We start from the raw sequence: 144,179 nt of genomic DNA on the forward strand, positions 1-144,179 counted from the left end.
ATCAAACAACACAACAACATTTTCAGTCACCTCCTTTTCTGAAGGACAAGTGGATTAACAGGTTAATGTCAAGCCCTGCATGTTTAAAAAAAAGTATAATGGAATGTAGGCCTACATTGAACACCACACATTGGCTGCTACTGTAGACTGAATGATAGAACAGCTATTTCTTTGTTAAAATGTTATGGGATGCATTTTCTCCATAGTTTTTTGATGATAGGCCACTCTGGTAGGCCTATATTATGATCAAATAGCCACAGTAGCCTACTTGGCCACTGTTAAAACTGTAACTTAAAGTGGGTACAGCCTCAGTGTTCATAGTAAACATGCGCTGGAAGTTGCACAAAATGTTCACAATGTTCAAGTTTGCGCTCAGCAGAACTGAAATTTGCTCAGCGCTGAAGAAATGTTGAGGGAACATTGGTTGCAAATAGAAATTACATGAATAGAGCTGACGCGATTCTTCATCATGTTTGTTCTTCGTAGTATATTTCTATCTGAACGTTCCACAGTGTTGTGCCCTGCTGAATGCAGCCCAGGCATAACCAATGTAATGCATGCTCTGGAAACTTTTCATCACTTTTTATCATTATAAAACAAACCCCAGATGAATGACCAGTCCAGTCCAGACATTACCAGTGTGGTACAGATAACTCTTGGTGCGATTACTTTATCCTGGCTTTGAGAAAGCTTTCAATACGAATGACACGTTTTGTTCATGGATATGCCTAGTAAACAAGAGGCAGGAGTCAAGGTGACAAGGTCAGTATGGTAGCTAGGTCACAGGTTATTTTAAGCCTCGGAGTAATCAAAAACAGCTGTAAATATCAAGAGTGGGCCTTTAATAAGCCTTGGAGTAGTGGTTACTTGCCTGTAGTAAACAGTGCACAATAGGGGAGCACACATTAGGGCTTTTCACACTACTGAGCCGAACCGAGCCAAACAAGCTGTACTGAGCTAGTCAAGTTACGCTTCCATCATAGTTACTGGAGCCGTGCTGAAAAGGACAATGTGAAAATAATATATTGAGTCAGCGCGGTACGGTTTGGTTCGGCACTATAGTGTGAAAAGGGTATTGGAGAGAAAGCAATTACAGTGCAATGGTCTGATTAGTACAAACCTCTTATTTACAGAACTATTTTGAGGACTATACAGGAAGATAAGGTAGACTCAGGAAGGAAGTGACATCGGCAGCAGATATATAACAGTGTAATCCAAATATGTTTGAAATGTAGTTCAACTTCAGCCATTTGGGTCCCGAAATGATGCTTTTCAACAGGTGTAACTAATCATTGATTATTCATTGAAATAATAATTCATTTGTTTTTAAAGGGCTCTTTGTAATGCCAGTGTGATACTTTATCATGTAATATACTTTGCAGAGCATTAGTGAAGTAGTCATTATGACACCATTCAATACCTCAGGAAGCCAGACAGTGGCAGCAGAGAGTTAATATCTTCATATTCCCATGTAGCTTCACAGAATTCACATCTATTCAACCGCACTTGGCCTAGTAACAAATTGCCTGGGGTAAACCTGATGTATTCATTATAAAATACACATCATATGATGAAAGAGTGTAATCATTGGAATATTGGTCATTTACTCTCTGTCAGTATCAGTTTGAACCAAATGCATGTGCTTTCAGTATAGATCAAATGCACATTGTCAAAATTAAAACTTCTGTTGTCTTTCATTTTGCAGACAATCTAACCCAGAGCAATAAGTGCCTTTCTCAAGAGCACATCAACAGATTTTTCAACTAGTCGGCTTGGGGATTCAAACCAGCAACTTTTCACTCACTAGCTCAGCGCTCTTAACCACTAAGCTTCCTGCTGCCCGCTTCCCAAGATGGAGTGGTATCTCTAGCAGGCCAGAGTGGCTACCATTGCTATGGCATAGGGAAGAAATTCAACTCCTACTTTTCTACTGGTTTCCTGAGTTGTGAAATATACAAAATAAAGGAGACAGACGGAATAATAAAAAACAAAACAAAAGGTACTGCCTGTTGTATCATCCTTTTGTTGCGATGCTCTTCGTCCCCAACCCACCCACCAAAAAGCTCTACTCTGGAGTGAAGTCAACTCTAGGTACAGATCTAGGATCAGCCCTCCCCAAATCCTAACCTTAACCATTAATGGGGGAAATACAAAACTGATCCAAGATCAGCATCTAGGGGCAACTTCATCCTAAACTCATTGTACAGGGAAGCCTCTGGAGCGCAACCCTTCCCCTACCCACCCTACCCTGATCCATAAAGAAACTGTCTGTCTGTTGCCCCAAAATGGCCGCCTCACACTACTCGCCATTGCATGACGCTCATGTCCTTGCCCCCAGTGGAAACCAGGCAACTATCGTCAAACAGGAACTTCACGTTGGTCACATGACTGCTGTGTCCGCCATAAACATGACTGGGAGCCTGGAAGAAGAAGAAAATCAATCAATCAATGAAACTGCAACCAATGGCCTCACAACATCTTCACAGGTTCTTCTCATCTATATATTCAATAGATTTTCAATCTTACCCGGAATTGAGAGCAGGGGAATGGGAAAAGGTGGACTTTTCCAAAGTCGTCTCCTGTGACGAGCAGCCTCTTCTCATTGGATCTGGAGACGGCGTTGATGTCAGTCCCGTCGGAGCCGTCAGGCCATAACCCTGTGGATCAGGGCCAGAGTTACAGTATCAATCTCATTATGTTATACCCTACACAAAATGTTCAAAGTGAATGGTTATACAGTATGTAATCTGGTCATTCAGTATGAAACCCAGAACAAAAATGTTGCGTAATTGCATTTTATGCTCGATTAGGTTCTGGGGGGAGATGTACTAACGAGACGAACAATGTCTCCACCCCTTAAATTAATCTCTCAGCCAAAGTATGGGCCAAATGGCCCCTCTCCTTCAGAAATGTGAAAGATGTGAACACCTGCGAAATCGTGATTAGTCCAAATGACAAGTGACAAAAAAATTCTGTGCGCCGGGAACAAAGTTCCTCATTAGTTGTCGCATCCCACGGTCTGTTGACAGACGCTACGATACCATCCTATGTTATGTTAATCTGTCCACGAGACATTATACAGTATGTGTCCAGCAAATATATTATCCAGCTGCATTGCTCACCAAAGACTTTAAAACCCAGAGTGCAGGTGGAGGTGGCCCAGGGGATGTCCCGTGTGGTCTCCACACTCACCACCTGTTTACAAACTGACGGGATCCCTGGAATGACACACAGCTGATTGAAACGGTGAGGTGCTACCTGAACTTTTCCAATAAGAACACAGATTTTCATTTTCTGTTGCAAAACAGTTTGCTACAGTATGCTTTACTGAACATGACCATACTTACAATAGAGTATCTCATAGTCTCCTGAGTTGGACACCAGGTACTGAGAGTCCACTGACCAGTCCAGATGGGTGATGAAGCTGGAGTGGCCCTGAGAGACAGAAAGAGGGAGATAGTATGCAGCAGTAGTACGAAGGCAAGAGAACCCTGCTGCAGCAGAACTACACCAGATAAGACATTTGCTGAACATTAATTATTCTACATTTGTGCACTAAAGTTGTATGCAATTTTTGAAACATGAAAAGTACAACAAATATGTGTAAAAACCCTGCAGTTTTTAAACAGTCAATCGTTAAAGAACCAGTGCAGTCAAAACCGTGATTTTCTTGTGTTTTATATATATTTCCACACAATGAGGTTGGAATAATACTGTGAAATTGTGAAAATTATGATAATGCCCTTTTAGTGTAAGAGCTGTTTGAAAAGACCGCCTGAAATGTCAGTCTGTTTTGGTCGGATGGTCTATTAAATGTGTCAATAGACCAATAAGAAAGAGAGTTCCAAACCTCTCTGCCAATAGCAGCTAGTTTGCAGTTTTCCCCTCCCTACTCCCTGACAGTACTAGCAAAAAAAAAAGTTTGAGAAATTGGTCTTTGCTAAGAAGCAATGTATATATTTTTTGACAATTTTAATTGAAAACAATCACAGTAAGGTACTTAATTGTTCCTTAGAAATGATTTGATATTGAGATAAAACGGCTACATTGGACCTTTTAAAGGTCAACTACCCCTTAAAACCAACTTCTCTGGTTTTAAATGGCCTATGTGGCATCAATATGAGTCAGAAACATTAATTCTAGTGTTAAAAGTGTGAATAGGATAATTTTGGTCATAAAGTCAGTTTTGTTAGTGAGTTCGTCACGACTTACTGGAGGGTTGGGTATGGATTACGATTATGCCCACTTGCCCAGTGCCCACTAACACGAGAGAAGCAGCTGTGCTGATTGCGCTCTATCAGCTGTGCACGCTCTATCCCAGGGATCATCAACTAAAAGCAGTCGCATGCCGATTCTTTCCTTGAGCGGATGGTCGCGGGGCGGAGCATAATTACAAATAATTCGTAGACTGCAAATTGACCACAAGAAGCACAAACAGATATAATGTTTGACTAAAACATAATCATTTCAAACATTGCTTACATTTGTATATGATCACACGTGTCTCTCTATTATATGTGGGAATACTTGAGGACAGATTTCTTAAATAAAAATCAATTGGAGCTGATTTCCTGGTGTTTTTACAGTCTTTAAAAAAAGTGTTTTATATGTTTTTTGCTCAGAAAACTTTGGGGGCCAAATAAAACCTCCAGCAGGCCAAATTCGGCCCACGGGCTACCAATTGGGGAATCCTGCTCTATCCAATTATAGAAGCCAGAACCTCCAGACAGTGAGACAATATGCATGTGTGTGTTTTGTGTTTTGTGTGTGTGAGCGTATGTAGTGTGTAAGTGTGTGTGACTGTATGTGTGTTAAAGTGTTATTGTAGCATGTGTGAGTGTGTGGGTAGAGTCCAGTGAGTGTGCATAGAGCCATTGCAAGAAGGTCAGTGCAAAAAAAAAGGGGGGCAATGCAAACTGTTCAGCAGTCTTATGACTTAGGGGTAGAAGCTGTTCAGGAGCCTTTTGGTCCCAGACTAGGCGCTCCGGCACTGCTTGACATGCGGTAGCAGAGAGAGCAGTCTATGACTTGGGTGGCTGGAGTCTTTGACAATTTTTAGGGCCTTCCCCTGACACCACCTAGTATATAGGTCCTGGATGGCAGGAAGTTTGGCCCCAGTGATGTACTGGGCCGCACACACTACCATCTTTTCAGCCTCCTGAGGGGGAATAGGCACTGTCGTGCCCTTTTTACGATTGTGTTTGGACCATGATGGGTCCTTAGTGATGTGGACACCGAGGAACATGAAGCTCTCGACCCACTCCACTACAGCCCCATCAATATGAATGGGGGCGTGCTCGCATGCGTCCGGAACAACTGGTGCTCTCATTTATGGTTCAGTGTTGCTTTCTTCGAAGCGAGCATAGAAGGTATTTAGCTCGTCTACTAGGCTCGCATCACTGGACAGCTCGCGGCTGGGTTTCCCTTTGTAATCCATGATAGTTTGCAAGCCCTGCAACATCCGAAGAACATCAGAGCTGGTGTTGTAAGATTCGATCTTGGTCCTGTATTGACATTTTGCCTCTTTGTTGGTTCGTCAGAGGGCGTAGCGGGATTTCTTATGAGCGTACGGATTAGTGTTTCACTCCTTTAGCTCAAGTACGATGTTGCCTGTAATCCATGGATTCTGGTTGGGATATGTACATACGGACCCTGTGGGGACGACGTCGTTGATGCACTTATTAATGAAGCTGGTGACTGATGTAAATTCCTCAATGTCATTGGATGAATCCCGGAACATATTCCAGTCTGTGCTAGTGAAACAGTCCTGTAGCTTAGCATCTGCTTCCTCTGACCACTTGAGAGCGTCACTGGTACTTCCTGTTTGAGTTTTTGCTTGTAAGCAGCAATCAGGAGGATAGAGATGGTCAGATTTGCCAAATGGAGGGCGAGGGAGAGCTTTGTATGGGTCTCTGTGTGTGGAGTAAAGATGATCTAAAGTTTTTTTGACTCTAGTTGCACATGATATACAGGTATAACAACAACATATTATTTTGAGTCCGTTGTTCTCCAGATGCCTGCAGATGTCTGTCAATTTACGCTGAAATCTTGTGCCTACAATAATTACAATAATTGCCTACCATTCAGCTGTTTTCTAACCTCATTGTCTGAACCGTTAACATTAGGTAGTAAGTGGCTACTGTGCTTGAAATTTAGCTAGCTTGTTGCTATCTGGAGAGCAACTAGTAAACAATAGCTGGAATGACCTAGCGAACAGACGCAAACTGGCTGAGTCAATTCAGTGGCTAGCTTTGCACTTGGCTAGCTAACAGTAGCTGCTAGGGGTAAGTCATAACCTACATTTGTGTTTTATTTTTACATATTGGTAGCTAGAGTCGTTCAAGGAATTCGGGACATGGGTGACTAGTTAACGTTAGTTTGGCTCTCTCTGTGTGTTCGTGCCGTGAAAGGAGGGGTTTCTTCTTTGTCTGAAAGCAATGGCTAGCTAGTATGCTAACTATTCTAGCTAACTAACTGGCTGAATAAGTTGACGACGGACTCGCTCAAGCTGTCGGGACTAACCCACAACGTTAGACACCGACACGAACGATCTGCTTGGCGTGTTGACACACTGGTGGTTTGTTGTGGCCGAGTATTGGTGCTAAACCGTGTTGTTGGAGTCCGGCATGCTAGCTGGCTGTGGCGTCTTATGACTAGGTGCCCTGGACGATTTTCACGGAAGAATACTGTACCTAGTTAGCTAGCTGAATAAACTAAGTTAGTCTATTCCTAGAAAACATTGAACCGCTGTAGTTTACAACAATTATAGTTTCTGAGGTGGAAGTTGGGAGAGTTATATTTGGGTGTTGTGGTGAGGGAGGCCCCGCTCTCTCCTTTCCCAGATGTTTAGTTCATTTCATTCCGATCTCCTTTGCATTATTGTAGCCATTTTCTGCAGCCTGTCAACTATGCCTCTGTCTATCCCTGTTCTCTCCTCTCCGCACAGGCTATACAAACACCTCACACCGCGTGGCTGCTGCCTCTCTAACCTGGTGGTCCCTGCACGCACCACCCACGTGGAGTTCCAGGTCTCAGGCAGCCTCTGGAACTGCCGTTCTGCTGCCAACAAGGCAGAGTTAATCTCAGCCTATGCTACCCTCCAGTCCCTCGACTTCTTGGCGCTGACGGAAACATGGATTACCACTGAAAACACTGCTAATCCTACTGCTCCCTCCTCGTCTGACTATGTGTTCTCGCATACCCCGAGAGCATCTGGTCAGCGGGGTGGTGGCACAGGAATCCTCATCTCTCCCAAATGGACATTCTCTATTTTTCCCCTGACCCATCTGCCTATCTCCTCATTTGAATTCCATGCTGTCACAGTCACTAGCCCATTTAAGCTTAATATCCTTGTCATCTATCGCCCTCCAGGTTCCCTTGGAGAGTTCATCAATGAGCTTGACGCCTTGATAAGTTCCTTTCCTGAGGATGGCCCACCCCTCACAGTTCTGGAGGACTTCAACCTCCCTACGTCTACCTTTGACTCATTTCTCTCTGCCTCCTTCTTTCCACTCCTCTCCTCTTTTGACCTCACCCTCTCACCATCCCCCCCTACTCATAAGGCAGGCAATACGCTTGACCTCATCTTTACTAGATGCTGTTCTTCTACTAATCTCACTGCAACACCCCTCCATGTCTCCGACCACTACTTTGTATCCTTTTCTCTCTCGCTCTCCTCCAACACTACTCACTCTGCCCCTACTCAGATGGTAATGCGCCGTCGCAACCTTCGCTCTCTCTCTCCCGCTACTCTCTCCTCTTCCATCCTATCATCTCTTCCCTCTGCTCAACCCTTCCTCCCTCCAATCTCCTGATTCTGCCTCCTCAACCCTCCTCTCCTCCCTTTCTGCATCCTTTGACTCTCTATGTCCCCTATCCTCCCGGCCGGCTCGGTCCTCCCCTCCAGCTCCGTGGCTTGATGACTCATTGCGAGCTCACAGAACAGGGCTCCGGGCAGCCGAGCGGAAATGGAGGAAAACTAGACTCCCTGCGGACCTGGCTTCTTTTCACTCCCTCCTCTCTACATTTTCTTCATCTGTTTCTGCTGCTAAGGCCACTTTCTACCACTCTAAATTCCAAGCATCTGCCTCTAACCCTAGGAAGCTCTTTGCCACCTTCTCCTCCCTGCTGAATCCTCCTCCCCCCCCCCCCCTCCTCCCTCTCTGTGGATGACTTCGTCAACCATTTTGAAAAGAAGGTTGACGACATCCGATCCTCGTTTGTTAAGTCAAATGACACTGCCGGTCCTGCTCACATTGCCCTACCCTATGCTTTGACTTCTTTCTCCCCTCTCTCTCCAGATAAAATCTTGCGACTTGTGACGGCCGGCCGCCCAACAACCTGCCCGCTTGACCCTATCCCCTCCTCTCTTCTCCAGACCATCTCCGGTGACCTTCTCCCTTACCTCACCTCGCTGATCAACTCATGCTTGACCGCTGGCTATGTCCCTTCCATCTTCAAGAGAGCGAGAGTTGCACCCCTTCTCAAAAAACCAACACTCGATCCCTCTAATGTCAACAACTACAGACCATTATCCCTTCTTTCTTTTCTCTCCAAAACTATTGAGCGTGCCGTCTTTAGCCAACTCTCTTGCTATCTCTCTCAGAATGACCTTCTTGATCCAAACCAGTCAGGTTTCAAGACTGGTCATTCAACTGAGACTGCTCTTGTCTGTGTCACGGAGGCTCTCCGCACTGCTAAAGCTAACTCTTTCTCCTCTGCTCTTGTCCTTCTAGACCTGTCTGCTGCCTTTGATACTGTGAACCATCAGATCCTCCTCTCCACCCTCTCCGAGCTGGGCATCTCCGGTGCGGCTCACTCTTGGATTGCGTCCTACCTGACCGGTCGCTCCTACCAAGTGGCGTGGCGAGAAGCTGTCTCCGCACCACGTGCTCTCACCACTGGTGTCCCCCAGGGCTCAGTTCTAGGCCCTCTCCTATTCTCGCTATACACCAAGTCACTTGGCTCTGTCATATCCTCACATGGCCTCTCCTATCATTGCTACGCAGACGACACACAACTAATCTTCTCCTTTCCCCCTTCTGATAACCAGGTGGCGAATCACATCTCTGCATGTCTGGCAGACATATCAGTGTGGATGACGGATCACCACCTCAAGCTGAACATTGGCAAGACGGAGCTGCTCTTCCTCCCGAGGAAGGACTGCCCGTTCCATGATCTCGCCATCACGGTTGACAACTCCGTTGTGTCCTCCTCCCAGAATGCGAAGAGCCTTGGCGTGACCCTGGACAACACCCTGTCGTTCTCCGCTAACATCAAGGCAGTGACCCGATCCTATAGGTTCATGCTCTACAACATTCGGAGAGTACGACCCTGCCTTACACAGGAAGCGGCACAGGTCCTAATCCAGGCACTTGTCATCTCCCGTCTGGATTACTGCAACTCGCTGTTGGCTGGGCTCCCTGCCTGTGCCATTAAACCCCTACAACTCATCCAGAATGCCGCAGCCCGTCTGGTGTTCAACCTTCCCAAGTTCTCTCATGTCACCTCACTCCTCCGCACACTACACTGGCTTCCAGTTGAAGCTCGCATCTGCTACAAGACCATGGTGCTTGCCTACGGAGCTGTGAGGGGAACGGCACCTCCGTACCTTCAGGCTCTGATCAGTCCCTACACCCAAACGAGGGCATTGCGTTCATCCACCTCTGGCCTGCTGGCTCCCCTACCTATGCTGAAGCACAGTTCCCGCTCAGCCCAGTCAAAACTGTTCGCTGCTCTGGCACCCCAATGGTGGAACAAGCTCCCTCACGACGCCAGGACAGCAGAGTCACTCACCACCTTCCGGAGACATTTGAAACCCCACCTCTTTAAGGAACACCTGGGATAGGATAAAGTAATCCTTCTAACCCCCCAAAAAAAAAGTAATAATAATTGTAAAGTGGTTATCCCACTGGCTATAAGGTGAATGCACCAATTTGTAAGTCGCTCTGGATAAGAGCGTCTGCTAAATGACGTAAATGTAATGTAAATGTATAAATTAGGTCAAACGGATTTCAGTTATCCTGCATTAAAATCACCGGCCACTAGGAGCGCCTCCTCTGGGTGAGCATTTTTTGTTTGCTTATGGTCCTATACAGCTCACTGTGTGTGGTCTTATGCCAGCATCGGTTTGTGGTGGTAAATAGACAGCTACGAATATATAGATGAAAACTCTCTTGGAAAATAGTATGGTCTACAGCTTATCATGAGTTATTGTAACTCAGGCGAGCAGAACCTCGAGACTTCCTTAATATTAGAGATCGTGCACCAGCTGTTGCCAGCAAAGAGAAACACACCCCCTCCCCTGAGCTTCCCCGACGCTGCCATTCTGTCCTGCAGATGTATAGAAAAACCAGCTAGATTTATATTTTCCATGTCCTTGTTCAGCCACAATTCAGAGAAAAATAGGAGAAACATAGGATATTACAGTTCTTCAGATCACATTAATAGCATAGTCTCAAACGGAGCTCGTCCAGTTTATTCTCCAGTGATTGCACGTACGCCAATAGAACTGAGGGCAGAGACGGTTTATCCACTCTCCAACGTAGTCTCATCATGGTATCCCGCATGCTGGCGTCTATAGCGCCGCCTCCTCCTTCTATGAGTGTCGACATTTGGGCCTAGTCCGGGATAATCAATATGTCCTTCGCCTCCGACTCATTGAAGTAGAAGTCCTCATCCAAATCGAGGTTAGTGATAGCTGTTCTGATGTCCAGAAGCTATTTTCGGTCATAGGAAACAATGGCGGAAACATTATGTACAAAAAAAGTTTGGATAAGCGCAAATAAAAACACAAAAGAGCACAATAGTCACTTGTATCCCAACTGCAACTTGTCAGTATTCCAAAATCCATTCGCCAGCGTCTTGTGTCCCCCCGCAACATGTTTTGTTCCCTATGAAACACTGCCAGACAGATGCACACTCTGGTAATAGATAGTGAGAAAGTTGCAAAAAACTAAACTGCACCGAAGCACACACGTCACCACTCAGTGACTTGATAAGCTGATTGTGGCCTTGCTGCTCAATGTGCCTGCCAGCTACTACTTGCTAGCTTTGAGATTTGAGACTGGGACAGATGTTCACCTTCCAGCAGGACAATGACCTTAAGCATACTGCTAAAGCAACACTTGAGTGGTTTAAGGGGAAATGTCTTGGAATGGCCTAGTCAAAGCCCAGACCTCAATCCAATTGAGAATCTGTGGTATGACTTAAAGATTGCTGTACACCAGCGGAACCCATCCAACTTGAAGGAGCTGAAGCAGTTTTGCCTTGAAGAATGGGCAAAAATCCCAGCGGCTAGATGTGTCAAGCTTATAGAAACATACCCCAAGAGACTTGCAGCTGTAATTGCTGCAAAAGGTGGCTCTACAAAGTATTGATTTTGGGGGGTGAATAATTATGCACGCAGGTTTTAATTTTTTTGGTCTTATTTCTTGTTTGTTTCACAATAAAACATATTTTGCATCTTGAAGGTGGTAGGCATGTTGTCTATATTCAAATGATACAATCCCCCTAGAGAATAATTGTGATATAATAAAAACAACTCTCACTAATTTAAAAACATATTATACTAAAACAATGTAAGAAAAAGAGAAATAATAGCCTACCTTGGTTAAATGACACCCTATGGCAGTTAATTAAAAAAACAGATGCTGCACTAAAGAAAGGCCAAGACTGGACTACATTGGTGACAGAATGATATTCAGAGGGCTTGTCACGGTTTCGGCCAAGGCGGCTCCTCCTCCTTGTTCGGGCAGGTTTCGCCGGTCGTCGTCTCCGGAGTTCTAGCTGCCACCGCTCTATGTTTCGTGTTTGTTTGGTTTTGTCTGTTAGTCACACCTGTTTTGTGTTAGGTCTCATTTAGCACTCTATTTAGTTTCCTTGTTGTTAGGTTAGTGTTGTGTGTAATTGTTCGTGTCGTGGTTGCGCTACCCGTGTCGGTACGCTATTTTTCCTTAGCTTACTCCTTGTTGTGTTAGGAGAGTTTACGCACCTGTGTGTGCGCTTGCATTTACGCCTGTGTGCGTCTTTTTGCCTCCGGGCTGTTTTGGATTATTTTTGTGCTTTAGTAAAGTCTTGTTGGACTGACCCTCTGCTGCCTGCGCCTGATTCTACACCACACCTATACACAGCACCGTGACAGAATTACACACCATTTAATGGAATCAGCAGGAGCACCCGTCGACCCCATGGAGGAGCGTCTCCTTGGTCAAGAGCACCGGATCAACCGAATCGGGCACGCCTTGGAGGGCGTCATGGACACCCTTCGACGATGGGAGACCAGCGGGGTTCCCACAGCCCCACCTATCGCACCATCACCACCGGACAGCCAGCCCGTCCATCGACCGGAACCCAGTGGGATTCGGCTCTCGCTCCCGAGGGCGTACGACGGCACCGCTGCCGGGTGTCAGGGGTTCCTCTTACAAGTGGAGCTCTACATTGCCACCATACACCCGGCGCCCTCGGGATACGAGAGCGTTTCCGCCCTCATCTCCTGTCTCACCGGCAAGGCGTTGGAGTGGGCCAACGCCGAATGGAGGGGAATAGACGCAGCCACAGTCACCTATGCGGAGTTCTCCCGTCGCTTCCGTGCGGTCTTCGACCATCCACCAGAGGGGAGAGCGGCGGGGGAACGTCTATTCCACCTACGACAGGGGATGAGGAGCGCTCAGGCGTTTGCGCTGGAGTTCCGGACTCTAGCGGCTGATGCGGGGTGGAATGAGAGGGCCCTCATAGACCACTTCAGATGTAGCCTTCGGGAGGACGTCCGCAGGGAGTTAGCCTGCAGGGACACTACACTAACATTTGACCAGCTGGTGGACATGGCCATTCGACTGGACAACCTGCTGGCGACCCGCGGACGTCCCAGGTGGGGGCCCCCCATTCCACCCTCCAGCGCCTCCGAGCAGTGTCCGATGGAGCTTGGAGGTGCTGGCGCTAGAGGGAGAATAGGTAGGAGCCCGAGGGGGGCAGTCTCCTGCACCAAGTGTGGGCGCGGAGGGCACACCGCGGCTAGGTGCTGGGGAGGGTCCCCTGGTGAGGGAGAGAGCAGGTCATACAGTGGGGAGTCCACCCAGGTGAGTAGGCGCCCTACTTACCCAGAGCTTTCTGTCGTACACATTACCTTACCTGTTTGTTTCCCACAGGTTGCACCTCGGTCCCAGCATAAGGCGCTAGTCGATTCAGGCGCAGCTGGGAATTTTGTAGACCGGAGATTCTGTGTTAAGTTAGGGATTCCCCTCCTACAAGTCGAAAAACCCTTTCCTGTACATGCCCTAGATAGTCGTCCGTTAGGATCTGGGTTAATTGGGGAGGTCACAGCGCCACTTAGGATGATGACGCAGGGGGGTCATGAGGAGACGATTCAACTCTATCTGATCGACTCTCCTGCGTATCCGGTGGTACTGGGGCTTCCCTGGTTGATGACCCATGATCCTACTATTTCGTGGCGAGAGAAGGCTCTTAAAGGGTGGTCTGCTCAGTGTGAGGGGTTATGTCTGGGTGTTTCCGTAGGGGCGACCTCGGTGGAGAGTCCGAACCAGATGCCAGCACTGCACATTCCTCCTGAGTATGAGGATTTGGCGCTCGTGTTCAGTAAGACCAGAGCGGCACAGTTGCCACCTCATAGACAAGGGGATTGTGCGATAGACCTCCAGACAGGAGCAGCGCTTCCGCGGAGCCATGTGTATCCTTTGTCACAGGAGGAGAAAAAGGCAATGGAGACTTACATTGCCGAGTCTCTGAGACAGGGATACATACGGGCCTCCACTTCTCCCGCGTCCTCGAGCTTCTTTTCGTGAAGAAAAAGGATGGAGGTTTGCGTCCGTGTATTGATTACCGCGGTCTCAATCAGGTGACAGTGAAGTACAGCTATCCACTTCCTCTGATTGGGACCATGACGGAGTCCTTACACGGGGCAAGGTTCTTCACAAAATTGGATCTCAGGAGCGCATATAACTTGGTGCGCATTAGGGAGGGCGATGAGTGGAAGACAGCATTTAGTACTACCTCCGGCCATTACGAGTATCTCGTCATGCCATATGGGTTAATGAATGCTCCATCAGTCTTCCAATCGTTTGTAGACAAACTTTTCCGGGACATGCAGGCGCAGGGAGTAGTGGTGTACATAGATGATATTATTGTGTACAGTGCTACTCGGGCCGAGCATGTAGCCCTGGTGCGCAGGGTATTGAGGAGACTGTTGGAGCATGACCTGTATGTCAAAGCTGAGAAATGTCTGTTCTTCCAGGAGTCAGTGTCCTTTTTGGGTTACCAGTTGTCTGCGTCAGGGGTGAGAATGGAGGTGGACCGAGTGTCCGCCGTGCGTAATTGGCAAACCCCAACTACGGTTAAAGAGGTGCAGCGGTTCTTGGGTTTTGCGAATTACTACCGGAGGTTTATCGGGGGTTTTGGACAGGTGGCAGCTCCCATAACGTCTCTTCTGAAGGGGGGTCCGGTGCGCTTGCAGTGGTCAGCTGAGGCGGACAGGGCCTTTGGGAGACTGAAGGACCTGTTTACCTCGGCTCCGGTGTTGGCGCACCCGGATCCCACTTTACCCTTCCAAGTTGAGGTGGACGCGTCTGAGGCCGGTATCGGGGCAGTTCTTTCTCAACGATCCGGTACACCACCTAAGCTCCGCCCCTGTGCTTTTTATTCTAAGAAGCTCAGTCCGGCGGAGCGGAATTATGACGTAGGGGACAGGGAGCTGTTAGCCGTAGTACAGGCCCTAAAGGTGTGGAGGCATTGGCTTGAGGGGGCTCAGCACCCTTTCCTCATTCTGACCGACCATCGTAACCTGGAATACATTCGGGCAGCTAGGAGACTGAATCCTCGCCAGGCTCGATGGACTATGTTTCTCGCCCGGTTTGTGTTCAAGATCACTTACATCCCTGGGTCCCAGAACGGGAAGGCAGATGCTCTGTCCCGTCGGTATGACACGGAGGAGAGGTGCGTGGAGTCCATTCCCATACTACCGGAGTCTTGTCTGGTGGCACCGGTGGTGTGGGAGGTCGATGCGGAGATCGAGCGGGCGTTACGCACCGAGCCTAGTCCTCCACAGTGTCCGGTGGGTCGGGTGTACGTCCCGCTCGAGGTCCGGGATCGGCTGATTTATTGGGCTCACACGTCCCCCTCCTCTGGACATCTGGGTATTGGCCGGACAGTGCACTGCCTTAGTACGAAGTACTGGTGGCCAACGTTAGCCAGGGATGTGAGGGTTTATGTCTCCTCCTGCTCAGTGTGTGCCCAGTGTAAGGCGCCCAGACACTTGCCCAGGGGTAAATTACAGCCCCTGCCCGTTCCACAACGACCCTGGTCTCACCTCTCGGTGGATTTTGTTACCGATCTTCCCTCCTCACAGGGGAATACCACCATCCTGGTCGTTGTGGATCGGTTCTCGAAGGCCTGTCGTCTCCTTCCCATGCCGGGTCTTCCTACGGCCCTACAGACCGCTGAGGCTCTATTTACTCACGTCTTCCGGCATTACGGGGTGCCCGAGGATATAGTGTCCGATCGAGGCCCCCAGTTTACCTCCAGAGTCTGGAGAGCATTTATGGAACGTTTGGGGGTCTCGGTGAGCCTTACCTCGGGTTACCACCCGGAGAGTAATGGGCAGGTTGAACGAGTCAACCAGGATGTGGGTAGGTTTCTGAGGTCATATTGTCAGGGCCGGCCGGAGGAGTGGGCGAGATATGTGCCCTGGGCCGAGATGGCACAGAACTCTCTCCGCCACTCCTCCACCCAACTAACCCCTTTTCAGTGTGTATTAGGGTACCAGCCGGTTCTGGCACCATGGCATGAGAGCCAGATCGAGGCCCCCGCTGTGGATGAGTGGGTGCGGCGCTCGGAGGAGACGTGGGACGCTGCACACGTCCATCTGCAGCGTGCCATACGTCGACAGAAGACGAGCGCCGACCTACACCGCAGTGAGGGGCCAGTGTACGCACCTGGAGATCGAGTCTGGCTCTCAACCAGAAACCTGCCCCTCCGCCTGCCCTGCCGGGAAGCTGGGTCGGCGGTTTGTGGGGCCTTTTAAAGTCCTGAGGAGATTGAACGAGGTGAGTTACAGGTTAGAACTACCTATTGATTACAAGAATATTAACCCCTCGTTCCATGTGTCTCTCCTCAGGCCGGTAGTAGCTGGTCCACTCCAGGACTTTGAGATTGAGGAGACTCCTCCGCCCCCGTTGGACATCGAGGGGGCTCCGGCGTACACGGTTCGGACCATCCTGGATTCGAGACGCCGGATGGGGGGTCTCCAATATCTCGTGGAGTGGGAGGGGTACGGTCCGGAGGAGCGGTGCTGGGTGCCAAGGAGGGACATTCTGGATCCGTCCCTGATGACCGAATTCCATCGTGGTCATCCTACGCGCCCTGCTCCGCGTCCTCCTGGTCGTCCCCGAGGCCGGAGGCGGCTCCTCCTCCTTGTTCGGGCAGGTTTCGCCGGTCGTCGTCTCCGGAGTTCTAGCTGCCACCGCTCTATGTTTCGTGTTTGTTTGGTTTTGTCTGTTAGTCACACCTGTTTTGTGTTAGGTCTCATTTAGCACTCTATTTAGTTTCCTTGTTGTTAGGTTAGTGTTGTGTGTAATTGTTCGTGTCGTGGTTGCGCTACCCGTGTCGGTACGCTATTTTTCCTTAGCTTACTCCTTGTTGTGTTAGGAGAGTTTACGCACCTGTGTGTGCGCTTGCATTTACGCCTGTGTGCGTCTTTTTGCCTCCGGGCTGTTTTGGATTATTTTTGTGCTTTAGTAAAGTCTTGTTGGACTGACCCTCTGCTGCCTGCGCCTGATTCTACACCACACCTATACACAGCACCGTGACAGGGCTGAGGAACAAGGTAATCTCACAGTTAAATTCAAAGCCAACTCTTTCATTAACATCATAAATGAGGCGAAAGGTGATTGTAAACAAATTTGGAAAAACCTAGACAGTTTAACAGGCAAGAGGCAAGACAAATTTAAGGGAGGTATAAAACTGAAAGTTGATGGAAGATTAATCGAGGCTAGCTACTCTATAGCCACTACTTTTAACAATTTCTTTATTCAGTCTGTGCAAGATCTGGGGCAAAAGTTTACAGTGAGCGAGTTATGTATCACCCAATGCGATGACTCCCTCAACATGTCTGATACGACTCAAACTACTGAGGTGAAAGTAAATAAAATCTTAAGCAACTTGAAAACTTCTAAAGCCAAAGATGTCTATGGTTTTGATAATGTGTTCTTTAAAACACATAAAGATATTTTAACATCACCAATAACCAGGGGTGCAACTTTGGTTTTAGAAGTGGGGGTGACATATTGTTTTAACATTTATTTTGTTAATATTTTTATCCAGTCGGATAAACACTCCAATGTCCCCCGTCACCAGTGAAAGTTGCGCCCCTGCCAATAACAGATTTGATTAAGTTACCCATCAATTCCCAAAGGAAATGAAGTCAGCTGTTGTTACCCCCATATTTAAGTCTGCTGATTGTTTTATGGTCAATAATTATAGACCTATAAGTATTTTGCCAATCATTTCAAAGGCTGGAGAGAGGGTAGTTGCTGAACAATTGACTGATCACTTGAATACTAGTGATTTCTCATTACACCCCATGCAATTTGGCTTCAGAGCTAATCATTCTACTGAGTCAGCAAACTGCTATTTTTTAGAGAAGGTTAAATTTAAACTTGACAAAGAGGGAGTGGTAGGATGTGTGTTTTTAGATTCGCAAAAAGCATTTGATTCTGTAAATCACAGAATTCTACTCTCTAAACTAGCTGAATGTAATTTCTACCCCAATGCTTTAAAATGGATGGATTCACATATCAGTTGTTTTAGAATAGCTCAGTGCTTTCTGTGGTGTTGGGGCAGCCAGCGAAAATTTGGAGTGTAGGGGTTGGTAATGTTCTCTAGTTGCGCCGTGATTGGCTCAGTGTTCTGTCACTCATGGGGACACTAGGTCACCGCCAAGTCTAAGGGTAGAAAAGTCAAGCCCCTTGGGTGCTGCCATAGAGTTACATTAGAAGTGCCCATCCAAGAAGGCTCAAGGTCATTGGCCACAGATAAAATGACATCAAATCATGTTATATAGGCTCCCGAGTGGAACAGCGGTCTAAGGAACTTTGTCTCAGTGCTAGAGGCGTCACTACAGACCCTGGTTCGATTCCAGGCTGTATCACAATCAGGCCGTGATTGGGAGTCCCATAGCGCGGCCGTCATTGTAAATAAGAATTTGTTCTTAACTGACATGCCCAGTTAAATAAAGGTTGAATAATAATAAAAAATGTATATACCACAGGTCAAAAGTTTTAGAACACCTACTCATTCAAGGGTTCTTCTTTATTTTTTTACTATTTTCTACATTGTAGAATAATAGTGAAGACATCACAACTATGAAATAACACATATAGAATCATGTAGTAACCAAAAAAGTGTTAAACAAATCAAAATATACTTTACATTTTATATTCTTCAAATAGCCACCCTTTGCCTTGATGACAGCATTGCACACTCTTGGCAATCTGAAATATAAAATATATTTTGATTTGTTTAACACTTTTTTGTTACTACATGATTCCATATGTGTTATTTCATAGTTTTGATGTCTTCCAAATTATTCTACAGAGTAGAAAATAGTAAAAATACAGAAAAACCTTTGAATGAGTAGGTGTTCTAAAACCTTTGATCGGTAGTATATATCTAAAGTAGCTTTGATTGGACTGATAATGATTTTATTTTTTACATTTTTTAGTCATTTAGTAGACGCTCTTATCCAGAGCGACTCACAGTTAGTGAGTGCATACATTTTTCATACTGGACCCCGTGGGAATCGAACCCACAACCCTGGCGTTGCAAGCGCCATGCTCTACCAACTGAGCTACAGTGAGTTCAAGACTACTGGGAACTCGCAAGAAAACAAGCTCCTCACTGGGAAAATAAGTTTTGAACGGTCATCCAACTCGGAACTCGGGCCTCTTTCTAGAGCTCCGACCTGAAGATCACTAAGGTTATGATTCGACCTCGTTTTTTTTCCGAGTTCCCAGTTGTCTTGAAAGCACCATAATTCCAGAGAATGCCAGACTTTGATGACAAAGTTTCATGACAGAATTTGCCCACGAAGGACCGCCGCACCACCTTCCTGCTCAAGTGAGCACAACACAACAAGGTGAGTCCAAAAATGTATTGTATGCTGCTGCATAAATTATATAATATGCCAGGGAGATATGTATACTGTAGCTAAGAAAGTAAAACTAAGTGTATGTGGTGTAGTAAGCTGTTAGTAGCCCATGTGCCTCACCCTAATAATTTTGTCCCTTTTTCCCTCATAATTTTCCCTACTGTTCTGACTTGGTGGTGCACATGTAGCCTATAACCTGTTTTAGAGAAATGTCATCATCGAATATTGTAAGAGCTTTCATTGTCTGCTTATATGCCCCCTTTATTTATCCTATGGTTCTGACTTGATGTACAGGGAGAATACTGTAAGAACGGCCCATGGTTCTGAATTCTGTCGCTGTACATTTCATTGACTACGTCCGTCCAAGCTCGCTCATTATTGTCTTAATTTAAATTACAGATTGTCTCTTATCCACTCGTCATCCCATTATGCCACAGTCTGTACATCTCAATTGTCAGTAGAAACCACATTTGTTTCAGCAAGTCAGCCATATCAGCTATGTTTTTTTTAAATGTAGTAAATTAGGCTGAATGAACTGTTTCTCTGCCAGGTAAGGCTCCGCTGATAGCCAGGTGTAACAGTGGGAAGGTGTTGGGACTGCTGTTGGGGCTCTGCTGTTGGGACAGCTTTATGTAGGCTGGTCATGGCTCACATCAACACCATCATCCCGGAAACCCTAGACCCACTCCAATTTCGCATACCGCCACAGATGACGCAATCTCAATCGCACTCCACACTGCCCTTTCCCACATGGACAAAAGGAACACCTATGTGAGAATGCCGTTCATTGACTACAGCTCAGCGTTCAACACCATAGTGGCCACAAAGCTCATCACTAAGCTAAGGACCCTGGGACTAAACACCTCCCTCTGCAACTGGATCCTGGACTTCCTGACGGGCCTCCCCCAGGTGGTAAGGGTAGGCAACAACACATCTGCCACGCTGATCCTCAACACGGGGGCCCCTCAGGGGTGCGTGCTTAGTCCCTTCCTGTGCTCCATGTTCACACACGACTGCGTGTCCAAGCACGACTCCAACACCATCATTACGTTTGCTGACGACACAACAGTGGTAGGCCTGATCACCGACAACGATGACAGCCTATAGGGAGGAGGTCAGAGACCTGGCAGTGTGGTGCCAGGACAACAACCTCTCCCTCAACGTGAGCAAGACAAAGGAGCTGATCGTGGACTAAAGTTAAAGGAGGGCCAAACACGCCCCCATTCACATCGACGGGGCTGTAGTGGAGCGTGTTGAGAGTTTGAAGTTCCTTGGTGTCCACATCACCAACAAAACTATCATGGTCAAAACACACCAAGACAGTCATGAAGAGGGCACGACAATGCTTTTTCCCCCTCAGGATTTGGCATGGGACCCCAGATCCTCAAAAAGTTATACAGCTGCACCATCGAGAGCATCCTGACTATGCTGTAAATGTGCATTATTTAGCATGCCCTCCTGATGTGATGCTGAGGAGAAGAGGGGTGTACTAAAAATAAAAGGTGCTCACCGAGCACTTTCCCACTCGACTGTACTTCCTGCCACTCTCCCCCACTGCGTAGATATAGATGTAGTTGTCGTGAGAGCCGATCGCCAGGAAATTGCCATCTAGGGATAGGGACAGGAGATGTAGGTTAGAACAGATAATGTCGCCGACATAAATAATATGGCATGTATCCGTATCACAGTCAACCTACACTGAGTATACAAAACATTAAGAACACCTGCTCTTTCCATGACATAGACTGACCAGGTGGATCCAGGTGAAAGCTATGATCCCTTATTGATGTCACTTGTTAAATCCACTTCAATCAGTGTAGATGAAGGGGAGGAGACAGGTTAAAGAAAGATTTTTAAGCTTTGAGACAGTTGAGACATGGATTGTGATTGTGTGCCATTCAGAGGGTGAATGGGCAAGACAAAACATTTAATTGCCTTTGAACGGGGGCATGGTAGTAGGTGCCAGGTGCACCGGTTGTGCACAGGGGGGCCAGTATGAAAAATGTATGCACTCACTAATTGTAAGTCGCTCTGGATAAGAGCGTCTGCTAAATGACTAAAATGTCAATTGGATCGCTAAAAAAAGAACTGCAATGCTGCTGGCACAACTGTGGGAAGCACTGGAGTCAACATGGGCCAGCATCCCTGTGGAACGCTTCCATGCCCTGACGAATTTAGGCTGTTCTGAGGACAAATGGGGGTGCAACTCAATATTAGGAAGGTGTTCCTACTTCCCTTTTTTTTTTACTGGATTCACCTGGTCAGTCTATGTCATGGAAAGAGCAAGTGTTCCTAATGTTTTGTAAACTCAGTGTATGTGGAAGTAGTTTAGTGCCCAAAATATGTGTTAAATATGTTAAATATGTGGGGGAAAGAAAATCTAATAATTTCCTGATCTTCTTATATCTCTCAGATATAGGACAGACACTTAAAAACAAGCTTCCTTTAGATTTGTTTTTTACTATCTGTTTTTCCATGTATGAATCTGTTATTCAATGCGTTTCTATGGGCTAAGGCCAAATTCAATGTTTCAGCAAAAATCTAATATATATCCTTTTTATACCTAAAGGGATCCTAAAATTCAAAATCAAATAGCTAAATGATTGTTGGTTTGACCATCTTAAAACAATCCATATGTTAGCTTAGTAGAACCACCCCCCCCAGGAATACGGTCCATGCGGAAACACATGCGCTTAAAAAGGGACATGCGATTAACAGTTTCAAAAAATTACGCCACGTTAACGTGTTATTAACGTGTTAACTTTGACAGCCCTACAACTATCATCTGATAATGATACTGACTAAATAACAGCCATTTTTATTAAGAAGATGTGCTACATAGAGAGACATAACCTATTATAATCCTTATAATATGTCATAATAAAGCCTCATGCATGCTTATAACAAGTAATAAAGCAATATAAGAGCCTTAAGAACACTTACCCGGTGCAAAGCTTATAACAGACAGCTGTTCATTTCCATCTGTGTGCACTGTGACTAGATCCTTAGAGTCGGTATCCAGCACCAGCCACCTGTATGATGAAAGTTATCCATCCTCTCATGATTAAAAGCATACTAACACATCACATCTCTCCTGTAGTTTCACAACACCCCTTTGAGATTCATATTGTACTGAAAAGCACTATGCAAATTACATGTGTTATTATTGTTACTGGCAGATCTCTATGGCTTTTGTGATTGAATTGGCATAAGAAGATTCTCCTCGAGCACTACTTTCTCACCTGCCGGTCTGCATTCCTATAGCAACCACTGCTCCAGAGGGATGGAATCCAGCAGACTGAGCTGCGTCCTGTTCATGAAAGAAACAAAGGATGTCTCATTTCAATACTGCATCCTAACACATTTCACCACACCCAAATAACCAGCCTCAGTGAAGATCTATTACAACACAGAGAGACTGAAGCTTTTTGAGAGATTTATAAACACAAAGGGTTGAGATAGTACCCTACACATTTCTCCACTATTATAATTAGGGCACAAACATCGTTTTTCTGAATCAGATCATGTGGTCAGCAAAAGCTTGTGGTAGCCTGGTCCCAGATATGTTTGTGCTGTATAGCCAATATATTTGTCATGACAGTTGTTGGCCATACAGCACAAACATATCAGGGAACAAGCTAAGCTTGTGGCCCTTCTACTCATACATTTCATGTTAACTGAGTATAACGTGTGAGGCTCAGAGTTGTCCCCAGGGAGCACTGTCTGCCTCTCTACCTCCATAGTCTTGGTCCAGACAGGCTGGTGCGTGGAGGTGTCCCACAGGCTGACGTGCTTGTCGTGGCCACAGGTGAGGAAGTGGGGTTTCCAGGGGTGCACGGCCAACCCCCACAGCTCATCGGTGTGACCCTGGAGCAGTTAGGGAGGACAGTTAGCCTAGTTGGCATTCAGTTGCTAGAAAGAGGCAAATACTTGCTTAATGTAGTCCCATTCTGTACTTTCCTCTAGCTGGGTCCATCTGTTACCATTAGCATTGCTACATGCACCAAAAATGCTAGCCAGAAGATGCTGGACATTACTAAATAACCAGCTAATGAGCTTAAAGAATGTCTGAATTAACTGAAAACACCCTACGTCAGCATGAACTAGAATGTCCAATCATTGTACCCACAGCCATATATATATGGCTTTGATTTTACCCACTTGTGTGATGGGGGTAAATTCGCCGTACAAACTGCCTTGTAGAACATAGTTCCTGGTGGTCCCAATAAGCACACTCTCCCCTTTGCCCTCGGCAACAGTGCGGACAGGGCCAAATAACTCAGGAACCTGGGAAAGGTGGGAAAATAAATATGATTATTCATACCAATGGTAAGCTTCCTGCCACGGTAGGTGTGAGGGTTGTTTTCTTTGTCTTATCTGTGTTTGATTTTACAGATGGCTGGGTGGGGGGTATGGAGAGGGGACATGGGCATTGTAAAAGAGCACATTGTTTTCCTTGTACAAATCATTGGTATTACTGTTTACATAAATACTTACTGTGTACATGCATCAACCAAAACCCTCATATTTCTGAAAAAGCTAACATTATCTTTTGCAATATGCAAAAGGACTTCAAAGGACTTCTTAATTAATGTATCCTATGGCCAAGACCCTGATATACTGTAGATGTATTAATAAAAAGTGTACTATGGAAATGGCCTATATCATGGGTCTACTTTTTTGGGTGTATGTACACGAATCCGCACGTGTCTCACCTCAACCGATTGGATCTGTTGGTAGCTCCCATCCCAAGAGATGAGTTTCCGATCTTTTCCTCCTGACACCAATGTGCTGTTCCTCAACATACACAGTGCAAAGATGCTCCCCTCGTGTGCACCCTGAATGGTGTGGCTAATTCGATTAGTGCCTGTAAAACAGAGAGAAAGACAGAACACCCTTGGAGAAGGCAGAAGATAGCTAGCTGTTTGTTCTACAACACATGGTCAAGAGCAGTTCACTCACAAGACAGACCTTGTTGTTCTATCCTAGGCATGACCATATTCTGACCCCAGCCTCCTGACAACTCTCTCATAATAAAGAGCCTTTGATGAGCCAAAATGGGGCAAAACAATGGGCCAATAACCAAAAGGTCGCTAGTTTGAATGACCAAGCCAACTAGCTGAAAAATCTGTCTGTGACCTTTTTGTTTTATTTTTATATATTCTGTCAATGTTCCCCCTTGAGCAAGGCACTTAACCCTAATTGCTCCTGTAAGTCGCTCTGGATAAGAGCGTCTGCTAAATGACTAAAATGTAAATGTAACAAACACACACTCTGAAAACAACAGGACAGGGAGCTGCACTCTTAGAAAAAAAGAACCTAAAGGGGTTCTTTGGCTGTCCCAATAGGATAACCCTTTGAAGAACCCTTTTTGGTTCCAGGTAGAACCCTTTTGGGTTTGATGGTTAATTCTATCGAATGACAGTTTTACCTTTTCCCCACACCAGTATATTTCCACTTGAGTCTCCAGTTATGGTGTCTCCATTTTCTGAAAAAGTCACACACAAGAAAAACTTGGGCTTCTCTTGTTTCTGCAAGGAACATAAATATGGCTTTATTTACTTGGGGGGCAGAGATAGAACAGAGTTGTATAGTCAGAAAACAGACGGAGATAGACATGCAGCTTCAATAACACTACAGAGAACCTAACTACTGAAAACCTGAAAATATGACATTCTCTAACATGGGGTGAAGAACTAAAGACCAAAGGCAACACAGCCGGTTCTAGCTGCATTGAATTTAGATAAAAGCGTCTGCTAAATGGCATATATTATATTGATTTTAGCAAATACATTTCCTCTAAAACTCAGATTATCTAGCAGATGAACATGAGGCAGTATAAATGAGAAATCTCATGTCATACCTCGAACAAGCCTTGCTTCTTGGCAAGGGTACCCCTCTCCAGTGTCCAGAAGTAGAGGTGTGACTTCCCACACGTGACTATAATGTTGGTGTCAGTGGGGTGGAAGTCGGCAGCGAACACTGCCTCATTGGAACACTGTAACGGGACAGAAACAATCATCGTGACACGTGCCAAACGTCTATGAGGATCGATAGAGCAACTCAAAAGCCTGAAGACTTTAGTTTAGAGGGCTAACAATTTTCTGATGCGCACAGGTTCAAACCCCGGTCGGACACATATACACTCACCTTGACATCAGCCAGTCTCTCCTCTCTCTGCCAGTCCCACACAGAGAGCACATGGTCGTTGGAGTCGTCTACTACACACAGTGTGTTGCCTCCGTTCTGCACAGATCAAGAAAGATGGATCAGCCCTGTCCTCAGTTATTTAGGAAACCTTTTCTGACCAGTAAAGGCACACTCAAAATCTGGTTCACATATGAGATATGATATGCATGCATGTTGTTTTACCAAGGTCCATTGCTTACCGACTTGGAGAATGCGAGGCAAACCAGGGCGCGGTCAAAGAAGCCTGTCCCCAGAACGTGGAGGGTGTTGAGGCTCACAGAGTCCCAAACACGCACATGAGGAGCCAACTGCTGTCAGTACACACACACACACATACACACACACACACACACATTATTTCTAATGATTAAATAAGTGAACTGTTCATAGGTTCAAAGTTATGTGAGGATGAGAGGTCACTTACTTTGCCTTCAGAAGACGTGCCTGCCACCTGTCCTGTTGCTATGGTGATTTTATCAGGATGTACAGCCAGACTATAGAACACAGACAGAGGAACAGAGAGACGGCAAACACTTTGAACATCTGAAGGCCGATTTGAAAAATGATGAAAAACCACTAAGACCTCAAAGCATATCAAAGATACATGTTTTGTGTCTTAAGTGTAGTATGAAACTGTGAATTGCTGTTTAGCATATGTTATTGCAGGTGTAGCAAAATGCTTGTGCTTCTAGCTCCGACAGTGCAGTAATATCTAACAAGTAATATCGAACAATTTCACAACATATACCCAATACACACAAATCTAAGTAAGGAATGAATTAAGAATAAATACATATATGGACGAGCGATGTCAGAGCGGCATGGACTAAGATACAGTAGAATAGTATAGAATATAGAATACAGTATATACTTATGACATGAGTAATGCAAGATATGAAAACATTATTAAAGTGGCTAGTGTTCCATTTCTTAAAGTGGCCAGTGATTTCTAGTCTATGTCGATAGGCAGCAGCCTCTAATGTGCTAGTGATGGCTGTTTAACAGTCTGATGGCCTTGAGATAGAAGCTGTTTTTCAGTCTCCCAGCGTCGCCTTCTGGATGATAGCGGGGTGAACAGGCAGTGTCTCGGGTGGTTGATGTCCTTGATTATCTTTTTGGCCTTCCTGTGACATCGGGTGCTGTAGGTGTCCTGGAGGGCGGGTAGTTTGCCACCGGTAATGCATTGTGCAGACCGCACCACCCTCTGGAGAGCCTTGCGGTTGTGGGCGGTGCAGTTGCCTTACCAGGTGGTGATACAGCCCGACAGGATGCTCTTAAAAGTTTGTGAGGGTTTTAGGTGCCAAGCCAAATTTCTTTAACCTCCTGAGGTTGAAGAAGCTCTGTTGCGCCTTCTTCACCACACTTTCTGTGTGGGTGGTCCATTTCAGTTTGTCATTGATGTGTACGCCAAGGAACTTTAAGCTTTCCACCTTCTCTACTGCGGTCCCGTCGAGGTGGATAGGGGGGTGCACCCTCTGCTGTTTCCTGAAGTCCACGATCATCTCCTTTGTTTTGTTGACGTTGAGTGAAAGGTTATTTTCCTGGCACCACACTCCCAGAGTCCTCACCTCCTTCCTGTAGGCTGTCTCGTCATTGTTGGTAATCAAGCCTACTGGTGTTGTGTCGTCTGCAAACTTGATGATTGAGTTGGAGGCGTGCTTGGCCATGCAGTCATGGGTGAACAGGGAGTACAGGAGTGGGCTGAGCACGTACCCTTGTGGGGCCCCAGTGTTGAGGATCAGCAAAGTGGAGGTGTTGTTTCCTATCTTCACCACCTGGGGGCGGCCCGTCAGGAAGTTCAGGACCCAGTTGCACAGGGCGGGGTTCAGACCCAGGGCCTCGAGCTTAATGATGAGCTTGGAGGGTACTATGGTGTTGAATGCTGAGCTATAGTCAATGAACAGCATTCTTGCATAGGTATTCCTCTTGTCCAGATGGGATAGGGCAGTGTGCCAAGTGATGGCGATTGCATCGTCTGTGGATCTATTGGGGCGGTAAGCAAATTGAAGTGGGTCTAGGGGGTCAGGCAAGGTAGAGGTGATATGATAATAATATGCCATTTTGCAGACGCTTTTATCCAAAGCGACTTACAGTCATGCGTGCATAATTATTTTTTTTGTGTATGGGTGGTCCCGGGGATCGAACCCACTACCCTGGCGTTACAAGCGCCGTGCTCTACCAGCTGAGCTACAGAGGACCACAGAGGATCCTTGACTAGTCTCTCAAAGCACTTCATGATGACAGAGGTGAGTGCTACGGGGCGATAGTCGTTTAGTTCAGTTACCTTTACTTTCTTGGGTACAGGAACAATGGTGGCCATCTTGAAGCAGGCAGGGAGAGATTGAATATGTCCGTAAACACACCAGCCAGCTGGTCTGCGCATGCTCTGAGGACACGGCTAGGGTTGCCGTCTGGGCCGGCAGCCTTGCGAGGGTTAACATGTTTAAATGTTTTACTCACGTCGGCCATGGAGAAGGAGAGCCCACAGTCCTTGGTAGCAGGCCGCGTCGGTGGCACTGTGTTATCCTCAAAGCGGGCGAAGAAGGTGTTTAGCTTGTCCGGAAGCAAGACTCAGTCTCTGCGACGTTGCTGGTTTTCCTTTTGTAGTCCGTGATTGTCTGTAGACCCTGCCACATACTTCTCGTGTCTGAGCCATTGAATTGCGACTCCACTTTGTCTCTATACTGACGTTGTGCTTGTTTGATTGCCTTGCGGAGTGAATAACTACACTGTTTGTATTCTACCATATTCTTAGTCACCTTGCCATGGTTAAATGCAGTTGTTCGCGCTTTCAGTTTCACGCAAATGCTGCCAACTATCCACGGTTTCTGTTTAGGGTAGGTTTTAATAGTCACAGTGGGTACGACATCTCCTATACACTTCCTGATATACTCAGTTACTGTATCAGTGTATTCGTCTAAATTATTTTCGTAAGCTACCCGGAACATTTCCCAGTCCGCGGAATCAAAAAAATCCTGAAGCGTGGATTCGAATTTGGTCAGACCAGCGTTGAGTAGTCCTTAGCACAGGTACTTCCTGTTTGAGTTCCTGCCTATAGGAAGGGAGAAGCAAAATGGAGTCGTGGTCAAATTTGCTGAAAGCAGGGCGGGGGAGGGCCTTGTAAGCATCGCGGAAGTTTGAAAGCAGTGGTCCAGTGTTTTAGGAGCACGAGTACTACAGTCGATATGTTGATAGAACTTCGACAGCCTAGTCCTCAAATGTGCTTGATTAAAATTCCCAGCTACAATAAATGCAGCCTCAGTATATGTGGGTTCCAGTTTGCATAAAGTCCAGTGAAGTTCTTTGAGGGCCGTCGTGGTATCGGCTTGAGGGGGGATATGAACGGCCGTGGCTATAATGGAGGAAAATTCTCTTGGGAGATAATACGGTTGGCATTTGATTGTGAGGTATTCTAGGTCGGGTGAACAGAAGGACTTGAGTTCCTGTATGTTACTACAATTACACCATTAGTTGCTAATCATGAAACACACACCTCTTCCCTTCTGCTTCCAGGAGAGATATTTATTCCTATCTGCGCGATGAACTGAGAATCCCTCTGGCTGGACCGATTCTGACAGAGTATCCCGAGAGAGTCATGTTTCCTTGAAACAAAGTACAGGCCCTGATGTCTCTGGAAACAAATCCTTGCCCTGAGCTCATCTACTTTGTTAGCCAAAGACTGAACATTAGTGACTAATAAACTCGGAAGCGGTGGGTGGTGTGTGCGCCTCCTAAGTCGATGATTGATTGATTCCTACTGATGTTGACAAGACTGTCCCCTTCTTCCCCTTCTGTTACTGACAGCTTCCGATAGAACGGCACAACAGAAGGGCACTATGCCTTACAGAGATAAGTGAATGTCAGTAATATCTGTATTACAGTGAAAAGGAAGCTAACATCTTTCTGTGCCCAGCCATGACTCAACTCTAATTATTTCGCTTTTCATTATGAGCATGACCTCAGGGCGACCCCTCAAGTTTCAGCTCATTATATTTCCAACCAGCCTTTTCTGTCTGAGATAATTACCTGGCCATCGCTATCACCGAGGACAAAGCAGCTGCAGACCAGCCACCTGTTTACCCTATGGGTTATTCTATGGGACTATATGAGAATACTGATCAAAGCAGTGGTGTCACGGTAGCTCTGTCTGTATAGAAATACGGAGGATTTGATATCAAAGGTAGCGTGACACAAGTGTGCAACAAGGTGGGTTGCAAAGCCCTTCCAACTTTGGATACCAGAAACATTTGTTTATTTTATTTAACCTTTATTTAACCAGGTAAGCCAGTTGAGAACAAGTTCTCAATTACAACTGCGACCTGGCCAAGATAAAGCAAAGCAGTGCGGAAAAAACAACAACAGCACAGAGTTACATATGGAATAAACAAAACGTACAGTCAATAGCACAATAGAAAATCTATATACAGTGTGTGCAAATGTAGTAAGTTATGGAGGTAAGGCAATAAATAGGCCATAGTGCAAAATAATTAACACTGGAGTGATAGATGTGCAGAAGATTATGTGCAAATAGAGATACTGGGGTGCAAATGAGCAAAATAAAAAACAATGTAAATAACAATATGGGGATGAGGTAGTTGGGTGGGCTAATTACAGATGGGCTGTGTACAGGTGCAGTGATCGGTAAGCTGCTCTGACAACTGATGCTTAAAGATAGTGAGGGAGATAAGTGTCTCCAGTTTCAGAGATTTTTGCAGTTCGTTCCAGTCATTTGCAGCAGAGAACTGGAAGGAATGGCGACCAAAGGAGGTGTTGGCTTTGGGGATGACCTGTGAGATATACCTGCTGGAACGCATACTACGGGTGGGTGTTGCTATGGTGACCAATGAGCTAAGATAAGGCGGGGATTTGCCTAGAAGGGATTTATAGATGACCTGGCGCCAGTGGGTTTGGCGACAAATATGTAGTGAGGGCCAGCCAACGAGAGCGTACAGGTCACAATGGTGGGTAGTATATGGGGCTTTGGTGACAAAACGGATAGCACTGTGATAGACTACATCCAATTTCCTGAGTAGAGTGTTGGAAGCTATTTTGTAAATGACATCGCCGAAGTCAAGGATCGGTAGGATAGTCAGTTTTATGAGGGCATGTTTAGCAGCATGAGTGAAGGAGGCTTTGTTGCAAAATAGGAAGCCAATTCTAGATTTAACTTTGGATTGGAGATGCTTAATGTGAGTCTGGAAGGAGAGTTTACAGTCTAACCAGACACCTAGGTATTTGTAGTTGTCCACATATTCTAAGTCAGAGCCGCCGAGAGTAGTGATTCTAGTCGGGCAGGCGGGTGCAAGCAGTGTTTGATTGAAGATCATGCATTTAGTTTTACTAGCGTTTAAGAGCAATTGGAGGCCACGGAAGGAGTGTGGTATGGCATTGAAGCTCAACTTTAGTTGTCAACAAATTATTGTAAAAAAATTGCTTAATACATTACTCAACTGTACTGTTGGTCTGAGAATACATGGATGATGGTGAAAATTATTTATAGCTAGGTGAAATAGGGCAGTGTTTGATGAGTATAGTGTCCATATTAGGACAGCATCATACGTCCAGCTTAGGTCGAAATTTCTGTACAGTACAGGAGAAATAAAGTTTCACATTCTGTTTTTTCTCACCACTTGATGTCATCAGTGTGCCCGGTGTAGTGTCTCTGGAGCTGCTCGTCCACGTTGTACAGCACCACAACAGATGCAATGAAGTAGACCGTCTCTCCCGTGGGTAGCAGGTACAGGTTACAGCGACAGTCACGTCCCCTGTACCCATAACTGGGCATCTAGGTCAAGATCCACATAACTTCAAAAGGACATCAACTGTAGCCTACATATTAACCAATCTAGTTTGATTGAATTCAATGAGGCACTTAAATAAAAGCTGCTTGGCCCCTTATGCCACCGTAGTCTATATTTACAACCTATCATACAGACACCCTCTGTGACCTTCCTGAGTTCCAAATGGATAATTCTGTAAGATACGATTGACGCACTTCTGTTGAAAGTATATTCTACCTCTTGGTGATGTCATTCGGAAACACAATGTCAACTTTCACTGCTATGCGGACGACACACAACTGTACACTTCAATGAAACATGGTGAAGCTCCAAAATTGCCTACCCTGGAAGCCTGTGTTTCAGACATAAGGAGGTGGATGGAAGCACATGTTTTCCTTTTAAACTCGGACAAAACAGAGATGTTAGTTCTAGGTCCTAAGAAACAAAGAGATCTGCTGTTTGATCTGACAATTAATCTTGATGGTTGTACTGTCGTCTCAAATAAAACTATGAAGGTACTCCGCGTTACTCTGGACCCTGATCTCTCTTTTGACAAACATATCAAGTATATTTCAAGTGCAGCTGTTTCCATCTTCGTAACATTGCAAAATCTGAAATGTTTTGTCCCAAACATTATCCAGAAAAACTAATCCATGCTTTTGTCACTTCTAGATTAGACTACTGTAATGCTCTACTCTCCGGCTACCTGGATAAAGCACTAAATAAACTTAAGTTAGTGCTAAATACGGCTGATAGAATCTTGAATAGAACCAAAGAATGTATCATATTACTCCAGTGCTAGCCTCTCTACACTGGCTTCCTGTTAAGGCTAGGGCTGATTTCAAGGTTTTACTGCTAACCTACAAAGCATTACATGGACTTTCTCCTACCTATCTCTCTGATTTGGTCCTACCGTACATACCTACATGTATGCTACGGTCACAAGACGCAGGCATACTTATTGAATTTCTAAGCAATCAGCTGGAAGCAGGGGTTTCTCCTATAAAGTTCAATTGTTATGGAATGGTCTATCTATCCATGTGAGAGACACCGACTCAGTTTTGACCTTTAAGTCTTTGCTGAAGACTCATCTCTTCAGGAGGTCCTATGATTGAGTGTAGTCTGGCCCAGGGGTGTGAAGGTGAACGGCAAGGAACTGGAGTGACAAACCGCCCTTGCTGCCCTCTCTCCACTGGGATTCTCTCCCTCTGACCCTATTACGGGGACTGAGTCACTGAGTTACTAGTGCTCTCCCATGCCATCCCTAGGAGGGGTGCGTCACATTGTGCCTTGCTTTTTTCGCTATACTTGACTTGAGTGGGTTGAGTCACTGACGTGATCTTCCTGTCTGGTTTTACACCCCCTCGGGCTCGTGCGGTGGAGAATAACTTTGTAGGCTATCCTCAGCCTTGTCTCAAGGTAGTAAGTTGGTGGTCTGTTGATATCCCTCTAATGGTGTGGGGGCTGTGCTTTGGCAAAGTGGGTGGGGTTAGTCCCGTGTAGTTCAGTTGGTAGAGCATGGCGTTTGCAACGCCAGGGTTGTGGGTTCGATTCCCACGGGGGGCCAGTATGAAAATGTATGCACTCACTAACTGTAAGTCGCTCTGGATAAGAGCGTCTGCTAAATGACTAAAAATTTAAAATGTTATATCCTGCCTGGTTGGCCCTGGCCGGGGGTATCGTTGGACAGGGCCACAGTGTCCCCCAAACCACCCCCTGTCTCAAGATTGTAAGATCAGTACAACATGCTATGAAAAATGAGGGGCATGGTGTCCTCTCACCCAGGAAACGGTTTAGGTTGAGGAAGTGGGTCATAACCGTGCATAAAGGTCTACCTTCAGACACCATTTAGATTAAAGTTTTCTTTCTGGCACTGGGGCTTTTTGAGCTTTGCAATTGGTCTCTTTCTTTGCTGGCTTTTCTCTCACTTCTTATGGAGACTCTATACAGTGGGGGAAAAAAGTATTTAGTCAGCCACCAATTGTGCAAGTTCTCCCACTTAAAAAGATGAGAGAGGCCTGTAATTTTCATCATAGGTACACGTCAACTATGACAGACATATTGAGAAAAAAAGTCCAGAAAATCACATTGTAGGATTTTTAATGAATTTATTTGCAAATTATGGTGGAAAATAAGTATTTGGTCACCTACAAACAAGCAAGATTTCTGGCTCTCACAGACCTGTAACTTCTTCTTTAAGAGGCTCCTCTGTCCTCCACTCGTTACCTGTATTAATGGCACCTGTTTGAACTTGTTATCAGTATAAAAGACACCTGTCCACAACCTCAAACAGTCACACTCCAAACTCCACTATGGCCAAGACCAAAGAGCTGTCAAAGGACACCAGAAACAAAATTGTAGACCTGCACCAGGCTGGGAAGACTGAATCTGCAATAGGTAAGCAGCTTGGTTTGAAGAAATCAACTGTGGGAGCAATTATTAGGAAATGGAAGACATACAAGACCACTGATAATCTCCCTCGATCTGGGGCTCCACGTAAGATCTCACCCCGTGGGGTCAAAATGATCACAAGAATGGTGAGCAGAAATCCCAGAACCACACGGGGGGACCTAGTGAATGTCCTGCAGAGAGCTGGGACCAAAGTAACAAAGCCTACCATCAGTAACACACTACGCCGCCAGGGACTCAAATCCTGCAGTGCCAGACGTGTCCCCCTGCTTAAGCCAGTACATGTCCAGGCCCGTCTGAAGATTGCTAGAGTGCATTTGGATGATCCAGAAGAGGATTGGGAGAATGTCATATGGTCAGATGAAACCAAAATAGAACTTTTTGGTAAAAACTCAACTCGTCGTGTTTGGAGGACAAAGAATGCTGAGTTGCATCCAAAGAACACCATACCTACTGTGAAGCATGGGGGTGGAAACATCATGCTTTGGGGCTGTTTTTCTGCAAAGGGACCAGGACGACTGATCCGTGTAAAGGAAAGAATGAATGGGGCCATGTATCGTGAGATTTTGAGTGAAAACCTCCTTCCATCAGCAAGGGCATTGAAGATGAAACGTGGCTGGGTCTTTCAGCATGACAATGATCCCAAACACACCGCCCGGGCAATGAAGGAGTGGCTTCGTAAGAAGCATTTCAAGGTCCTGGAGTGGCCTAGCCAGTCTCCAGATCTCAACCCCATAGAAAATCTTTGGAGGGAGTTGAAAGTCCGTGTTGCCCAGCGACAGCCCCAAAACATCACTGCTCTAGAGGAGATCTGCATGGAGGAATGGGCCAAAATACCAGCAACAGTGTGTGAAAACCTTGTGAAGACTTACAGAAAACAAAGGGTATGTAACAAAGTATTGAGAAACTTTTGTTATTGACCAAATACTTATTTTCCACCATAATTTGCAAATAAATTCATTAAAAATCCTACAATGTGATTTTCTGGATTTTTTTCCCTCATTTTGTCTGTCATAGTTGACGTGTACCTATGATGAAAATTACAGGCCTCTCTCATCTTTTTAAGTGGGATAACTTGCACAATTGGTGGCTGACTAAATACTTTTTCCCCCCACTGTAGGTAGGCTCGCTTAATATTAATGGTGCCAGAGATGCGGGAAAGAGGAGTGTGTTGGGTGAAAATGTAAAACAAAGAAAAGAACAGGTGTTGTTTCTGTAGGAGACACATAGTGATGTGGTGAATTAAGTTGATTGGGGGCTCTGGTGGAAAGGGGCAAGTGTGCTGAGCCATGGGACAAATGTTAGTGCAGGGGTGGCAGTCCTTTTTGTACCGGGTCTGTCTGTAAAAATTAGCTCCTCAAAAGAGGTGTATAGGGGTAGACTGCTTGTAGTAAAAGCAGAAATTAACAACAGGGGTTTTGTCTTTATAAATGTGTATGCGCCTAACACAGGGAGAGAGAGGGGGCTTCTATTTGGGTGCCTTAGACAGGAACTCTCACAGGTATCGCCTGAGGAGACGCTGGTGGTCGGCGGGGACTGGAGCTGTACGACTGATTTGACAAAATACAGTAATGGGGAGGAGCCTCATTCAGGCTCAGTGGGGGTGTTAAGGGATATCATTAATCAGTTTGACCTAGTGGACTTTTGGAGAACTAGACATCCCAACACAAGACAGTATACATGGGTGAAGGTCTTTGGGGCTAGGGTGAGTGATCGATTTTACATGTCCAGGAATCAGAGCAATAGGCTATTGGGCACTACCATTGACCCGGTCGGTTTTTCGGATTATCACATAACCATGGCTCGGCTGTCTATTTCATCAGGTCCTCGGCAGGCATACTATTGGAAGTTTAATGTAAAGCTCTTACAAGATGCCACTTTTTGCTCAGGTTTCCAGACTTTTTGGGAAAGGTGGGGGCAGCGACGAGAGGAGTATGAGTCTCTGAGTCAATTTTTGGGCAGCTCTGACTCTCCTGCCCAATAAAGGGGACTTGTGAATTTAAGAACTGGAGGCCTGTGGCATTGCTCTGTGCAGACTACAATATATTTGCCAAGGTCCTCGCTAACAGACTGAAGTCCCATCTGGACTCTATAGTACACAAGGACGAGACATATTGCGTACCAGGACACTCAATCACGGACAACTTGTTTTTAATCAGGGACAAGTTGGACTTGTCGAGAGGTTCTAATGTGAACTTTGGACTGGTCTCTTTAGATCAAGAGAAGGCTTTTGATAGAGTGGACCATGAGTGTCTGTTTAATGTGATGTCTGTAATTGGGTTTGGGGAAAGGTTTTTGGCCTGTGTGAAGATGTTGTATGCTGGGGCATCATGTATGGTCAAGTTGGAAGGGGGGCTCAGTAGGCTAGTCTGGTGAGGCGGGGCATTAGAGAAGGATGCCCTCTATCAGGGCAGTTATATACACTAGCCATTGAGCCTTTTTTGGCCTGCTACGCAGGAGACTGCAGGGAGTGTGCTGGACAGGCATGGGTGTGTTGACAGGCATAGCAGCGTCAGCGTATGCAGATAATATTTCTGTGATGGTCAGGGATGGTCGGGATATGCAGGCACTAGAGACTAGTCTGAAGGTGTACAAGAGAGCTTCGTCAGCTAAGATAAACTGGGGCAAGAGCAAAGCTCTGTTATGTGGGGCATGGGGGGATAGGGCCCCTCCTCTGCTTCCAGTGGGTTTGCAGTGGGGTTGTGAAGGGCTTAAAGATCTGTGGGTGTACCTGGGCTCGGAGAGGTGGGTCAGGAAGAACTGGGAGGGGCTGTCACAGGCAGTGGTGTCGAGACTAGCCAGGTGGACGTGGCTCCTGTCCCAAGTGTCATATAGAGGGAGGGTGCTGATAATCAACAACCTGGTGGCATCTTCCCTGTGGCATAAACTGGCTGTCCTCAACCCTCGCAGACCTGCAACACAAGCTGGTGGATTTTTTCTGGTCGGGCCATCACTGGCTGAGGGCGGCAGTGTTGTATATGTCCGTAAATGAAGCAGGACAGGGCCTGGTGGAACTGTAGAGCAGGGTGCCTGCATTCCGACTAAAGACGGCGCAGAGACTGCTGTACCATACTGATGTCGGATGGAGGGAACCAGCATGCGCGCTGCTGAGGAGAGCAGGCGGATTAGGTTGGACCGGCAGCTATTCCTCAAGAAGCTGGAGGGGCTGAGTACAGCAGGTCTCTCTGATTTTTACTCTTCGGTGCTGAGGGCCTGGCAGCTACTAAGGCCCACACGAGAAGGAGGTGTGGAGCCTGGGCTGTGGGTGTGGGAGGAGCCTATCTTCCACCCTGCAGAGGCGACTGATGGCAGCGGGATTACTAAGGCTGGGTGACCTCCGACTGCTGGGGGAGGAGGGGTGGAAAACCCCAGAAGTCGTAACACAACAAACAGGACTAACATCTCTTAGGCTGCTGGAGAGATTCCTGGGGGAAGTCCAGGAGGCACTGTCTGAGCCGGTAAGGGGGGTGTTTGAGCGGCCAAAGGGGGAGGGGCCACCAATGTTTCCACCACTGCAGGTGACGGCAGAGACTGGGGACTGGCAAGGGGGTCTGGAGGACTTGTTAGATTTTAACACTCCGAGCCTGGGGGATTTTGAAGGGGTGGAAGGTAAAGCCCTATACAACCTCTGTATTTAGGTAAGGAACATTAGGAGCCTAACAGGAGTGAAGGCACATCAGTGGCAGGGGGTATGTGGGGCAGAGAGTATGGTGGGTTTTAGATGGAAGGGGCTCTACAAACTCCCAGTGTCAAAGAGGTCAGGAGACCTCCAGTGGAGGGTTCTACATGGAGCCCTGGCCACTAACAGCTGGTTGACACGGGTTGAACCGGGAGTTGGACAGGGATGTCCTTTCTGTGTCATGAGTGAAACTGTGATTCATGTGTTTTCTTTGAGAGGTTGGGGGTGGAGTTTACTGTCGGGATGTTTATAATGGGGTACAGGTATTCAAATAACGAAAAGGCCAAATGTGTGGTGTTGAATTTTCTGTTTGCTCAGGCAAAGTTGGCTATTTGGCTAACAAGGAGGAACAGGGTCAAAGGTGGGGGGATAACACACCCTTTACTATTATTTCATGGGATGGTCTCTGCGTGCCTTAGAGTAGAATTTGAGTTCTATAAAATGATAAAAAGTGTGGAGATGTTTCAAGAGATATGGTGTGTTGGGGGGGCTGTCTGTATAGCTGGGGAAGATGGTCTGGATATATGGTTGTAGAAGTGGTGAGGTTTGGGTTATTGTGATGTGTGGTATTGTTTTTGTATCGTGGGGTAGGGGGCAAGGTGAGTATTCAGTACAGGGGGTATTGGTAATTTTGTAAGTTTTATTTTAAGGGGGGGAGGTGAGGTTTTAATGAAATGAGAATGTGTCATGAAAGAAAGACTAAATGTCAAAGTCTCCCTCTCTCCCGGAGGACCTGAGCCCTAGGACCATGCCTCAGGACTACCGGGCCTGATGACTCCTGGCTGTCCCCGTCCCCAGTCCACCTGGTCGTGCTGCTGATTCAGTTTCTGCTGTTTTGCCTGTGGCTATGGAACCCTGACCTGTTCACCAGATGTGCTACCTTGTCTCGGACCTGCTGTTTTCGACCCTATCTCTCTCTCTCTCTCTCTCTCTCTCTCTCTCTCTCTCTCTCTCTCTCTCTCTCTCTCTCTCTCTCTCTCTCTCTCTCTCTCTCTCTCTCTCTCTCTCTCTCTCTCTCTCTCTCTCTCTCTCTCTCTCTCTCTCTCTCTCTCTCTCTCTCTCTCTCTCTCTCTCTCTCTCTCTCTCTCTCTCTCTCTCTCTCTCTCTCCCTCCCTCCCTCTCTACCGCACTCGCTGTCGCGACCCTATGAAAAGCCAACTGACATTTACTCCTGAGGTGCTGACCTGTTGCACCCTCTACAACCACTGTGATTATTTTACCCTGCTGGTCATCTATGAACGTTTGAACATCTTGACGAAAGATCTGGCCTTAATGGCCATATACTCTTATAATCTCCACCCGGCACAGCCAGAAGAGATTTGGCCACCCCTCATAGCCTGGTTTCTCTCTAGGTTTCTTCCTAGGTTCCTGCCTTTCTAGAGAGTTTTTCCTAGCCACCGTGCTTCTACATCTGCATTGCTTGTTGTTTAGGGGTTTAGACTGGGTTTCTGTACACGTACTTTGTGACATCTGCTTATGTAAAAATGGCTTTATAAATACATTTCATTGATTACATTTGATTGATTAGGGAAAAAGATTTATTGGAACATCCAGATGTGACTTTGTACATTCACACCTGTGCAATAGAATGCAATCTGAATCTAACTTTGGCAAATGTGTAACCTCACAATACATGGGGGGATACATCTCGCGAGTCGCAATACATCTCTGTCCTGAAAGCGTGGACTTTCAAGCCTATTGTTATAAACATAACTCAAATGTTGTAATGCCACGTAACAATCCGTTTCTTATCTTTTGAAATATACAGTACAAGTCAAAAGTTTGGACAAACCTACTCAATCCAGGGTTTTTCTTTATTTTTACTATTTTCTGCATTGTAGAATAATAGTGAAGACATCAAAACTATGAAATAACACATATGGAATCATGCAGTAACCAAAAAAGTGTTAAACACAATCAAAATATATGTTATATTTCAGATTCTTCAAATAGCCACCCTTTGCCTTGATGACAGCTTTGCACACTCTTGGCATTCTCTCAACCAGCTTCATGAGGTAGTCCTCTGGAATGCATTTCAATTAACAGGTGTGCCTTGTTAAAAGTTAATTTGTGCGTTTGAGCCAATCAGTTGTGTTGTGACAAGGTAGGGGGGGTATACAGAAGATAGCAATATTTGTCCATATTATGGCAAGAACAGCTCAAATAACCAAAAAGAAATGACAGTCCATCATTACTTTAAGACATGAAGGTAAGTCAATACGGAAAATGTCAAGAACTTTGAAAGTTTCTTCAAGTGTAGTTGCAAAAACCATCAAGCGCTATGATGAAACTGGCTCTCATGAGAACTGTCACAGGAATGGAAGACCCAGAATTACCTCTGCTGCAGAAGATACGTTCATTAGAGTAACCAGCCTCAGAAATTGCAGCCCAAATAAATGCTTCACAGAGTTCAAGTAACAGATACATCTCAACATCAACTGTTCAGAGGAGACCAAATAGGGTTGTCTTCTGTATACCCCCCCTACCTTGTCACTGCACAACTGATTGGCTCAAACGCATTAAGAAGGAAAGAAATTCCACAAATTTACTTTTAAGAAGGCACACCTGTTAATTGAAATGCATTCCAGGTGACTACCTCATGAAGCTGGTTGAGAGAATGCCAAGAGTGTGCACAGCTGTCATCAAGGCAAAGGGTGGCTATTTGAAGAATCTCAAATATAAAATATATTTTGATTTGTTTAACACTTTTTTGGTTACTACATGATTCCATATGTGTTATTTCATAGTTTTGATGTCTTCGCTATTATTCTACAATGTAAAAATAGTAAAAATAAAGAAAAATCCTTGAATGAGTAGGTGTGTCCAAACTTTTGACTGGTAGTGTACATTTAGCTTTTTGAAATGTACTGAACCTGCAACAGTGAAAAAAGGATACACCCAGTCCAGTTTGAGCTTCTTGTTTGGCAGGTCCGATTTGGCTTCCAGGCAGTAGGTATCCACAAGGTCTTTGGGCATGTACATGGTGATGGGTCGTCCCTTCAAATACATTTTCACATACCCTTCCTCTAAAAAAAGCAACAGACATTTTCAGTGGACAATTCGTCATAACTCATTGGTAACAAGAGGAGTGTTTGTGATGGTGAGAACAGTGTATGAGAAAATGAAAGTGTGGTTTAGAGACTCATGCATGAGAGGGAGATGCAAAGAGACAGAAGTTATCAATAGTTTAGAGGGGTGTTATGGTTATGAGATGTTGATGTACAATACATTTTTTGTTGCAAAGGAGTGAATTAATTTAGTAAAGAAAATGATAGATCAGCAAACACAGAGATAGATAGGCTTTTGATTCCCTTTTATTAGTAACTTCAATTCAGATAATAACAATGAACGGTGCAAAATGAACAGCAGGCAGTTTGCATTGTTATGTAGCATCATAGCATTTGTTTAATGTACAGTACAACACACAAGTAAACAAGAGAAGACAAAACAAGCAAAAACATAGGCTTATGGTGCCACAGCAAGGGAATGAAAAACCAAATTCGAACAAACCAACCAGAGGACACACAAATAAGAGTCAAAACCATGTCAATATGTGACCAAAAAAAAAGAAAAAGAAACACAGAAAAAACACAACAACAACAAAAAACTGAAACATGACAGTCATGGAGAGGAATGTTTTTTTCCAAATCCATTTTTACATCCACGGTTACCACAGAACCTCTTTCACCTAATGCCAAAAGCTGGGATAGTTCTAGCTTAGTAACAGATTTGGAAGTACTGGCTGGGGGATTTGATGGGGCTCTTGTAGCTTTGCGTGTCTAAGGGGGAGTAAGGGGTGTAGGACGACTGGCTGACTGACTTTCTTAGGGGGAGAGCGAACGTCGGGGTCTTCCTGACTCCATTGGACTTGACAGACTTGTCAGATGCGCTCTTGGAGTCAGGCGCAGTGGGGGGAGCGGAGGAACGGCCAGACACGGCTGCTGCGTTGGATTTGGGCGCCTCAGCGGTTCCGGTCCTTTTTGACGGACGGGCCAGATATATCTGCACGGTTACTAGGTAGGTGAGGTGGTAGAGTTGGAGAGGGGCCAGAAGGAATGGGGAGGAGGGGTTGGTAGAATATATCCAAGTTAGATGTGATTGACAACTGGCTGCTATGCTACAATGGACGACCACAAAACATCGGACTGGTACAAGACAAGCTACGGTATCTACTGGGTAACAACCACAGGTGGGCTAAAGTACTGGGGCTCAAGTCAAGTTTGAGACTTTTACTAAAAGAGTGCATCAGTAGCTCAACCTATAACTAATGTCTATGATAAATCTGACATAATAAAGCAGCTCTTTTTGGTCTACTTTTGCTGGCATCAAAGTGAATAACATGAATGTATTATTTAAATATGTTCACTTCACTTGACCCAGCATTTACTATGGACCTGCCTTTTCTTTTTGTTTGGTTTTTCCGATGTATTTATTTTTCCACTGTCGAAGATGACAGCCTTGAATCTGGCTAAAGGACCATGAGTTTCACAACAGTCTGCTTCCAAACATGTCTCTTTCTCAATTCATCTCTCTTTAGCCAAGCTTATGGAAATTAGCAACAAGCTGTGCATCAAAAACAAGAGAAGGCAAGAGAAGGCTAAAGCAACTCCAAAAAGATTTCAAATATTATAAAGTAAAGACTTTGCATCGGCTTGTAATGCAAACAGCCCTTTTGAGGATACAAGCACAAGAAAATCGGCTTGTTGTGCTCTGAAACGGGGACTCTTAGAAGATCAGTGTTCACTGCAGGAAATATTTGGTGGGGTTTCTATGGTGACAAGGACAAAAGAGCGCTGTGTGGCTGTGAGCAAACACATCTAGAAAGTGGCAATTCCACACTACAGTTAACAGCTAGTGTAACAGCAGCACTGCAATCACTGCAATCAACCACACACAGTTCAAACTCTCAGTGTGTTAGAGAGTGTTTATTGGTCCACTGTTGGCTGACATATTGGGGAGGGATACTATCACACTCACTGTCAACTCAACCCCACCCCTACCATGGGGCAGCTCTCTGTGAATTGGGCCTATGAATCATTAAGGCAAAAGGATTCTGAGTCAGTAGCCTATACTACACGTTCTCGCATGAGACAAGAACAATAGCTGGTAGTCTAACTCTAATAGCATCAGATATGTGCAATGTAATATCTGTCCGACTACGCCAAATTGTGGCATGGCGAGATTTTAGCTACCAGACTATATCCTTGGGCGCAATTCCCATGATGGTGGGGTAGTCTGTTGGCTAAAACCCCTCCATGCCACATATGGCTCATTTATGTATATATTAACTCTTTCTTCTAAGGCCTTAGGAGAACACAATGTCCAGAGAGCTGCTAAGGTAAGGGGGCTTGAGGACCAAGGCCTACCTTTGCAGTGTGTCACTCGTCGCATCCCTTGTGAGTTCACAGAGAAGGGGACAGAAGGACCATGTGAGGTTTTGCATGGGCTCCTGACTTGGACTTACTCATCATTGTGACTTTTGTGCCTCCATTTTATGCAAGCGCCTCTTCTTGGCAACACGTAGGCTTTTGTGCTTAAGACCTTTTTTTCTATCTATCTATCTATCTATCTATCTATCTATCTATCTATCTATCTATCTATCTATCTATCTATCTATCTATCTATCTATCTATCTATCTATCTATCTATCTATCTATCTATCTATCTATCTATCTATCTATCTATCTATCTATCTATCTATCTATCTATCTATCTATCTATCTATCTATCTATCTATCTATCTATCTATCTATCTATCTATCTATCTATCTATCTTTCTGATCTACAAGTCAGAACAGGAGCAGCCAATGATTTCACATAGGCTAAGCATGTACTGTTTGTGTCACTTGTTTATTTCTTTAAGGATTATTGGAAGATTAGCTTATGATGGGCTATAGAGAGATTCTAAAAAACAGTAAACAATTTCACATATTACATGAAGGGACGGTGTCCATTGGGACTATTTAGGTATCATCTCAATAGCTGGTATGTCTAATCAGTCACACCAGCTAAATCAGCCTAATGGGTTACTGGAGTCTAATTAACCCAGCAATCAATACCATTCTGGAGATGCTTCTTTCTCATCACAATTAATCTTATCTCATGGTGTTTACTGTTACTGCTGCTGTATACAAACTCATACAGTAAAATAAATTAATAGTACAGTGAGGGAAAAAAGTATTTGATCCCCTGCTGATTTTGTACGTTTGCCCACTGACAAAGACATGATCAGTCTATAATTTTAATGGTAGGTTTATTTGAACAGTGAGAGACAGAATATGAAACAAAAAAAAAATCAAAAAAATGCATGTACAATTTTTTAAAAATTGATTTGCATTTTAATGAGGGAAATAAGTATTTGACCCCTCTGCAAAACATTACTTAGTACATGGTGGCAAAACCCTTGTTGGCAATCACAGAGGTCAGACGTTTCTTGTAGTTGGCCACCAGGTTTGCACACATCTCAGGAGGGATTTTGTCCCACTCCTCTTTGCAGATGTTCTCCAAGTCATTAAGGTTTCGAGGATGACATTTGGCAACTCAAACCTTCAGCTCCCTCCACAGATTTTCTATGGGATTAAGGTCTGGAGACTGGCTAGGCCACTCCAGGACCTTAAAGTGCTTCTTCTGGAGCCACTCCTTTGTTTCCTTGGCCGTGTGTTTTGGGTCATTGTCATGCTGGAATACCCATCCACGACCAATTTTCAATGCCCTGGCTGAGGGAAGGAGGTTCTCACCCAAGATTTGAAGGTACATGGCCCGTCCATCGTCCCTTTGATGCGGTGAAGTTGTCCTGTCCCCTTAGCAGAAAAACACACCCAAAGCATAATGTTTCCACCTCCATGTTTGACGGTGGGGATGGTGTTCTTGGGGTCATAGGCAGCATTCCTCCTCCTCCAAACACGGCGAGTTGAGTTGATGGCAAAGAGCTCGATTTTGGTCTCATCTGACCACAACACTTTCACCCAGTTCTACTCTGAATCATTCAGATGTTCATTGGCAAACTTCAGACGGGCCTGTATATGTGCGTTCTTGAGCAGGGGGACCTTGCGGGCGCTGCAGGATTTCAGTCCTTTACGGCGTAGTGTGTTACCAATTGTTTTCTTGGTGACTATGGTCCCAGCTGCCTTGAGATCATTGACAAGATCCTCCCGTGTAGTTCTGGGCTGATTCCACACCGTTCTCATGATCATTGCAACTCCACGAGGTGAGATCTTGCATGGAGCCCCAGGCCGAGGGAGATTGACAGTTATTTTGTGTTTCTTCCATTTGCGAATAATCGCACCAACTGTTGTCACCTTCTCACCAAGCTGCTTGGCGATGGTCTTGTAGCCCATTCCAGCCTTGTGTAGGTCTACAATCTTGTCCCTGACATCCTTGGAGAGCTCTTTGGTCTTGGCCATGGAGGATAGTTTGGAATCTGATTGATTGATTGCTTCTGTGGACAGGTGTCTTTTATACAGGTAACAAGCTGAGATTAGGAGCACTCCCTTTCTCAGCTCGTTACCTGTATAACAGACACCTGGGAGCCAGAGATCTTTCTGATTGAGAGGGGGTCAAATACTTATTTCCCTCATTAAAATGCAAATCAATTTATAAAATTTTTGACATGCGTTTTTCTGTTTTTTTTTGTTGTGATTCTGTCTCTCACTGTTCAAATAAACCTACCATTCAAATTATAGACTGATCATGTCTTTGTCAGTGGGCAAACGTACAAAATCAGCAGGGGATCAAATACTTTTTTCCCTCACTGTACATGTGCATGACTCCTGGTAAGGAAAGGAAAAAGCTAATCATAGATGACAATGGAGGTTGAAATGCTTAATAAGAACTTATGGGAGGATGGAAGTGGTTATGGAGGGTTGGATGATTATTGGTTGAAGGATGAACATTTTCAACACGTTACAGCACAAACGTCACCCCTGTACATCACAGCACATCACGGAACATCCTTGAGTGGTACTCTGTGAGCTGGGAACTGACCAAGTGGGCAAAAGTGGTTTAAATTATGTCATTATCACATCATTATAACCAAAATGATGACACTTTGACATCTTGCAACCAATTTTGCCTGCTGGGATGCAGGCCCTGGCTTTAACCTGGCTTTAACCTATAACATACCTTGCATTTATTTTGCACGTCTGACAAACAATGCTGACAAATTGTATGAATCCAACCATTTAATCGAACAATGGCTCAAATGGTCAGTTGATAACAGCTATCATATGTCTCTAGATTATGCAAAACAAAAGCAAGGACATTTTCCAGGGTTATGTTATGGTATGTGTCTCAAAAGCTTTAAATCTCTAACTTACAGGGAGCCACTGAGTGCATGGCATCACTGATAAGTATATAGTTGGCTCTTACCTGCATTGAAAACAGGCTCCTTAAGTTTGCTGCAGGGTGAGTAAAAACAAAAAGGTCAACACTGAACCAGGCATTGCGCCAGATAGGTTTAATCAAGTGCAGATAAAGTATTTGAAAGAAAACAAACACTACTTGATCCCAGGGTCATGTGCAGTAGGGTGAAACTTTATGAAACTGACTATAACCGGTAGGTTTCCAATAAGAAATGCTTGTTTTCGTTTTCTGTTTTTAAACATTTTGCTACGGTGTGCCCTTCTGAACACTACCCAGGTCTGGCTGTGGAGGATGAGTTATTGTTGTTAGGCTGGCTGTACCTTTCACTGGCTCTCTTGCCACTGGAGTTACTCCCGGAAGAGCCGGTGCGGGTGCGGTTGCTCTTGGAGTCGGCGCTGTCTTTACGTGTCAGTGTACCCATCGTTTCGTTGGAGTTGGTTCTCCTCACAGTGCTGGAGGAAGAGATGGTAAAATGGATGATAAATCTACCTGATGGTGCATTTTGAATAAATAGAGGTGCTTAAAATAAATTGTCTAAGGAATTAAGATTTGTTACTTGAAATGTCTTAAAATAAGTACCCAAGATTTCTCTCTCTGGGGGAGAGACAGTAAAATGGATGATACAATTACTTAATGGTGAAAGAAAGAAGCATAGCATTAATTGTCTGGGGAATAGTGTTAAAATAGGCTGTTATTGTTATTATTTTGTACCTTTATTTAACTAGGCAAGTCAGTTAAGAACAAATTCTTATTTACAATGACCGCCTACACCGGCCAAACCCGGACGACGCTGGGCCAATTGTGTGCCGCCCTATGGGACTCCCAACCACGGCTGGTTGTGATACAGCCTGGATTCGAACCAGGGGGTCTGTAGTGACGCCTCAAGCACTGAGATGCAGTGCCTTAGACCGCTGCGCCACTCGGGAGCCCAAGTGTTGTATCCCCTCAGAGATTTTTCAGTTGCAAATCCTTATAATAACTTTAATCTATCATCGGAAATATCAAAGACTTCAAACTTGATTTTGAGAGTGGTGGCAAGGTCAAGCAAGGACCATACCAGCAACCTATGAATACCATATCTACTACAAGTCCTCATATGACACTGTAAGTACAGACCGTCATAATACACCAAAGAAGGCCCTATACCAGGAAACCCGATTACTGATCCATGACAGAGAGAGACTTTTCCCTCTCTCTCCCCTGTGATTCATTCAAGGTCACATTTGTGATGGTATAAGAGGAGATGGTTGAAACATGTCAAAAAGAAGCCCATTAAAAAATGCCTTCACAAAGGAACGGCCCCATCAGCAGTTCATTGGCTGGAATGGCTACCAGGCTCAAGTCTAATCCGGCCTGCGAGACCAAAGTCCATTCAATCCTCCCGTTGGCGGCTGATGTTATCCCCCTGGAACAGGGTCCAGCATGTGTATCTTTGTGTATGTGTGTGTTCGTGCGTGCGTGCTTGTGTGTGTGAGGGGACCTTTGTTAGTTGATGTATGCCAGGCAGCAGGCATACCTCGATTAGGAATGGAGTTAATTAGGCCATGGGGGATTTATTGAAATCTTTGGTCTCTTTGCCAACTTAGGTTGGCATGGGAGCAGCACCTTCTGTAGTTGATCTAATTCCCACCACACACACACAGAGAAAGATAGAGAGAAAAAGACAGAGAGAGAGAGAGAGATTCATTCATTCATTTCATTTAAGTTTCAGGTTTCAAGTTTCAAGTTTTGATGTCACATGGACAAGTACAGTGAAATGCCTTTCTTCCAAGCTCTAAACCCAACAATGAACAACAATCAATATTTAACCAGGGTAGTCCACTCAGTAACAATATCAATTGCCACAGCTTTCCAGGGAGAGAGATGTTTTTGTGATGAATGTTGTTATTCATTGTTCATAGAAATGATCTGTTAATTCAATGACTCGTGGATCGATTGAGGTAACATTATGAGGTTTGAGGATAGTGATGGCTTCACAGTTTGGCCACCCTCTCACCTGCGAGGAGAAGTGATGTAGATAAGTCTGGGGGGTATTCCAGACAGACTGGACAGACAGGGGGCATGCATGACCGAGAAGGGAAACAGGGAAACAGGAAGTGGGAAAGGAGACAGTGAATTGTGATAAGACAAAAAAGACAGGTGATGTACAGTATCACGCTCTGTGATTTTTAAGAGAATTAAGGTGTAGATACAGTATATGACTATAACATTTGCATCCATTTGAATCAAGTTCAGTATTGTGGCTATTGGATACAAACTGACAATACTAGTTTGTTCAAAGAGGATGTCTCATGTCTGGTAATGGACCAAATTGTCAGTTTGATAGAGATGACCTTTACAGAACAGAGCTGTGGTTGAGACTGCAAAAGTGCCATTTAAATGAGATAGAGATCAGCTGGCATGAGTGGAGGTATGGTGAAAACATGTATTTGTGATGAATAGGAATACATGCCGTATGTCTATGATCAAATATGAGTATATGCGTGTGTGTACCTGTATGAAGGGATCTCTTGTGGAAACATCAGCACACAGCGCAAATACAAATAATAGTGTCCAATGTAAACAATTCAGCTTCCTGCAGACTTCCGTCCTTCTCATCCTAAAATAACACTGAGTTAGGAAGTATGGGCGGGTGAGCTATCCTTTGTGCAAAGTGTTAAAGTTCAGGGGTCAAGATCTTATGGAGGCCGAATCAATGTGGCCTCTATGTGCACACGACCAGGGATTCATTGTTATCTCCCATGCATGGACAAACCATTTACACTTCTAGTCCTATTAATACACAACAGACCCTTGACATTTCCCCTGTGCCTTAGTGTGTTACCGAGTCTAGCTTGGTCCGCTCCATATCACTCTATATCTATTGCTTCAGTCTGGAGAAGGTTCACCTATAGGGCATCCATGTTAGGAACTCCCTCCCACCCTCCCTCTCCTCCCCTTCGTACCTATTTACTCTATAGTCCCATCCATACACCATCCATTCCTCAGACCTGGATTATGATAATTAGACTCCAGGCATTACCATCATTGGAGGAGTGCCTATTGTTCCCAATAGCCAATTGTGATTGATTACCTGCACTCCCTTGGTCCCAGTCAGCCCAAATCAGTAAATCAATGCCCAGACTCTGAATACCACCGCAGTGTAAATGGGGACGCCTGTGACAGCACTGTACCTTTATTATACATGTAAAATGTCAATGGCTCTCCCTTAGGAGGAGGGGAAATTTACGCGAGGGGAAAATGAGCACAGGCAGACAGGCCACAGAGGAGATAGTAGTAATACAATGAAAGACACACAGTGTGTGTTTGCAGGAGTAAAATAATCTGTTGACTTTGTGTGGACTAGTAAAATAAACACACCAAAGGTGCAATGATTTCCTATGTTGTGTGAATTTTTAGGTGAGGTAGAAATGTGTATTTAAATAGTGTGCACTTGAGCTTTAGGGTACAATTTACTCTGACAACATTAAAATATGAATGCCCAAAATCTGGTTATCTGGAACACACAGTCATTACTGTTTTATAAAGCCCCTAGGTTCAATAAGCGAAAACTAAAACAGAGTTGGTTTTACGCAGAACAAAAAAAATACTGTTGAGAGATATCTCATAAACTGGCCCTATGTCAGGTCACGTGGTCAGGAAAACTCCTGGCCTTAGGCCTACCATAACCCTTACAAAAAAAGATAGCAGTTTTGAAACTGCAGTGAAAGTGCAGTAACTACAGTCGACTGTGGTATTTTGGACATAGTAATTGCAGAATAACTGCAGCGTACTGCAGCTAAACTGCAGTTATACTGCACTGTAACTGCAGTTACACTGCAAAATTACTGTAGTAAAAAAGTGTTATTTTGGACGCAGTATTTGCAGCATACTGTAGTTATACTGCAGTGTACTGGAGTTATACTGCTCTCTGACTGCAATCTTTTTTCGTAAGGGAAGGTAATGGGGAGGATTTGAGCTGTGTTTACCTCTTGGTTGCTGGTGCAGCAGCATCCTTCCTGGAGCCGGTGGGGGATGGTAGCGTGCCGCAGCTTTTCTTTGGCAAGACAGTGCAGTTGTTGACAGTGTGCCTTAGAGGCAGGGCAGCCATCATGGGTCTAGCTGTAAGACAAACACACACAGTACCACAGGGTGAGTGGTGCTTTGCATTGAACTAGCTGCAACATGCAGAAAATACACTTTTCATGATGGTCCGCTATTGGGAATTTTCAAATTCAGATATAGGGCTGCAAAATGCTAGAAACGTTCCCAAAGTTCTTGGGTTTTTCTGAAATCCTGGGTTTTTCTGAAAAACCTGGGAACTTTGGAAAAGTTTCCAACATTTTACAACTCTATTTACTGTAGGTGTGAAGTGTAATTATGAGATGGGACAATGATGTACCTGTAAAATAAATACTAGGAAAGGTTGAATACAATCAAGATATAGAGCACATGGAAGCACACACACAATACACTTACATTAAGCTTCAGATGCTCTCTATAATCTTTAAAGGAGAAGCAAACCACCATTGTCCCTGTGCCCAAGAATGCCAAGGTAACCTGTCTAAATGACTCTCACCCCGTAGCACTCACATTTGTAGCCATGAAATTCTTTGAAAGGCTGGCTCACATCAACACCAACATCCCAAACACCCTGGACCTACTCCAATTCGCAAACCGTCCCAACAGATCCACAGATAACGCAATCTCTATTACACTCCACACTGCCCTTTCCCATCTGGACAAAAGGAACACCTATGTGAGAATTCTGTTCATTGACTGCAGCTCAGCGTTCAACACCATAGTGCCCTCCAAGCTCAACACTAAACTAAAGACCCTAGGAAAAAACACCTGCCTCTGCAAATGGTTCCTGGACTTCCTGACGGCCGCCACACTGACCCTCAAAAAAAGGGCCCCTCAGGGGTGCGTGCTTAGTCCCCTCCTGTACTCCCTGTTCACCCAATACTGCATGGCCGCACATGACTCCAACACCATCATTAAGTTTGCCGACCACACGACGGTGGTAGGCCTGATCACCGACGACGATGAGACAGCCTATAGGGAGGAGGTCAGAGACCTGGCAGTGTGGTGCCAGGACAACAATCTCTCCCTCAATGTCAGCAAGACAAAGGAGCTGATCGTGGACTAAAGGAAATGGAGGGCCAAGCACGCCCCCATCCACATCAACGGGGCTGTAGTGGAGCAGGTCGAGAGCTTCAAGTTCCTCAGTGTCCACATCACTATGGAATTATCATAGTCTACACACAGCAACACAGTCGTGAAGAGGGCACGACACCGCCTCTTCCCACTCAGGAGGCTGAAAAGATTTGGCATGGGCCCTCGACTCCTCAAAAAGTTATACAGCTGCACCATTGAGACCATCTTGACTGGCTGCATCACCGCTTGGTATGGCAACTGCTTGGCATCTGACCGCAAGGCGCTACAGAGGCTAGTGCGTACGGCCCAGTACTTCACTGGGACCGAGCTCCCTGTCATCCAGGACCTCTATACCAGGCTGTGTCAGAGGAAGGCCCTAAACATTTTTTTAAGACTCCAGCCACCCAGGTCATAGACTGTTCAAGTGGTACCGATACACCAAGTCTGGAACCATTTATTCGTTGTGTTATTCTTTTTCTACTATTTCTCTTTCTTTTCTCTCTGCATTGTTGGGAAGGGCCCTGAAGGAAGCATTTCCCTGTTAGTCTACCCCTGTTGTTTTTACGAAGCATGTGACAAATACAATTTTATTTGATTTAAAATAAAATTTTATTTGAGATTCATTGAAACAACAGTTCAATAGACACATGCCTCTATATGTGCAGTCACACTGCTAGACCTTCACTCACACCTCGAGTGACTCCCTGCGCTCTATTCTAACGCCATTAGGGGCCCACTTTACCTCCTCAGCATAATTGCTAACAGCACTGATAAGGGTAGCAAGGCCTGTATTTGTATGGACGGCAGAACAGTGGCTTTGAAATATTTATCACTGCAGATAAGCTGCTGGGGTTTGTTATGCTTGCTTTGCCCGGCTGGCGTGTGTGTGTGTGTGTGTGTGTGGTGTGTGTGTGTGTGTGTGTGTGTGTGTGTGTGTGTGTGTGTGTGTGTGTGTGTGTGTGGTGTGTGTGCGATACAGCAGAATTAGATCAAACAGGGGCACCAGGCAGAGAGTGAGAGAGAGAGTGGGGAGTGTGTATTTCAAACGAACTACTGTTTTTGAAGTGCCATGGCTCGCCTCTGTGTAGAGCAGAGGAGCGATGACTTATCCTGTATCTCACTAAGGTACAGCCAAAATATGCAAGTAACTAGCATCTCAAAGTTTGTCTGTGAATTGTAGCCACATAATGTGATATTTAGTGTGGGTGTCAGGACATGCTAGAATTAAGGAAAAACCATGCAAGTTTTTCCACAGCATACCACCTCTCATCCACTCTGAGTTAGGGGGACTTGTGTGGCATGCAGTCTAGTGCAACAACATCAGAATGTCCTTTACTGTGCTCAGTGTCAGTAGACTCAGTGGACACTAGTGCTAAGTCAGTAGACACTAGTGCACAGTAGTACAATGTACATTTTAGGACATCCCTACTCCCTTTTGTCATAGAGACTACGGACTTTTGTCATAAAATGTACATCATACTGAAGACACAGTAGCGCTCTGTAGAGTTGCACAAAGCAGGCCATGATACAAGGGACATAGCCTACCTGGCAGGCCATGTTAGAAGGGACAGAGCCTACCTGGCAGGCCATGTTAGAAGGGACAGAGCCTACCTGGCTTTCCACCATTGCTGTCTGACGAGGGGGACCTTTTCATCAAAGCTGGGTCTACAGCTGTACATACACATACCACGACAACAGAGTCCAGGAAAGGATGACAGGAAGATGAAAGTAGCGTAAACAGTGAGATATAGATAGATGGAGAAACACAATAGGAGAAGATGGGTCTGGAATGGGAGGGAAACAAAAGTTTACGTGTGTGTGTGTGTGTGTGTGTGTGTGTGTGTGAGATCCATAAGTTCTATCCCAGCTAGCACATAACGTTCTGAGAACCATATGTTTATTTCACATACAACCTTCCCACAACGTTCTGGGAATGGTGCAGGATAGTTGCTTGGCTTTGGAACATTCTCAGCACATTTAAGGAACTTGACAAAAAAACATATTTTCTTGGTATTTCATTACTTTAACAGAACTTTTCCTAAAAGTTCAAACATGGTTACATTTAATTACATTTTTGGTAATATCCTATGAGCGTTCTCCAACTGGTTTGACATTGGGAATGTTCTCAAATAGTTCAGAGAACGTTACGAAACAACGTTCTTCTGTGGGAGGTTCAGTACTTCAGCAGAACGTTTTGTGCAGGTTTTCTCGTGGTTCTGTTTAAAGTCATGTTATCAGAACACTAAGAAAACATTCCATAAAAACCCATAAGAAAACATTAGTAACGTTTAAAGAACGTTCTAAGAATGTTATTTAAAAACATTAATTTTTTTAAAGCGTCAACAAAACTCTCTCTATTCTCTATCTTGTTAAGTGTGTTCAGGTGTGTTGGCCACACCAACTATTTGGCCACACCTGATCTTAATGAGCGCTTGTTTCTTTTGAAATGGGGTCTGTTTGAATAGACTAAAATGAACAGCTTTGTATGAGTAAAAAAAAAACATGGCATGCTAGCTCCATCCTGGTGGCGCAGTGGACTAATTCCATGGATAGAGAACAGAAGATCATAGGTTTGAGTCTCACTGATGCTGTGCCACAACAAAAAAGGAATGTGTTTGCATGATGAATGCCTTAGTAAATGAATTTCCATGTGTCCTATCTGTGCTTTGAATTCAAAACAGTTAACCTAAGCCAGCAGTGTTTTATTGAAACATTCTCAGAACGTTATTTAAATACCTTAAAATAACCTATATCTGCCATTCACAGAACGTTAATAAAACCTCCCTGGGATGTGTGTGTGTACCTGTGTGTCTCTGCCCGTGCCTTTTTGTGTGACACGTCAGTTACCTTTAGTGGGTCCCCTCCTGTTGGTCATGGCGTTTTGCTCCTCAGAGATGTTGAGGCGGCGCACCACGTCAGCCAGCGCTGACTTGAGCAGCTGGATCTCGTCCTCCTGCATCTGGACACGCTGCTCCAGGGAGGCAATGCGGTCCATGACCTCCATGCTGCTGGCTGCCGACGCACTGTCATCTGGGGAGAAAGACATACTTAATATGGGCTATGCACACATATCATGGGCTGAACACACACACAAATGCATTGGTGATCTCGCCTGAGCTCACATGTATCTCACAGGCTCAATGGATGTGGAACACCTACAGTGTTGTTGCAATATGTACAATTTGCAGTAGTTTCCGTAGACATATTGATTATGGCTTTCTCTCTGTGTCCTTGGAGGATTTTGATTAATAAATTTGTGCACCATCCATGGAACATTAGCATTTCGTGACCTTGGGACTATAAGGTTCTATATGCGCAAATCATAGTTCTGAGATATTGAGCATCAAAGTTTTCACATTATTTTACCAAGATCGAGTCAGAACACATCAAATACATTAAGAAATGTATTATGATCATCAGACGAATTGCTGACATCACTGAACAACGACGTGACAACATAATTTCCTTTAAGATGTCTGACAGTGTTGTTTTTTAGATTGTGTGCCATTATTGTTGACTAGACTAGCCTAGACCATACTTAGAGGGAGATGGCAAAGACGTGTTCTGATTGGTCCATCTGTATTTGTTCAGGCTTGTGATTGGATTGCAGATAGAACCTTATAACTTTCTCGTTTTTCATTTTTTTCACTTAAAATGTACTTTTCCAAAGATCTAACTTTACAGACATATGAAGAACCATCGAAATATCAATTATATGTGACTAACTCATTTTTGACCAAAAAATGTCAGATAGAACCTTATAGTTCCAAGGTCTCGATTTGACAAATCTACAGAACAGTGGTGGCGGTGCCATTACTAGGCTAAAGGTGAGCCAAATATACCATTATGCACCTCACTGTCCCTGTCCATCAAATCAACGGCCCCATTAAAGACCCAGCCAGCCACCCAGCGGCTGCCGCTCCTCAAACACAATGGGCAAAGGCTTTTTGTACAAGACAGTTTTATTCATGAGCTCTCTGTTATGTCTGTCTGTCTTTCTACCTACATGTCCGTACATCTGTAAGTCCGCCTATTAGCCTCCCGGCCCGTTTGTCTGTCTGTTCGTCCATCTGTCTGTTCAAATGAGCTTAACACTGCCACAGTAACCATGTCCAATGTATTGGCTTAGTCCAGGGGTCTGCTCTGCTGAGACTTTGAAGTCAGTGGGATGAAATGTTAATGGGAATCAGTGTTGTGTTCCCCTGGAGATTGATAACAACTGCCCCATGAATTATGCAGAGGGAGGAAGCAGCTGGTAATAAGGCAATCAAAATAGTGTTTTTATGAGGTTGAATCTGTGTTGAATTAAGTCGAGACAGAGGCATAGATTCTTATAAATAAACAAAATATGGAAACATGTTAAACCTCAGTCTCAATCTAATATGGCTGGTAATGTAATGGTAAATAGAATAGGTGCATGCATTAAGGACAACATTACCAGCTAAGCATGTAGACAGTGTAGTGATAGACGTTCGGTCATACATATGGTTTTTGCACAACAAATAAATTGAATCGTTTAGGCAAATTGTAGAAAAATTTAAATCTGGACTAAATATATCTAAATGAGCGGCTTGCTAATGACCAAATACTCCAACCCTTCTGCTGTACACACACACACACACACACACAAGCAGTCCCCCCCCCCACCCCCCGCACTGAACCAAAGCCCTCCCGTGTTTCTAGCCGCCTCACTTTAAATTCACTTGGCATCCCTATAGTAATGATTACAGCCATTACTGTACACTCTTGATTAATGCTCCATTGGAGAGATAGGCCAGGCTTAACCTCTCAATGCAATACCACTTCACGCTGGCCCATACTGCCAGATAGCCTTTAGCGATAGGCCTATACCTTTAGTCATGGAAGTAAACCCTGACTGCATGGGTAGATAGATAGATCTGGGAATTAACATCCAGATCAAGCTGGTATAGCGTCCTGTAGCTCAGTTGGTAGAGCATGGTGCTTGCAACGCCAGGGTTGTGGGTTAGATTCCCATGGGGGGCCAGTACGAAAAATGTATGCACACACAAACTGTAAGTCGCTCTGGATAAAAGCGTCTGCTAAATGACAAAAATTTAAATGTCTTCTTTCATGGCTTGTCCATTTCAATTGGATCTGCACTACTGTCATCCACTGAGTAGCTAGGTTAGATATGTTCTGCAAGCTGAATCAATCACAATGGCAAATATTTACAGAGGAAGTTACTTACTTACTGGGCCTTTAAACATACAGTACTCAAACAAATGGTCGCCTAACCCAATGTGAAGGCTTTTTTTTAAGGTTATAAATAATTCATTTGATGGACCTTCTTTAAATTAAGCTGTAAAGCCAGAGCGGCTACTACAGCGATGTTCTTTAAGGAGTACAAAGCCCTAGTCTCAGTGCTAGCAGCTGATTGGGGCTTGGTACGAGCATGGATACAATGACTGCCTGTCACTGCCCTGATACCACTGCGATTGGTTAGCCGATTGTACCGCTCACTCATGTCACCTAGGCTCTCACTGGAATTGACTATTCCTTATACCCACAACACGCTGCTCAATAACAGAGAGAATAAGTAAGCAAATGGAATCAGAGTAAAACACACCTTGGTGATATACAGTTGAAGTCTGAAGTTTACATTCAATTAGGTTGGAGTCATTAAAACTCGTTTTTCAACCACTCCACAAATTTCTTGTTAACAAACTATAGTTTTGGCAATTCGGTTAGGACATCTATTTTGTGCATGACACAAGTAATTTTTCCAACAATTGTTTACAGATTATTTCACTTATTTTTCACTGTATCACAATTCCAGTGGGTCAGAGGTTTACACACACTAAGTTGACTGTGCCTTTAAACAGCTTGGAAAATTCCAGAAAATGACGTCATGGCTTTAGAAGCTTCTGATAGGCTAATTGACATCATTTGAATAAATTGGAGGTGTACCTGTGGATGTATTTCAAGGTCTACCCTCACACTCAGTGCCTCTTTGCTTGACATCATGGGAAAATCAAAAGTAATCAGCCAAGACCTCAGAAAAAATATTGTAGACGTCCACAAGTCTGGTTTATCCTTGGGAGCAATTTCCAAATGGCTGAAGGTACCACGTTCATCTGTACAAACAATAGTACGCAAGTATAAACACCATGGGACCACGCAGCCGTCATACCGCTCAGGAAGGAGACACGTTCTGTCTCCTAGAGATGAATGTACTTTGGTGCAAAAAGTGCAAATCAATCCCAGAACAACAGCAAAGGACCTTGTGAAGATGCTGGAGGAAACATGTACAAAAGTATCTATATCCACAGTAAAACGAGTCCTATATCGACATAACCTGAAAGGCAGCTCAGCAAGGAAGAAGCCACTGCTCCAAAACCGTCATAAAAAAGCCAGACTACGTTTTGCAACTGCACATGGGGACAAAGATCTTACTTTTTGGAGAAATGTCCTCTGGTCTGATGAAACAAAAATAGAACTGTTTGGCCATAATGACCATCATTATGTTTGGAGGAAAAAGGTGGTCGCTTGCAAGCCGAAGAACACCATCCCAACCGTGAAGCACGGGGGTGGCAGCATCATGCTGTGGGGGTGCTTTGCTGCAGGAGGGACTGGTGCACTTCACAAAATAGATGGCATCATGAGGAAGGAAAATGATGTGGATATATTGAAGCAACATCTCAAGACATCAGTCAGGAAGTTAAAGCTTGGTCGCAAATGGGTCTTCCAAATGGACAATGACCCCAAGCATACTTCCAAAGTTGTGGCAAAATGGCTTAAGGACAACAAAGTCAAGGTATTGGAGTGGCCATCACAAAGCCCTGACCTCAATCCTATAGAAGATTTTTGGGCAGAACTGAAAAAGCATGTGCGAGCAAGGAGGCCTACAAACCTGACTCAGTTACACCAGCTCTGTCAGGAGGAATGGGCCAAAATTCACCAACTTATTGTGGGAAGCTGTGGAAGGCTACCCGAAACGTTTGACCCAAGTTAAACAATTTAAAGGCAATGCTACCAAATACTAATTGAGTGTATGTAAACTTCTGACCCACTGGGAATGTGATGAAAGAAATAAAAGCTGAAATAAATAATTCTCTCTACTATTATTCTGACATTTCACATTCTTAAAATAAAGTGGTGATCCTAACTGACCTAAGACAGGGATTTTTTACTAGGATTAAATGTCAGGAATTGTGAAAAACTGAGTTTAAATGTATTTGGCTAAGGTGTATGTAAACTTCCGACTTCAACTGTACCTCATGGTGTTCTCTTCTCTGAAAGATGCTCCTTCATGACAGTACATTAATTGTTTTTCAATATCCAGCCCATGGACCGATCCTGTTCCCTGTGATGATGCTGACCAGTTCCTGAGAAGGTTAGCTGACACTGATTTAGGCAGTTCTAAAGTGATATTTGTAATGTAAGCTGTCCCCAAGCAGGAAGGACCATTGCTTGTCAATTCCTGGTACTAGAAAGACTATAGCTTGCCAGTGCCTGGGTCTGGTAATTTTATTTGTTGAGAAACACTGGATCAGAAGGACAGTTACAAAGTAGTTAATTTGTTTTTAAGCAGACAGCCCTGAGAAAAAGAATGCACAAAATGTCTAAGTAAACCAACAGACACTCCATTTGTTTTGTTTTTCAATTAAGCCAGACAAAACACTTGCACTTGTTTTGTCTGGAAGCCATTTGTGTAGTGGCTTCCCACTGGGCACACCACATCATTTCAATGTGGATAATGGGTCATATTTGGTTGAGACGTTGATCAATGAGATTAAAACCTTTATTCACCCCCTCAAAAAGACAGCCAAAAATATGTTGAATTTCCAATTACTATGCTTTCAACCATCTAAATGCACAACCAAATTCAAATGGAAACATTTTGATATTTTTCACCCAAATGTCTATCACTGCGCTTTCAACCATTTAAAAGCACAGCAAAGTTCAAATGGGAATACAATGTCAGATAGTTTGTTTATTTATGCAACAGAATAATATGCTCTCACTATGCTTCATCTAATAGCAGAACCAAATGACCTGGATTGCAGTTGAGATTACATTACATTGTGCAAGTGATCAATGCCGTTCAAGATTCTACACAGATTATTACAGCAATTATCCACAGGCCTACGATGACCTACGAATGCTATCTTGAACATGCACGCTCTACATAAGAATAAATGTTTAGTTACAGTAACCTCAATGCGGCCATGGATGTGTTACTCATTTTAAGGTTGAATGTTACATTATTTTGTACGATAGCCTTAACTTTACTGTATTACAAAATTAATATTGAATGGTGTTTGGTTGACAACACAACCAAATATCAACATTTAAAGGAGATGTATCTACTGCTTGGATAGTTCCATCTGCATCACTGGCTTAATCCCATTTTTTAACTTTTGGTTGAGTTGGAGACGTGAATCCAATATATCATTTGTTAACTTGTCGACAAGTTTATAGGCTATTTATTGTATTTCGAAAGTGATATTGAATTGTGTTTGGTTGTCATTGCAACCAAATATCAACATTTTAAGGAGATTTATCTTCTGCTTGGATAGTTCCATTTGTGCCACTGCAGGCGCCCAACCCATCACAAGAGTCGCTAGAGCGCGATGAGCGAAATAAAGACCCCTGGCCAAACCCTCCTCTAACCCGGACAACACTGGGCCAATTGTTCACCGCCCTACGGGACTCCCGACCACGGCCAGTTGTGATGCAGCCCAGGATCAAACCCGGGTCTGTAGTGACGCCTCAGACTGCTGTGCCACTCGGAAGGCCCAATCAATACATTTTAAATCAACCAGAGCTTCAAACCCTAGGCCTATTGTATTGTAAACATGTTTTTTGTATTCTGGGTTGAATTGAAACAATATTGATGACTTTGCAAATGCTATGTAGGCCTAAATAGCATCATTGATGATATATGAGTGATAAAGTATGGTCACATTTCATTTTGCTAAATTATGTAAATGTAGGGCCCGGGGCTGGGTTACGAGGTCAAAGGGCCCGGGGCTGGGTTTCGACTAAGCTAAAATATGGAATTGTTTTAAGATGTTCATACCAAGGATCATTTAGCTATTTGATTTTGAATTTGAGGACCCCTGTAAGTATCCCAAATGATTATATTATTTGATTATTTGATGAAACATTGAATTTGGCCTTACTGCTATTAGACCACAGAAATGCATTGAATAACACATTCATGCATGGCAAAACAGATAATCAAAACTAAAATAAAAAGGAAGTATGTTTTGAAGTGTCTGTCCTATATCTGAGAGATATAAGAAAGATCAGGAAATAATTTTTATAAATTGTTACCCATATTTAACCCTTTTTTTGGCACAGAAGTACTTCCATACAGTATATACTTCCATATTTTTTTTAAACTAGTACCGGGCTACCTTCAGACGAGTCTTGTGAAGCTTGAGAGGCATCCTAGAGCAAATCAACCGAGATGTACGTTTTTGTGAGAGTCTCACCTTTCGATGGTGGGGTCATATTAGTGTGTAGTCGAAACTGTTCGGACACAACAGACAGAAATTGGCAGATCGGCGGTACCGACATCCGACAAGTCCTATGACGCTTGTGGGGGTCGTAGAGCAAAATAACACCATAGTGTTCGTGAGAGTCTCATCTTTCCATAGAGGGGTCATGTTAGTTTGTAGGCCAAACCGTTCTGACACTACAGACATTTTCGTGAGAAGACCGATTTTCGGGATGTCTCCTGGTTTGACAAACACCGCTGTAGCCGTAGCCGCAGGAAGTAGAGGTGTTGAGGGTGCTGCAGCACCCCCTGAAAAATCTAAATAATATTAATACAACATATATATATATATATATATTTAGAAGAAAAAAACTCACAAAAGTTATGCACTCGGCCTTTAATAGTCCTGTATTAGTAGACCGATATAGCTGGCTGTAACGCGGGCCCCCCAAAAATTGATATCTCTAGCTTAAACAGACACTCATACATCGACTCTCGGGGTACCCTTTAGAATGTCTTCGACAGCAACAGTGAATCAATTTAGTTTTTAAGTGGAGATCTCTCAACAGTCATTCTCACGATAGCACATTGGTAATTTACAGTGACAAATATCATAACTAAACAGGGCTGGGAGACCAAAGTGTAGCTGTAGATAGATCAATTCTCCAGTAGGAGGTGCTGCCTAGCCTATTGATTTTTTTCTTCTAATAGTGAACATAACGTTGAAGATCTGATGTTGTTTTCAAGGTACAAATTCAACATATTTTATAAAAGTTTTGTCTATGTTGAAATTTGGTTACCATGATGACATAATCCTGTGTTGAAATTTCACCCTCAAAACAGCTTTTTTTAAATCCAATCTATTTTCCACATAGATTCCACGTCACAATACGTTGACAAATTAAGTTGAAACAACGTTGATTCAACCAGTTTGTGCCCAGTGGGCTATATCTATCTGGCTGTCCTCTTAACCCTCAGTGCCTGTGTCAATATCAATCCATTCAGGATAGATGCTGTCCCAATAAGTGTCAGAGTCCACTAGAGAACACATCCATCACCATCCTCTACATTCCCTCTATATTCCTCACCCTGATTACTTTTCTCCAAAAATAACCAATGTTGTGACGGTTGACAAGGGCCACCGACCTGCTTCTTTAAGAGCCGGACCCCGAGGCCATTAATGATCAACAACATAGCACCTTAAACCCCCCACCCCATCCATTTCACCAGCTTCTGTCAGCCTCCGACAAGGGTATAGCGCAGAGGAGACAGGCATAAAAAAGGGCTGTGGATCAAAGCAGAAGGGGACTCTCTTTGTATTCAAGTGTAACCTCATTAATAATACACCTGCTCTGCATGTTAGGCTGCATGCGCTCACCATCTCGCTGACTCACTTTGCTTGTCATTTTATTTCCCACCATCTGAGGTGAGGTTGAGATGAGAAATGAACGATAAATGAATGAGAACTGAAAGAGAACTGCAAGGGAAATCCAAGTTAAATTGCCACAGAGGACTCATCTGTGTTGCTTTATAAGATTATATCTTAACCCTGTCTCATATTTCTAGGCAGTTGCCTCTCTGGGAGAAAATATTACTGTCCTAGCTGTGTGATGGATGTTCATTGCATTTCCCTTTAGCAGGCTGGAGAGGCCAATACAGCTAAATTGACCTAAGAAAACAGGACTGTAAGCACTGACATACAGCAGGGGTTTTACACTATCACATCTCTCAGATCCAGTGAGTCACAAAATAGACACCATTTCCACACAAAATCCATCTGGCGGCCTGGCTTCACTGAAAGCAAAGCCCAGTAGATTAGCACAAAGTGCGTTCCAAAATGCAGGTTTAACTTAACACTCTTGTTCTCAAATGTAAAATAGTCAAGGGGTCAGAATATTTTCCGAATGCACTGTATCTGCCCGGTCCCATTACAAATTAGGCACAAACACTTTGTGTTTGTTGAATATAAAAAATATAAAAAACGTAGTAGGGGTAAAATATCCAACCTAATCTAACCCAGCAGTAATTGAGAGGTGGTGGGTCATCTGACAGAGGTGTATTAACCAATGAGCTGTACAGAAAAACACCCTGGCTTTTGCTGGGGCTTAGGGCATATAAATAGTGCAGGGTGGATCAGAGATGACCTGTGTAAAAGAGGAAAGCAGGAAAGAAAGGAGGAAAAACAGGGAGAGAGAGGTATAGATTCTAGATGATCGAGGGGCCAACTGCCCTCCTAGGACCCCACTACATGTCCTTGGACGACTACCCAAGCATCCGCCTGACATCTGCCACATCCTTCCTCAGGTCAAACAGTGGTCAACATGTTAAAGCGTTAGCCGACACCCCCTCCCCCACCCTGCTGGTTTGGGGGTTTAATAAGAGACCGGTTGGTTTTGACCTCCCAAGACGAATGTGAGGAAGCCGGGAACTCAAGGCTAGGTCACCTCACGAATGGATCTTGGTGCGTCTGGAGAGATTAAAGAGATAAGGGAAGCATTGTGTGGTGTTTAAAAGGTCTGGCTGAAGGGATACGACAAACTAGTAATCGGTTTGTTGATGAAAACCAAGAGAGGCTGACAGGCTGTCCTTGGAACCACTTAATCTTGGCACTAGTCCCCCATAGAGCGGCTAAAGCCAAAAGGCCAAAAGCCAGGAAACCCTATTAGCATGCAAAGTGCACCTTCCATGTGCATATATTTAATACAGTGCCAGGAGTACAATAGGTTGTCCACCCTCTTCCCCCCATTCTGTCAAACCGCTCTGTCTGTCTGTACAAGGACCCAGTAGAAACCTGAACCAGTAGCAAGTGCAGTGGAGATGGGCGGACTGTTGTTAAAGCTCCTGTATATAGGCTATTAGGCTAATCCCCCAATCTCAGCCAGAGGAGTCAAAAGATGTGTGCTCTCTGAGGCAGAACACACCACAGCAGACTCCTATTCCCCACACTTCCACAAACATGACAATATATATATGTGCACCTCCACACACACACACATAAACACAGTCACTCTCCCCGCACACACACACACACCCCAACCCTCCTTTCCCCACCAGGCTCAGTGGCACAAGACCAGAGGAGGAAAACAGGAGACAAAAGCGTTCCTCTCCAAAGCTTCTGTCAAAGAGCAAGTGGCCACACTGCAGGCTGAGGATTAAGAAGGGGGATACTGAGCTGATCTTGCTCACTGGTTATCCCTATAAGCTCAAGGGGGGTTGAGGGGCTGGATTTGTGTTCTCATTGATGCAGGTGTTGTTTAATTCAACTGACATTGTAGCTTCTAGTTCTCTGGGACAACAATAACAGTTGGGTGATTGTACATGTACATACATTTGCATCTTTGCTAAAATCAGTGCTTGACTTGGACTGAAATAGGTGGCGGTACTCATTTTGGGTGCTGGTACTGTTTATATTTAGGTGCAGTCAAGCAAAATGCATGTAATGCCTTAAAATGTATTCCAGAGATGCATATACCGTATTTTCCGCACTATAAGGCGCACCGGAGTATAAGCCGCAGCAGCTAAATTGAATGATATTGAATGATGTGTACATATATAAGCCGCACTGGACTATAAGCCGCAGGAGTTTTAATGTTTAATTACCATATGTAAGGGTTCGTGCACAGAGGGGATTGTCGGGAAAGAGACAAACTGTCTCGCTCTCGTAATGTCTGTCTGTCTTGCTCTCATTCTGTCTCTCGTTCTGTCTCTCGTACCACTCTCGGTTCCACTTTTAGTTTTGCGCGCTACCTGTCTCACTCTTTTCCGGCCTCCAGCTTTTCCTGCTGGAGCCCGCCGCTTAAAGGTGGGGGGCGCGGACCGGTCATAGAGCCCATAAAATTAAAGTTGGTGGACTGTAACCTGTAAAATCCATAGATTTAGGAGGTCTTCTAGTGGCCGTTAGCTGTAAAAATCCATAGATTAGCCGCACCGTTATATAAGCCGCAGGGTCGAAAAATGGGAAAAAAGGCGCGGCTTATAGTCAGAAAATTACGGTACATACAGTGCCTTCAAAAAGTATGCATACCACTTGACTTATTCCACATTTGTTGTGTTACAGCCTGAATTCAAAATGGAGTAAATTGTTGTTGATTTTCCTCACCCCTCTACGAACAATACCCCATAATGACAAAGTGAAAACATGTTTTTAGAAATGTTTGCTAATTTATTGAAAATGAAATACAGAAATATCTAATTTACATAAGTCTTCACACCACTGAGTCAATACAGATTAGAATCACCTTAGGCAGCGATTACAGCTGTGAGTCTTTCTGGGTAAGTCTAAGAGCTTTGCATACCTGGATTGTACAATATTTGCACATTATTATTAAAATAATTATTCAAGCTCTGTCAAGTTGGTTGTTGATCATTGCTTGACAGCCATTTTCAAGTCTTGCCACAGAATTTCAAGCTGATTTAAGTGAAAACTGTAACAAGGCCACTCAGGAACATTCAGTGTCATCTTGGTAAGCAACTCCAGTGTATATTTGGCCTTGTGTTTTAGGTTATTGTCCTGCTGAACGTTGAATTTGGCTCCCAGTGTCTGGTGGAAAGCAGATTGAACCAGGTTTTCCTCTAGGATCTAGTTTATTTTTTATCCTGAAAAACTCCCCAGTCTTTAACGATTACAAGCATACCCCTAACATGCAACAGCCACCACTATGCTTGAAAATATGGAGAGTGGTACTCAGTAATGTGTTGTGTTTGATTTGCCCCAAACATAACACTTTGTATTCAGGACAAGAATTGAATTGCTTTGCCACATTTTTTGCAGTATTAATTTCGTGCCTTATTGCAAACAGGATGCATGTTTTGGAAAATCTTTAAATAAGTAGTTTGGTATTAGACTCGAAATTGAGCTCAGGTGCATCCTGTTTCCATTGATCATCCTTGAGACGTTTCTACAATTTGGAGTCCACCTCTGGTAAATTCAATTGATTAGACATGCTTTGGAAAGGCACACTGTCTATATAAGGTCCCACAGTCGACAGTGCATGTCAGAGCAAAAACCAAGCCATGAGGTTGAAGGAATTGTCCTTACAGCTCAGAGACAGAATTGTGTCGAGGCACAGATCTGGGGAAGGGTACCAAAAAATTCTGCAGCTTTGAAGAACTGGGGCGAAGGTTCACTTTCCAACAAGACAACGACCCTAAGCACACAGCCAAGACAAACGCAGGAGTGGCTTCGGGACAAGTCTCTGAATGTCTTTGAGCCAGAGCCAGAGCCCGGACTTAAACCTGATCCGGAAAATAGCTGTGCAGCGACACTCCCCATCCAACCTGACAGAGCTTGAGAGGATCTGCAGAGAAGAATGGGAGAAACTCCCCAAATGCAGGTGTGCCAAGCTTGTAGCATCATACCCAAGAAGACTCGAGGCTGTTATCACTGCCAAAGGTGCTTCAACAAAGTACTGAGTAAAGGGTCTGAATACTTATTTAAATGTGATATTTCAGTTTATAAAAAATAAAAAATAAAGTGTTTGCTTTGTATTATGGGGTATTGTGTGTAGAGTGATGAGGAAAATCAACAGTTTAATCAATTTTAGAAGTCAAGGGGTCTGAATACTCTCTGAATGCACTATACATTGGGCAGAAGTCTCTAAGGTGCAGGGTTGAGTACCGGGTGGTAGCCGGCTAGTAACAGTGACTAAGTTCAGGGCAGGGTACTGGGTGGAGGCCGGCTGGTGACGACTATTTAACAGTCTGATTGCCTGGAGATAGAAACAGTTTTTCAGTCTCTCGGTCCCAGCTTTGATGCACCTGTACTGTGTCCACCTTCTAGATGGTATTAGGGTGAACAGGCCATGGCTCGGGTGGCTGAGGTCCTTGATGATATTCTCTGGCCTTCATATGACACCAGGTGCTGTAGATGGCCTGGAGGGCAGGCAGTGTGCCCCCGGTGATGCGTTGGGCTGACCGCACCACCGTCTGGAGAGCCCTGAGGTTGCGGATGGTGCAATTACCGTACCAGGCGGTGCTAGAGCCCGACAGGATGCTCTCGATGGTGCATCTGTAGAAGTTTGTGAGGGTCTAAAGGCCAAGCCAAATTTCTTCACCCTCCTGAATGTTCTGATGCCCATAAGCTGTGTTCGGTCATAGGACATTATGGTGGAGACATTATGTACAAAAAAAGTTCAGATTAGCGTAAAGATACACACAAAATAGTAGAATTGGTCAGGAGCCATAAGACACCTACTATCAACTGCAGCGCCATCTTTGTAAAGGGTTAAGATTCAGTGGTGAGACGCTACAAATGTTCCCGTTCTCTCTTGATTACTGGCCAAGCTAAATCAAATCTGTGCTAGGACATTACAATTACATTATTTGACTATCCTTGCCTATTAAGAGGAAATACACATTTTATAGGCACTGTGTGTAAAAGCAATCTGACCTCATCTGAGAAGAGACAGTTATCAGACTGGTGTAAAGCCACCAACAAAAAAACTCATCTGTATGCCAACCAACCAATTAAACAAGGATAAAATCGTCCCGTTTACTAGTAAAACTGGACACTAACAAAAATAGGCACAGCTAATTCTATGTATTACAATTGCTACTACACAGGGATTGGTAACATTGTACAATATTGGGATCCTGTCTCTAACCAGAACTCCCTCCCTCCTCTCTACATACTTTACATCATCCCTGCATCTGCTAGTACCTGCTCAAAGCCTCGCCCAGGCTACAGCTTAGGGTAAGATACTCACTCCCTCATAGATCCCACACAGAACAGAGAGACCGCTGCATAGAAATTAAGCAGCTTTTTCTGCTGAATACTAGTCTCTATGGGAGGAGGGTACAGCAGTGCCCCGATGGCAACACTGTGAAGGATACACACATACACACACGCACGCACACACACGGCTTTGACTTTTAAGAAGTGGGATACAGCATCAGTGGTATAACTAATGGTTGGCTCGACTCTCTCCTCGGACACAATGCTCTTTTCAGTGTGCCCGATTGGCCAACCTTTTCCCCCACAAACAAGGCTTTGTGCACAAATAACAAACAGCTAGGAACATTGGGTGATCCGGTTGTTCAGACAAGTGACAGTGTTGTTGTAAGAGTTAGGATTTACACATGGTGTGGAAACCAAATGAGAAGAGTAACACTGGACAATCAGGGATGTTCCGGGCCAGATACTGTGTATGGGGCAGACCATATGTCAAGCATATGAATTTACAGTGAATTTGACAGTAGCTTACAGGCAGCTCGGTGGCAAGTAACATTCTGTATTTCATGTCACAGGACACCTACTGTAATATAGATATGGTATCAACGCAAGTACTGTTTAATGACACAGTACAATACCGTAAAATTGACTGTATTATACTGTAAAAAAAATAGTAAATGCTACCTTAATCGGAATGAATGAATGAAATTCATTGAGGGGAGGGGTTTGTATTTCACAGTGTTTTTGTGTGTGTGTTTTTTTCTTAGGGGGTAGATCAGCTTTAATATTGCAGATAGATTGTAACTTCCATCAATGTAATTGTCTGCATCACTTCCAATCCCCCATATGTTTTTTTATCTCACAAATATATATATATATATATACATATACACATACATACATATAAATACATATACAGTTGAAGTCGGAAGTTTACATTCACTTAGGTTGGAGTCATAAAAACTCATTTTTCAACCACTCCACAAATTTCTTGTTAACAAACTATAGTTTTGGCAATTCGGTTAGGACATCTACTTTGTGCATGACACAAGTAATTTTTCCAACAATTGTTTACAGACTGATTTCACTTATAATTCACTGTATAACAATTCCAGTGGGTCAGAAGTTTACATACACTAAGTTGACTGTGCCTTTAAACAGCTTGGAAAATTCCAGAAAATGATGTCATGGCTTTAAAAGGTTCTGATAGGCTAATTGACATCATTTGAGTCAATTGGAGGTGTACCTGTGGATGTATTTCAAGGCCTACCTTCAAACTCAGTGCCTCTTTATAGACCTCCACAAGTCTGGTTCATCCTTGGGAGCAATTTCCAAATGCCTGAAGGTACCACGTTCATCTGTACAAACAATAGTACGCAAGTATAAACAGTATGGGACCATGCAGCCATCATACCGCTCAGGAAGGAGATGTGTTCTGTCTCCTAGAGATGAACGTACTTTGGTGTGAAAAGTGCAAATCAATCCCAGAACAACAGCAAAGGACCTTGTGAAGATGCTGGAGGAAACAGGTATAAAAGTATCTATATCCACAGTAAAACAAGTCCTATATCGACATAACCTGAAAGGCCGCCCAGCAAGGAAGAAGGCACTGCTCCAAAACCGCCATAAAAAAGCCAGACTACGGTTTGCAACTGCACATGGGGACAAAGATCTTACTTTTTGGAGAAATGTCCTCTGGTCTGATGAAACAAAAATAGAACTGTTTGGCCATAATGACCATTGTTATGTTTGGAGGAAAAAGGGGGTTGCTTGCAAGCCGAAGAACACCATCCCAACCGTGAAGCACGGGGGTGGCAGCATCATGCTGTGGGGGTGCTTTGCTGCAGGAGGGACTGGTGCACTTCATAAAATAGATGGCATCACGAGGAAGGAAAATTATGAGGATATATTGAAGCAACATCTCAAGACATCAGTCAGGAAGTTAAAGCTTGGTCGCAAATAGGTCTTCCAAATGGACAATGACCCCATTTTTTACATTTGAGTAATTTAGCAGACGCTCTTATCCAGAGCGACTTACAGTTAGTGAGTGCATACATTTTCATACTGGCCCCCCATGGGAAACAAACCCACAACCCTGGCGTTGCAAGCGCCATGCTCTACCAACTGAGCTACAGGGGACCAAAGTTGTGGCAAAATGGCTTAAGGACAACAAAGTCAAGGTATTGGAGTGGCCATCACAAAGCCCTGACCTCAATCCTATAGAACATTTGTGGGCAGAACTGAAAAAGCATTTGCGAGCAAGGAGGCCTACAAACCTGACTCAGTTACACCAGCTCTGTCAGGAGGAATGGGCCAAAATTCACCCAACTTATTGTGGGAAGCTTGTGGAAGGCTACCCGAAATGTTTGACCCAAGTTAAACAATTTAAAGGCAATGCTACCAAATACTTATTGAGTGTATGTAAACTTCTGACCCACTGGGAATGTGATGAAAGAAATAAAAGCTGAAATAAATCATTCTCTCTACTATTCTGAAATTTCACATTCTTAAAATAAAGAGGTGATCCTAACTGACCTAAGACAGTGAATTTTTACTAGGATTAAATGTCAGGAATTGTGAAAAACTGAATTTAAATGTATTTGGCTAAGGTGTATGTAAACTTCTGACCTTAACTGTACATACATATGTATTTACATATCCTTTAAAAAATATATTTCCTTTTATTACTTTCCAACCCCACCACCCCTTCCCTAATTGGAGTAAACTAGTGGACAACAATGCTTAGGCCTCTACTTCCAGCTTATACTTACTATATACATTGTATGGACACAGTCAATTTTACAATAATTATATTTTGTTTGTTTTTACTCATGAACTTCCTCTACCCTCAACCTCTCCGATCATTTTCATGATGTCCATCCGGTTTGCTTCTATATGCCATATCTTTCTAACTGTGCTCTTTCACAAAAGCTCTCAACCTATAACCTATATACTTATTATGGACACAGTATGCTTTACATTAGTTATCTTGTTGTTATTAGTTGTTGTTAGTTGTTATTAGTCCCATCCTTCAACTCCATTCAACACCACCCATTGATCTCTTAACACCATCCATATTGGATTTCTATTTGCCATATATTTTTCAACTGTACTGTGATGTTTTACAAAAGTTCTGAACCCTTCTATTCTCATTGTTTCTACAGATTGTAAATTGAAAATAAACATTTTTGATAAAAGTATATTATATTATTGATCGATTGACTATGACTTTTCAGATCACCCAGTAGTGCTATCTGCAGGGTTAGCTCCAGGTAAATATTGCAATCCTTTAGCCATTCCTGGACCTGTGACCAAAAACAAGCTACACATGGACAGAACCAAAACAAATGATCTAATGATCCCTGTCTCTTCGCAGCAAAATCTGCAGAGCTGGGAAGATTGTATCCCCCATATAAATAACATTCTATTGGTAGCAAGAATTGTATATAACAATTTAAATTGAAAAATTCTAAGTTTTGAATCTGGCGTCGTTTTGCGCATCAATTCATAAACACTATGCCATGGAATCGGTACGTCAAAAATCTCTTCCCAACTATTTTGCAATCTATATGGGACGGCTGTCAATACTTTGTCCTTAAATGAAACTGGTATACGTTTTTATTTATCACAGTTTTCTTTAACCAATTATGTTCTTTAATGCAGGGCCGACAGACAAGTTCCTTACTTTTTCCCCCTTCCACTTTCCTCTTCCATTTTTGCAGTAATGCTGCAATTATTTGGTTGTAATTTTGGGTAGAGCAGACATTTCCATATGTTTTTGATTGCTGCATGTGCGACATAACTCCACCAGTCCTTCCTATGATATCATTTACGATGATTATACCTTTTTTCTTTATTATTCAAAAAATTATGTTTTTTTTATCAACAATATTTGTTGCATTATTTGTTCTGTCGTTTCTGGAGGATTAAATTGAAATTGTACACCTACTGTAATATAAATATGGTATCAAAGCAAGTACTGTTTAGTGACACAGTACAATACCGTAAAATTGACTGTATTATACTGTAAAAAAAAAAGAGTAGGACATGGCAAAATGCTCACCCATTTAAGGTTTTAAGACTTGCTGCCACTCCAATCTGTCCTGTATACATTTTTTATTGATGGGGCACTATAACCACATAAGACTTAAATTGGAACAGCATTCTCACTCACAGGTGCAACAAATATAGCCTATTACAAGGCACGCCTCAAAATATGTTGATGAGCCAGAAACAACAATACCGTGCACCACTAGTGGTCAAAAGATTGTTGGCGCTCCAAAAATATAGTACGGTACTGTATTCTGTGGGGTTGAATTACAGTACCATTCGGGAAAGACAGTAATTCTTTCCCCACCCACAACATTTTTCCGTTACGGTGTTGGCTTAGAAGAATGGTAGTAAAGAACAAGAAGGCCCGCACACTGTTAAAGCTCCCAATTCACCGCTTTATTGACAACATTTAGATCCGAAACGGATCTTCGTCACGTCAAACAAACGGAGTGCTCACATCCCAAAATATACACATTTCACCTCACATGACCATTGCGGAAATGACGCATGGTGGGTGCAAAAACCATTTGTGTATCTCTAATGATTTAATAACAATGAGATGTCTCCTGAGTGGCGCAGTGGTCTAAGGCACTGCATCGCAGTGCTAGCTGTGCCACTAGAGATCCTGGTTCGAATCCAGGCTCTGTCGTAGCCGGCCGTGACCGGGAGACCCATGGGGTGGCGTGCAATTGGCCCAGTGTCGTCCAGGGTAGGGGAGGGAATGGCTGGCAGGGATGTAGCTCAGTTGATAGAGCATGGCGTTTGCAACGCCAGGGTTGTGGGTTCGTTTCCCACAGGGGGTATGAAATTTAAAAATATATATATATATATATATAAGAAAAAAATAATATATATATAAGAAAATAATGTAAGTCGCTCTGGATAAGAGCGTCTGCTAAATGACGTAAATGTAAATGTTAATGTACATGAAGTAGTTCCTGAATAAATATATATTTACAAAATGACCAAGCAGGTGACCTGGAAGGTAAAACAAATCAAAGTGACATATTCATGTAAGAAATGCAACCTTGTTGAAAAACCTATCCCTATAGGGGCACAAGGACTGCATAAAAGCTGAGTAAAACGTACTGTTCTTTGAAGAGAAAGACTGAACTGAGCTACTTGAATGCTTTTGAAAATGAATTTCATTGATCTCATTCTCTTTATTGCCTTACCTGTGATAGTGAATGTTTTCTATCTTGATAGATTTCTCCATCATACAAATACACACATAATCTAATTAGGAATCATATTTCTTAGCCATCTGCTAAACTGGGCTTTTCTCCATTTCCCCTCTGTAATAACAGAAATCAACCACTCAGCTCGGGGAGATACTCTCATCAGTATAAGGTTAATTATATCTAGTGTGATTAGCACTGGGCAATGAAAACATGGCATTTAATTATAAAGTTAAGCCAGGCCATGGATTTGGGGTGGGGAAATATGCAAATACATATAATTACACTAGAATGAAATAATTGTGCTCACCGCTCAGTGATCACCTTGTCATACTAATTGAATTCATCCACTGGTCATAATATTTTCAGTGAAACATCACAGTTGGCCTACTGGTCTAATCATTTGCAGACTTGCATATTAAATCCAAATACCAGATTTGAATAATCCTGATAGCTCCAGATTTAGTTATAAAACACCTTTGTTTGCCCTACTCTTGAGAGTTGTGCTCAGTCCTCAGTCCTGCCCCCCCCCCCTGGATGCACGTTTTGGTTTTTGCCCTAGCACTACACAGCTGAATCAAATAATCAAAGCTTGATGATGAGTTGGTTATTTGAATCAGCTGTGTAGTGCAGTGGAGGTTGCTGAGAGGAGGACGGCTCGCAATAATGTCTGGAACGGTGCAAATGGAATGGCATCAAACACATGGAAAACATGTATTTGTTGTATTTGATCCCATTCCACTAATTCCGCTCCAGCCATTACCAAGAGCCCGAGTGCCACCAACCTCCTGTGGTGTAGTGCTAAAACCAAAACGTGCACCCAGTGGGGGCCCCAGGACTGAGTTTGGGAAAGCCTGCACTAGGGCACGCAACGAAAAAGAATGTTTTGCAATGGAAAATTGTAGTTTCTTATTGGACCAGGTAGTCCCTCTCAGTTTCCATAGGTGCCTAATGAACACCACCCAGCCGAGGAGGTTAACCAGAGCGCTAAACAGCTTCTCCTCGGAATCCTGCTGCTGAAAGTTTGATGATTTATGACCCCTCCTGCTCCCTGTACTGAACTACAAAGCCTCAGCAGTATAACTCTCATACCAACACTTCCACACATCCAATAGAAAGCAGCATTTTTATCACTATCTTCCATTGGTATTCATAGGCATGAAATGCAGCTCAAGGATCCGTGGAAGAGCTGTATTCTCCTGCATGTGTTTCATGACCTCGCTATCCGTATTTACCTTATATATTCACAGTGCTTTAGGCTTATATATATATATATATATATATATATATAAGCCTAAAGCACTGTGAATATATAAGGTAAATACGGATAGCGAGGTCATGAAACACATGCAGGAGAATACAGCTCTTCCACGGATCCTTGAGCTGCATTTCATGCCTATGAATACCAATGGAAGATAGTGATAAAAATGCTGCTTTCTATTGGATGTGTGGAAGTGTTGGTATGAGAGTTATACTGCTGAGGCTTTGTAGTTCAGTACAGGGAGCAGGAGGGGTCATAAATCATCAAACTTTCAGTAACACACATATACATACATGCACACGCACACACACACACACTACTCATCCTCACCGTGGGGCAAAGCAGGGAGTATTACTTACACTTAATGTTTTTCAGACACATATTTACCCCATGACTTATGCTGTTCTCTGAATGCTTCATTGTTTTTATGGGTCAATGACGCTGTGTGTGTCAGTGGAAGAAAAGGCAGAATGCAAAGATGAAAGGAAAATCATGGGCATGCTGTCTCTGTTACTGTATGTTTGAATGTATAATATAACACATCATGCCCTATGTTTGATGAAACAAGGCTATCTGTTTTACTGGACGCTTAGACACTGATGAATAAAACTGTTATTAAGCTGAACAAAAATATAAATGCGACATGTAAAGTGTTCGTCCCATGTTTCATGAGCTGAAATAAAAGATCCCAGAAATGTTCCATATGCACAAAAAGCTTATTTCTTTCAAATTTTGTGCACAAATTTGTTTACATCACTGTTAGTAAGCATTTCTTCTTTGCCAAGAAAGTCCACCCACCTGACAGGTGTGGCATATCAAGAAGCTGATTAAACAGCATGATCATTACACAGGTGCACCTTGTGCTGGGGACAATAAAAGGCCACTCTAAAATGTGCAGTTTTGTCACACAACACAATGCCACAGATGTCTCATGTTTTGAGGGAGCGTGCAGTTGGCATGAGTATGCAGGCCATGGAAGAACTGGGACATTTTCTGCTTCCAGGAATTGTGTACAGATCCTTGCGACATGAGGTGATGGCAGCGGATTAATGGCACGACAATTCGGCTCAGGATTTTGTCACGGTATCTGCCATTGATAAAATGCAATTGTGTTTGTTGTCCGTAGCTTATGATTGCCCATACCATAACCCAACCGCCACCATGGGACACTCTGTTCACAACGTTTACATCAGCAAACCGCTCTCCCACACGACACCATACATGCTGTCTGCCATCTGCCCGATACAGTTGAAACCGGGATTCATCCGTGAAGAGTACACTTCTCCAGCATGCCAGTGGCCATCGAAGGTGAGCATTTGCCCACTGAAGTCGGTTACGACGCCGAACTGCAGTCAGGTCAAGACCCTGGTGAGGACAACGAGCATAGATATGAGCTTCCCTGAGACGTTTTATGACAGTTTGTGCAGAAATTCTTCGGTTGTGCAAACCCACAGTTTCCTCAGCTGTCCAGGTGGCTGGTCTCAGATGATCCTGCAGGTGAAGAAGCCAGATGTAGAGGTCCTGGGCTGGTGTGGTTACACCTGGTCTGCGGTTGTGAGGCCGGTTGGACCTACTCCCAAATTCTCTAAAATGATGCTGGAGGCGGCTTATGGTACAGAAATGAACATAAAAGTCTCTGGCAACAGCTCTGGTGGACATTCCTGCAGTCAGCATGACATTTTCATGCTCCCTCAAAACTTGAGACATTTGTGGCATTGTGTTGTGTGACAAAACTGCACATTTTAGAGTGGCCTTTTATTGTCCCCAGCACAAGGTGCACCTGTGTAATGATCATGCTGTTTAATCAGCTTCTTGATATGCCACACCTGTCAGGGTGATGGATTATTTGTGCACAAAATTAGACTGAAATAGGCTTTTTGTGCATATGGAAACTTTCTTGGATTTAATTTCTTCACTAAATATTAATCATACATTGAACTGCATCCATCTATTCTGCCAACAATGCCTTACTGTACGTAATGGAATTTTGAGTCAAATTTTTAAACCTCTTATAAAGTTGATTTTGTAGCATAAACTGGGAACTTGATATTTTTGACTGATATGATGATTGTCTGTTTCTTTTTTATCTGCAAAGTAGTAAAAACTCTTATCAGTTCCACTTTAAATGCTTTGTAGTCTACAACAGAAACGACAGCATAGAACATTAACAGTGAACTCTTATCTCCGAAGAGGAGGAGGAGAATGGGCAGAGGAGGGTGGTGCCACAACAGCCCAAACTGCCTCTGTGAATATCTCTCTGTTCAAGAGAGAAAATGGCTTTTATCCTTCAGTGTAGTCTTCAACTAAGCAAACAGAGAAAACAAATCACCAGAAGAGTCAGAAAGAGAGTCCAACGCAACTAAAGGGAATCAATGGCCAACCTTAAAATTGATCAGCGGTGATGAGTTATGTTACCCACATATCAATATTTATTATGGTATTCCTTTGACACGTGTACCGTCACAGGGGACTAGAGGGAAAGGAAAAGGGATTTCCTACTGCTGCCAAACAGGGCACTTTCCATATAGATTTCAGGCCATCGATGTGGTGCAGAAGTAAATTACAGAGATTTTGGTGGGAGAGCATACAGGAGTGGGAGAGTGTGACCAATGGGGTTCGAACTTAGGTGTCCTGTGCACCAAAGGATCACATCAGCCCACTATGCCAAAGCCTAGGCATTGGCTTTGGAAGCCCATGCTACTCTTCAGGGGTCTCATTTATAAACGTTACATACGAACAAAATGTACCCCAAAACATGCATGCGGCAGATTTCACGCGAGATGTGAGAGCTTCCCACAAACTTTAGACTATGTGTACGCACAGTTTCTAGTGTCATTGCAGAATAAATTCCTCACCTTTTCTGACTGTGATGGTTTCATACTCATGAAGTAGCCTACAACATCCCATCTCTCATTTAATTGGACCTACTTAACAATAGTAAATAAATAAACTATTCCAAGTATTTTTCTCTATGCGATCCGATCCAGAACGTAGTTTATCTATAGAACAGACGGTTAACCTTTTATCCATTTACGTTTTGTTAGGCTCATCATCATCGGCGATCACAGTTGAGTATGATTGTCGGCTTTAGAGGCCGATCCGGGAGCCCCATATGTGGGTGCAGTGTTGGCAGGGGTGAGTGGTGGTTGTGGTTGGTGGTTGGGACAGGTGCCTACTGTAGGTGGTCCATGTTTCGGCTCCCTATAGCAGTGTGGGGAGGACAACAGCTTTGTAGACCAGGAGTTTTGTTTGGACCTGTAGGTCATGGTCTTTCGAAAACTCTTGCGTAAGCTCCACTGGCACAACTCTGAGTCAATGCTGACTTTGGAGGAGAGAAAGCTGCCGAGGTAGGGGAAGTGATCCACATTTTCAAGGGTGTTATCGTCAACCTGTATTGTGGGCAGAGTAGGGTGGTGGTTGGTGAAGGATTTTAGTCTTCTTAAAATTCAAGGCTAGACCCAGGAGCCTGTAGGCATCAAGGATACACTAGATCTTCGGTGTGTGCTGCAATGGCATTGTCAAGCTCCATGATGGTGGTGGTGAAGACTTTGCTTTTGGCCTTGAATCTGTTGAGGTTGAACAGCCTGCCATCGGTACATGATTCCCTGTGGCAGGTCTTGGACAATGAGATAGAGGATGGCAGCGATGAAGAAGGAAAACAGGGTGGGCGTGATGATGCAGCCCTGTTTGACCCCTGTCTCCACAGTGAATGGCTCTGCCTCAGAGCCGCTGTTGCTGAGCACTGTGGCAGACATGTCATCATATATATTAGTAATTTAGCAGACGCTCTCATCCAGAGTGACTTACAAGAGCAATTAGGGTTAAGTGCCTTTCTCAAGGGCACATCGTCAGATTTTTCACCTGGTTGGCTCGGTGATTCGAACCAGCGACCTTTTGGTTATTGGCCCAACGCTCTTAACCGCTAGGCTACCTGCCGTAGCAGCCTCAGTATTCTGATGAACTGGTCAGGTTCAGCCGTATTTCGAGAGTATCTGCCAGAAAGAGTGGCGGTCAACTGTGTCGAAGGCTTTTGTTAGGTCTATGAAGGCCATGTACAATGGTTGCTTTTATTCTTGGCATTTCTGTTGTAGTTGGTGGGCTGTGAAGATCATATCTGCAGTACCTCTGGATGGGCGGAAGCCACACTGTGATTCTGGGAGTACTGTACGTCCTCAGAAAGGGGTAGCAGTTAGATGGCAAGGACAAGTGAAAGTACTTTGCCTGTGGTTGACCGGAGGGCGATGCCTCTATAGTTCCCACACTCTGCCTTGTCTCCCTTTTTGAAGGTGGTCACTATCAGAGCATCCCTGAGCTCTGGGGGTAGTTCTTCCTACAGCCCGGCATGTATGTGGTGCAGGACCTCTGGTCTGCATTCCTTTACCACTTTAAAAGACTAAAGGACAGCTTTTTATTTTTTAGCGAGTATTTGAGTTTGGTGGAGGAAGGGAGGATGGTTAGTGTGTGATTATTTTTCTTTGCTTTTTTAGGCAGTTGAGATTTTTCTGTATTTATTTAGAAAATGTGTATTATGTATTATGTTTAGAAATGAAATATTGTTTACTTGAGACATTAGAAATTATAGTAGGCTATTCAGACATACAGTAGCCTAAAAAAACGTAAATGAAAAAGGTGAACCATCTGTCCTACCGTTAAACCTTTAAAAATACCCCCCAAAATAAAATAAAAATCCCAACTGCCACAAAAATTACAAATAAATTAAAAAACACAAGAGCATGCACTGATAGAGTAGGATTAGTCAACATTACTCCAGCATGGAGAGGCCAACAAAACGTGAATCTTTGGAAGCCAAAGAACTGTAGAAATCTCAGAGAGCACATTTGAGTACAGATCAGGATTCTTTGACTGTGGGCAGGCTTTGACCGACTCGACCTGGCCCAACCTTTTGTTTGTCTGTTTTTGTTAGTTTGTTGGTAACGTGAGCAGGACTTAAACCCTAATCCCTTTGCATGTGCTTCCATTAATGGCTTTACAGAAACCAAAGAGGAGTCACACTGTTTGTGTGCCAACTACCAATCTCTTGGCGACATTGGTGATGTAGCGGGTAGTGCCAGTACTGCAGGCCCTAGAGAAGAGGGGGTGTAGGGCAGTGATAAGGATGTCTGGTTAAATCTGAAGGGTAAAACAGTGAATTAACACCTTGTTTTAATTCATAATCTATTAATCAGTCATAACAACACTAAGTGAATACGACCAGATCATCCACTGTCCACTGTCAGTATTAAGTCAGTCACCTAGCGATAGGGACAGCAACAAAAATAAAATAATATTTAATCCATCTTCATTAAAGGCACTCCTGAGGTGTGGTGGATACAATCAATACTGTAGATCCTCTTCTAGAGATGCAGCTCCCTGATAATTGGACTACTAGACTACTAAATGGATATAATTTCCCTTAGTAGCCCATCTGCTCGGGACAAAAGCATGCTTTCCAGTTTGCTGAGTCGCTGACCCAGTCTCCCCTGCCATTAGTCTGGTTGGTTGATCACTAACACATGAAGCGTTCAAGAACAAAATGACATCACTTTTACAGGCAGTGCTACAGCTGGCCAACACACCATTGGGCTATTTCAGAGCCTCCAGACCACACACTCTCCCAATTAAGTTGTGTGTTGGAACAATGAGGTCCTCTTGCTTGATATGAACCAAGCCCCTCAGTCAGTATGACAGTCTTTGTCATTCTAGTGAGAGAACATTGGAAAATCCCTGGCAAGAGAGTCACAACAGCTTGGCATGTTTCATCTTCTGGCTTAAAAGAGCCAACAGGACATTCTGAAGTAATAACTAACAGTGTAAGGCAGTGATTTGAAGCATTCACTGGCCTTTCGCATGCACAGAAAAGTCATTAATCGCTACAGAATTAGAAAATGTCAACCATGTCAGACTAGGGCATGCCTGTAGGTGCCAATTGGGGGACTTGAGAACATTCAAAACCCAGAGACTTTAGTCAATATTTTTGTGTTTGACAACACAGTGGGAAAAGGGATTTTGGCTTGATCCTTGCACTAATTTGACCCAATACTCTTGTATGTGTGTGAATCCTTTAAGTAAACACCCTTGAGATTGACAGCAATTAAGCAGTATGACATGTTGCAGTAACCTTTCTTCTTTCTTTAAATTACAGTATCATTTGTGACACTCTAAAAGGTCAACTCATCCTTGGAGAATGAAGCTTTATTTCTTTTGATCCAACCTGACATCCAGCCTACACATGTTTTTCAGGTAACCAAACATGCCTGAGTGAATATCCTTGACATCATTAACATTATCAGCATGACCTACACACCACACAGCAAACTTCAGTACAGTGTCTTGCAAAAGTATTCATCCCCCTTAGCATTTTTCCTATTTTGTTCCATTACACATTGATTTTTATTTGGATTTCATGTAATAGACATACAAAAAATAGTCCAAATTGGTGAAGTGGAAGGAAAAAAATAACTTGTTTCAAAAAATTAAAAACATTAAATAACGCAAAAGTGGTGCGTGCATATGTATTCACCCTCTTTACTATGAAGGTCCTAAATAAGATCTGGTGCAACCAATTACCTTCAGAAGTCACATAATTAGTTAAATAAAGTCCACCTGTGTGCAATCTAAGTGTCACATGATCTGTCACATGATCTCAGTATATATACACCTGTTCTGAAAGGCCCCAGAGTCTGCAACACCACTAAGCAAGGGGCACCACCAAGCAAGCAGCACCATGAAGACCAAGGAGCTCTCCAAACAGGTCAGGGACAAAGTTGGGTTATAACAAATTATCAGAAACTTTCGACATCCCACGGAGCACCATTAAATCCATCATAAAAAAATGGAAAGAATATGGCACCACAACAAACCTGCCAAGAGAGGGCCGCCCACCAAAACTCATGAACCAGGCAAGGAGAGCATGAATCAGAGAGGCAACAAAGAGACCAAAGATAACCCCGAAGGAGCTGCAAAGCTCCACAGCGGAGATTGGAGTATCTGTCCATAGGACCACTTTAAGCCGTACACTCCACAGAGCTGGGCTTTACGGAAGAGTAGCCAGAAAAAAGCCATTGCTTAAAGAAAAAAATAAGCAAACATTTTTGGTGTTCTCCAAAAGCCATGTGGGAGACTCGCCAAACATATGGAAGAAAGTACTCTGGTCAGATGAGACTAAAATTGAGCTTTTTGGCCATCAAGGAAAACACTATGTCTGGCGCAAACACAACACCTCTCATCACCCCGAGAACAACATCCCCACAGTGAAGCATGCTGGTGGCAGCATCATGCTGTGGGGATGTTTTTCATCGGCAGGGACTGGGAAACTGGTCAGAATTGAAGGAATGATGGGAAAGTCTTGAGGGATACCTGTTTAAGTCTTCCAGAGATTTGAGACTGGGACGGAGGTTCACCTTCCAGCAGGACAATGACCCTAAGCATATTGCTAAAGCAACACTCGAGTGGTTAAGGGGAAACATTTAAATGTCTTGGAATGGCCTAGTCAAAGCCCATACCTCAATCCAATTGAGAATCTGTGAAATAACTTAAAGATTGCTGTACACAAGTGGAACCCATCCAACTTGAAGGAGCTGGAGCAGTTTTGCCTTGAAGAATGGGCAGAAATCCCAGTGGCTAGATGTGCCAAGCTTATAGAGACATACCCCAAGAGACTTGGAGTTGTAATTGCTGCAAAAGGTGGCTCTACAAAGTATTGACTTTGGGGGGATGAATAGTTATGGATGCTCAAGTTTATTTTTATTTTTTTGTCTTATTTGTTGTTTGTTTCACAAAAAAAAAAAAAATTGCGTCTTCAAAGTGGTAGGAATGTTGTGTAAATCAAATGATACAAACCCCCCAAAAATCAATTTTAATTCCAGGTTGTAAGGCAACAAAATAGGAAAAATGCCAAGGGGGGTGAATACTTTCACAAGCCACTGTATTAGTTCATGTTCAGGACATGACTCTGTAAATGTCGTTGATTTTCTCATTACCCAACCATAGTAATACAGTTTTATACTGCCAACCTTCTATAACTCACTAATCAACCACATCATTTGACGATTTTTGAGTGTTCTCTTTGTTTTGATCCAGGGTACAGATCAAGGATCAGCTTCCCTTATCCAAATCCTAACCTTAATCATTAGTGGGGGAAACGCAAAACTGGCCCAAGACCAGCGTCACACCCTACTTCCTTTGGCTCAGCAGAGCTATAAATAAGTGTCAGATAGTGTTTCCTGTATCCGAGCAGACATCAGGCTTTGTTGATAATAAACTCAACAAAAAAAGAAACGTCCTCTCACTGTCAACTGCGTTTATTTTCAGCAAACTTAACATGTGTAAATATTTGTATGAACATAACAAGATTCAGCAACTGAGACATAAACTGAACAAGTTCCACAGACATGTGACTAACAGAAATTGAATAATGTGTCCCTGAACAAAGGGGGGGGTTCAAAATCAAAAATAACAGTCAGTATCTGTTGTGGCCACCAGCTGCATTAAGTACTGCAGTGCATCTCCTCCTCATGGGCTGCACCAGATTTTCCAGTTCTTGCTGTGAGATGTGACCCCACTCTTCCACCAAGGCACCTGCAAGTTCCCGGACATTTCTGGGGGGAATGGCCCTAGCCCTCACCCTCCGATCCAACAGGTCCCAGATGTGCTCAATGGGATTGAGATCCGGGCTCTTCGCTGGCCATGGCAGAACACTGACATTCCTGTCTTGCAGGAAATCACGCACAGAACGAGCAGTATGGCTGGTGGCATTGTCATGCTGGAGTGTCATGTCAGGATGAGCCTGCAGGAAGGGTACCACATGAGGGAGGAGGATGTCTTCCCTGTAACGCACAGCGTTGAGATTGCCTGCAATGGCAACAAGCTCAGTCCGATGATGCTGTGACACACCGCCCCAGACCATGACGGACCCTCCACCTCCAAATCGATCCCACTCCAGAGGACAGACCTCGGTGTAAAGCTCATTCCTTCGACGATAAACGCGAAACCGACCATCAACCCTGGTGAGACAAAACCGCGACTCGTCAGTGAAGAGCACTTTTTGCCAGTCCTGTCTGGTCCAGCGACGGTGGGTTTGTGCCCATAGGCGACGTTGTTGCCGGTGATGTCTGGTGAGGACCTGCCTTACAACAGGCCTACAAGCCCTCAGTCCAGCCTCTCTCAGCCTATTGCGTACAGTCTGAGCACTGATGGAGGGATTGTGCGTTCCTGGTGCAACTCGGGCTGTTGTTGCCATCCTGTACCTGTCCCGCAGGTGTGATGTTCAGATGTACCGATCCTGTGCAGGTGTTGTTACACATAGTCTGCCACTGTGAGGACGATCAGCTGTCCGTCCTGTCTGCCTTTAGCGCTGTCTTAGGCGTCTCACAGTACGGACAATTTATTGTCCTGGCCACATCTGCAGTCCTCATGCCTCCTTGCAGCATGCCTAAGGCACGTTCACGCAGATGAGCAGGGACCCTGGGCATCTTGGTTTTGGTGTTTTTCAGAGTCAGTAGAAAGGCTTCTTTAGTGTCCTAAGTTTTCATAACTGTGACCTTAATTGCCTACCTTCTGTAAGCTGCTAGTGTCTTAACGACCGTTCCACAGGTGCATGTTCATTAATTGTTTATGGTTCATTGAACAAGCATGGGAAACAGTGTTTAAACCCTTTACAATGAAGATCTGTGAAGTTATTTGGATTTTTATGAATCATCTTTGAAAGACAGAGTTCTGACAGAGTTGCTGAGTTTAGATTGATTGGTTGTGACAAAGTGATGTGTCATGCTGGACCTTCACTCACTCCACTAATAACCTGCAACCCCAACTCCGCTTCCACCCTCCAGCCTTTAAAACCCTTTCCTGCAGTCAAATGACCAATTTGCCCTCTAGTGGCGTCATGGGTGGAATGTTATTAATTATTATTTTTTTTTACACAGAAAATCCGATGTTTCTATTTCAAGCGGTTTTATTGTAGTTCAGTCTTCTGTGATGTATATAAAATGTAATATTGTGATGCAAACTCAAAATTGAATACATTTCAACTGTATATCTGACATGGTACAGGTGTCTTCTTTTTTTTAAGCCTATAACCATGTGTGTGAGGTATATACTTTTGTTTCAAAGTAGATTTGTTTAAGACTACCAAGAAACACTGTGTGACCCTGATTTAGCACACTGTCGTAAAAGGTTAAATCTCACTTGAACTGTCCAGTAGATACTCATGACAATCAGCACACCAGGGAGAGGACTGTGTGGCTCAGTCAGCAGAGCACGGTGTTTGCAACACCAATGGTTGTGGGTTTGATTCCCTCTGGGGCCACCCATATATGACTGTAAGTTGCTTTGGATAAAAGCGTTTGCTAAATGGCATATTTTTATTAGGCACAATGCTTCATAAGAACACAACAGCCACAGAACAAACTGAAATCAGTGGCATGACCAGAGAACTGTTTAAATCCCTTATCCTTTCCTTCACCAATTTGTTTAAATTTTTTCCTGTCGGTTGATATTTTTGCAGAGACCTTCAACCGGGATTCTTGGCAGAAACATTTCCTCAGCAGGTTTTGAAAGACAAAATCTCTGCATCTCTGCATGGTTCAACTCTACATTCCAATATTGTTCCCTGCTATGTCTGAATTAGGGTCATGTAGCTTATAGCCTACGATCCCATCTATGTCTGCCACATAAGACTGCATCTTCTCGGCACACAGGATAAACTTTCACTTTCATCAAGTCCAGCTTGAGCTCTAAAATAGCCTCATGTCTACATGCAACAGCCCTAGCAGGGACTAATTCTTTGGTGTTAAGTTTAACCAGGCAGTGGTGACATGTCATGTCAAGCACACAGGCATAATGATAACCAGGGATGAGGATGAGTTTACCGTTACAGAACTGCAGCAGCGAAGATGTGTCATAGAGGCTGCTGTAGCTGGAAAACCCGTCCTCCATTCTGGACTTCCACCGCGCTCCTCTGCTCACTCCTCTCTTGTTCCCTCTCTCCTCCCTCGAATCCCCGTTACTTTCGCTTGCTTGCCACCACCGAGGATCTTCCTCCATTCAACATCCAGTTTTCTCGGGTCAGGCTGCCAGTGTCAGTTACCACGGCAACCCATTCACTCCGATAACATCATGGGAACTCAGACTCTCTTCTTTGAATGGTCCTGAGGAGTAAACTAAAAAAAAAGATGGGGGACCCTCCTGGAGTAGATGAAAACAATATCTTTCTTCCTCCACTTCTCCTTTTCATTCCTGCTTTCCTCTACTCGCTCTTCTCTCCTTCCCTCAGTCTCTTCGGTGGCAACTGTGTGGTGTTAAACCGTGTGCTGATCTCCAGAAGAAAAACAGCTTTGAAAGGCTGAAGCTGTAAGTGGAGGGCTGGCAGCAGCGACTGTGTGTGTGTGAGTGTGAGTGTGAGTGAGAGTGAGCGAGAGAGCGAGAGAGAGAGAGAGAGAGAGAGAGAGAGAGAGAGAGAGAGAGAGAGCGAGAGAGAGAGAGAAAGAGAGAGAGAGAGAGAGAGAGAGAGAGAGAGAGAGAGAGAGAGAGAGAGAGAGAGAGAGAGAGAGAGAGAGAGAGAGAGAGAGAGAGAGAGAGAGAGAGCGTGTGCGTGTGCGTGCGTGTGAGTGTTTGGATAATGCCTTGGACAGCCTTCCCCGGCCCCGGCCTTTCACTGACTGTGGACGAGTACAGAGGGGGTTGGGCCTCTTTCAAAAGACAGATCATCCCCTTTGCCTAGAGAGGACAGAGAGCAAGAGAGAGATAAAGAGAGAGAGAGAGAGACAGGACAAAAAACAGAGGCAGACAGGCTCTGATCACCAGGAAGAGAATAAGGGGAATAGAAGGAAACAAGGAAGAAAAAGAGATTGCAGTTTGTAGAAGGAATTAAATGAGAAGAATGGGATTATATATTGATATTGTCACTATTTTATTGTTCAGCTCTTCTGGCCTGCTGCCAGAAATCTTTTCGTGACAATAATAATCCCAAAGAGCCACTGATATGAGCGAAACCGAACTGATATTAATAAATATATATATAGAATAAAACTATTTCTCAGTCTCAAAGAGAAGAGATGAATCCAAGAGAAGAGAGGAATCAATCAATTCAGGAGAAAAATAACAGAGATAGAGGGAACACAGAGAAGAGGTTAGAGGGATGCTGAGGCTAGCAAAGAAAAGGGGTTTCTATTGCAGAACAGTAAGCCATCATCCTATACAACTACAGCTGTACATACCTTTTTCCTACTTATATATTGTCCATACTGTCTATACAAACCACATATATTTATATCTGGACTCTGACATTGCTCGTTCTGACATTGCTCGTTCTGATATTGCTCGTTCTGAAATTTCTTAATCTCTTGTTTCTTCTTTTTCTTCTTGGGATTATTTGTGTATTATTATTGTACTGTTAGATATTTACTGCACTGCTAGAGCTAGACTCAAAAGCAGTTTCCTGCACCTGCCTTAACATCTGTGTACACAGCAAATAAACGTTGATTTGATTTGACCCAGTCTACCAGTCAACACTTCAACGGGTTCATATAGAAATATATGATGTAGAACAAACATGCCTCTCTGGCAAGCAGAACAAGGAATCATGTTAACTCTATTCGTGACATTTCTCTCTGCAACATTTGGCCCTGAAGTCAGACTGGGGCAGAGAGGGATTTGGACCACAAAGTCACAAAACAATGATCTTCTATCATCCCAAGAAGCTAAACAAGAAGTCGGTTGAACACAATCAGTGTTGAAGCTAAACATCATTATTCTCAGCTTTATCTGTCTTAAAGCAGACAGTGTAATCATCAAAGAAGACGAAGAGGGAGGGAGGGAGGGAGGGAGGGAGGGAGGGAGGGAGGGAGGGAGGGAGGGAGGGAGGGAGGGAGGGAGGGAGGGAGGGAGGGAGAAAAACTGCCTCTTCATTTTGACTGCGGGTCTTCTGACTGGAGCTGTCATGGTGGAAGACCTCTTTCAAGTATTCATGTATACATATTTCTCCATCAGGAACAGTGAGATCCATCAGCCTGAGGGAACTGTAAAGGGACAGAGGATTGAGGTGGTGTCACATTTTAAATACTTAGGAATAATTATTGACTCTAACCTTTCCTTGAAAAAACAAATTAAAAAAGTATACCGAACAGCAAAACGCAACCTGGTCAATTTCAAATTGATCAGAAACCAAATGTCAACAGATGCTGCTAAACTGTACATGCACTCAATGATTCTGTCCCATCTCTCGTACTGTGTCACAACCTGGTCACATGCTAGTATCACAGCAATGAAACCACTCCAAAAGCTTTATAAACAAACTCTGAAAGTATTTGGACAAAAAAAAAAACACCTATCACCACTGCAATATCATTAAGAAACACAACCTACTGAGCTTTGATAGCTTCTTATGCCTTGCCGACACGTCTCTGCTGTTTAAGATCACTCATGACCTTGCCCCACCACCTCTTGAACAGTTTGTTACATATTGCAAGGACAATACCAGGACAACAAGAGCTTCAACCAAAGGGGACTGCTCAACTCAGTTTAGGTCCACTAAATTTGGCCAGACATCTTTTTCAGTCAGAGCGTCTGGATTATGGAACACCCTGCCAACCAGTGTGAGAGAGTGGAGCACCTTTGCTAGCTTCAAGGCAAACCTGAAAAAGTAGCTAAAGGCAAACCAGTCATGAGAACATTAAGACATTCCGACTCTTAAGATGGCAGATACTGTAGGACCAAGGGACATTTAAACACTGATGTAATATCATTATATTGTTGTATATTTTGATTTTTTTCTATCTATCTATCTATCTATCTATCTATCTATCTATCTATCTATCTATCTATCTATCTATCTATCTATCTATCTATCTATCTATCTATCTATCTATCTATCTATCTATCTATCTATCTATCTATCTATCTATCTATCTATCTATCTATCTATCTATCTATCTATCTATCTATCTATCTATCTATCTATCTATCTATCTATCTATCTATCTATCTATACACACATACATATATATATATTTGAATAGTGTGTTATATTGTAGGATTTTATTGATGTATTACTGTTGATTGTTTCCTGCCCAGGGACTACAGATGAAAATTAGCTATCTAGCTAAATCTGGTGAAATGGCATGTTGTACATGGTCCCTGACAAATAAATGTAGAAAATAAACAATTACAAAAAAAAATTGTGATGTCACATCTTCCCGCTCTATCATCCCAAGAAGCTAAACAAGAGGGCGGTTGAACACGATCAGTGTGGAAGCTAAACATCATTATTCTCAGCGTTATCTGTCTGAAAGCAGACAGTGTAATCATCAAAGAAGACGAAGAGGGAGGGAGGGAGGGAGGGAGGGAGGGGGGGAGGGAGGGAGGGAGGGAGGGAGGGAAAGAGAGAAACTGCCTCTTCATTTTGACTGTGGGTCTTCTGACTGGAGCTGTCATGGTGGAAAACCTCTTTCAAGTATTCATGCGCCTGGCGCGGGATGGAAAGAAAGACATATGCATAAAGATGGTGGTCTATATTTATTTTCAAACACTCCTCGCACTGTTCTGCCTCATGAAAGGAAACAAGGCCAAAAACACAACAAAGAACGCTCTAATGATTGTTGCAAGAAGGGACAGAGCTCAGATCTGCTTAAACCTACACTGCTTTGTCTCAGAGCATGGCGGTGATGTGTTAGGGGCTTTCCTACTGATTCCTACAGAACAGCTGAGGTAGGGTAATCCCAGGTGGGTACTGGTTGTGGAGCGTTCTCCTCTATTTCCCCTCAGGGGATTGTACTGCACTCTGTGCTGTTCCACCTAGCTAGCCTATTACACAACAGCATGAAGGCCCCCTAAGACTCCTATTTTCTGGTGACCTACAGGAGCAGACAAGGCTCTCCTTTGTAGTGCTTCTATATCAGAGACGGCAAAAACATTACTGGAATATCGCTGTCTGTATCACAATGTTGCAATTCTGCTTTCACTTGTCCATGTATTCCCTTCTGCATCATACTAAATATGAATGATGGGGACGCCCTTTTAAAAGGTGTTTATCTGTCTGTTCAAATTCATATTGATCTGTTTTTCTCCAGGCATAGTGGTATGTAATACAAATTTGCAAACACCCCAAAAAATTATAATACCAATGTTGTGATTGATCTATGTAAGGGCTAGTTATGTATAAAACACAATGGTATTCCTTTCCTTTAGATGCCCACAGTTGAAAAACACGAGGTTATCATCTAAGAAAAGCCTCACTGTGGCTAAATTAGAATACACTCAGATTGGAGTCTGTATGAGGGCAGATTGGAGCTCTAGATTAGGGCTGGAGAGCGTGCGGCAATACGGGGGTTGGTGAGGGGCGTGAGGCAGGGGTCTACCGCGGGTGGCAGCTGGAGGAGGGCTCTACTCCCACCCCCCTCACCCCGTCCCCGTCCCCCTCCCACTAATCTCATTGTTCTCCACCGCCCCTGGCTGCGGTCCAGCACACACTCACAGTCAGACACATACTCAGGTCTCAGGGGGTAGGTGCTGGTAGACAGCCCACTACACACAACAACCCACAAGCAGTGACTGGAGGAACGCTTCAGAGGGAACCTAACCTGAAGGGTGCTTCCATCCATCCATGCTGCTCTATGGAAGATATCCCAATCATTCAAATATAATTACTAGAACATTCAACGTTGACTTGAATGGGAATGTCTGTTCTAGTCATTCTATTTCTGTGATACCACTGCTGTCTCCAGATGTGCATTCCATTGCCCCGCTGGAAACAGAACCACATCTTAAACCACACAGCAGCTTTGGGGCAGTATTATAGACGGCCTGCCAGTCTGCCAGTGGGCCAGGATTAAAGCTACAATCAAAAGAGTTATGGCTATCCTAGATGATTAATCCCTCTCTCTAAAATGTACCTACCATCTGCCTAGGGGCTGATGACACCAATGTGACACACAAATAGGTCCCCCAAGCCTTAGTCAAACATTGGGGTAAACCCCAATTTGTCTGTTTTGGAGAGATCTGAGGGCACTCAATCTGTGTTCCAAATGAGTTGGAGAAAAAAGGCAGTTGATTGCAGCCAAAATGGTCTGTCTTTGTGTGATGTGTTTTTCCCCAAGTGTTAGGGTGTTATTGGGGTGTGTCACACCAATTCCTCCTTCTCGCCTTAGTCAAACAGTGTGCTGTTTGCAGATCTGAGGGCACAAATGTGTTAGAGAAAGGCAGCCAAAATGATCTTAGTCAGTCTGATGGGTTTTCCTAGAAGTGCTTATTCATGAGTGATAAGAGAGGGCCAAGGTTCATAAAGGGGTAATCAGTGGTCTGGGCAGCACACCAGCACACTGTCTGAGCCTCAGAATAGAGCTCTGTTCTAACACTGGCTCATGTGAGAGTCGGATAGTGTGAAAATAATAAGGTTGGTGACAGCATAGAAATACATTTCATGTCTATGGGTGACAGCAGGTCGTCACCTCTTTTCTTCATAATGTTCTGATCTGTGGATGGGAGAGTGGAAATAGCAGTGGAGAGAAGTGTGTGTGTGTGTGTGCGGTTGTGTGTGTGGTTGTTTGTGTGGTTGTGTGGTTGTGTGCGTGCGCACGTGCACACCTGCGTGCATGCATGTGTATATTGGAGGAAATAACCTTCATTCTGCGCCACAATATGCATACTGCGTACTACACAATACAGGCCAGGTATTATTTTACATTTACATTTTAGTCATTTAGCAGACGCTCTTATCCAGAGCGACTTACAGTTAGTGAATACATATATATATATTTTTTTATACTTGCCCCCCCGTGGGAATCGAACCCACAACCCTGGCGTTGCAAACGCCATGCTCTATCAACTGAGCTACATCCCTGCCGGCCATTCCCTCCCCTACCCTGGACGACGCTGGGCCAATTGTGCGCCGCCCCATGGGTCTCCCGGTCGCGGCCGGCTGCGACAGAGCCTGGATTCGAACCAGGATCTCTAGTGGCACAGTTTGCACTGCGATGCAGTGCCTTAGACCACTGCGCCACTCAGGAGCTATTATCACAAGACACTATTACAAGACACTGAATACAGAACACTCTACTTATACCAATGATGGATAGAAGAATGAACTACATAAAGGAATAAAAAAAAACATAGAATTAACCCAACACTTTCAATGTACTTCACTATTATGACTGAAACATTTATAATAAGAATCAAATGGTCCAGAACAGACTTGAAAGACAGTGCATTGCTTTGTTTTCAATGCCTATGGAATCCAGTGGAGAAGCATAATGGTACATTCTCCAACGAAGAATGGAAGGGCAAGCCCTGTTTGCAGTAAGTCTCACCACCTAGCGTCTGCAACAAAATAAATACAATAATCATCACTCAGAATAAATGTCACTGCGGAATATCGGCAGGCAAAATATCTTGCCCTACATAAACACAGAAGTCACAGTATGTGATGATGGACTGTTAATGCTCAGTTGTACAGTCACTCTCATGTTTTGGATTCATCCACCCACAAGCTAAATTGCAACTACCTACTACAACAAAATGAATATGTCGGTTGTAATTTGGTTGTAATCTGAAAAGGCTTTATTCCATAGATAGAACCTCCCCATCAGATATATATAGATTCTGAGATATGAGATTAATATTGTGTAAGGCTGATGGATTTAAAGACAAAAGCTGCACTAAAGCTGCCTTCCTCATCTATAATAGGAGTGGCACGTGACTGGTGGAACTATCACACAACATGGCCAGCCAGAATCATAACATGACCAGCTACACTGTCAAAAAAAAAATAGAAAAATATGTGGGATTCAACGTAAAATTGTAAGGCAACCAGCTGCAATAGGATTTTGAGTTTGCTCACGATCATTTTTGTTGGGCAAACTCACAATCCTATTGCATCTGGTTGCCTTACAATTGTACATTGAATCAAATCAACATATTTTTTTTTTTACAGTGTAATATCACAATATGACCATCCAATATCATTCCTGTCACAATATATGACCAGCCATTATCATAGCATGACCTGCCAATATCACATGACCTGCCATTATCACAACATGACTTGCCAATATCACATGACCAGCCAGTATCACAACATGACTTGCCATTATCACAACATGACCAGCCAATATCACAACATGACCAGCCAGTATTGTAACATGACCAGCCAGTATCATAACATGACCAGCCAGTATCGTAACATGACCAGCCAGTATCATAACATGACCAGCCAATATCATAATATGACCAGCCAGTATCGTAACATGACCAGCCAGTATCATAATATGACCAGCCAGTATCATAACATGACCAGCCAATATTACAATATGACAACCAGTAGTATAACCGTCACACTACATGACCAGCCAGTACCATAACATGACCAGCCAGTATCATAACATGACCAGCCAGTATCATAACATGACCAGCCAGTATCACAACATGACCAGCCAGTATCATAATATGACCAGCCAGTATCATAACATGACCAGCCAGTATCATAATATGACCAGCCAGTATCATAACATGACCAGCCAGTATCATAACATGACCAGCCAGTATCATAATATGACCAGCCAGTATCATAATATGACCAGCCAGTATCATAATATGACCAGCCAGTATCATAACATGACCAGCCAGTATTATAATATGACCAGCCAGTATCATAACATGACCAGCCAATATTACAATATGACAACCAGTAGCATAACCGTCACACTACATGACCAGCCAGTACCATAACATGACCAGCCAGTATCACAACATGACCAGCCAATATCATAACATGACCAGCCAGTATCACAACATGACCAGCCAGTATCGTAACATGACCAGCTAGTACCATAACATGACCAGCCAGTATCACAACATGACCAGCCAGTATCATAACATGACCAGCCAGTATCACAACATGACCAGCCAGTATCATAATATGACCAGCCAGTATCATAACATGACCAGCCAGTATCATAATATGACCAGCCAGTATCATAACATGACCAGCCAGTATTATAATATGACCAGCCAGTATCATAACATGACCAGCCAATATTACAATATGACAACCAGTAGCATAACCGTCACACTACATGACCAGCCAGTATCATAACATGACCAGCCAGTATCATAACATGACCAGCCAGTATCACAACATGACCAGCCAGTATCACAACATGACCAGCCAGTACCATAACATGACCAGCTAGTACCATAACATGATCAGCCAACAAACAGAGGGACTGGGAACAGAGGAAATCGATAAGAACATTTTATTCTTATTGATTTCATTCTCTCAGTTCTATTCTAATGTCACAGCTTCAGCACAGCAGCATTGTCACTGTACTGTGTACACAGATAGCGCCAGATCATAGAAGCTAACGTTCTTATGATTTATCAATCTGGGTCACAGCCCTTGTTCTGGCTTAGTCTTTTGTCACAGTCTATAATTTCATTATGTGCATATTCAAAATGACTATCATTTACTATCTTACTACTATCTCACTTACTATCATGATGTCTGTCCCTGATTCGGGTGGTTATTACCAACACCAACAAAATGGCTACTGCTGCAAACAGTTCGACTACGTAATAAAACATTGTTCTCTCTAATTGAAGGTTAAGTAAATCTGTTTTTGGGGAGCCATTGTTCTCGTCGCGGAGGCTTCAAACAGAGCGTCCCGTCTCCTGCTGGTTCTCTCTCTCTCTCTCTCTCTCTCTCTCTCTCTCTCTCTCTCTCTCTCTCTCTCTCTCTCTCTCTCTCTCTCTCTCTCTCTCTCTCTCTCTCTCTCTCTCTCTCTCTCTCTCTCTCTCTCTCTCTCTCTCTCTCTCTCTCTCTCTCTCTCTCTCTCTCTCTCTCTCTCTCTCTCTCTCTCACTGAGCTCTTTGTCACAACAGTCCTCGGCTGCATCTCAATAGCTTATATTCCTCCTCTCCTTTCTTTAATCTCCAATGATGGGATAGAAATTAAACAGGAGGATGCCAATTCCTCGTAGTAATACAAAAGGTTAATTGTAGGAATCCACCATATAGCTTTAATCTGCTTTGGATTTGTTAAGAAGCGGAGATGAAGGAGAAGGGATGAGGAGACGAGGACAGGAAATTGCTATTAAGACTATTGAGATGCAGCCGAGGAGTGTCCCCACTCTGGAGCCACAGGCAGATGGAGAAGGAGGCACCTGTGATGGAAATAGACAGTAATCCTGAAGAGGCTGTGGAAGGTAGGCCTATTACCTGCTCTACCTCTAGCTCCAGTAATAATGAAATGCAGCCATCTTGTAATACTTAAAGGGGCAGCTGCTACATCCATTTTTGGACATAAACATTTGAGAGTGGTCCTCGAGCACCATCCCTCAGCTATTTAGCAAAACAGTGGCGGGGTCCCCGCGCTGTTATTGTTCGAACTGCAGATTGACCTTTTAATGTATACATTAGGCGTCATACTGTAAACTGTAGATGGAGTTACTTAAAGTAAGATTCAGTAAATCACCAATCAAAGCAAGATCTGGGTGCGAAACACAGTTATTAGGCTATTCTGAAAGTCAACTTTGAGAAAAATTGTCAAAAAATGGTCAAATTGAAATTGAGTTAGGTCTTTGAAGAAAACATTAATACTTGATCTGGCTCTCTGAAGCATCTTCTAGCTGTGAAGATTAGATTGTTATAGTGTGAGTCTGTCAGGCTGGCACGAACCCACCACAGGAACCAACAGAGCCTCATTAGCCCAGCCTGGCGTCCCAAAAGACAGGCAGCCCAATTCTGACCTTTTTTCCCCCCACTAATTGGTTTTTTGACCAATCACATCAGATCTTTTCACATCAAGTCTTTTTCATAGCTGTTAGTCAAAAGACCAACTAGTGAATTGGGCTGCCTGTGTAAACGCAGCCTTAGTAGTGTACTTCTTTTGATCAGTAGTACACTTTATAGGGAATAGGGTGCCATTTGGTATGTAGTCAAAGACATAGCATGCCACACTGTCATGCGTCTGGCTCTGACTGTGTATGTGCTAATGGTGTTGATGATCTCTCCAAATCACAAGTGTTAATTAGCATGAAGTTCAAAGCATTAAATGCTGTTGTGATTTGGCTGTAATCACAGTACTGAGAAGTCATATTCAATTCAATTAAACTGAATAAACTGTATTATTCTCTCAGGGGCAATTATAGCAACTGCTGTATCTCCCTTTGAGTGCCAACTTCATAGATACAATGCACAATTATTTTGACTGGGTAACTTCAATGTGTGTCTGCTGTTCACAACATCTCATCGTCCTGACCTTCATAGCTAAGTCCTACTTCCACAGTACCGTCTAGGCTGGGCTTTCGTGGATCAGTGGAGTACGTCTAGTCAGCCAATAATGTCATAGAGTTCTCTCCGCCCCTGTGCTCAACATGCGCACAAATGAACTCACACACACACACACGTGCGAGTGCATACACACACACACCTTACCCATCACTGGCTGACCTCACTCTCCCCATTTAGACCAACTGAGCTGGATGATGATGTCATTGAGGTGTGGATTAGAGGCCATATACTAAGCCAGGCTAGCAGCAGTGAGGCTGGGTACCCACAATGCATAGCTCCAGTGTGCATACAACTGAGGGTCAAAGGACAGTTGGGAAACTATAGTTTGGATAGCAACGACCATACATATTTTGGAGTATGGAGCACAAGATTAATTGAAAAATAATAGGGTACAGCATCACATAGTCCTGGGTATATTCTGAAGAACTCTAAAGATTGAATCGCTAGGGTGTAAAATCATGTTTTGGTCATGGCTGTGTTAATTTCACAGAATTTGACAAGGAAATGAGCTGGTAATTACTTCAGTCATGAATCATGAACACAGTGCACTCTTAGAAAAAATGGTTCCAAAAGGGTTCTTCGGCTGTCCCCATAGGAGAACCCTTTTTGGTTCCAGGTAGAACCCTCTGCGTAAAGGGTTCTACATGGAAGTCAAAAGGGTTCTTCTACCTGGAACCAAAAATTGTTATTCAAAGGGTTCTCCTATGGGGACAGCCAAAGAACCCTTTTAGGTTCTAGATAGCACATTTTTTTTCTAAGAGTGTGGGGGTTGAATTATGATGAGAGAGATGTCTGACTTCAACCTCACAACAACTATCATGTGACATGCATTTCATTTTCACCTTATGACTTAAAACTCACTACAGTGTGTGTATATGTCCTACAGTCCAGTGGACACTATAATTCATGACTGTGTAGAATGGAATCCAATGGGCCCATACCGTTTGTATTTTCTGATGCATGCAATGCTTCATGTTCTGTGAAGCGACTACGACATTAATCATATCTGACTTGGCCGATCTGAATTCATGTTCGTCCCCTCCCCCACTTCCTGTACAGATAGGAACACACAGAGATAGCAGGACACACACACATGCAGTGCACGAGGGTGTAACAGGGTGAAACTGAATACGTTGTTGAACGCACCCTCTTTCAGCGCCAGGTGTCTGTAATTGTCAATTAGGGGCATGGCTGCCATGCCCATGTATACAAGCTGTGCTGTTTGCGCTCATTAAGGGGTTCCTCTTACTGTGTACAGGCTGGCGTGCCTTGGGCGGATGGCTGTGGCCTAGACCAAATTGATGATGAGAATGGATTGTGAGTATGTTTGTGGCAAATGTGCCCATAGCCACTGGTTCCCCTTCTCCCATGGTGCGACTCCCTAGGTATGTTGTTGAATTCTGATTGAACATCCTATTTATTGAAACTACCTGATACATTGAGATGTAATACTTGTTTGTGATGACGTTCATCTATGATAACGAGCTGTAAAAAAATGATGTTGACAGGAAGAGTATCAAACGCAAAGCCATGGAAGTTTCTGTCTGAGAACAATCTCCTACTGAGTTGCTTCAGAATTGTGAATAAAGCCTATATTTTTGTATGAAATGACTGGTTATTCCCATGCTCCGCTCCCTGATAGAAATAAACTGCTGTGTTTACTCCTGAGGTCCTCACCTTGCATATTAAAAAAAGGTGGGATAGTATTGGCTACAGGAAAGGTTATTTATGGTGCGTTCCCCCACGTTACAAGGGCATGCGTGCACCACACACTTCCAAGTCTGATAATGCATACTGTTACTGTATAACTAAGATATTTATTCTGCATCCGATACAGGCTTTGAATCCATCACTTGGCAAGCAATTTAAGTAATCTCCGCTAGAATTAAAATCAACGACACAATACAGGCAAGAATAAACACGGCATGGGAAACCATGCACCTTAGCATCCACAGCTGTATAGATTCATGTACCTTGATCAAATATTACTGTCAGATTGATTTGAGGAGCTCTCATTAATACCCAAACTAAAAGCAACATTCTGCCAAAGATTTGGGATTCCTCACTAGTCAAATGTGTGTAAGGTGAACCTAGGCTACAATTGACTTCATACCACTAGGGGTACTTGTTCACGTCTTCAAGCCATATACAGTGGGGGAAAATAGTATTTAGTCAGCCACCAATTGTGCAAGTTCTCCCACATAAAAAGATGAGAGAGGCCTGTAATTTTCATCATAGGTACACGTCAACTATGACAGACAAAATGAGGAAAAAAAATCCAGAAAATCACATTGTAGGATTTTTAATGAATTTATTTGCAAATTATGGTGGAAAATAAGTATTTGGTCAATAACAAAAGTTTCTCAAAACTTTTATATACCCTTTGTTGGCAATGACACAGGTCAAACGTTTTCTGTAAGTCTTCACAAGGTTTTCACACACTGTTGCTGGTATTTTGGCCCATTCCTCCATGCAGATCTCCTCTAGAGCAGTGATGTTTTGGGGCTGTCGCTGGGCAACACAGACTTTCAACTCCCTCAAAAAAAATTCTATGGGGTTGAGATCTGGAGACTGGCTAGGCCACTCCAGGACCTTGAAATGCTTCTTATGAAGCCACTCCTTCGTTGCCCGGGCGGTGTATTTGGGATCATTGTCATGCTGAAAGACCCAGCCACGTTTCATCTTCAATGCCCTTGCTGATGGAAGGAGGTTTTCACTCAATCTCACGATACATGGCCCCATTCATTCTTTCCTTTACACGGATCAGTCGTCCTGGTCCATTTGCAGAAAAACAGCCCCAAAGCATGATGTTTCCACCCTCATGCTTCACAGTAGGTATGGTGTTCTTTGGATGCAACTCAGCATTCTTTGTCCTCCAAACACGACGAGTTGAGTTATTACCAAAAAGTTCTATTTTGGTTTCATCTGACCATATGACATTCTCCCAATCCTCTTCTGGATCATCCAAATGCACTCTAGCAAACTTCAGACGGGCCTGGACATGTACTGGCTTAAGCAGGGGGACACGTCTGGCACTGCAGGATTTGAGTCCCTGGTGGCGTAATGTGTTACTGATGGTAGGCTTTGTTACTTTGGTCCCAGCTCTCTGCAGATCATTCACTAGGTCCCCCCGTGTGGTTCTGGGATTTATGCTCACCGTTTTTGTGATCATTTTGACCCCACGGGGTGAGATCTTGCGTGGAGCCCCAGATCGAGGGAGATTATCATTGGTCTTGTATGTCTTCCATTTCCTAATAATTGCTCCCACAGTTTATTTCTTCAAACCAAGCTGCTTACCTATTGCAGATTCAGTCTTCCCAGCCTGGTGCAGGTCTACAATTTTGTTTCTGGTGTCCTTTGACAGCTCTTTGGTCTTGGCCATAGTGGAGTTTGGAGTGTGACTGTTTGAGGTTGTGGACAGGTGTCTTTTATACTGATAACAAGTTCAAACAGGTGCCATTAATACAGGTAACGAGTGGAGGACAGAGGAGCCTCTTAAAGAAGAAGTTACAGGTCTGTGAGAGCCAGAAATCTTGCTTGTTTGTAGGTGACCAAATACTTATTTTCCACCATAATTTGCAAATAAATTCATAAAAAATCCTATAATGTGATTTTCTGGATTTTATTTTCTCAATTTGTCTGTCATAGTTGATGTGTACCTATGATGAAAATTACAGGCCTCTCTCATCTTTTTAAGTGGGAGAACTTGCACAATTGGTGGCTGACTAAATACTTTATTTCCCCACTTTAGAGGGATGCCTGGCTGAAGTCAGTGGCCCAGAACCTATGCCAATCCCCATGTAATGTATGCAGCTTGGCGTTAAAGTTGATGGCTATTTATCACCCATGCAGAACTGTTTCATCACAGGTATAATTCATCTGCTTCACATTTTTCCCTCACCTCTATCTTGCACCTCTTCAACCTTCTCATCCTTTGTTTCTTGCCCTGGGATGACTGTGGTATGGGCTTGCCCTGCAAACAATTGAGAGTAAATGTAATGTATTGCATCAAATAGAGAATAATGTACCTTGGACATGGCCTAAATGTAGCTATGGTGTGCTGTGGATTCTCTCACTCAATATAGCGGACATGATTATAGCCTACAATGGTTGTCATGTTTTGGTGAGTAGGCCTACTCTTACCAAAACACACAAGAATTGTGTCACAGGCTATAAGATATGTGTGCCTATGAAAGGCATCTTGAAGGCACACCTCAAAACAATCTGTCCATATTGCAGTTCTGGAAAGCCTTAACATTTTCATTACAGTGTATTTGCGATCTTTTTATGCTTTTCCAGTCATAGGTACTTGCCTTCGATCCATAAAATGTTGAAATAGTCTTTGTTCTTATGGATTGTTGTCACCACAAACTACAAGCATTTCCACTTCCTTCCATCCTTTGCTCATACCAGAGAGGATGAGGGGATGCGAGATGGTTTACTCTGGCCAAAATGTTAAAGACATCTTCCTTAACTTTTACTGGTGAAAATCCCAAGTACAAATACAGTACACACACTAAAGGGTAAAACTATGTTTTGAGCAAAATATATTTATTTTTTTACACAGCTGCACACTAAAGGAGTAGGGCATTCAAGGAGTTGGTCTGATGAGAATCCGTGATGTCATGTTCTTGCTTGAGGACCAATAGAGAACAAAAGAGAAATCATTTCACGTTGCCAGCCACAACGAAAGCTAAGGCAAGGATGTAATGTGAATTGAAAAGTAGAAAGCCACTCCGCTCCTCAGCCTAAATGCTACACAATTGTATTTAGCATAGCTAGGGAGTGAATATGCTGGGAGTGGGAGAGTGAAGGGACGATCCCAGACAGCAGGGGGGAAAGGTGCTAGACTATTTATATCTGACTGTTTCTTCTCCCCTGCCAGAGCTGCTGGAAACCTTCAGCTCTTCTCAGTACTTGGCTCTACTTATAAGAAATGACCCCCTCACTCAATGCCCGTCGGTCACACAAGATATGTGGGCACACATAAACGCACAACCCCATCTAGGAACAGCTCTTTACCATTTGTTGCTGATGTCATGTCGGGAGAAACTAGATGACTCAGGTTCCCCTCTGGAATAGGACACCGCTTAGAGTAGATTCAGTGACACATTATGCACAGAAATCACAATCGGCCTCTCGTTGTGGAGCACTGTCAAGCAGAAAACCATTGTTAAGACCCAGCTCCACTGTGTCTACCCCCCTCCCCGTCTCTCTCTCCCTCTCTAGTATAAAACATACACACAGTTAGGTAAGTCTCGATATGACAGAAATCACGACTGAAAGCATAAGTCTCCATATATGGCCTGAATATTTGCAGGGTGAGCGGTCCCAGTGGTCTCAGGCCAACGCAGGATGGAGCTGATCAGCCCTGCCTGCCTGCCTGCCTGCCTGCCTGCCTGCCTGCCTGCCTGCCTGCCTGCCTGCCTGCCTGCCTGCCTGCCCTCTCTCTCTGTTTGTCTGTTTGTCTGTCTGTCTGTCTGTCTGTCTGTCTGTCTGTCTGTCTGTCTGTCTGTCTGTCTGTCTGCTTGTCTCCCCTCTCTGTCTGTCTGCCTGTTTTTGTGCCTGTCTTCCTGCCTGCTTGCCTGACTGTCTGTCTGATTGCTCCCCTCTCTGTCTGTCTGATTGCCTGCTGTGTCCGTCTGTCCGTCCGTCTGTCTGACACTCACCCATAGGCAGTCCCTCGCATCCGCAGTCCGACATGGTGACAAGGGACAGTTAGTAACAGCCTTCTCCCGTCCCACAGTGTCAGATGGCTCCTGTTGCTTCTCCTCCTCTCCCAGACTGTGTTTGTGTGTGTGTGTGTGTGTGTGTGTGTGTGTGTGTGTGTGTGCGCGCGTGCTACTGCTCCTCCTCTACACTGCTGGCTGTGTGAGACCTTTGAGTGGAGTGGCCACCATCTAACAGGCTGTGGGTCTGACTGTCTGTCTGTCCCTCTGAGTGTGTTATGACTACGGGACGCTAAGCATGCCTCTCAAACACTAATGTCCAGGCTGCTATTGGTCAGTACATCTGTTAGCAGCCCTCCCCATTAGGATGACTCAACTAATTTGATAGGCCACCTTATTATATAGACAAGGCTAATATGTTTTTTCCTTTTCCGTTTTCCTTTTCAACTTATTCTGAATCTCAAAAAGGTTTCTTTTAGATTTTAAATGCCTATACATTTTCAATTAATTTCTTAGACCAGTGATCAATTCTCTTAAGAAACAAAGAGACATAAATAAATACAAATATAGAGATTACAGTGGCTTGTGAAAGTATTCACCCCCCTTGGCATTTTTCCTATTTTGTTGCCTTACAACCTGGAATTAAAATGGATTTTAGGGGGGTTTGTATCTTTTGATTTACACAACATGCCTACCACTTTGAAGATGCAAAATATTTTTTTTGTGAAACAAACAAGAAATACGACAAAAACAGAAAACTTGAGCGTGCATAACTATTCAACCCCCAACGTCAATACTTTGTAGAGCCACCTTTTGCAGCAATTACAGCTGCAAGTCTCTTGGGGTATGTCTCTATAAGCTTGGCACATCTAGCCACTGGGATTTTTGCCCATTCTTCAAGGCAAAACTGCTCCAGCTCCTTCAAGTTGGATGGGTTCCGCTGGTGTACAGCAATCTTTAAGTCATACCACAGATTCTCAATTGGATTGAGGTCTGGGCTTTGACTAGGCCATTCCAAGACATTTAAATGTTTCCCCTTAAACCACTCGAGTGTTGCTTTAGCAGTATGCTTAGGGTCATTGTCCTGCTGGAAGGCTATAAGGTGAATGCACCAATTTGTAAGTCGCTCTGGATAAGAGCGTCTGCTAAATGATGTAAATGTAAAATGTAAATGTAACCTCCATCCCAGTCTCAAATCTCTGGAAGACTGAAAGAGGTTTCCCTCAATAATTTCCCCCATCCATCATTCCTTCAATTCTGACCAGTTTCCCAGTCCCTGCCGATAAAAAACATCTCCACAGCATGATGCTGCCACCAGCATGCTTCACTGTGGGGATGGTGTTCTTGGGGTGATGAAAGGTGTTGGGTTTGCGCCAGACATAGCGTTTTCCTTGATGCCCAAAAAGCTCAATTTTTGCCTCATCTGACCAGAGTACCTTCTTCCATATGTTTGGGGAGTCTCCCACATGCCTTTTGCTTATTTTTTTCTTTAAGCAATGACTTTTTTATGGCCACTCTTCCGTAAAGCCCAGCTCTGTGGAGTGTACGGCTTAAAGTGGTCCTATGAACAGATACTCCAATCTACTCTGTGGAGCTTTGCAGCTCCTTCAGGGTTATCTTTGGTCTCTTTGTTGCCTCTCTGATTAATGCCCTCCTTGCCTGGTCCGTGAGTTTTGGTTGGGTGGCCCTCTCTTGGCAGGTTTGTTGTGGTGCCATATTCTTTCTATTTTGTAATAATGGATTTAATGGTGCTCCGTGGGATGTTCAATGTTTCTGATAATTTTTTTTATAACCCAACCCTTATCTGTACTTCTCCACAACTTTGTCCCTGACCTGTTTGGAGAACTCCTTGGTCTTCATGGTGCCACTTGCTTGGTGGTGCCCCTTGCTTAGTGGTGTTGCAGACTCTGGGGCCTTTCAGAACAGGTGTATACAGTGGGGAGAACAAGTATTTGATACACTGCCGATTTTGCAGGTTTTCCTACTTACAAAGCATGTAGAGGTCTGTAATTTTTATCATAGGTAAATCCAGAAAATCACATTGTATGATTTTTAAGTAATTAATTTGCATTTTATTGCATGACATAATTATTTGATACATCAGAAAAGCAGAACTTAATATTTGGTACAGAAACCTTTGTTTGCAATTACAGAGATCATACGTTTCCTGTAGGTCTTTATCAGGTTTGCACACACTGCAGTAGGGATTTTGGCCCACTCCTCCATACAGACCTTCTCCAGATCCTTCAGGTTTCGGGGCTGTCGCTGGGCAATACGGACTTTCAGCTCCCTCCAAAGATTTTCTATTGGGTTCAGGTCTGGAGACTGGCTAGGCCACTCCAGGACCTTGAGATGCTTCTTACGGAGCCACTCCTTAGTTGCCCTGGCTGTGTGTTTCGGGTCGTTATCATGCTGGAAGACCCAGCCACGACCCATCTTCAATGCTCTTACTGAGGGAAGGAGGTTGTTGGCCAAGATCTCACGATACATGGCCCCATCCATCATCCCCTCAATACGGTGCAGTCGTCCTGTCCCCTTTGCAGAAAAGCATCCCCAAAGAATGATGTTTCCACCTCCATGCTTCACGGTTGGGATTATGTTCTTGGGGTTGTACTCATCCTTCTTCTTCCTCCAAACATGGCGAGTGGAGTTTAGACCAAAAAGCTCTATTTTTGTCTCATCAGACCACATTACCTTCTCCCATTCCTCCTCTGGATCATCCAGATGGTCATTGGCAAACTTCAGACGGGCCTGGACATGCGCTGGCTTGAGCAGGGGGACCTTGCGTGCGCTGCAGGATTTTAATCCATGATGGTGTAGTGTGTTACTAATGGTTTTCTTTGAGACTGTGGTCCCAGCTCTCTTCAGGTCATTGACCAGGTCCTGCTGTGTAGTTCTGGGCTGATCCCTCACCTTCCTCATGATCATTGATGGCCCACGAAGTGAGATCTTGCATGGAGCCCCAGACCGAGGGTGATTGACCGTCATCTTGAACTTCTTCCATTTTCGAATAATTGCGCCAACAGTTGTTGCCTTCTCACCAAGCTGCTTGCCTATTGTCCTGTAGCCCATCCCAGCCTTGTGCAGGTCTACAATTTTATCCCTGATGTCCTTACACAGCTCTCTGGTCTTGGCCATTGTGGAGAGGTTGGAGTCTGTTTGATTGAATGTGTGGACAGGTGTCTTTTATACAGGTAACGAGTTCAAACAGGTGCAGTTAATACAAGTAATGAGTGGAGAACAGGAGGGCTTCTTAAAGAAAAACTAAGAGGTCTGTGAGAGACGGAATTCTTACTGGTTGGTAGGTGATCAAATACTTATGTCATGCAATAAAATGCAAATTAATTACTTAAAAATCATACAATGTGATTTTCTGGATTTTTGTTTTAGATTCCGTCTCTCACAGTTGAAGTGTACCTATGATAAAAATTACAGACCTCTACATGCTTTGTAAGTAGGAAAACCTGCAAAATCAGCAGGGAATCAAATACTTGTTCTCCCCACTGTATATACTGAGATCAGTAATTTTTTTCATTTCACAAAATGTCCATTACATGAAATCCAAATAAAAATCAATTTAAATTACAGGTTGTAATGCAACAAAATTGGAAAAACTGTATAGATTGGATTATATATATTATAGATTATATAGATATATTATATAGATTACTGTTCTTTCATACTGGAACGTCTGTGGAGAAACGTTGCATGGATGTTACTTTTCAAATGGAAAGCAGCAGCCACAGAAGAGAGAGGATTTCATTACATTTACATTTTAGTCATTTAGCAGACGCTCTTCTCCAGAGCGACTTACAGTTAGTGAGTGCCTACATTTTTCACACTGGCCCCCCGTGGGAAACGAACCCACAACCCTGGCGTTGCAAGCACCATGCTCTACCAACTGAGCTACAGGAGGCCCAATTTCATCCTGGAACACAGCTGTTCCTTTATGGATTGTTTTCAGAGGGCACAGGGGCATGTGCCCCCTCAGATCTGTGCTGTTTATTTTATTAACATTTTTGTTTGTTTGTTTTTTCTTTGTAATTCTACTAGCCATTTATGAATTCTCCCAACCTCAGAACTAGCTACGAATAAACTATTTCAATCAAGTAAGAGTAGCTAGCTTGTCTAACTATCTTAGCTGGCATGCCTGCTGGCAAGGTTGGTAGACTTTAGAAGAGCAAGCAATAACTAAATGCACTGTATAAGACTCACATTCCTTTCAATCTTTTACCCAGATTTTAGCAGATATGCATAGATTCAGAGAGGATACAGACAGCTCAAAAAACTAACAAAACAAAAAAAATAGGTATGTTTAGATAAGCAGAAATATATATATATATTTTTTTTTAAATAGAATTAAGCATAATGATTATGGCTCTAGACAGGATCGTAACCAGGGTCTGAGTTTTAGGGGGGATCGCTCCCATCCAATACATTTTAAGAAAGTTTAAGCTCATTTACTGCATTTCTATACAATTTAAAACTCTAAAATACTATTTGGAGAACAGCAAAAACAAGCAAAAAAAATTCCAGAGCCGTTATCACATTGGTTTCTGTAACTTCACCTCAGTCGATTTACAAACACGTAACCTATTAGCTATACAATTAGCCGCAACACATTACCTCACATTTATTATAATTTGATATGTACAGTGGGATCTGTTAGTAGAAACATATTTTATGAACAAAAAGTTAACAAATACCATGACTTATGCCATGTTAATATGATACAGTGCCTTCAGAAAGTATTCATACCCCTTAATTTATTCTACATTTTGTTGTGTTACACCCTGAATAAAATATAATAATCTCAACCATCTACACACAATACCCCATAATGACAAAGTGAAAATATGTTTTTAGATATTTTTGCAAATGTGTTGAAAATGAAATACAGAAATATTGAATTTACATATGTATTAACACCCCTAAGTCCATACATGTAATAATCACCTTTGGCAGCAATTACAGCTGTGAGCAGTGTAGTACTCCAGACCACATATTGAGTGTCTCGGTCTAGTCTCGATGTCGGATACATATGTACTCGGTCTTGACTTGGTCTCATATAGTGAGGACTCAGAATTTCTTCCCGAGACCAGTCGAGACCAGCGACGTAAAAAACTCATAATTATCAGCTTCAGTCAGCACATAAAACCTATTCGCCAGGCCAAATATATACACTCCTTTCTTGAAACATTAATATCTTAACAGCCTTTATATCTATTATAGACATGTTTGCGCAGTGGCGAACCTATAGGCCTTCAGTGTGTGACAGGATCATGATTCTGAAAGGACAGCAACCGTAATACCAGTGCACTCATGTAGGACAGTGTACATTTTGTTAAACACAAAGGGCGAGTGGTGTAGTGGAGGGTATACGCAGGTATAATAATAATAATAATAATAATATGCCATCTAGCAGACGCTTTTATCCAAAGCGACTTACAGTCATGTGTGCATACATTTTTACGTATGGTTGGTCCCGGGGATCGAACCCACTACCCTAGCGTTACAAGCGCCATGCTCTACCAATTGAGCTACAGAGGACCACGTATAAGCCGTATACCCACTTTTTTTCAGTGGGCATCAGTGGCAACCCGTCATTCAGGGCAGGTGGGGGCTTTTGAACCCCACCTGTTTAGCTAAAAAATATATACAGTTGAAGTCGGAAGTTTACATTCACTTAGGTTGGAGTCATTAAAACTCATTTTCAACCACTCCACACATTTCTTGTTAACAAACTATAGTTTTGACAATTCGGTTAGGATATCTACTTTGTGCATGACACAAGTAATTTTTCCAACAATTGTTTACAGACAGATTATTTCACTTATAATTCAGTCTATCACAATTCCAGTGGGTCAGAAGTTTACATACACTAAGTTGACTGTGCCTTTAAACAGCTTGGAAAATTCCAGAAAATGATGTCATGGCTTTAGAAGGTTCTGATAGGCTAATTGACATCATTTGAGTCAATTGGAGGTGTACCTGTGGATGTATTTCAAGGCCTACCTTCAAACTCAGTGCCTCTTTGCTTGACATCATGGGAAAATCAAAAGAAATCAGCCAAGACCTCAGAAAAAAATGGTAGACCTCCACAAGTCTGGTTCATCCTTGGGAGCAATTTCCAAACGCCTGACGGTACCACGTTCATCTGTACAAACAATAGTACGCAAGTATAAACTCCATGGGACCACGCAGCCATCATACTGCTCAGGAAGGAGACGCGTTCTGTCTCCTAAAGATGAACGTACTTTGGTGCGAAAAGTGCAAATCAATCCTAGAACAACAGCAAAGGACCTTGTGAAGATGCTGGAGGAAACAGGTACAAAAGTATCTATATACTCAGCAAGGAAGAAGCCACTGCTCCAAAACCGCAACTGCACATGAGGACAAAGATTGTACTTTTTGGAGAAATGTCCTCTGGTCTGATGAAACAAAAATAGAACTGTTTGGCCATAATGACCATCGTTATGTTTGGAGGAAAAAGGGGTATACTTGCAAGCCGAAGAACACCATCCCAACCGTGAAGCACGGGGGTGGCAGCATCATGCTGTGGGGGTGCTTTGCTGCAGGAGAGACTGGTGCACTTCACAAAATAGATGGCATCATGAGGAAGTAAAATTATGTGGATATATTGAAGCAACATCTCAAGACATCAGTCAGGAAGTTAAAGCTTGGTCGCAAATGGGTCTTCCAAATGGACAATGACCCCAAGCATACTTCCAAAGTTGTGGCAAAATGGCTTTAGGACAACAAAGTCAAGGTATTGGAGTGGCCATCACAAAGCCCTGACCTCAATCCTATAGAAAATGTGTGGGCAGAACTGAAAAAGCATGTGCGAGCAAGGAGGCCTACAAACCTGACTCAGTTACACCAGCTCTGTCAGGAGGAAAGGGACAAAATTCACCCAACTTATTGTGGGAAGCTTGTGGAAGGCTACCCGAACTGTTTGACCCAAGTTAAACAATTGAAAGGCAATGCTACCAAATACTAATTGAGTGTATGTAAACTTCTGACCCACTGGGAATGTGATGAAATAAATAAAAGCTGAAATAAATCATTCTCTCTACTATTATTCTATTATTTCACATTCTTAAAAGAAAGAGGTGATCCCAACTGACCTAAGACAGGGAATTTTTACTAGGATTAAATGTCAGGAATTGTGAAAAACTGAGTTTAAATGTATTTGGCCAAGGAGTATGTAAACTTCCAACTTCAACTGTATATAAAAATAAAAAATAAAAAAATAATGTCAAAATACATTTATTGAGTTAATAGAGCCACAAACAAACATGGGCTCTTTTTTGCTTTCTTAAGGCAGCTCCAAAATGAAAGTGTTTCAGCCTAGCTCAGTGTTTTCTGTGGTGGCGGGGCAGCCAGCGGAAAATACAGAGCGTAGGGTTTGGTAATCTTCTCTAGTTGCGCCGTGATTGGCTCAGTGTTCTGTCACTCATGGGGACACTACGTCACTGCAAAATCTACATTCAAAAAGAAAATTCAAGCCCCCTTGGGTGCTGCCATAGATTTACATTAGAAGTGCCCATCCAAGAAGGCTCAAGGTCATTGGCCACAGATAAAATGACGTCAAATCACGTTATATCTACATTAGCTTTGATTGGACTGATTATGTCAACATCATACTTTCAAAATCTTAGCTAGCAAGCTAGACAAGTAGTTATCATCATGAATCACGTCGACAATCTAATGGCAAATCCTTTTCAATCCTTGTCATATGAAGATCAATTATAGATAAAACGTATCGGTGCTCATTGGCCATTGGACATAAACATTACACAACAAGTTGGAAATCGCAAATTCAACAATGAGTGGTTTGGAAGGAATCAGTGACTCACTGCAAGTGTTGCAAAGCAATCCATATTTTGCTTCCCCTGCCTGCTATTCGGTGTGTGGTCCAAGTCTGGGTTTAAGGGTCTCTTTTCCAAGCTTAAAAGGATAAACATTCAACACCATGGGCCAGAAAAGGTTGAATACATTGGCCATGCTGACAAGCCAGAATGACTTCTGCCGCGTTCAAAACAACTGCAAACTCAGAGCTGGGAAATCTCAGACTTCAGTGAGTTCAAGACAACTGCGAACTTTGAAAATAATTAGCTCAGACTGGGAAAATATGCTTTGAACAGTCATCCAATTTGGAATTCCAAGTCGGGAACTCTGGCTTCTTTCTAGAGCTCTGACCTGAAGATCATTGACGTCTTGTTTTTTTTTTCGAGTTCCCAGTTGTCTTGAAAGCACCATAAATCCAGAGAATGCCAGACTTTGATGACAAAGTTTAATAAAAACATTTGCCCATAAGAAGGACTGCCGCCCCACCTTCCTGTTCCAAGTGAGTCCAAAAATGTATTGAATGCTGCTGCATACATGATGTAATTTGCCAGGGAGATATGTATACTGTAGCTAAGAAAGTAATGCTAAGTGTATGTTGTGTAGTAAACTATTAGTAGCCCATGTGCCTCACCCTAATAATTTGGTCCCTTTCCCCCTCATAACTTAGCCTACGGTTTGACTTGGTGGTTTTAGAGAAATGTCATCATCGAATATTGTAAGAGCTTTCATTGTCTGCTTAGTGTATATGCCCCCTTTATTTATTCTACGGTTCTGACTTGGTGTACAGGGAGAATACTGTAAGAACGGCCCATGTTCTGAATTCTGTCGCTGTACATTTAGTTATATTGACTATGTCCGTCTTAGCTCGCTCATTAATGTTTTAATCGAAAATACGGATTGCCTCTTATCCGCTCATCGTTCCCTTATGCCATAGTTTGTACATCTCAATTGTCAGTAGAAACCACATTTGTTTCAACAAGTCAGCCATATCAGCTTTGTTTTTTTTTTAAAGGCAGTAAATGAGGCTGAATTAACTGTTTAGCTGCCAGACAAGGCTTCGCTGATAGCCAGGTGTAGCTGTGGTAAGGATTTACCATATCTAAGTGGTCGCTTGTCAGAGAATGTTTTAAAAAGTGTCATATTCTTCCTGGAGGTGTATATGAACAGATTTTAATATGATTTTATGTTGCTAAAATGCTTTCAGTTCCACTTTAAATGCAACAATGTTTCACACACATAAGTTATTTTCAAAGAGATGACTAACAACAGCAAGTGTGCTGCAATAAAAAAACACAGTTCCACTCACCAGATGATGATCATTTGAAACTTAAATAGAAGCTTGAAAGGGGAGAAGCCTACAAATTAGCAACAACATCCTCTTTGATAACACCTCTGCAGCCACTGCAAACTAGCCAACAACAAAAGCTAGCTAGCTAGACCGTGGGAAAACTATTGCTCGCTATTGCACAGTGACCTGTTGGCATTCAAGAAGGCAAAAGTTTCCATAAAAACAGTCCCACCCATTAAGTCAAAATGTGATTGGTTGATTCCACTGTCACTCCAAAAATTTTCCCTAATACAGTTGAATGGCAGATGCCTTTATCTAGCTTCTGATAGCCTAGCCAATGGCTGAATTAGCTAGCTAGATTTATTTCCCCAGAGACCAAAAAAAAAATCCTGATTGCATCTTTTTTTCTCTTCAGTGTTAACCCTTTCCTTTCCAACAAAAACTGAAGAGATTAAATCAGAACCTAATTGAAAATAATAATATAATTATCATTATTATAATATTATTATAATCATTATTTTATAAATCCTTAGCCCTTCTCTGAAGGCGTAGAAGGCCCATTGTTACCCAATGTGTTTGGGTTAGTCATAATTTGTAGAGTGGCTCTATTTTCCCTCAGCATGCATTTTTTCACTATTCTGAATGTTTAAAGAATCCATATGTTGTTCTGAAATATGAACACAGAAATACTGGACATTTTGAACTCTTATTATGGTGGTGATTTGAAAAAATTACAATCATGGTCTTGAATTGGACTCGCGTTTTTCTGGTCTCGGTCTTGACTCGGTCTCGACCCCCCTCCGGTCGATTTGCTCCAGTCTTGGTCTTGAATCAGTTTCGCTTTAGGTGGTCTCGAACACAACACTGGCTGTGAGTCTTTCTGGGTAAGTCTCTAAGAGCTTTCCACACCTGGATTGTGTCACATTTTCCCATTATTTTTCAAGCTCTGTCAAATTGGTTGTTGATCATTGCCAAAGGGTTTGAATACTTATTGACTCAAGACATTTCAGCTTTTCATTTTTTATTAATTTGTAATACTTTCAAAAAACATAATTCCAATTTGACATTATTAATTACATTCAGGCTGTAACACAACAAAATGTGGAAAAAGTCAAGAGGTGTGATTACTTTCTGAAAGCATTGTATCTGAGTGAGAGTGACTAACAAAATCAATGGGGGCCCTCTGGAGGTCAGGGCCCCTGGGCACATGCCGTGCGTGCCCGTTTGGTAATTCGGCCATGATTACTACAAGTTTAGATAGCTGGCTAGACTAACTAGACTAATTTACCAATCTAAAATGTATTAACTGACATGGGCTAATTGAGTGACTGTCAGTGAGTGACATAAAAAGAGGAAAACTGCTGATGCACAACTAAGTTTCAAAATTGCACCTTGTGTATTCTACTATTCTAACTCTCAACACTAAGTTGAGACCCTGCCTCCACTATTCCAGCACCACTTCAACATCATCAAATCACCTCTGCTTAGTCTAATACACTGACAATTTGTCACATCTGCTCCTGCAACGCCCTCTACTGCTCATCCTGTGTCTCCTTGTCCAGCCGCCACTCCCCCAGTACTCTCAATTCAATTCAATTCAATTCAATTTCAATTCAATTTAAGGGCTTTATTGGCATGGAAAACATATGTTAACATTGCCAAAGCAAGTGAAGTAGATAGTAAACAAAAGTGAAATACACAATAAATATTAACAGTAAACATTACACTCAGAAGTTCCAAAAGAATAAAGACATTTCAAATGTCATATTATGTCTATATACAGTGTTGTAACAATGTGCAAATAGTTAAAGTACAAATGGGAAAATAAATAAACATAAATATGGGTTGTATTTACAATGGTGTTTGTTCTTCACTGGTTGCCATTTTCTTGTGGCAACAGGTCACAAATCTTGCTACTGTGATGGCACACTGTGGTTTTTCACCCAGTAGATAAGGGAGTTTATCAAAATTGGGTTTGTTTTCTAATTCTTTGTGGATCTCTGTAATCTGAGGGAAATAGGTGTCTCTAATATGGTCATACATTTGGCAGGAAGTTAGGAAGTGCAGCTCAGTTTCCACCTCATTTTGTGGGCAGTGCGCACATAGCCTGTCTTCTCTTGAGAGCCAGGTCTAACTACGGCGGCCTTTCTCAATAGCAAGGCTATGCTCACTGAGTCTGTATATAGTCAAAGCTTTCCTTAAGTTTGGGTCAGTCACAGTGGTCAGGTATTCTGCCACTATGTACTCTCTGTTTAGAGCCAAATAGCATTCTAGTTTGCTCTGTTTTTTCCAATGTGTCAAGTAATTCTCTTTTTGTTTTCTCATGATTTGGTTGGGTCTAATTGTGTTGTTGTTGTTGTCCTGGGGCTCTGTGGGGTCTGTTTGTGAACAGAGCCCCAGGACCAGCTTACTTAGGGGACTCTTCTCCAAGTTCATCTCTCTGTAGGTGATGGCTTTGTTATGGAAGGTTTGGGAATCGCTTCCTTTTAAGTGGTTATAGAATTTAACAGCTCTTTTCTGGATTTTGATAATTAGCGGGTATCGGCCTAATTCTGCTCTGCATGTATTATTTGGTGTTTTCGTTGTACACAGAGGATATTTTTGCTGAATTCTGCATGCAGAGTCTCAATTTGGTGTTTGTCCCATTTTGTGTATTCTTGGTTGGTGAGCGGACCCCAGACCTCACAACCATAAAGGGCAATGGGTTCTATAACTGATTCAAGTATTTTTAGCCAGATCCTAATTGGTATGTCAAATTGTTCCTTTTGATGGCATAGAAGGCCCTTCTTGCCTTGTCTCTCAGATCGTTCACAGCTTTTTGGAAGTTACCTGTGGCGCTGATGTTTAGGCCGAGGTATGTATAGTTTTTTGTGTGCTCTAGGGCAACGGTGTCTAGATGGAATTTGTATTTGTGGTCCTGGCAACTGGACCTTTTTTGGAACACCATTATTTTTGTCTTACTGAGATTTACTGTCAAGGCCCAGGCCTGACAGAATCTGTGCAGAAGATATAGGTGCTGCTGTAGGCCCTCCTTGGTTGGTGACAGAAGCACCAGATCATCAGCAAACAGTAGACATTTGACTTCAGATTCTAGTATGTGTGTAATTGTGTGGGCGGAGACAGGTGTGCTGGAGTCAGAGCAGATACCCACCAGCTGCAACGTGTTCCATAATCAAGACCTCTACAAATACTCAGTCCTTCCACTTCCACACTGCCAGATCGTAATCTCTGCTCAGTCAGTCTACGCTTCTAGCTGTGTGTTACTATTCAGATCCTGTTGTGCCTGTTTTCCTCGCATGACGCTGTTTTCCTCTCCGCTACAGTTCTGCCCGCTCCGACTCTGGTCCCTGTCTCCAGTCCCACGTCTCGTCATCCTGGTACTCTGTCCTGGATTCCCCACTCTACTACTCCCTTGGATTCCCCTCCGGACCTGCTCACCCTGTCTCAAACCCCCTCGCTCCAGCCTCAGCCTCCGCACCTGGTTTCCAGCAGTTTCCCCTGACCTGCACTCCATCTTCCCCCTGTGTTTCAATAAATACCTTGGTTACTTCATCCCAGTCTCCTCGTCTGAGTCTGCTCTTGGGTTCCCCTGTTCCACTCCACATAACAAAGATACCAAAAACAATTTAGTCCAATCAACGTAAGCTAAATATGATGTGGCTGTCCATGGTTCTGATTTTCTGTGTGCGTGTGTGTGCGTTCATGCAAGAAGAAAAACATGTTGACTCACCCTACTTGTATAGAAACACCAATGCCATCCTCCTCTCTTTCATGTTGACGAAACGGTCTATCACTCTGTCTTAGAGTACACTCTGTCTTTTTTGTCTTAGGCTACCTGGCTAAAATGCTTGCTCTCTAGCCTAACTTCCATTTATGGGCAATGTTAGCTAGTTAAGATTAGCCTTCTACGTCTAGCTACATATTGAACTTCCATCCGATCAGGCCAGGGGCACAACAATGTATGAATTAACGGTTGGATCAGAATCAGCGTTATAATCATTGGCCAGTACGGAGAATTAAGTAAAACCACAAGTCCAAATCCCTATCTTCATCCATGGCTAATTTAGGAAAGGGCCAATTTTAGCTAGCTGGCTAGCTAGCCATCGGCGGACAACAACACAACAATTAAGGTTTTTCTGTCAATGACGTATGCTCTCAATGGGATTTGATAGGAGTGACGCCAAATCCAAGCTGGCTTCCCTTGACACCTTTTTTCGGTGTGCCAGGACCATTCACAGTTGACCTCGCTCAGTTTAGCTCAACACTGATTGGCTAATTTTGTATATTTTTTGTCAAGGGAGGCCAGATGCTCGCTGGCTTCCCTTGCCTTCAATGCTACGGACAGCAACAATGTCATACTTGTTGAACCAGACAGCTGGCCTACACTTAGAGAGACAGAGGGGCGCTGTTTCGCTCGCTCGGATGCTTTACATTTACATTTTAGTCATTTAGCAGACGCTCTTATCCAGAGCGACTTACAGTGAGTGAGTGCATACATTTTCATACTGCCCCCCCGTGGAAAACGAACCCACAACCCTGGCATTGCAAGCGCCATGCTCTACCAACTGAGCTACAGGGGAGCTTTCTCCTGTGAGATACATTCAGCCTCTTGCGAACTGGAGGAAAATTATGAAACACAGAGAGATGAAAGATACATTATTGTATTTGTAAAAAAAAAATGTAATGATCAATTTTGGTGGGGAAAACTGGCTTCCCTTGGCACCCATGAATACACACCACTGTCTGGATCTCGGTGTCATCATATGTAGTTGCGGCCCTGGCTATAGATTGGAGGAAAAAGCTGTTTCAGGTGTTTCAACTTAATGGACCACCCTCCAGCCATCCTCACTTACTTTGTGCCCCCTCAGATTTATGGGGTGTATGACGCCCCTGATTGCTACCATAGACTTAGTTAGACGACTCATCTTTGTATCTGTTATTCCAAGTAGAGATCTCTATCCTTCTCTATGATTATTACCTCCTCAGTCTAAAAGACTCCTGCATAAATATGCCAACTGGTTGAAGACTGGGAGGCAGGTGTGCTGCTCTACCAATTACAAGCTCCTGTGTCCACATTGGCTCTGTTGGCAGTAGTAGTAGTACAGTCGTGGTCAAAGGTTTTCAGAATGACACAAGTATTGGTCTTCACAAAGTTTGCTGCTTCAGTGTTTTTAGATATTTTTGTCAGATGTTACTATGGTATACTGAAGTATAATTACAAGCATTCCATAAGTGTCAAAGGCTTTTATTGACAATTACATTAAGTTTATGCAAAGAGTCAATATTTGCAGTGTTGACCCTTCTTTTTCAAGACCTTTGCAATCTGCCCTGGCATGCTGTCAATTAACTTCTGGGCCACATCCTGACTGATGGCAGCCCATTCTTGCATAATCAATGCTTGGAGATTGTCAGAATTTGTGGGTTTTTGTTTGTCCACCCACCTCTTGAGGATTGACCACAAGTTCTCAATGAGATTAAGGTCTGGGGAGTTTCCTGGCCATGGACCCAGAATTTCGATGTTTTGTTCCCCGAGTCACTTAGTTATCACTTTTGCCTTATGGCAAAGTGCTGGAAAAGGCATTGTTCGTCACCAAACTGTTCTTGGATGGTTGGGAGAAGTTGCTCTCGGAGGATGTGTGTGGTACCATTCTTTATTCATGGCTGTGTTCTTAGGCAAAATTGTGAGTGAGCCCACTCCCTTGGCTGAGAAGCAACCCCACACATGAATGGTCTCAGGATGCTTTACTGTTGGCATGACACAGGACTGATGGTAGCGCTCACTTTGTCTTCTCCGGACAAGCTTTTTTCCGGATGCCCCAAACAATCGGAAAGGGGATTCATCAGAGAAAATGACTTTACCCCAATCCTCAGCAGTCCAATCCCTGTACCTTTTGCAGAATATCAGTCTGTCCCTGATGTTTTTCCTGGAGAGAAGTGGCTTCCTCACTGCCCGTCTTGACACCAGGCCATCCTCCAAAAGTCTTTGCCTTACTGTGCGTGCAGATGCACTCACACCTGCCTGCTGCCATTCCTGAGCAAGCTCTGCACTGGTGGTGCCCCGATCCCGCAGCTGAATCAACTTTAGGAGACGGTCCTGGCGCTTGCTGGACCTTCTTGGGCGCCCTGAAGCATTCTTCACAACAATTGAACCTCTCTCCTTGAAGTTCTTGATGATCCGATAAATGGTTGATTTAGGTGCAATCTTACTAGCAGCAATATTCTTGCCTGTGAAGCCCTTTTTGTGCAACGCAATGATGATGGCACGTGTTTCCTTGCAGGTAACCATGGTTAACAGAGGAAGAACAATGATTTCAAGCACCACCCTCCTTTTAAAGCTTCCAGTCTGTTATTCTAACTCAATCAGCATGACAGAGTGATCTCCAGCCTTGTCCTCGTCATCACTCTCACCTGTGTTAATGAGAGAATCACTGACATTATGTCAGCTGGTCCTTTTGTGGCAGGGCTAAAATGCAGTGGAAATGTTTTTGGGGGATTAAGTACATTTTCGTGGCAAAGAGGGACTTTGCAATTAATTGCAATTCATCTGATCACTCTTCATAACATTCTGGAGTATATGCAAATTGCCATAATAAAAACTGAGGCAGCAGACTTTCCCGTGTAGCTCAGTTGGTAGAGCATGGCATTTGCAACGCCAGGGTTGTGGGTTCAATTCCCACGGGGGGCCAGAATGAAAAATAAAATGTATGCACTAACTGTATGTTGCTCTGGATAAGAGCGTCTGCTAAATGACTCAACTGTAAAATGTAATTCTCAAAACTTTTGACCATGACTGTAGTAGTGTCTTTCTGCTGATAGATGGCGCCAATGTCCCATTGAACACTGTATTGGTCTCCATACGCAAAATGCAAAGGCTTTATCTCAATTGCATAAAAATCTTGTCACCTCCTTGTCTCCCACTCTTTATCTGCACTGATTAGAAAATATTTGATAGGTGAATACAATATGGTGCTCATCATTAGGCTGGCTTTAACCTGGTCAGTTCAACAAAGGAGAGGAGGCTAGGTGAGGACGGATTCTTAGACAATTGAGAAAGAGCCAAAGTGTCTTGAGGAAGGCAATATAAATACCTAAAAAATGCCAAAGGTATAATGATGGAAAGTTCACAATTTGAAGGGTACATTCATGACGGAATATGTAAGTATAGTGGAAGGGGTGCATTCCAATGAGTCTAAGAGGACCTAGTAAATCAAAATCTTCTCGCATGATCTGAACAGGTTCTTATTAATGCATTATTAACATATTTGTAAGATATTATCATATTCCAAACACATTCATCTCCTCATCTTCTTATCACATTAGCTTTTCAGATTATCATATTATCTGATCATGTTTCTTATTAAAACTCAATGGTCTGAGAGATGACATGCTATGCTTGTTTAGAGACGCAAGACACATTTCCCCAAAGGAATTCAATAAAAGTAAACCAACTGAGAACATTCTTTAAGGCTACATGTTTTTTGTTGATGATCTCACACACATACAGAGATCATCTTACATATTTTACTGTCTCCCGTGCCTGTACATACTGTAGGTAGGAATACCTATATGTGAGAATGCTGTTCATCGACTACAGCTCAGCCTTCAACACCATAGTGCCCTCCAAGCTCATCACTAAGCTCAGGGCCCTGGGTCTGAACCCCTCCGTGTGCAACTGGGTTCTAGACTTCCTGATGGGCCAACCCCAGGTGGTGAAGGTAGGCAACAACACCTTCACCACACTGATCCTCAACACGGTGCTCAGCCCCCTCCTGTGCTCCCTGTTCACCCATGACTGCATGGCTACACAGATCTCCAACTCAATCATCAAGTTTTTGGACGACACAAAAGTGGTAGGCCTGACTGGGCCGTAGTGGAGAGGGTCAAAAGCTTCAAGTTCCTTGGCGTGCAAATCACTGAGGACCTGAAATGGTCCCTCCACACCGACAGCATAGTAAAGAAGGTGCAACAGCGCCTCTTCAACCTCAGGAGGCTGAAGAAATTCATTTTGGCCCCTAAGACACAAACTTCTAGAGATGCATCATCGAGAGCATTCTGTCGGGCTGTATCACCGCCTGGTACGGCAACCGAACCGCTCGCAACCGCAGGCTCTCCAGAGGGTGGTGCGGCACACTGCCTGCACTCCAGGACATCTACAGCACCCGGTGTCACAGGAAGGCCAAGAAGATCATCAAGGACCTCAGCCACTCAAGCCATGGCCTGTTCACCTCACTACCATCTAGAAGGCGGAGACAGTATATGTGCATCAAAGCTGGGACTGAGAGACTGATAAACAGCTTCTATCTCCAGGCCATCAAACTGTTAAACAGCCATCACTAGCCGGCCTCCGCCCGGTACCTTGCCCTGAACCTTAGACAATGTCAATAGCCGGCTACTACCCTGTACTCTACCCTGCACCTTAGAGACTGCTGCCCTATATACATACAGTGCCTTCAGAAAGTATTCACACCCCTTTACTTTCTTTTTTTTGTGTTACAGTCTGAATTTAAAATGTATTAAATGGAGATTTGTTGTCACTGGCCTACCCACAATACCCTGTAATGTCAAAGTGGAATTATGTTGTTTCTATATGTTTACAAATATTTAAAATGAAAAGCCAATAAGTATTCAACCCCTTTGTTATGGCAAGCCTAAATAAAATCAGGAGTAAAATTGTGCTTAACAAGTCACATAATAAGTTGCATGGACTCTGTGTGCAATAATAGTATTTAAATAATTAGAAATTTACAAGTTGAAACATAGCCTATAGATAATTAGCAGGCAGTGTGCCTTGGGTTGAGGGCAGCGTGGGTTAACTCTCCTGTTGTGTAACAATCACATTTTGGAACAATGAGTGCATTCTGACATCATGCACTTGAAAACTCTCACGCTGGGGTGACCATTAGAGATATTTGGAACCCCCCTGGTTGAAAAGGTTTACATGATTTTTCTGTAAGGTCCTTCAATTGAGCAGTGAATTTCAAACACAGATTCAACCACAAAGAACAGGGAGGTTTTCCAATGCCTCGCAAAGAAGGGCACCTATTGGTAAATGTTTCTTTTTTTTAACAGACATTGAATATCCCTTTGAGCATGGTGAAGTTATTAATTACACTTTGGATGATGTATCAATACACTAAGTCACTACAAAGACACAGATGTCCTTCCTAACTCAGTTGCCGGAGAGGAAGGAAACTGCTCAGGGATTTCACCATGAGGCTAATGGTGACTTTAAAAGTTTAATAGCTGTAATAGGAGAAAACTGAGCATGGATCAACAACATTGTAGTTACTCCACAATACTAACCAAATTCACAGAGTGAAAAGAAGGAAGCCTGTACGGAATACAAATATTCCAAAACACGCATCCTGTTTGCCACAAGGCACTAAAGTAATACTGCAACAAATGTGGCAAAGCAATTAACTTTTTATCCTAAATACAGTGTGTTATGTTTGGGGCAAATCCAACAACACATTACTGAGTACCACTCTACATATTTTCACGCGTAGTGGTGGCTGCATCATGTTATGGGTATGCTTGTAATCGTTAAGGACTGGGGAGTTTTTCAGGATAAAGAAAGAAACGGAATGGAACTAAGCACAGGCAAAATCCTAGAGGAAAACCTGCTTCAGTCTGCTTTCCTCCAGACACTGGGAGATGGATTCCTGAGTGGCCAAGTTACAGTTTTGACTTAAATATTCTAGAAAATCTATGGCAAGACCTGAAAATTATTGCAATGATCAACAACTAATTTGACAGAGCTTGAATAATTTTTGGAAGAATAATGAGCAAATGATGCACAATCCAGGTGTGGAAAGCTGTAATCGCTAGCAAAGTTGATTCTAACCCATAAGAGTCTAGACCCAGTCTAAGCCGGGGGAGGGGGGTTCTACTAAGCTATATGGAATTGTTTTAAGAAGGTCATGCCAAGGATCATTTAGCTATTTGATTTTGGATTTTAAAACCCCTTGAAGTATCCCAGAAATATATATTTTTTGAAACGATGAACAATTATTTTGGGCCTTACTGCTATTAGCCCATACAAACGCATCAAATAACAAATTCACTACATGGAGCAACAGATAGTCCCCAACAAAATCAAAAGGAAGTTTGTTCTGAAGTGTCTGTCCTATATCTGAGAGATATAAGAAATATTATTTTCGGCACTAAACAGTCTAAGCCCCATGTAAGCCGGGGGAAGGGGTTCTACTAAGCTATATGGAATTGTTTTAAGAAGGTCATAACAAGGACAATTTTGATATTTGATTTTTAAGTTTAAGACCCCTTGAAGTATATATAAAAAAAATATAACAAGTATTTGATGAAAATGGGTCGAGAGTCGAGAGGCGGGCGAGCGGCTGGTCCACCTGAGGCAGGGGACGAGGACCACGCAGGACTTCGCGTTGGAGTTTCGGACTCTGGCAGCGGGGTCCGGGTGGAACGGGCGTGCCCTGATCTACCATTTCCGGTGCCATCTGCAGGAGGACATCCGACGGGAGCTAGCCTGCCGGGACACTATGTTGTCTTTCACGAAACTGGTGGACATGGCCATCCATTTGGACAACCTGCTGGCAGCCAGAGGACGTCCTGGTAGGGGTCTGCCCGTTTCCACCCCGGACGACTCGGGTCCCAAGCTGATGGAGCTGGGTGGAGCCGCTGTCCGAGAGAGCGGAGGATGACAGCGACAGTGCCACTCTGGTGGCACGAAGGGACAGTACACCACACGTCGTAGTCAACGCTCTTTTGGGCCTGGAGGCGGCAGGCAGGGCACTCTCGCATCACCCCAGGTATCGAACACCTACACTCGTTCAGAGCCCTCTGCTGCGCACTGTACCCTACCTATCCATTTTCCAGATCACATGGTAGTTCCCCAGTGTAAGGCGCTAGTCGATTCAGGCGCAGCTGGGAACTTTATGTACAGGGCATTCTCATGCCGTCAAGGCATTTCATTGGTTCCCCTATCCATTCCACTCCCCATCAGAGCACTTGATAGTCGACCATTAGGGTCCGGGTTTGTAAAGGAAGTCACTGTACCAGTCACCATGATCACCCAGGAGACTCATTGTGAGCAGGTTATTTTTCGATTATTGAGTCTCCTGCTTTCCCTGTGGTATTAGGTATCCCTTGGCTAGCACTCCACACTCCACGGGGTGGTCGCGAGAGTGTCAGGGTAGGTGTCTAGGTGTTTCCGTTGGTGCAACCACGGTGGAAAGTCCAGATGGTACCTCCACCGTGCGCATTCCCCCCCGAATACCTCAATTTGGCACACACGTTTTCAAAGACGCAAGCGACTAAATTACCACCTCATCAGGCGGTTGATTGCGCGATAAACCTTCGGGTAGACGCTGTACTTCCCAGGAGTCATGTGTACCCCCTGTCGAAGGCTGAAACGGAGGCTATGGAAACATATGTCACCGAGTCCCTGGGCCAGGGGTATATGCGTCCCTCCACTTCACCCGCCTCCTCGAGTTTCTTCTTTGTGAAGAAGAAAGACGGCGGTCTGCGCCCGTGCATTGATTATCGATCACTGAACAAGGAAACTATAATATTTAGTTATCCTCTCCCCCTCATTTCTTCAGTGATTGAGTCAATGCATGGGGCGCGCTTCTTCACTAAACTAGATCTCAGGACTGCATACAACCTGGTGCGTGTTCGGGAGGGGGATGGGTGGAAGACAGCATTCAGCACAACCACGGGGCATTATGAATACCTGGTGATGCCCTACGGTTTGATGAATGCTCCATCCGTCTTCCAGTCCTTTGTGAACGAGGTGTTTCGGGACATGCTTGGTCGCGGTGTGGTGGTCTACATCGATGACATCCTGGTGTATTCTGCTACGCGTGCCGAGCATGTGTCCCTGGTTCGCAAAGGGCTGGCCCGACTGTTGGAAGATGACCTTTATGCCAAGGCAGAGAAGTGTATGTTTTTCCAGCAGTCTGTCTCCTTCCTCGGATACCGCATTACCACTTCAGGTGTGGACATGGAGGGAGACCGCATTTCAGCTGTGCGTAATTGGCCGACTCCAACCACGGTTAAGGAGGTGCAGCGCTTTCTTGGCTTTGCCAACTACTATCGGAGGTTTATCCGTGCTTTGGCAAGGTCGCAGCTCCCATTACATCCCTGTTGAAGGGTGGGCAGTCCCAGCTCCGCTGGTCTGCTGAGGCTGACCTGGCCTTCAGGAGACTGTTCACCTCAGCCCCGGTACTGGCCCACCCCGATCCATCACTACCGTTCGTAGTGGAGGTGGATGCGTCCGAGGTAGGGATAGGCGCTGTCCTATCCCAACGCTCGGGCACGCCACCCAAGCTCCGCCCCTGTGCCTTCTTCTCTAAGAAGCTCAGCCCGGCGGAGCAGAACTACGGTGTTGGTGATCGGGAGCTGTTGGCTGTTGTCCGAGCTTTGACCGTGTGGAGGCATTGGCTCGAAGGGGCGAAACACCCTTTCCTCATCTGGACGGACCACCATCACCTGGAGTACATCCGGGCAGCGAGGAGGCTGAATCCTCACTAGGCCTTGTGGGCCCTTTTCTTCACCCGGTTTGATTTTACACTGTCATACATTCCGGGTACGAAGAACGTGAAGGCAGACGCACTGTCCCGGCTGTATGACAGAGAGGAGAGGCCCAGAGACAACACCCCCATACTCCCGGCCTCCTGCATTGTGGCGCCGGTAGTATGGGTGATGGACGCGGATATAGAGCATACATTACGCACAGATCCATCTCCACCTCAGTGTCCAGCTGGGCTGCGGTACGTGCCTGCTCTTATCCGTGATCGTCTGATCTTCTGGGCACACACGTCACCCTCCTCTGGTCACCCAGGTACCGGTCGTACAGTGCGCTGCCTGATCGGAAAGTACTGGTGGCCTACCTTGGCTAAGAACGTGAGGGTAAGGCGTGAGGGTAAGGCGCCCAGAGTAAGGCACCGGGGTTGGTGCGCTGCTGGAGCTGCAGGTCAAGGGGGGGTACTGTCACGACTTCCGCCGAGGCTGCCTCCCCTCCTTGTTCGGGCAAACTTCGGCGTTCATCGTCACCGGCTTACTAGCCACTGCCGCTCCATTATTCATCATTTCATTTGTCTTGTCTTGTCAATCACACACACCTGGTTCTTCTCCCCTCATTAGTCTGTGTATAAGTGTTCCCTCTGCCCCCCTTGTCCTTGTGGGTGATTGTTTATTTGTGAGAGTAGTGTAGCTCGGTGGAGCTACTCGTACCTTGTTATTGCCGGGGTAAATATTTCCCCTGTGCCTGTTATTGTTGGCGCTACCGTGTCACAAGCTGATGTGGATGCGGTGTTGGAGTCAGGCGCAGGACACAGAAGCTCAGTCAAAAAGACTTTACTAGTCCACAAATACAATACAAAATAAATGGGCCTCAAACACTGGAGGCGAGCGATTACGCATACAGTGTGTAAAGACACTATCAACATGAGAACAAATATCTTACATCAAAGGACAGGCAGACAATCACACACAACTGCACACAAAACTAAAGGAAACTTATAGGTGACCTAATCAATACATAACACGAAACAGGTGCACTAACAAGACAAGACCAAACAAACATCGAGACATCAAGCGGTAGTAGCTAGTACTCCAGGGACGACAAACGCCGAAGCCTGCCCGAGCAAGGAGGAGGAGCAGTCTCGGCGGAATTCGTGACAATACCCCCCCCTTGACGCGCGGCTCCAGCCGTGCGCTGACCCCGGGCTCGGGGACGGCCAGGAGGACGCGGAGCAGGGCGTGTGGGATGACTACGGTGGAACTCAGTCAGGAGGGATGGATCTAAAATGTCCCTCCTAGGCACCCAGCACCGTTCCTCCGGGCCGTACCCCTCCCACTCCATGAGATATTGTAGACCCCCCATCCGACGTCTCGAATCCACGATGGACCGGACCGAGTACGCCGGAGCCCCCTCGATGTCCAGTGGGGGCGGAGGAGTCTCTCTTATCTCATAGTCCTGGAGTGGACCAGCTACCACCGGCCTGAGGAGAGACACATGGAACGAGGGGTTAATGTGATAATCATTAGGCAGTTGTAACTTGTAGCAAACCTCGTTCAATCTCCTCAGGACTTTGAATGGCCCCACAAACCGCCGACCCAGCTTCCGGCAGGGCAGGCGAAGGGGAAGGTTTCGAGTCGAGAGCCAGACTCGATCTCCAGGGGCGTATACTGGACCCTCACTGCGGTGGAGATCGGTGCTCGCCTTCTGCCGACGGATGGCCCGCTGCAGATGGACGTGTGCAGCGTTCCACGTCTCCTCCGAGCGCCGAAACCACTCATCCACCGCAGGAGCCTCGATCTAGCTCTGATGCCATGGTGCCAGAACCGGCTGATACCCTAACACACACTGGAAAGGGGTCAGGTTAGTAGAGGAGTGGCGAAGAGAGTTCTGAGCCATCTCTGCCCAGGGGAAATGCCCCGACCATTCCTCCTGCCGGCCCTGGCAATATGATCCAGAAACCTACCCACATCCTGGTTCACTCTCTCCACCTGCCCATTACTCTCAGGGTGGAACCCCGAGGTAAGGCTAACCGAGACCCCCAAGCGTTCCATGAATGCCCTCCAGACTCTAGAGGTGAATTGGGGACCCCGATCAGCATTGGGATGAGACGACAGGCCTTAGAGAACCGATCCACAACGACCAGAATAGTGGTATTACCCTGAGAGGGGGGAAGGTACGTAACAAAGTCCACCGAGAGGTGAGACCACTGCCATTGTGGAACGGGCAGGGGTTGTAACTTCCCCCTGGGCAGGTGTCTAGGCGCCTTACACTGAGCGCACACCGAGCAGGAGGAGACATAAACCCTCACGTCCCTAGCCAATGTTGGCCACCAGTACTTCACACTAAGGCAGTGCACTGTCCGGCCAATACCTGGATGTCCAGAGGAGGGTGACGTATGAGCCCAATAAATGAGACGATCACGGACCTCGAGCGGCACGTACGTCCGACCCACTAAACACTCTGGGGGAGTAGGGTCGGTGCGTAACGCCCACTCAATTTCCATATCGACCTCCCATACCACCGGTGCCACCAGACAAGACTCCGGCAGTATGGGAGTGGGCTCAACGGACCTCTCCTCTGTGTCATACCGCCTGGACAGGGCGTCTGCCTTACCGTTCTGGGACCCTGGGATGTAGATTATCTTAAACACGAACCGGGTCAGAAACATGTTCCACCTAGCCTGACGAGGGTTCAATCTCCTAGCCGCCCGGATGTACTCCAGGTTACGGTGATCAGTCAGAATGAGAAAAGGGTGTTGAGCCCCCTCAAGCCAATGCCTCCACACCTTTAGAGCTTGAACCACGGCTAACAGCTCCCTGTCCCCTACGTCATAATTACGTTCCGCCGGGCTGAGCTTTTTAGAATAAAAAGCGCAGGGACGGAGCTTTGGAGGCGTGCCTGAGCTTTGCGACAGTACTGCCCCAATCCCGGCCTCTGACGCGTCCACCTCTACCTGGAACGCTAAAGCGGGGTCCAGGTGCGCCAGCACCGGAGCCGAAGTGAACAGGTCCTTCAGTTTACCAAACACCCTGTCCGCTTCAGCCGACCACTGCAAACGCACCGGGCCCCCATTCAGCAGGGAAGTAATGGGAGCTGCTACCTGTCCAAAACCCCGGATAAACCTCCGGTAGTAATTGGCAAACCAGCAAAACTGCTGCACCTCTTTAACAGTGGTTGGGGTTTGCCAGTTACGCACGGCTGACACACGGTCAATCTCCATCTTCACCCCTGACGCGGACAACCGATGACCCAAGAAGGAGATGGACTCCTGGAAAAACAGACATTTCTCTGCCTTGACATACAAGTCATGCTCCAACAGCCTACCCAACACTCGGCGCACCAGGGCTACATGCTCGGCTCGTGTAGAAGAGTACACTAGGATGTCGTCAATGTACACTACCACACCCTGCCCATGTGTAGCCGGCTCGGTCTGCTCGTTGCCGACTACTGCGTTGTGTTCCGGTGCACTGAAGACAACACACTGGCGTACTTGAAGGCACTTTATTGTGTACAGCTCTCTCACTCTCTCCCAGCCGAGTACAATGCAGACTGTTCAACATCAAAGAGAGAAAATGTTCAACACTCTACCCTCGACCAGAATCCGCCTCTCCCAGCCGAATACAATGCAGACTCAGTATAATCACATTCAAAAATACAAGGAATAAAATACAACATCATTGGAAAATAAACATTGCATCTGGTGTATATCTTATGTATGTGTCATATTCATGTTATCTCTGCCAAAAGCTCTGAGCTTTTAGCCTTTATATTAATACTGTGCAACATGACATAAACCATCTTTCAAACAGGTAATACATACAGTAATATGCACGAAGCAACATGTAATCCTTCACATTTGAGCTTTTCAGTGCCATTAAACACTAATCAATACATGAAAACATTTTAAATGAACACATTTTTAACCTGATATAGGGAATACATACCTGTTCAACATCAAAGAGAGAAAATGTTCAACACTCTACCCTCGACCAGAATCCGCCTAACATAAAAAGAACAACGTGAGCTTCGTCACAAGAGGATAGAATGATGATTGCTAACTTACAGCTAAACAGAACACGAGGTTAGCTAAGTTAGCAATTTCTCAACTCTCAAAAATGGCTATATTCACGACACAGCTTGATTAAATGTACGTACACTCATCATATAATATACATACAAGTTACTATGTGCACTGAAACGTTTTAGTTTTAACAGGTATATCAAGTTTATGTCACGCCCGAAGTGAACACGTACCTCTCCCAGCCGAATACAATGCAGACTGAGAAAAGCACAACATCCCTCCGCATATAACCAACTCTAGAGGGCGCACTTACACAACTAACTCTCCCAATATCTGTAGACTACACGAAATGCTGAACAATACAATATTTTGGTGAAATCAACTCACAAAATAAAATAAAAAATAGAAAATGAACGGTTGCAAAAATCTGTAATTCTTTGACCTGTTACATTCACCCCTCTTTAATTTCACCAAAATCCTTCACACTTCGAGGGTGGAAAATAACCAAAAACATATAGAATAAAACTCTTGTCCACTTGGTCCAAGATAGCCCTGGGACTCCATTTCCCATATACAGCGTATAAAGCTACTTACAAAGTAAGTTAAAAGAAAACAGCAGTTGATCAGGCTACTGCCCCTTCTAGTGAATATGATGCCTTATACATCATATGAAATCTTGGAACACTTTCCCTCCATTATGAACATCTCATGACTCAGGTCATACTACTGGTAATAAAGAAAAATATCTTAATCTCAAAAATGTATCTAAAATAAAGAACGGAAAGACAGTGACCTTCTGACTCCTGTAACAAAACCCTTGGTGAGTGGTTTTTGCACCATGTTCTCTATCAAGCGATCGACTGCCTTAACAACCCTGCCAGTACGTGTTCTGACAACCTGACTTTCAAACCCTTGTACTTGGGAGGGTATCTGACTATCAATCAGTGTAACAGGTGAATTGACGTCCGAAGACCCTGTCTCATCTAAGTCAGGAACATCAATTGGGGCAACAGAGTCAGTGTCAGTCATGTGCAAATCAGGGGGTCACTGGAATCCGACAAGTCTCTCACAGGTGAGTATTCATTTTCCCCTTGGCCTCTGACCTCTTTAGACTGGGCTCTCGTGGGTGTCAGTTGAACAGACTTCCTGGACAGAGAGTGGGGCATCTCATTCTCCATCTCAGACTCATCAGCTTCTCCAATAGACTCAGAGTCAGAGGATGCGTTTAACCACGAACATGTACGGTCCTCAGAAGCGTCTACTGCTAGGCCACTCAAAGCATCAACAGAAGGAGGCTGAAACTCACTGGCCACATCCGAGGCAGCTCCATTCGTCTCTTCATCGCTTAGTTCTGGCATGGGCAAGAAGCTCACGTCCAACATCAAATTCCGATGAACAACTTTTGTTTTCCCACTTTCGTCTCTGACTTTGTAAACGTGAGTCTGAGGGTTCCGGTCTATGATGGTATACATAGTGGCTTCCCACTTATCCGCTAACTTCCTCTTCCCTCTCTCTGCTTTATTAGCTAACAAAACTCGGTCGCCAACGTTCAAGTGGGTTCCACGAACTCTCTTGTTGTAGCCATCAGCTTGATGTTGCTGTCCTTTCCTCGCATGCTGCTGAGCTATGTCGGCAGCCACATGGAGGTTCGCCATCAGTTTCTCTGCATAGGTCTTATAATTCACCACGACTGGATCCCTCAAGACTTGTTTGAAGACCATGTCTACTGGGAGTCTGGGCACTCGACCATACATCAAATAGAATGGAGGATATCCAGTTGTTTCATGAGTGGTGGCATTATACGCAAAAGTCAAAGTCTGTATCTGTTGGGCCCAGTGTTGCTTAGCTGTCAGGGGTAGGGCACGCAACATACTGCCAAGTGTCCTATTGAACCTTTCGGTTTGCCCATTTCCCATGGGATGGTATGCTGTTGTGTGTGTTTTCTTAATCCCTGTGAGGCTGAGGAGTTCAGCTATGAGTTTGCTTTCAAAATTGGCCCCTTGATCAGAATGTATTCGCTCTGGGAAACCGTAGATGCAGAATACGTTATCCCATAACTTCTTCGCTATTTGCTTTGCAGTTTGGTTTACGCAGGAAAGGCATGAGCCAATTTTGTAAAGTGGTCTGTTATGACTAACACATCGACAGATCTTTGCTTAGAGTCCTCAGCACTCCAAAAATCAATGCACACCAGCTCCATGGGTGCCGAAGTGCGAATGCTCTCCAAGGGAGCTCGGGCAGCTGGTTCAGGGGTCTTTGCAAGGATACAGCGTTGGCAGCATTTCACATATTCCTTGATGTCTCTTCCCATTTGCGGCCAGAAGAAACGCTGTCGGGCGAGGTGTGCTGTCCTAGCCTGCCCTTGATGCCCAGCGAAGTCATGCACACCAGCGAGAGCTTTGGCCTTCAAGCTAGCAGGCAGCACAAACTGATACCTCTTCTCTCTGCTTAATGGGTCTTTGGTTACCCTATATAGGACTCCGTCCTGGACTTTTAGATGATGCCACTGCTTGCACAGTGTCTGGGTCGTAAGAGCTAACCTCCTCCTCCCTCGCCTAGGTGGTGGCTCACCCCTCTGAATGAGTGGCAGGACTTCCCTGATAACTGGATCTATTTCCTGGCTGTGCCTCAGCTCGCCGATGGAGAGGGCTGGAAGTGTGTCTTGTTCTGAGGGCACCGCCTGGGGAAGAACATTGAGAAACTGTGTTGCTCTTATCTCTGCTCCCCTTTCCCACTCTACATGAGCTTCACAAGCAGATTTCACATGAGAGGGTTCTTGACTGCCGGCCAGCCTGTCTTGAGTGGGGTCCATAGTTACACAGCACCCTGCATCAAGTGCCTGGAGACACTGGGTCTTACTCCGGAAGAGATCTTGGACTTTCTCCTCTTTGGTTCCCTCCGCCTCGGCCAAAAGACTTCCATAGGGCTCACTGATCAACCTTTGGCTCACTGATTTAGCAAACGGATCTCTACTCAGGGCATCTGCCACAATGTTCTTTACCCCAGGAATGTGTTTGATACTGAAGGTGTAGGGGGAAAGCTTTGCCACCCACCTCTGTTCGCAAGCGTCAAGTTTTGGTTTGGTCATTATATAGGTCAAAGGATTATTGTCGGTCCACACTGTAAAAGTGTGGCCTTTCAACCAGTGGCTGAATTTTTCACAAACACTCCATTTGAGCGCCAAGAACTCCAGTCGGTGAGCAGGATACCTCTTTTGTGAGCCAGTGAGGGTCTTGCTGGCAAAGGCGATCGGGCGTGCCTTCGTTTCTCCTTCTGGTATCTGGGACAGAACTGCCCCAAGGCCATCAAGAGACGCATCAATGGACAAAACCAAGGGCTTAGAAAAGTCTGGATGGCTAAGGACCACACAATTCAGGAGCTTCTCCTTAAGGCCGGCGAACGGAATCGCAGTCAAGGGTCCAATCCGCAGGTTTGAGCTTTCTGTAGACTCCCGCATTCTGACTGTACTTCCCGGCCTTTCCTCTCCGTTTCTGGCCAGCTGTGAGAGCAAACAGGGGTTTTGCGATGGAGGAGCAATTTGGTATGTAGTGTTGGTAATAAAATACCATCCCCAGGAACGACTTCACTCTGCGAACTGAAGGAGTGCAGCCATCATCTTCCATCAAGTCCCTCTTTGACATTTTGGTGATGACCTCGACCTTCTCTGGGTCAACAGCAACACCGTCACTGTCAACGATGTGTCCGAGAAACTTCACAGATCTCCGCAACAGATGGCATTTTTTTTGGACTCAACTTTAGATTGTGCTCCCGTAGCCTCTGGAAAACAACCTCTAATCTGCTGAGGGCCTGCTGTTCGTTGGGGGCAAATATCAAGAGATCATCTAGGTAGCACAAGAGACTGCTGAAGTTAAGATCTCCAAAGATACTCATCATCATCCTCATGAAGGACGCTGGACTGTTGCAAAGCCCCTGTGGCATTCTGTTATACTCGTGCAGGCCTAATGGTGTTGTGAAGGCGGTATACTTTTGTCCTCCTCATGCATGGGCAAGTTATAAAATCCAGACGTGAGGTCCATGGTGCTGAAGACAGCATTACCGCCAAGGGCAGCCAAGCAGTCCGATTGATGGGGCAAAGGATGAGCATCCTTGATAGTTCTTGCATTCAGCCATCGAAAGTCTGTGCATATCCGGAGGTCGCCATTTTTCTTCCAAACCATCACGAGTGGAGAAGCATATTCACTCATTGATTTCCGTATGATTTCCTGTTCCTCCATCTCGGTGAGAACTTGGCGCAGCTTTTGATAGTGGGCTGGCGGCACTCTGCGATATGGAAGACGGAAGGGACGGTCGTCAGTGAGGCGGATCCTATGGGCAAAGCCCTTGGCTTCTCCACAGTCAAGATTATGCTTTGAAAATATATCCTGATATTTCTCCAGCAATGTCACAAGTTGGAGCTTGGTGGAGGGGCTCGCTTCACAATGATCAATGTCGACATTTCCTAGACCAGACTTCTGCAGTCTGTCTTTCAGGTCACCGTTGTTGTCCTGTTTCACATGAGTCACTCCAACAGAGCCAGCATCACTCTGACAGGAACCCTGGAACAGTGTGAGATCTTCAGCTGCAACACAAGTAGAGACGTCCGCAAGCTTGCTGTTCCTTTTCAGTGTGAGTGGTTTGTCTGAGATATTAGTGACTTTCATGGGAGTCCAGCCATCTCCCCCATAGCGGTGTTACCACTCTCCCCACCATAATGCCCCGAGGCACACACCTGGAGGTTGTAGGCTCCACCATAACTGTACTCCCAGGTGACTTGGGTATATTACTTGGCAGTCTTCCCCACAGCAGGTACTCTTGTTTGGGAAGGAGAGTCACCGCCTGAGTTAGCTTCACTGTCCCTACTTTTCCTGGGACATCTTCACCCCTCCATCTTGTGAGACTGGTCATCATTTCTAGAAACTGTTCGCCATCTGGAGACCCTTTTGTGTTGCTCGAGATAAGTGTCCAATAACTGTTCTCGTTTTTCAGCTGATGCAGTACATGTTTCAACATGTTGGTGCCTACTATTATGTCGTCTTTCTGACCAGTGATCACCAGAACTGGGACCATGCACTTTACCCCATACAGACTTAGTTCCATGTCATACATGCACTTGGGGCGCACTTGTACTCCTCCACAGCCAACAAGGATGATATGCTGTGAGAGTTCTTGATGTGGGGTCAAGACGCTATCCGATAGTAGTCTCTGCTCTGCCTCTTCACTTATCGTGCAGGCCATTGAGCCTGTATCGAGGAGCCCTTGCAACTGAGCACAGCCATTAACTGTCACCGGTGCGTGAAATAACTCACTGAACGTCTCAACTCTGTGAATATTCTGAACAATTACCGTGCAATTATCAGACATTGCTTTACAGACATTGACATACATTTCCTTCAATTCTTCACTTTTTTCAAGGGTTGAATCTTCAACGCTCACACATCCCCCTTTCCGTATGTGAGCTATCTAGTTTAAACTGGCTCCAACTTGCTCAGAGTTAGGTGGTGTGTGCGCTAACTGTGGCTGAGCGTTAATTCTTGGCCGGCGCTGTTGGCATTCTCTCTTCCAGTGGCCGGGCTTGTAACAGCCCATACAGAGGTTCGCCTGTCTACAGTGTGCAGTAGTTGAATGTTCGGCAGACTGACAGACTTTACATCTACTCTGAACAATGGCTGCTGGCCCCCTGCTTGGTGGCACGACTGCTGTTGTGTGTGCCGTCTGCTCTAGCACACGGTCCAGCAAGCCAATGAGAGACTGCATGCAGATGCTCTCTGTCTGAGGAGAGGATGGAAGCCCCATTGCCTTTGGGTAACCAGTAAGGTCTGTTGGGTTTTCAGCAGCGACTGTCTCTGTGGTTAATGCCTGAGCATGTGCACCAATGTTCTTTGGCCGATAAGATTTGGCTTGACACATTGTTCTAGCCTCTCTCTGATGTTCAACGAGGTGTTCATGAATCTCATTTGCTGTCCACTTTTCAGCTGTTTTGCACTTTAGGACACTTGTAAGAGCGGGGTCGGGACAGTGTTTCACCAGCATCATTGTGACTTCGTGAGAGGGGTCCTCAATGTTTCGCCCCTGCCTTCTCAGACACTCATCTGCGACATCCACAGCCTTGTTCAAGCGTATCCAATAGTCCATGGGACTTTCTCCAGCCAGAGGAAGTGTGTTATAGAAATCTGCTAAAGGCATAGAGGAGTAGGTTAACTCACTGAAATGTTGTTTCAGAATATCAAAGACGAGCTTGGAGTTCTCAGCTGGCTGCAGCGATGGCATACTGCGCAGGGTAACTTTAACAATGTCTCTAGCCTTTCCCATTAGTCTTGACATTATCTCCTGGGAGTGCTCTTGCGGGTGTACACCCCTCTTATTCAGGTAAACGCTCATAATCTCTTCCCACTCATGCACTGTGTGTTTGTCTGTTCCATCACCCCTGAAGTACGGCGGCTCTTTGACATCTGTCTTCATGACTAACTTTACTCCTGTCATGTTCAAATCAGACTGTCCATATCCTAAGTTCAGGCTAGGCGTAGGAGTGGTTTGGTTATCTGCACTACCAACAGATCTCTGTAATTGGCTAGCAATGTTCTCTCCTATTTCATGAGCTAACTGTGTGATGAGACTCCCTAGGTCTGCAGAACTCACATGTGAACTAGACACTGGCTGACGTGGAGAATGTTCATCTGTTTGGGTGTGAGTGTATGAAAATGCAGGACAGCCCACTGAACTAACGCTGCTTGCAATGTCTGGAGCATCTCTTAAGCTACTCATGTGTGGTGCGGGGGAATATTCATCAGTGCGTAAGCGTGTGGACGAGAGTACAGGTCTGCCTAGTATACCAGCACCCCTAACCGGCGTGCTCTCCACCATACTCATAAACCTGCCCCTCCCCAGGCTTACCCCTGCAGCATCTCCAACACTAAATGGTGTCTGCGCATCCTTGCCATCAGCCATTTTTTTTTTTTTTTTTTTTTTTTAAATAGAAAGTTGTAATAGACTATGGTAATGATATGTGAGTCACCAGAACATGTGAATATGAAAAAAAATTGTAAAATGATAGAAGTAGCTGAGGTAAGCAATTAAGAGCTACAATTTACACATTAATGTTTGCCCTTATACTTGTAACGTTCCGAAGAGGTTCCTACTCGTCACAGCAACCACCGGCGATCACCCTGGCGATGATCTGAAGCGAAGATAATCCGGGTCACGGCACCAATGTAGCCGGCTCGGTCTGCTCGTTGCCGACTACTGCGTTGTGTTCCGGTGCACTGAAGACAACACACTGGCGTACTTGAAGGCACTTTATTGTGTACAGCTCTCTCACTCTCTCCCAGCCGAGTACAATGCAGACTGTTCAACATCAAAGAGAGAAAATGTTCAACACTCTACCCTCGACCAGAATCCGCCTCTCCCAGCCGAATACAATGCAGACTCAGTATAATCACATTCAAAAATACAAGGAATAAAATACAACATCATTGGAAAATAAACATTGCATCTGGTGTATATCTTATGTATGTGTCATATTCATGTTATCTCTGCCAAAAGCTCTGAGCTTTTAGCCTTTATATTAATACTGTGCAACATGACATAAACCATCTTTCAAACAGGTAATACATACAGTAATATGCACGAAGCAACATGTAATCCTTCACATTTGAGCTTTTCAGTGCCATTAAACACTAATCAATACATGAAAACATTTTAAATGAACACATTTTTAACCTGATATAGGGAATACATACCTGTTCAACATCAAAGAGAGAAAATGTTCAACACTCTACCCTCGACCAGAATCCGCCTAACATAAAAAGAACAACGTGAGCTTCGTCACAAGAGGATAGAATGATGATTGCTAACTTACAGCTAAACAGAACACGAGGTTAGCTAAGTTAGCAATTTCTCAACTCTCAAAAATGGCTATATTCACGACACAGCTTGATTAAATGTACGTACACTCATCATATAATATACATACAAGTTACTATGTGCACTGAAACGTTTTAGTTTTAACAGGTATATCAAGTTTATGTCACGCCGAAGTGAACACGTACCTCTCCCAGCCGAATACAATGCAGACTGAGAAAAGCACAACATCCCTCCGCATATAACCAACTCTAGAGGGCGCACTTACACAACTAACTCTCCCAATATCTGTAGACTACACGAAATGCTGAACAATACAATATTTTGGTGAAATCAACTCACAAAATAAAATAAAAAATAGAAAATGAACGGTTGCAAAAATCTGTAATTCTTTGACCTGTTACACATGCATGTCCCGGAAGATCTCGTCCACAAATGATTGGAAGACTGAAGGAGCATTCATTAACCCGTATGGCATGACGAGATACTCATAATGGCCTGAGGTGGTACTAAATGCCGTCTTCCATTCATCTCCCTCCCTAATGTGCACCAAGTTATAGGCGCTCCTGAGATCCAGTTTTGTGAAGAAACGTGCTCCGTGCAATGATTCAGTCATACTCGCAATCAGAGGAAGAGGGTAACTGTATTTAACAGTGATCTGATTGAGACTATGGTAATCAATACACGGGCGCAACCCTCCATCCTTCTTCTTCACAAAAAAGAAACTCGAGGACGCAGGGGAAGTGGAGGACCGTATGTATCCTTGTCTCAGGGACTCAGCTATGTATGTCTCCATAGCCGTCGTCTCCTCTTGAGACAGAGGATACACATGGCTCCGCGGGAGTGCCGCACCTGTCTGGAGGTTTATCGCACAATCTCCCTGTCTATGAGGTGGCAATCGCGTCGCCCTCGTTTTGCTGAACATGAGTGCCAAATCCTCATACTCAGGGGGAATGTGCATTGCGGGCACTTGGTTCGGACTCTCCACCATGGTCGCCCCAACGGAAACACCTAAACATCGCCCAACACACTGGTCAGACCATTCCTTGAGAGCCCTCTGTTGCCACGAAATGGTGGGGTCATGGGTGATTAACCAAGGAAGCCCCAGCACCACGGGATACGAAGGAGAGTCAATCAGGTACAACTGAATGATCTCCTCATGACCCCCCTGCGTCTTCATCTTTAGTGGCGCTGTGACCTCCCTAATCAACCCAGATCCCAACGGGCGGCTATCTAGGGCATGGACAGGGAAGGGTGCATCAACGGGCAGGAGGGGAATCCCTAACTTAGTACAACATTTCCGATCAATAAAATTCCCAGCTGCGCCTGAATCGACTAGCGCCTTATGCTGGGAATGAGATGCAACCTGAGGAAATACCACAGGTATACACAAGTGAACAACAGAGAGCTCTGGGTGAGTGGGGGCGCCTACTCACCTGAAATGACTCCCCAGTGCGCGACCTGTTGCCCCGATTCCCTGGAGACCCTCCCCAGCACCTAGCCGCAGTGTGTCCTCCACGGCCACAGTTGGTGCAGGGGACGGCCCCCATCGGGTTCTCTCTCCTTCTCTCTCTAGCGCCAGCACCCTCGAGCTCCATAGGGCTCGGCTCGGAGTATTCAGAAGATAGCCCTATTTGGTAAAAGACCAAGTCCATATTATGGCAAGAACAGCTCAAATAAGCAAAGAGAAACAAGTGCTCAGCATATGTGGGAACTCCTTAAAGACAGTTGGAAAAGCATTCCAGGTGAAGCTGGTTGAGAGAATAATAATAATATAATATGCCATTTAGCAGACGCTTTTATCCAAAGCGACTTACAGTAATGCGTGCATACATTTTTGTGTATGGGTGGTCCCGGGGATCGAACCCACTACCTTGGCGTTACAAGCGCCGTGCTCTACCAGCTGAGCTACAGAGGACCACAGAATGCCAAGAGAGTGGAAAGCTGTCATCAAGGCAAAGTGTGGCTATTTGTTTAACACTTTTTTGGTTACTACATGATTCCATATGTTTTATTTCATAGTTTTGATGTCTTCACTATTATTCTACAATGTAGAAAATAGTGCAAATAAAGAAAATCCCTTGAATGAGTAGGTGTGTCCACACTTTTGACTGGTACTGTACTTCCATTAATTTTTTTCAAATAGTATTGGGGGACCTTCAGACGAGTCCCAAGACGCCAGTGGGGGTCGTAGAGCAAAACGGAGAACACAATCGCGTTCGTGACAGAATAGTTTGTAGGCCAAACCATTCAGACTCTACAGACGATAATGTGAGAAGACCGATTTTTGGGATGTCTCATGGTCTGGCAAACACCGCTCTAGCTCTGTCACCTTTCACCGCAGATGCGGAAGTGTGACATCGGCGTATGCGATGGATTGCATCCACCTCATCTGCCGCATCCAATAATAAAAAAAAGGTATCTCTAGCATAAACAGACAGATTCTTATGGGGATTTTCTTATTTTGCTAATTAGATGTCTGCGGGGGCATGGACATTGACTCTAGGGGGCTAAAATGTACTTATCTAATCAAGATATATTAGTGGTAAAAACTATAATAATAATACAAAAATAAAACATATATATTAGGGTTTTATTTCTATAAATGTTTGACCAATTTTGACATTCCACTTTGACATTACAGAGTATTTTCTGTAGATCGTTGACAAAAAATGACAATTAAATCCATTTTAATCTTTGTTTGTATTGTTATTGTATTTCTAGATATTGCTGCACGGTTGGAGCTAGAAACATAAGCTTTTCGCTGCACCTGCGATAACATCTGCAAATCAGTGTACGCGACCAATAGGCTTTGATTTGATAGGTAACATACCTAGGACAACTTCAGGCCCCATATCACATTTCATCACCAGTCTACTGCAGCATGTTCAAGAGTGCAAGGGAGGGGGTGTTGATAGGAGGCTAGGTGAAGCTTAACATATTACTTGACACTTTACGACCTGGAGCGTGTCTGTAATCTATCCAGACTGGGCTGTCTAAGTAGGACTGAGGTGATCACAGCCCATTGCTGACAGACAAACCTAGTAAAGCAAAATATTGTCACATACGCCGGATAGGTGCAGTGAAATGTGTTAGTAGAGATTGATACTGCAATATACAGTTGAAGTCGGAAGTTTACATACACCTTAGCCAAATACAATTAAACTCAGTTTTTCACAATTCCTGACATTTAATCCTAGTAACAATTCCCTCTTAGGTCAGTTAGGATCACATCTTTATTTTAAGAATGTGAAATGTCAGAATAATAGTAGAGAGAATGATTTATTTCAGCTTTTATTTATTTCATCACATTCCCAGTGGGTCAGAAGTTTACATACACTCAATTAGTATTTGGTAGCATTGCCTTTAAATTGTTTAACTTGGGTCAAACGTTTCGGGTAGCCTTCCACAAGCTTCCCACAATAAATTGGGTGAATTTTGGCCCATTCCTCTTGACAGAGCTGGTGTAACTGAGTCAGGTTTGTAGGCCTCCTTGCTCGCACACACCATTTCAGTTCTGCCGTCACATTTTCTATAGGATTGAGTTCAGAGCTTTGTGATGGCCACTCCAATACCTTGACTTTGTTGTCCTTAAGCCATTTTGCCACAACTTTGGAAGTATGCTGGGGGTCATTGTCATTTTGGAAGACCCATTTGCGACCAAGCTTTAACTTCCTGACTGATGTCTTGAGATGTTTCTTCAATATATCCACATAATTTTACTTCCTCACGATGCCATCTATTATGTGAAGTGCACCAAGCCCTCCTGCAGCAAAGCACCCCCACAGCATGATGCTGCCACCCCCGTGCTTCACAGTTGGGATGGTGTTCTTCGGCTTGCAAGCATCCCCCTTTTTCCTCCAAACATAACGATGGTCATTATGGCCAAACAGTTCTATTTTTGTTTCATCAGACCAGAGGACATTTCTCCAAAAATTAAGATCTTTGTCCCCATGTGCAGTTGCAAACCATAGTCTGGCTTTTTTATGCCGGTTTTGGAGCAGTGGCTTCTTCCTTGCTGAGCGGCCTTTCAGGTTATGTCGATATAGGACTAGTTTTACTGTGGATATAGATAATTTTGTACCTGTTTCCTCCAGCATCTTCACAAGGTCCTTTGCTGTTGTTCTGGGATTGATTTGCACTTTTCGCACCAAAGTACGTTCATCTCTAGGAGACAGAACGCGTCTCCTTCCTGAGCGGTATGACGGCTGCGTGGTCCAATGGTGTTTATACTTGCGTACTATTGTTCGTACAGATGAACGTGGTACCTTCAGGCATTTGGAAATTGCTCCCAAGGATGAACCAGACTTGTGGAGGTCTACAATTTGATTTCTTTTGATTTTCCCATGATTTCAAGCAAAGAGGCACTGAGTTTGAAGGTAGGCCTTGAAATACATCCACAGGTGAACCTCCAATTGACTTAAATGATGTCAATTAGCCTATCAGAAGCTTCTAAAGCCATGACATCATTTTCTGGAATTTTCCAAGCTGTTTAAAGGCACAGTCAACTTAGTGTATGTAAACTTCTGACCCACTGGAATTGTGATACAGTGAATTATACGTGAAATAATATGTCTATAAACAATTGTTGGAAAGATGACTTGTGTTATGCACAAAGTAGATGCCCTAACCGACTTGCCAAAACTATAGTTTGTTAACAAGAAATGGTTGAAAAACAAGTTTTAATGTGGTTGAAAAACGAGTGGTTGAAAAACGAGTTTTAATGACTCCAACCTAAGTGTATGTAAACTTCCGACTTGAACTGTATTTCAATAGTGACTTACAATAATGTACTGACAAAAAATGGCAAAAGGTCTCAAAACATCTTATCATCAGTCTATTGGGTCAAAATCATATGATGATTTGTCTAACCCTAATTCCATATGCACTTAACTACTTCTATTTTGAGCTACAAATGTATGTTGCTGTGTCACTTGTCGGTCATAGCACCCAAAGATTGTTGGTGCATTCAGCTGACTTGATGTCTTGTGTTAAATAATGGCCGCCGTGTTTGGTCTGTCACCGTGATGTTTATTTTTGAGGTAGTTCAAACGTGTACTCCTAGGGTCAGAGAGTTCTCCATCAGCACTTCTGTGGAGGCCAGGGGAGAGCTGTAGCCAAAGATAACGTTTAGAGAGACGGGAAAGGAATACGGTCTGTCAACCACTTCAAAACAATTCTGTGACCCTAAACGACAGCAGAAAGTGAGTAGGCTATTTTCTCTATCTAGGATGGCTGGGGGTTGAGTTGTGTTTTGAAGGGGAAAGGGAAGTGGCAGTCTGTTGTGACAGCTCTGGGCAGCTCTGTCTCTTCCGAGCTTGGCTCCCTCTCCCCAGGCCCTGCTAAGACCCTGACCACAATCCCCACCCCATCCTTCTTCTTTGATATCCAACCCCTGTTTACAGAACTCTCCCAAACATAATCCCCACCTCAAACCCTCTCTGCTGACAACGTTTTGGATCGGCACTGACTGTTTTTACTTCTCTAATCGTTGAAGATTACTTTTGCTGGAAGTAATGTACTCCACAACCCCGAATTGCTTCCTCCACTTACTCAAAATAAATGTAATCATAAAAATATCAAAGTTATTAGATGATGCTGTGCAAATTAACTTTCGGGGCAGAATTCAGTTGGGCAGCCAGCAAAAATATAATTATGTGTAATATAATGGAATGATTCTTCTCATTTGTTTTTCTCACTATGATGTTGGCTTGCACTTTAAAGGGGAATTACGGTGCAGGTTTCTATAGGAACTGTAAAACTGTGTGTTTACTGTATCGTAGTTACAGCCTACATACTAGTTTACATTTCTAATGGTCTGCCTGAAGTAATGGTCTGCCTGAAGTGAGCCAGCTCCATAAGTAATTACCACAGGTAGCCAGCCAAGGATTTGTATTGAATTAATATCACTGACGGCCATTTACTGGCAGTATGTTAATGATTCAGCACTGTATGCCCTATTTAACTCCTAATGGTGCTAACTTTTACAGCCCCTCAATGATTCCCCTAACTGTTTTATGGCCGTTGAGGCAATACGCTAATTAGGGACTTGTGGCTGTTCGTAGCGTTTTGCAGCATTTCACAGGTCTCTCCTTGGTTTAACGGTGTCAACAAGGTTGCGTTCTTGAACCCTCTGCTTGGCGTGTCAGAGCACAATCATAAACAAAACAAGTAAATAAATAAATATAAGTACGGCACCTACTGTATGTCAGTCTAGAAAAATGTAGTGTATTCTTCTGGTTGTGTTTTCACTTTCTTGGCATGTAAAACGGCTTTTCAGACAGTTAGAAATAAGCCAAGCTGATGATTAGGTTCCAGGTGTTACTTTTCATTCCTTTGACTCAAACCGTATCTTGAAAGAGTAGTAACCTGCACTTGTTAAAGGTCAAAGGGAGGTCTACATACTGCAAACTCCCGAGCAGACAAGTGAAATCAAGTGGATAATGCCTTTTTAGCCTGTATGTAGGCCTTTTAGTTTGGAATAACACATTTAATTAACCAAAAGGCCCTAATCAATTTGAAACTGACTGTGACTGTTCCAAAATCTAGACTTGCATACTACTAAGCTATGTAGCTAGTGGCCATGCATTCTAATTAATACACTAGTGTGGATATTGGAACATGTTAATTCTGTCCTGGGGTCCTGGAGGTTTGGCCCCACTGAGAAATGGCTGTGAGGATACAGGAGGAGGTTGGACACAAGACCCCAGAACAAAAGGCAAAGGCCTTTGATTTGAACTCCAGCAGTGACAAGACCGGGCCACTCCTGTAGCCAGAATCTCCTCCCCTCCACTCCCCCTCCCCCAGTCCTGCCCTCAGGTCCTCGGCTGCAGTAGAAAGGGCTAGGCAGTCACGGATGATTTACAGAGGTGCTGGAGCTCCGGTGTGATGGATGGGCTCAGGGGGAGAGGGGGGGTGACAGGGAGGGAAGCTTCAAAAGGAAAGCTGATCCAGGCCCAAACTTCTGATCTTGCGGGGACTGAAGTGCACGTGGGGATCTCATAACTGAATGTCCCAGCCATCTCAGTTTCGAGAAAGTTTTAAGAGATAGGTTTTGAACCTTTGGTGGACTGAGTCCATCCATGTTCCATGGTCGATGGAGATAGTCACTGGACGCCATAGTGAAACGCTACCTTGGTTCCATGGGTATGTGAGGCGAAATAAACCTTTGGCTGGGGGTTAATATGGGGGCTTTAAAAACATGATCCATGGCCCCTCTCTCTCTCCCCGGGCCTGTCAATTCATTATGGCTCACCAGAGGAACAGCTCTGTCAGCAGATAGCCCAGGTTCACGTTCAGGAGGGAACAATGTTGCAAAACCTTTTACATCTGAAAAAAAAAATCTGTGTTCTTACTGGAAGAAGTTAAGCTGTGTACATCCCTGTTTCACTCCATTTCAAACCGTGTACTCCCTACCGAATACGATCTGTGAACTCAGTATGTAGCCCTCAGAGCTACTCAATCAACCCTCACTGGCAGTTCTCAGAACAGACAAAATCCAAAACGAACGAGGGGCACCAATGCCCTTCACACGTCTCACGACTGCTGATGGGTTGTTTTTCTGAACATACAGTGGCTTGTGAAAGTATTCACCCCCCTTGGCATTTTTCCTATTTTGTTGCCTTACAACCTGGAATTAAAATGGATTTTGGGGGGGGGTTGCATCATTTGATTTACACAACATGCCTACCACTTTGAAGATGCAAAATATTTTTTCTTGTGAAACAAACAAATAACAGAACTTGAGCGTGCATAACTATTCACCCCCCCCCCAAGTCAATACTTTGTAGAGCCACCTTCTGCAGCAATTACAGCTGCAAGTCTCTTGGGGTATGTCTCTATAAGCTTGGCACATCTAGCCACTGGGATTTCTGCCCATTCTTCAAGGCAAAACTGCTCCAGCTCCTTCAAGTTGGATGGGTTCCGCTGGTGTACAGCAATCTTTAAGTCATACCACAGATTCTCAATTGGATTGAGGTTTGGGCTTTGACTAGGCCATTCCAAGACATTTAAATGTTTCCCCTTAAACCACTCGAGTGTTGCTTTAGCAGTATGCTTAGGGTCATTGTCATGCTGGAAGGTGAACCTCCGTCCCAGTCTCAAATCTCTGGAAGACTGAAACAGGTTTCCCTCAAGAATTTCCCTGTATTTAGCGCCATCCATCATTCCTTCAATTCTGACCAGTTTCCCAGTCCCTGCTGATGAAAAACATCCCCACAGCATGATGCTGCCACCACCATGTTTCACTGTGGGGATGGTGTTCCGCGGGGTGATGAGAGGTGTTGGGTTTGCACCAGACATAGCGTTTTCCTTGATGGCCAAAAAGCTCAATTTTAGTCTCATCTGACCAGAGTACCTTCTTCCATATGTTTGGGGAGTCTTCCACATGCCTTTTGGTGAACACGAAACGTGTTTGCTTATTTCTTTCTTTAAGCAATGGCTTTTTTCTGGCCACTCTTCCGTAAAGCCGAGCTCTGTGGAGTGTACAGCTTAAAGAGGTCCTATGGACAGATACTCCAATCTCCGCTGTGGAGCTTTGCATTTCCTTCAGGGTTATCTTTGGTCTCTTTGTTGCCTCTCTGATTAATGCCCTCCTTGCCTGGTCCATGAGTTTTGGTGGGTGGCCCTCTCTTGGCAGGATTGTTGTGGTGCCATATTCTTTCCATTTTTTAATAATGGATTTAATGGTGCTCCGTGGGATGTTCAAAGTTTCAGATATTTTTTTATAACCCAAACCTGATCTGTACTTCTCCACAACTTTGTCCCTGACCTGTTTGGAGAGCTCCTTGGTCTTCATGGTGCCCCTTGCTTAGTGGTGTTGCAGACTCTGGGGTCTTTCAGAACAGGTGTATATATACTGAGATCATGTGACAGATCATGTGACACTTAGATTGCACACAGGTGGACTTTATTTAACTAATTATGTGACTTCTGAAGGTAATTGGTTGCACCAGATCTTATTTAGGGGCTTCATACCAAGGGGGATGAATACTTTTGCAAGGCACTGTATTATGTCCAGATGGAGGTCATCAATAAAAACGATGGAAACAAGTCGAGTGAAACTGGAAACTGAAGCAACAGTAATGGAGAGTAAGCAATCTCCCTGAAAAATACACATTTGTCGATTTCGAAATTAGGAACAGAGACGTTATGTATGTTATGTGACAAGGGGTAAAACAAATCATTATCTTTATGTTTTTTTTGTGGACATGATCCAGCCAAAAACCCTCCTAAAATTAAAAGTCACTTTTCTAGCTCTCCACCAAAAGAGCAGAGCTCAAGCTTGAAACCATGTATAACTCAAGCTAAATAAACAACAGCTAGAGAAAGGGAGGAAACAGACAATCCCTATTGAGAAGACAGAAAATACAGCCTTCTCCTGGGGCGGTTCATGTCAAAATAATAATAATAAATATATATATATATATATACATATACAGTACCAGTCAAAAGTTTGGACACACTTACTCATTCCAGGGTTTTCTTTATTTTATTATTTTCTATATTGTAGAATAATAGTGAAGACATCAAAACTATGAAATAACACATATGTAATCATGTAGTAACCAAAAAAGTGTTAAACAAATCAAAATATATTTTAGATGAGATTCTTCAAAGTAGCCATCCTTTGCCTTGATGACAGCTTTGCACACTCATGGCATTCTCTCAACCAGCTTCATGAGGTAGTCACCTGGAATGCATTTCAATTAACAAGTGTGCCTTCTTAATGTGTTTGAGCCAATCAGTTGTGTTGTGACAAGGTGTGTGGGGGGTATACAGAAGATAGCCCTATTTGGCAAAAACAGCTCAAATAAGCAAAGAGAAATGACAGTCCATCATTACCTTAAGACATGAAGGTCAGTCAATCCGGAAAATTTCAAGAACTTTGAAAGTTTCTTCAAGTGCAGTCACAAAAGCCATCAAGCTCTATGATGAAACTGGCTCTCATGATGACCGCCACAGGAAAGGAAAACCCAGAGTTACCTCTTCTGCAGAGGATACGTTCAATAGAGTTAACTGCACCTCAGATTGCAGCCAAAATAAATGCTTCACAGAGTTCAAATAACAGACACATCTCAACATCAACTGTTCAGAGGAGTCTGCGTGAATCAGGCCTTCATGGTCGAATTGCTGCAAAGAAACCACTCCTAACGGACACCAGTAAGAAGAAGAGACTTGCTTGGGCCAAGAAACACAAGCAATGGACATTAGACCGGTGGAAATCTGTCCTTTGGTCTGATGAGTCCAAATTTGAGATTTTTGGTTCCAACCGCCATGTCTTTGTGAGACGCAGAGTAGGTGAACAGATGATCTCCGCATGTGTGGTTCCCACCATGAAGCATGGAGGAGGAGGTGTGATGGTGTGGGGGTGCTTTGCTA

At 44.1% G+C, this 144,179-nt stretch overlaps 1 protein-coding gene and 1 long non-coding RNA gene across 8 annotated transcripts; both read right to left on the reverse strand.

Moving 5' to 3' along the window:
- Positions 1-1,192: 1,192 nt before the first annotated feature.
- On the reverse strand, positions 1,193-84,768 carry LOC121545161 (echinoderm microtubule-associated protein-like 1). Of its 5 annotated transcripts, none has more exons than XM_041855604.2 (24): positions 84,204-84,768; positions 53,558-53,740; positions 52,322-52,381; positions 49,543-49,675; positions 45,895-46,026; positions 45,581-45,609; positions 42,580-42,606; positions 40,110-40,239; positions 30,973-31,110; positions 25,770-25,839; positions 25,546-25,656; positions 25,307-25,402; positions 25,020-25,154; positions 24,588-24,687; positions 23,872-24,023; positions 23,318-23,443; positions 22,892-23,023; positions 22,399-22,466; positions 22,100-22,188; positions 20,667-20,764; positions 3,348-3,435; positions 3,123-3,218; positions 2,527-2,657; positions 1,193-2,420 (listed from the first exon to the last, which is right to left on the reverse strand). In XM_041855604.2, the coding sequence occupies exons 1-24, from the start codon at positions 84,376-84,378 to the stop codon at positions 2,295-2,297; spliced, it is 2,625 nt and encodes an 874-aa protein (XP_041711538.2). In that variant the 5' UTR covers positions 84,379-84,768; the 3' UTR covers positions 1,193-2,294. The 5 variants fall into 5 exon arrangements, with proteins under 5 accessions (XP_041711538.2, XP_045065159.1, XP_045065158.1 ...); XM_045209224.1 differs by having other exon boundaries at positions 25,546-25,653; positions 30,973-31,122; XM_045209223.1 differs by having other exon boundaries at positions 30,973-31,122.
- Positions 84,769-84,869: 101 nt separating this feature from the next.
- Positions 84,870-100,413, reverse strand: LOC121544436. 3 transcript variants are annotated; one of them, XR_005996110.2, is made up of 4 exons: positions 100,284-100,413; positions 99,637-99,766; positions 98,516-98,587; positions 84,870-85,050 (listed from the first exon to the last, which is right to left on the reverse strand). It is a non-coding gene; the product is annotated as an uncharacterized LOC121544436 (long non-coding RNA). The 3 variants fall into 3 exon arrangements; XR_005996109.2 differs by lacking the exon at positions 84,870-85,050 and adding an exon at positions 86,287-86,351; XR_005996111.2 differs by lacking the exons at positions 84,870-85,050; positions 98,516-98,587 and adding an exon at positions 99,180-99,248.
- Between the last annotated feature and the right edge of the window lie 43,766 nt (positions 100,414-144,179).

The sequence above is a fragment of the Coregonus clupeaformis genome, chromosome 29, assembly GCF_020615455.1.
Source record: "Coregonus clupeaformis isolate EN_2021a chromosome 29, ASM2061545v1, whole genome shotgun sequence".
NCBI classification, from domain to species: Eukaryota; Metazoa; Chordata; class Actinopteri; order Salmoniformes; family Salmonidae; genus Coregonus; species Coregonus clupeaformis.

Excerpts from the sequence above, each read along its gene's own strand:
- LOC121545161 (XM_045209223.1), bottom strand. The coding sequence starts at position 84,378 with ATGGAGGAAGATCCTCGGTGGTGGCAAGCAAGCGAAAGTAACGGGGAT. Across the intron at positions 49,676-52,321 it reads CAGCAATGGTGGAAAGCCAG|CTAGACCCATGATGGCTGCC; the intron begins GTAGGCTCTGTC and ends TTTGTCTTACAG. Across the intron at positions 24,024-24,587 it reads TATACTGGTGTGGGGAAAAG|GCACTAATCGAATTAGCCAC; the intron begins GTAAAACTGTCA and ends TCTGTTTTACAG.